The following is a 144179-nucleotide window of genomic DNA, read 5'->3' as shown; positions in this document are numbered from 1 at the left end:
GCAATGACAAAACCCATTAGCAACATAATGGGAAAGGAACCGGGTATCTTACCTTCCATGATGTGACTCCTGCCATGTATTTGAGCCCAGGGAGGTCAGCTGAGGCGTCGGCCAGCTCTAAGGCACCTGATCAAGTGGACAAGCACAACGGCAAAGGCTATTCTAAGAACATATGCTAAGAACAAGCTAAGGCTGGCTGCTTGGAGTCCGCATCAACGGGACCTAAGCATTTGTTACCCTAGGCATTTGTCAGCAAAGCCTTTATATATCCATAGTAGTATAATAGTATTTCTGTTACTGATTGGATCATAAACGGCCACAGCAACAAATGGGAATGACTGACTCTTCTCTAATAACTGTGTTACATGTTATTTTTTATATTTCTGATATGTTGCTGATTGGATCATAAACAGCCACAGCAATGAAGAAAAGTGAAAGTGATTGATAATGACTGACTGACTATTATTGTGTTACATGCTTCAAATGTAAAGCACTTTGAGCTGCATTCTGTGTATGAAAGGAGCTATACAAATAAAGCTTATTATTATTCAACTGGTCACTAAATGGAATTCCAAATGTACATTACCACCATGGTCAGAACTGGTAATGGAAGTTTTAATATGATTTCTGATGGGTACTGCACCACTGTGGTTGCACAATTTTTGTAGTGCAAAAACACTTATAGGAACGTCACATATTACCAACTGTCACGTATGTCCAACCTCTTATGTGTATGTGTCACTTAATGAACCAAACTAGATTTTGTTCAAATATACACACCTATGGCTACTGAAAAATTTAAGGTTCATTTAGCAAATGTTATTTTGAAGTATTAAAAAACATTGTTGTTTTAGAATTTTCAAACGAAATGGTTGGTAATTAGCATGTTTACGATAGCAACCCAAAACACTATGTTTTTACTGATTTCAATGACATTACGATCAGAATGTGTGTGTGTGTGTGTGTGTGTGTGTGTGTGTGTGTGTGTGTGTGGCGGCGCACCTTCACTCCTCTCCAGCAGGGTGGCGATGACTGCCTCGTCCTCAATGGGGTTGAGGGAACAGGTGGAGTAGACCATTCTCCCACCAACAGCTAGCTGCTCTAGCCCACGCACAGCTATCCGTACCTGCAGCCTGAAGGATCACACATACACACGTTTACATTGAAGGCTGACTGACTGTTCACTCAGTCAAATTGAGCAGTACCTGTCTATTGTAGAGACAATAGACTAATGACTATATAGCTAGCTAGACTATATTGCTGAGAATAGACTACTGGTTACATTTATATTTAGTCATTAGCTGGTGCTATTATCCAAAACGACTTGCAAAAAAGGGAAACAAACAGGGTACAGTGTGACAAGGACATGTTAGTGCAGCAATAAGTACTACTTACATAGAATCAACTGACAGTTCTAGAAAGGGGATCGTCAAGTGCTAGATTACGCATGTCCAGTTGATTAAGCATGTCCAGTACTGACAACTAAATCAACACACCAGAACCAAAATGCATGGGCTCTATCGGCTCCCGCACACAGTTGCGTGTGTTGCAGTGCTGGAGACGCATCCCGTTCACTTTACATGGGCTTACGTCATCCGTTGCCGAACTGAATTGTGGGCCCGTTGCGTCGCGTTGCTCCCGCCACTCGCATTGAGAAGTTCAGCTGTTGCTGCACCGACGGACGGCACAAGCCAATCAAATTACGAACAAGCGAACAACAGATGGCACCAGCCAATCACATTACGGTTCTACCTTAAGTCATTTACATAGCTACCATCGGGAACACTGGCATGCGTTGACGGAACGCAACTGTGTGCAGGAGCCGTATGTAATCTTGTATTGTGCATCCAGACAAACTGGTCAGTAGCTCTATTGAACAGTCATACCCATGTAGGTGCAGGCTGTTGCTAGTGGTCCATTTTTTCCACACGTCAATGTTCTTCCGCATCGTCCCATCGCCACTGCAAAGATGGAACAAAACAAAGGAAAAACACACTGTAAAAACCTCCACATGCAGTATAACACTACCACTTACTCTCAGGTTCAAAATACATCATAGTGAATCACATGTGTTTCAAAATGTTCTTTGGTAGTACAAAGACCAGCTGCTACCCCACCCCCAATTGAACAGTTTAAAGCACGAACACAGTGATCCATAATGTATAACATATTGCAAAAATATACATTGTTGCAGACAGAACAAAAACAACAGGCCCAAAACCGCTCTGTCGAGTCTTTAGTTCCAGCCTCAGCTCGTCTGAGGCAGCAAAGCATGCACTTCCTGTGACCCCGATGAGAGGTCACATGGATGTTGTCCTTCTCCTGCAGTTGGTTGTGACATCAACCGGACTGCCAATTTGGCCTCGTTTTCCTCCTCACTATTTCGGGCAGCGTGTCTGTGTGTTGGGGCAACATGATCCGTTTGGGCTTGAAAGGGCCCTGCCGGCAGGCCCTAATTATGCCGCTCAGCGCAAAGTCAAGCTGCGCCCGCGCCGCGGAGGCAAAAAAACGCAGACGCAGCACAAAAATGCTCTGACCGCATATGTGTTTTTAAGGCATGTGCCCATCTTTCATATCCTAGCCTGGTACTGAGCACAGAGGCCTGTTGTGCTTGGCAGGGAACGACGGGCTTAATGTTCCATCTGTGCTGTGCCGAGAAAGAGACACACACACACACACACACACACACACACACACACACACACACACACACACACACACACACACACACACACACACACACACACACACACACACACACACACACACACACACACACACACACACACACACACACATCCTTTTCCTGCACATAACTTCTGTGTTTCTGTGTGTGTGTGTGTGTGTGCGCATGAATGCATGCACATGAAAACAAACCTGTGGTCATTTTAATGCTTCGGACGACAGACTACCTGGTAGGTCCGGTGGGCCTGACTCTCTGTGTGTGACTGTGTGAGAGAGTGGGTGTGTGCCACATCTACTTATGATAGATATAGCTTTCTATGACACAACTCTCTCTCCAATGCAAATTTACGGTCCATTCTTGCAAATCAATCACCCCATTGAGAAAACATTACAGAAGTGCACAGCGAAGTCAAAATGACAAAGAAATGAATTGGACAACAAATTAATATCAAAACAGAACATGAAAAGAGACAGGGAAGGGGCGGGAAACCTCAGCTGGGTATTCTCAGTGAAAAGTACACAATCAAACGGCGCAGCCACAAATCCTTCCCAGAAGTCATTTTAGCTCTTTTTTTCCTCCTCGACTGGAAGCTCTGCCTTCTTGCCTTCATTTAAGGCAGAAATGAAATGATATGATGACAGCGTACGAAAACAGAAAACAACTACCTTTGATGGGTTTTGCCATGCAACCCAGACTGCAGCCAGAGTTGAAATTGTTGTATAAGGACAGAGGCGTCCACAACAATCAGTTCCACTCAGGCACATTGCCAAGTTTCCTTTTTGCTCCTTTTGTGGTGTTCAGAACCTTAATGTCCAAAAATGTTTGTTTTCGTGTATGACGTGTGTGTGTGTGTGTGTGTGTGTGTTGAATCATACCTTTCAGTCTCACATGAAAATTCCAACACAATAAAGCTTAAGAAAAGGTTGTTTAAGCCTTCAAATTAGAAAGGTCTCTAAACATTCATTATTTTCAGGGTAGAATATTTAAAGCCTGCAGCATGACAAATGACCTATAATTGAAAAAGTAAAACTCTGTGCTGACAAGATAAGATCCAAATAGCCATTCGGTTTGCCCCTAAAGGTCACTGCCATGCACACAACCATGTCTCTGTGTCTATAAGTAGCACTGGTGGCACTGACTGACTGAGCAGGGCACTCCTTAGGACAAACCTTAATTACTAAGGCTTGGAAGATACACACTAAGATTAACAACAACAACCGCACTAACAGAAATATAGGACTACACAGGACATGAGCAAAACAATTAAGCAATTGCAATGCAATTGAGGGCACTCTATGGCAAAGAAATGTATTACTGTTGTATTATAGTAAATGTGCATCATCATCATCGATAAGCATGCATGACTGATTTCATTATGGTGAACCACTCTGACAATGCTGACAGTTTGAATTTGTACATATTAAGGGCTATGGGCTGCACGTTACTAAAGAGTGAAAACAATATTGCAATATTTTTTCAGCAATATTGTCATATGAAAAAAATACTAATAAAAAATTATATATTTTTCAAAGTCTGAACGCCTTTCTTGATCACAAACCATGGTTTCTTGAACAGAGGGGGTTTTCCTCTTGTATCAAGCAGCACAGAAGTTGTAGCATGACCTACATTTACATTTAGTGATCTAGCTGACGCTTTTATCCAAAGCGACAACAATCAAGGTAGAATACAAGTAGAGTGCCACTAGGATATTGTTAGTGCAGCAATAAGTACTACTCACGTAGCATAGAATGACAGTTCAAGCAAAGTCAAGGGAGGGACAGGAGGGATAGTCAGGATAGGGAAGAAGGTATTGGTAAGTGCTAGAGTAAGCATGTCCAGCCGTGCTAAGAGAGGAGGTACTCTTGGAAGAGTTGGATCTTCAGGAGGTTTTTGAAAATAGAGATGGATGCCCCTGCTCTGGTACAGTGAACTGGTAGTGCATTCCACCGATGGGGAACAATAGATGAGAAAAGTTTGGATTGTGAGATTGTGAGCATATGGGTGGCAGAGCCAGGCGGCGTTCATTAGAGGAGCTCACCTGCAGGGCACGTCACAGAGGATGCGGTCGTAGAATAGGGTCTCCTTGCCGCCATCCTTGTCCACTTGAAAACGGGGCATGCAGGAGGCGTCGTGGTTGACCACCATGATGCACGGGCTGTTCAGTCGCTTGGCCTGGTGCACCAGCAGGTAGCAGCGCTTGTTGTCTGAGTCGTTAGCGATCACAAAGCCCTCTGAGAGAGAATAAGATATTTGTTATCATTAATTATTATTTATTTTCAAACAGATTTTCAAATAGGTTTGCTTTGAATGCTATGCTTTAAAATATGCATACCAATAAAGTTCATTTGAATTGAGTGACAGACAGACAATTTGAATTGAGAGACAGAGAGATGAAAAAGAAGTGTTGATGTGTTACACTGATGAACTACGGATATCCATAGGCACCCTGAAGGGTCATTGCACATGGTCGAATGACCGTAAAGAAAGGTTGGGAATCAATAATAATGGGCTACCACAATGATTCCAGTATCATCGGGTTTACTGCACCATCTTGCACCATCTTAAACCATCATGTGTCTCATGTAGCACTCAAACAAAATAAAAAACTGTCACTGTCAGCCAGCAACCGCTAACATTATAATGAGCCAATGTTTATATGAAATGATAATATCAATCCACAGTCCCTATAAGCCAGCAATACTGGCCATTACAACAGCCAAGAAAAATGCATGCTGTGCATTGGCTGGAGTATCTTCACCTCAGAAAAATGTTTATTTCTCTCTTTTGGTTTACAGACAACTCACTATTACTGCATGGCTCGCTGACATTATACAACACAATTGCAATTCAACAGCTTTACCTGTTGATTTACAACGTGAGCTCCTGAGACAGACACGTGATCAAAGACAAAACTGACAAATCGACCAAACCATTTTGAGCACAACCACGAACCCTAAACCAAACCCTAACTTGTCATGACAAAAACGGAATTTAATAAACAGAAGCATTACGTCAAACGTTTATGACTTGTTTATAATGTTTATGACACGTTCATGACACTTCACTCTTATGTAGATACTGTCAAGTAAAGCGTAACCGACAAAACTGACAAATCGACCAAACCATTTTGAGCACAACCATGAATATGCCCATGCCATAACTAGAGCACTGACCTGAAAAAAAAAAAAAAAAAAGACCACAACTTGCCTTTTGGATTATACATATATATGAGAGTCTACATGTAGATGTACAATAAGCAAACTAAATAAAGATGCATGAAGAACCTTCTTTTGTGAAAATCAATAAATCCAAAATAAGCCACCTACCAGGGAACGCGACATCCATGTCGGAGTGGAGCATCTCAATCAGTTGAGATGTCTTGGATCCTGGCGCAGCACACATGTCCAGGATCTACGGATAAAAACAATACAACACAATAAATAAACAAACAATACAACACAATAAACACTTTACAACTACAATGTTGAGGAGTCACAGATGTCACATCACTGACCAAAAGCAACACAACCCAAAAAATCCATAACAAAATGAAATGGACTTCAATGACAAAAAACATCAGTTTGACCCAAACCAACTGACAAAAAACTGCCCCACTGGCAAAATAATAAGTATAAGTATAGTATATATACTCTTTTGATGCCGTGAGGGAACCTTGGTCTCTGCATTTATCCCAATCCGTGAATTAGTGAAACACACTCAGCACACAGTGAACACACAGTGAGGTGAAGCACACACTAACCCAGAGCAGTGAGCTGCCTGCCACAGCGGCGCTCGGGGAGCAGTGAGGGGTTAGGTGCCTTGGGATGTAAGCATGGGAGAGCAGTGCAGTTGGGATGTGGGCATGGGAGAGCAGTGCAGTTGGGATGTGGGCATGGGAGAGCAGTGCAGTTGGGATGTGGGCATGGGAGAGCAGTGCTCAACCACTTCTCCCGCCCACATTTTTCCTACGGGTCGGGGATCGAACCGGCAACCCTTCGGTTACAAGCCCTAACCAGTAGGCCACGGCTGTCCCCAATGTCTTGAAAGGAAGCCAATGTAAACTGTGTCTTTTTTTTAGTATCAGTGAAGTATTACCTTGTGGTGTGGCTCAATTTTAAGAAGCAGAGGAGGGAGCATACTGACAGCTTCTTGTCTGCTTATGTTTCCCTGGCAGAAAGGAAAAAAACAATCAAGAGGTGATTCATCTAAAACTGCTAATCCCACAAAAATACAGATTAGCCTTGTCATTCATTGGATTACTCATTAACACGGACAGCCTCTGGTTACACAGTGGCGCTAAACTTGCACCGTCTTGCAAGGCTCTCAACCTACTGATTCTGTTTCGCTGACCAGAAACTGGTGGAACTTCTCTAGCAGGGGAGACTTGCGCAAAATCTTCCTGCTCAGGTTGGTGTGCCACGCCAGCTCATCAGGGTACCTGAGGCAGGAATCAGGAAACGGGTTGAGAAAACATTCAGATAAATTTGTGCTTGATTCCTCATCAAGCATTTCATTCAAAAGCAAGAGAGACCATCAGGCATGGCTGAAGCTGCTATTCACAAATCTGTATCACATTATACGATGCATGTTGCACCTTGAGGCTTAGGTTTAGGTTATAGTGAAGCAAAGGAGTACAGAGTTGGACCATGAAGGTCTGTCATCTGGAGATCACATGCTCAGTTAAAATAGTAAACACTTGTACACTTTTGGCCACCTACCAACTAAGAGGCTGTGGGGCCTCTATCTTCTGACCATCCACTTCAAGATCCTGAATATCCTTGAAATACTTTTCCTTCAGAGTGTGAAGGATCTCTTTGGCATGGCTGATGAAGGAAACATATGTTTGTATGTAAAAAGGCAGACGACACATTCAGACTCACTGGCTGATTATCTGACAGTAGGCCTACAGCTATGTTGCTTGCTCCACCAGCTAATTAGTAATGCACTAGTAAGAGAAAGAGAAGAGCAGAATTGCCCATGTTCTAACCTTTTATATCCAGTGATGCGTATGGTAGCAGGCAGAGGTTCCCGCATAGCATCCATAAATTCCTCAAACTCTCCATCTGGCACGATCTTAAGCTCCTTATAGTACTGCTCGAACAGCTTGTTTTCCTTGATGATTTCAGAGTAACCTGCACCCCAACCCTAGCATGGGAGAACAGAGCAAATCATGTCTAGAGTTACATATCTTTCTTTTAAGGTTATGACAACAAATAAAGCAGGCTAAACAAAGAAACATATAGTACCCTTTAACAGCAATATTCAACCAATGTTTAGGTAACATTCCCCGCCCGTCCCATTTGCAAACAATCACAATAAGTCATTGCATTCTTAGACGTTTTCAGCACCATTTGCAAAATGTGTAGCTCTAGGCTAGCTAGCTCCGTGCTTGGTGCACTGTATCGCACAAAGCTAATGCAATCAGGTTAGATTTAAAAAAAAAACTTCTCAACAACTGACAGGTTGGAAAGACAAAAAATCATATTTGCACAATTAAACCGATTCGGCTGGCAGAGACCTAAGCATTGCCTCTAGAAGTGAGATGGCATGGGCAAACGTTACTTACGGCATTATTTCTGTCTCTGTCATCAGCAGGTTTGCCATCCCTCTGCTGTTGTTTTCGTTGTTTGTCTCTGTTTCTTTTACCCATGTTGCGGTAGGTAACAACTCGGGAAATAAATCTGCGCAGCGTTTTGAATGAGTGAAATTCAGCTTGCTCAACTCTATCCAGTTGTTAAGCACAGCAAGAAACACTCGTGTTCAACTGGTAATGACGTCAACTCTACGCTCGCTACATGGAGAAAGGACCCTTTTTAGGAGACCACAAGCGCCTGCGATTTATTTTTTCTCATCAAATCATACTAGTATACTTAGACCTAGTATTGTACAGATAATGGTTCAGATATTTGCAGAATTAAATACCTATCCAGAAAATAACTGTTAAAATTGGTCAGCAGATCCAGACTCCCGAGGTGATGACTATGCACAGTGGGGTGGTTAATGCAAGCACTGTCAAATATTTTACTTTCTCTTTAAAATGAGAATCTGTTCAAAAGTACGTGCTCTAATCAGTGTGCTTCTAGGGAAATTCAGAGTTGACAAAAAAGTCCTATCATCATTTTGATTGTGTGAAAGCAGTTTGCATGATAGGTCCATGGTAGGCTACCAAAAACAATGCTCTCTTCCCAAAAAACAAAAAAAAAATATCTGCGCTACTTAATTTTTTGACAGAAACTATAGTTCTTAGGTAACGTGATGTTGAATATACATAATAGGGGTGGCAATGTTTTCAAAAAGTACATTTTCATTGGCTTCTTCATATTGATGACACGCCTAGCTTCACTCGGATTGGTGCGTCACGTATAACAGCTTAGCTGATCATGCGTTTCTGCCACTGTGAGTGAAGCTGAACAATTTCCATTCGTTAAAACTGAAGGTGCTGTAGTGTGAATTATATCTGTTATTTACATGCAAGTTAATTACGTTTAGTATTTAGTGTAATATTCATTCAAATTACTGGTTGATCTCGACTGACTGAAGGTGTAGGCTACTATGGACTACATCCTGAAAAGCCTGTTCTCTTCAGAGGCAGAGGAGCTATACATCTTGGACTGCAGCGCTTACTTATTGATACTTATGGCACTTCTAACTTTTGTAACGTTACTTTTTGAGAACGTACCTTATGGCAGGTACGCCTCCAGCAGATACGGATTTCCTGTCAACGTCAAATTCGCTTGGTTTGTACAAGAGCTTCCGGCAATCCTGGTACCTTTCTGCTTGGTCTTCTTTACCTCAGCGTCGAGAACATCTCACCTGCCAAATCAATTACTATTGTGCATGTATTTTTGCCATTATGTACAAAGGTATGCAATAGTAAATCTTCTAGACGTCTTGTCTGAAATGTCTGTATCAAGCTGCACCATCAATTTAATTAAATTTGCTTAGTTGTAATATATGTAATAATAACAATAATATGTTGTTTTTATAGGTCTCTTATATACCCGTTTTTAATTCGAGGGGGGAAACCCACACCTTTTGTGTCTTTTGCACTCGCCATTGTCTTCTGCATATTCAATGGCTATCTGCAAACAAGATATTTGAGCCATTATGCAGAGTACCCTGCAGACTGGGTTACACATCCCTGTTTCATCTCAGGTGAGTCTATGCCCTGCAGGTTGGTCTTGTTTACCACCATCTCTTTGATGTATACTGTGTGTTAAAGCCATGATCACAATGCGAGGTGAGTTGGTTGTTAAAAATATATCAGTTCAACAGTGCACATTTTCTGTACTAAAAAGATTGGAGTTTGAATCACGTTGAGTGATGTGGCAGACTTGAATAAAATATAATAGAATAGACTAAATATCAGTCAAGAAGTATGAGCTGATGGGGGTGTTATGCATTACAGTCATCTATTGTCTTGTATTCTTTGATACAAACATCTGGGCATTTGTGGGCGACAACAGGTAGGCTACGCCATGCTGTTGGAGGTGCAAACAAAAGGTGCATCACCATTGATATATATTACTATACTCGTAGATAGGAGCTGACCAAAGGATACAAGGATACAAGGATATTGTCACTTGCATATAGTTACTGGAAGTAAGAAATGCAGTGAAATTATGTCTGGTGTCAGCCTATTTGTGCATTAATGGGGGGGGGGGGGGGGGTAAAAAGTGCAGTAGAAGAGGGGTTTAGTAGATTAAGTGGCAAGGGCTGCATAAGAAAGGTGGGGGAGGATTGGGATTGGGGGGGGGCACCAACAAGGAGCACCCAAGAGCAACAGGGGCAAGGAAAAACTCCCTTACCAAGGAAGAAACCTTGGGCAGATCCACGGCTCAAGGGGCTAACCCAACTGCCAGGGGTCTTGGTGTGTGTGTTGGGGGGATGACGGGGGAGATGGGATAGTGTGCTGTGTATGTGGGGAGAGGGCAGTGTGCAATATGTGTGTTGGAGAAGCTTCCTCATGAGACAATGTGCTGTGTATTGGGGGGGGGGTGAAGGGTGAAGTATGGTGAAGGGACTTACTATTGCAAGCAGAGTACTGTATGTATGATGTATGTGAGTGATGACAGTGAAGATGTGTGTGTGGGCGGGAGGGGAGTGGAGCAGTGACTGTGTGTGTAGTGTGTGTGTGTGGGTAGGTGGGGGCAGTGTGCTGTAAGTTTGTAGAGGATGTGTGTTGGAGAAGATCCTGAAGACAATGTGCTGTGTATGTAGGGAGGGGGGGGGCAGTGTGCAGCAAGTATGTAGAGGAGGCTTACTGTAGCAAGCAGTGTGCTGTATGTATGTGTGTCAAGTATGTATGTATTGGACACATTTCAACCTAACAATCCCTTCACAATTCAACATCAGCAACATCTTGATATCATGTCCTCTAATTTTGACATGATTCTGATGAACCATGTAGGAGAGGTGCATCAAAATGTATCATGTGTCGCATGATTACCAATCAGTTAAAGTTTCAAGTTTCAGGTTCAAGTGCGGAAAGTTAAATTTGCTATTTTGCACGTTTATTTTTTTAACATTGCGCCCAGGGGTGTGGCAATTAACAACCTAGGGAGGGGCCTGGCGCGTTGTCTAAAAATCGCTATCATACACCGCCTAAACCTGGTCAGAAGTCAATGGCGAGTTGTTCTTATGCTATTTTAAGAGCGCATGTCAACAGTCATATTGGCAGGTGCACGCACCATCCTTCTATCATTCATGAACGCACACCAGCACACGTCCATGCAAAGCATTACAAATTGCACGATTACAATGGGAAACATAATTAGAATAAAGATATTACGAAATACTGTACATCTCATGATGAGTAGTTATTCACAATCATTTGCAAATTGGTAATGACGGTTAAAAGTGATTAGGGGAGAGGCGAGAGACACGTATGGAGAACAGCTGAAGACGCACTGTCACGAGATATAAGCAACTTCTCTGCAGGATAAATGTTGTTTTATTCAGTCATTTGAGCAATATTAAGGTAAGTGTTGCTTTTTCCAGCCTATGTTTTTGGTGGTAACCCATTGTCAGTCAATAGTGAAAGTAACTGCATATAACTGTCTTGTCGTTGACTGACTCCTTGGTGAAGTTAGTTTCACTTTGCCAATGAGTTTAAATAATAGACGAGTGGAAATGCGTGAAGGCTATGCTAGGTTTTAGTAAAGCATGGTTAAAGAATGACTATTCCATACGGTCTCGCAAGCAGCCTCCTTCAAATGCGCCATTGAATGCCAAAATACCGATGCATTTATTTGACATATCGCGCTTTGCGCCGTTAAAGGGAATGACAGATGTCATTCTCATTGGTTTAAAATGATGTTACGCCCCAAACACATCCATATGACTGATTAAAAAACCTAGGAACACCTTGTTGCGCCATGCGCTCTACGTTTGATAACGAAACCCCTCCCAATGTGAACTGGACATCCTACTAAATTTGAATAGACTTTTGACGAGTAACGATGCACTTTAGAATGTCATGATGGGGCCCTATGTGCCGTAGATCAAAAGTTACAGCATTTTGAAGATAATGGCAAGTGGAGTGCCCATGAAATAAATTAATTTGTATGTGTACATTTAATGACTGTAAAGTACACCCATTGGTTTGTAGATGGTGGTGTTGAGTGAGGGGTTGCCGGTACACAATACTCTCACACACACACACACACACAGGTAACCCCCCCCACACACACACACACACACACACATACCATTACATCATACCCCCCGACAACTACAACCCCCCGACACACACACATTTCACAAAAATCAAAGTTTAGATTGGCACTCTTTCCTTTGCATTAAGACATCGTGAATTTTCTTGACATCTTAGTCATTGCCCTCCTTACAGCACAGGCTTTTTACAGTCCACAATATTGGTGCACTTCATCATCCAATGTGTTTTTTTGCAGGTGCCATCCTTTGGTTTGCTGGGTGGCTTATCAATGTGCACTCAGACCACATCCTTAGGAACCTCCGGAAGCCTGGAGAGACTGGCTACAAAATCCCTAGAGGTAACCGCATGTGTCAGACAAATTCACACAGTATGCAGGTCCCTGTGTTCAGATTTCAGTGTGTATTATGGTGCGGTTTACATAGCAGTTGAAAGAGAACTACACTGAAAGAGGACATGCTGAGTTTCTACACTTAAAGAGGACATGTTGTATAGCCTAGACTGGTCTGGCTTGTCAGGCTAGACATGTTGAGTTAACACACTAAAAAGGACATGTTGACTTACTACACTGAAAGAGGACATCTTTCCTTCTCCCCTTCAAACACCTTAAGAAATGAGATGCATCCCAGGTCAGTCACTAAATGCGGATAGACTGCTTTCAGCCAAGAAGTTGTACAGGAATGATCCCATGCAGGCAAGGTGACATTATTCCCTAATTGGCACAGTTTATGCTGCGCCACTGGGTCTTCAACTACCTCTGGCCAACAACACAGCTTATGCACCACAAACAGCTTGCCTATCATGAGGGCAGTTTCTTTTTAATAATTATTTTTAATAACATGTTGCATCATATGTTGTAAGAATGATGTTAATCCTTGTAATATTTACATTTAACCGAATCAGAATTCAACTTCTCGCCAGTATCTGCATTTGGGATGCTAGGCCACTTTACAAAAAAATGAGATCAACATTTTTTTTTTACCACCTTCGTCACATGTTTTGCACCCTTATAAATGAATGTGTCTTCTTCACTTGAACATCTGTCTCATGTAGTGATAGCAAATATTGTTTGGTGTTGTGCATATACGTCATGCAAATTGATGCAATGTGGAAATAATACAATTATAATGTTAACTTTTACCTTTGGGAGTGGAGTTTTAAATGAAGACTGGTGGACAGTGGCATGCACCCCCGTAGACTACTCTACCTGAATATGTTGAAAATACAGCTGTTGATCATTTCTTTATATTATATAAATCTTATAATGCAATGTATTATATAATGATATCTAATAATCTAGTGACAAGATACTGCAAGGCCAAACAATCATGTTTTTAATAATCAGAAAGCAAATGAGATCCAAATGAGTCCTGTGACAAAAAAAAAAAAAAATCTCCAGAATCTAATTTCAGTGAAAATGATTCTGGGCCCTTTTTTTCACCCTGGCGCATGGCATAAAACTCGTTTTCCACCCGGCGCAAAGTTTATTTTCTTATTTTGCACGTTTATTTTTTAAACAATGCGCCCAGGGGTGTGGCAATTAACCTAGGGAGTGGCCTAGCACATTGTCTAAAAATCGCTATTGTACACCACCTGAAACGCATTACGCCACTGACCAAGAGAAACCTGGTCAGAAGTCTATGGTGAGTTGTTTATATGTTATTTTAAGGGCGCATTGTCAACAGTCATATTGGTGGGTGCATGCAAAACATCCATGCAAAACATTAGAAATTACACGATTAGGCTACAATGGGAAACATAATTAGAATAAAGATATTATTAAATACATCTTACAATTGGTAATGACGGTTAAAAATGATTAGGCGAGAGCACAGCTGAAGACACACTATTACGAGATATACCGTATTTTCCGGACTATAAGTCGCTCCGGAGTATAAGTTGCATTAGTCAAAAAATGCAGAGTGCAAATTACCCCACCATAATTGGGGGGTACTGCTCCTTCACTTCTTCTATGACCATCATGGTCCACTACCATATCAATCCCCATTGTGATCGCCAAGTGCAACATGGGTTGTGCAACACACATACAAGGTGTAAACATGCGACAAACTGATAATCAGTTGGCTACAGAATATCTCATTGTTATTATATCCAAAAGAGAACTGTTTTGATCAACTCTCAAAAGTTAGAAGTTAAGTGCACTGAAATACCATTCTAATTACTAGTAAAAGTAATACATTTACAAGAAGCCTATTGCCTATTTCATATCATATTGATTTGGTTTATTTTTAGATTTTATAAGACCTGGATCCAACCCTCTATTATAGCCTACTGTATAAACAGAAACCAATTTTCCATTATAGTCTATGGTAGTCAGTGTCAAATCAACACAATTGCCTAGAGACAGGGCTTTGAACCAGATTTTTTTGTCAATTGGTTCGTTCTGAACAGAAACAGTATTTTAACGTTTCTGGTTTTGGTTCCCACCCTAAAATTGACGTTCCCGAACCGGTTAGAACAAAAAAATATTGTTCCAGAACCGGTTAATAACATTCCATGTCAGCTGTCGGAAAAAAATATACGTATGCTTTCAAAACGGCTATTAATAGTCACAATATTGTCTTTTAGACTCTATCCTACAGCAAACAAACACTAGGCCTCTGCTTTATACAAGCTGCACCAGTGTCTTCATATAGCCTTTAGCCTAAATAGTTTCCTGGTCAAACAAAAAAAGTATATTTTTGGTGGGTACTGTAATATTGGATTCTTGGATGCCTTCCCATTGTCTAAATGCTAAAATGAGGACTATTATGTTTATCCAAATAAATTAAAGCTGTAGCCTTAATGTTAATGCTAGGTTTTTCCAACAATGTTCGTCACGGCCTAGTAAAAAAAGAAAACAAGTGAAATGAAATCATTGAGATTTGGAGACTTAATAGGCCTTTTGATTGCCTGCTAGTGGCAAGCTCTGTCTGTCTGCACTCTCCATGCATTCATTGAATGACACGTGGTGACCCTCACCATTTCACTGAAGACACAAAACTTTCCCAGGAACAAAAAAAGAACTGGTATTGACCGGTTACCACTATTTAAAAAAATCGTTTCTGTTCCGGAACATAAAATAATCATAAAGTTTCTGGTTTCGTTTCTGTTCCTAGCAAAATGGCAAAAGTTTCTGGTTTTCGTTTTCGTTCCATGAACCAGTTCAAAGCCTTGCCTAGAGATATGTGAAACCAGAGCAATCTTTAATGTGATTAAGGAGCATACTATGAAAAAACATACTACCACATAAGAACTACAGAGCGGTAACCTACAAGAATCCGATAACCAGAATGTAAAAACAATACTAACATTAAAAACAAATTCAAATACTAGCATGTAGCCTACTATTTAGCCTAGGCTACCTGGCTCTTTTTATGTTTTTCACAGGTTTCACTGATGTTATGTAGGCTTAGCTACATCAGACCCTCTTGTGCATAATATAAAAACAACACAGGATCTGTGCCAAACTAATTTCAAAAGGGCACAACAATTTATTCAAGAAAAAATGAGAATGGACACCTAGGCTATGGACTGGAGTTCATCTCCTTGGAAATGACAATCGATTTTACCTCACCACAATGTAAAATAATAATAATAAATGATTTAAATAGAGAATTATCTTGCTAACTAACCAAGGTCCACTTTACTAGCCTCAGTGGGTAAGTAGCAGGTAAGTAGCCGGTAATTAAATGTATGAAGACATGACTATGACTCAGTCATGAGCTATGAAAGAACAAAACACGTTAATACATGAAGGTTGTAAAATAGCACATTTTCAACAAGCTAGACGTCTGCTAGCAACTTACATTTACCCATGCACGTCAGCAGCAAACCGAATTTAGGCTACTGGAGGAATCTACCTAGTGTTTTGTCATTCAACGTTGACACTTGAGAAGTTGAAGTCGTTCTCTATCTCCGTTGCTTCTAGCGCCACGGTGGTTAGAAATGGTACGGTCCATAATAGGGGTGTCTGACATCGCTTTACATTAAATTTTTCCTAGTGAAAATAGGAGTTGACTTGTATTGTAGCCAACTGTAAAGATATTTTTTCACAATATCAGAAAAATTATCTGACCCCCCCAAAACAGATATTTCTGTCTCTTTGGGGGGTACTGGGTCTTCATTGGGGGTTATAGTACCCCCCAGTACCCCCTGTAATTCGAACTATGAAAAAATGCTTCATGAACAGGAAAAAAGACATATATAAGTCGCACTGGACTATAAGTCGCATTTATTTAGAAATGTATTTCACAAAATCAAAAACCAAAAACAGAGACTATGTAACTGGACTATTGAGGCCAAAAAGATTAATGTTAATGAAGACGAAGGAGTGAAGGCAGCCAAGAGGAGGGCCGGAAGGTCTAATTGTAAAACAAAAGATTCACTGAAATAAAATGCCATGTGGTACACCAAAATGTAGCTAAAATGTGGAGAATACAATGCAATCAAGCATTTTGGGCAATGTGGAGTCACAAGCTGGCAGCAGATTAAATGCTCACGAGAGATAAATAGACGGTTTTAAAAGGACGTGACCAAAGCGCAAACCAGGCGATCGGCCTATAGGCCCGACAGTAATTGTAAAGCAATTGACAAAAGATTCACTGAACAAAAATGTTGATGTGGTACATGAATAATTTAGCTACAAATGTAGACAATGCAATGCAATCAAGCATTTTGGGCGATGTGGAGTGAGAAGCTGGCAGCAGATTAAATGCCCACGAGAGAGAAAAAGATGCGGTTTTAAAAAGAAGTGCACAGACCAATAGGACGTGCAGACCAAAGCTGCAGCAAGCAGGTGATATTTAGAAATTTATTTCACAAAATCCAAGACCAAGAACAGACAGATGTAACTGGATACATAGAGGCCAAAAATATTGAGAATGTTAATGAAGACAAAGGAGTGAATAGCGGCAAGAGGCAAGCCGAAGGCTGCTGACGAGTGCCCGCGCTAATTGTAAAGCAATTTACAAAAGATTCACTGAACAAAAATGCTGATGTGGTACATGAAAATTTAGCTAAAAATGTGGAGAATGCAATGCAAGAATATATTGGCACAAGCTGGCAGCAGAAGAAATACTCGGCTGGCCACCTCCGAGAGAGCGAGAGAAAAAAATATGCGCATTTAAAACCAGGGCCTAAATTTCAGCACGGGATTGCGGGTGTTGCACATAAGTTAATAAGTATTGAGCATAATAATAAAAGTCCCACAACTCCATCATAATGAGAGAAATTCCCACACATGTTACAGCGCTGTCTGATAACTTTAATCTAATAATGGAGCGGCCTGAAAGCGTGACTATTGACTGGATGGACCAACTCTGACTTCAATTGAACCCCATGCACACACACGCGCGTGCAGGACCACTTTGCGGGTGCCTCTCTCTCTCTCCCTCTCTCACCGCTGAAGTCAAATTATAGCCTAGGTGCTTCTATCAACCGTGATCGACAGGAAAGGAAAACAAACGTTTAGCGATCAGGAACCGTCAGGAATATTGCGAACACAGAAGCATGACAGCCTATAACGCGAGAGAACATGGATGTGCTCTCCATTTGAGGAACGTTATAATCGATTGCGGACGTAAACAGACAGATACAGACACGGAGCGCATAGTAGGCCTACTTTCACTTTCTAGTGTGTATATTCATTATGTGAAAGATAATTAGTAGCAAAACAGTGATCAAGTATTAGCCTACATGGCAGTGAGTTTTGTTTTAAAATGTTTTCATGTATGTCTAGATAACGGGTGAGGAATGTTTAGGAGACAGACTATCGTAAATTCTCAAATTATGGATCTTTTATTTAGGCTGCGCAAAGCACAGCACCTTTATTTGGTGCATGGCTTGTACTGTTTGATATTGCTAAATATCGGGACTGATGACCACTGAAATCTGGGGGGTATTTGATGGTTCATGAAAGGGTTTCCATCCGCTTATTGCGATATAAGGCATCCGCTTTCATTTATCGAAGTGTGTTGTGCTGAAATGGAAACCTTAAACCTTATTATTATTTTTTTAATTCTGCATGGTTTACTTTTTTATACAATTCGTAGGCTGATGCCTGGCAGCAACAATTGTGTTTAAATGTAGGTTACTGCTTCAGCCTCTGGCAAGCTCAGAAGGGGGCGGCATGCAACTGGCAGCTTGAGAGCAACGTGTTGGAGACTCGTGGTGTAAGACAATGACTTTTCATTGGCAACAATATTAAACCAACCAACAATATAAAATATTAAGAAGAGCTCTTTTATGAGTTAAATTGAAACAAAATTATTACTGGCCTTTATTTGTCCGAATCTGAGGCCCGGCTATAAATAGAATCGCGGCCATAATTTGAGGCTTTAGGTATGCACGTGTGCTTCAGGCATAGCCTACCTAATCTCTGACTGAAAGTGCACAGAACTTGCGCATTTGAGAGCGCTCTCTCGCGGCTAGACAGTTATGTTTCATGTAGGGTTCATGTCAGTTAATATGAATTAACATTTAAAAACATGTTCAATTATATATTTTTTCATATATAAGTCGCACCTGACTATAAGTCGCAGGGCCAGCCAAACTATGAAAAAAAGTGCGACTTATAGTCCGGAAAATACGGTAAGCAACTCCTCTGCAGGATAAACACCATGGTGAAGTTAGTTTCACTTTGCCAATGAGTTCAAATAATAGACGAGTGCAAATGCTTAATGGCTATGCTAGGTTTTAGTAAAGTAAAAAAAGGTTTAGTGGAATGACTGTTCCATACGGTTTTGCAAGCAGACTTCTTCAGCCGTTGACTGTCAAAATACCGATGCATTCTTTGACGTCGCGCTTTGTGCCGTTAAAGGGAATGACAGATGTTATTCTCATTGGTTTAAATGATGTTACGCCTCAAACACACCCATGACTGATTAAGAAACCTAGGAACACCTTATTGCGCCATGCGCTCGACGTTTGATAACAAAAACACTCCTAATGTGGACTGAACATCCTACTAAATTACCTTGAATTTCCTCTGGGGGTCAATAAAGTATCTATCTATCTAAATTTGAATAAGCTTTTGACTAGTGACGATGCGCTTTAGACTGTCATGATAGGGCCCTCTGACATTTTGAGGTACAGTGTTACACCAAAGTCCTTTTAGGCAAGTCCCTCCACTCGGCGGCCATATGGCAACGCTTTTTGGGCACTCATCGGGCATCCATCTCGGCAGAAATGAGCATGCGCATCGCGACACCAATCTACTGCAATCTTGCTCCAGCGGCGAGATCACAACACATGATTGGCACGATGTCTTCACAACACACAACATTATTGGCTCAATGTATTCACAACACAGCACATGATTGGCTCAATGTATTCACATGTCAATGTTTTGCCGCGGAAGGGGTGTGATATGCGTAGACAACTGCCATATTGGCGTTACAAACTAAACCCATGCATTTCTATGGAGGATTTTTTGAGTGCTGTGTCTCCTCATTAGAAAGTCTCTGGTTACACTTACAGTCTGACTTAGGTTCTAATCTCACAGATGTGCTTTTGATTTGAAGACCAAAACAACAGACCACAGTTCTGTGATGAACAGACCTTGTATGTGTCATTAGAATTATAAATAGATGGCCTTTACTCTGTGAGTCATTGGCCAAGCAACCCACCAGGACATGAATTCCCTGCAGACAGTCATGATGTCTGACAGGACAAAGTATCATTTTGTCATGTTTATGTGCTCTTGGAGCTCTCTAAGCATTCTGTGGAACCAAAATGAACAGAGCACCAGTCCTTGGATGATTTTTGATGTCAGTGAAAGCTTTTGCCATCCATTGTTTGCTCTGGCTTGTGTTTTTGTTGATAGTGAAACAATCCAATTTGTGGGATGTGTGTTGGTAGTGACAGCTTGCTCGCTGTGTGACTTGAAAACCCGCTGTTGATGTTTATCTAGAATAGCAAATAAATAATAAATCATACATAATAAATCATTACTTATCCAACCAGAGTGAACTCTTTATCTCTATCTCTCTCTCGTTCTCTCTATACTGCATCTTAGTCATTGAGCAAATTAATTTGGTGTGTTTGTCAAAGAAAAAGTGTCTTTGTATCCTACTCCTGTCTTGTCTGTTTGCATCCCGCTCCCTGGCTATAAGTAAATGAGGATACCGCAGCACAACATGGAACAATACACACCTAATTAGCGAGTCCCAGCTTGGCATCCAAAATGAGTTGTTACTAACTGGCTCTTGTGCGGCATTAGTGCTGCCTATACTTATATCTGTCAAGGCATTAGTGCTGCCTATACTTCCCCGATCATCAGTCTGTCTTATATCTCTGATATTGTCGAAGAATAAGGCGTTGACTTGCCTTCAACTCCATCCATCAAACACCTAGTATAATATAATTAACCTTTATTTAACCAGGGTAAGTTGACAGAGCAGCTGCTACTCTCTGCACATTTAATATTTCCCATGTGAGCCCAATCAAATTAGTTATTTAATTTCAGGCTGTGTTTTGCATATGTGTGCCATTTAAATTCAAAGCACTATCAGACATTTTACTGCAGGGTTTTCCAATCTCTTTCTCTCTCTCTCTATGCCTTCTCCTCTCTGCAGGTGGTTTGTTTGAGTTTGTCTCCGGAGCAAACTTCTTCGGGGAGATTACGGAATGGGCTGGATTTGCCTTGGCTGGTCATTCTATCCACAGCTTGGCGTTCGCCTTCTTCACCCTGGTCGTTCTGGCCAGCAGGGCAATGGCACACCACAAGTAAGCATGCACAACCTCACCACAGTATTCTGCAAACCAATATGAACTAAGGGGAAGTCAATATAATTTCTCAGAACAATTGAGTCATGCCGTCTCTGATTTAGTTTTGTGTAGTCAATATATCCTCTAAAGATGTTTACATTGACATCTTGCTGGGATTTACTCTTTTGCTGTCAAGAGTCAATAATAATTGCTGTACTGCATGAAGTGTTTTTATATTGAGAGTTTTTATTAATTCATATACTGAATATGTCAATACTGTCATTTTTTGTCTGATGTTGCAGGTGGTACCTCACAAAATTTGAAGACTACCCAAAATCAAGAAAAGCTCTGTTACCTTTTGTTTTTTGAAATCATGTCATTTTCTAGACTTTTGCAAACGATATTAGCCTATGGATCCTATACCGTGCACCAATAACAGACACTGTTTTACTTTATTTCTGTAAACCTTGCTTCGAAGGGCACATCAGATTATGTTTTATGCTGTAAAATTACTTCATTCATTCAACAACACCATACGAAGCTGTGAGTAAGAAATTGGGTTTTGCTTGAACAAATCTGGACCACGGCAGCGTGAATATTTTTTTTATTAACTTCTTACTGTTTTTCACTTCTTGAAAACACACTAAATCTGAGGTTGATGTAACACTTCTCTTTGAAGTTGACTCATGAGCCGAACCAGTATCAGGAGGGGTATAGCCATATATCCTCATCCGTCCTTATAAGCTCAAAGACATCATGTGGTGCATTGTACATGCTGCAATTTTTCCTGGTGTTTTCACTTGTTTCCACTTTATTTGGTGGAATTCCACTCTTCAACAAATTCCACGGAAAGAAAGATATTCCAGGATATCTTCTAGCAACTTCATGAGAAGAGAATTAACTTGGTTAACATGTTCCAGTCCACAGGTCTTCTTTAGGACGAAAACCCAAACTTGTGTTGGAGCGATCCATTAAAATGCATAAATAAATAATACGTAAATATTTTTTTTACATTAACCACAATCTGTTATACATATATTGTACAGAATGACACAGATATTAGCACATTTTTCATTTTCATATTCAATTCATATTAAGATCAAAAAATCTATTTGGTATTGCTTTTAGTATGAAAAGACTTACCTAGCGCTCTCTCGAAAGATCATTTTGACTTAATTTAAGAAGACTTTGACTTATTTTAAGGAGTCTTATCAAGACAAATTTGCTTGTTTTTAGGACAAATTTGCTTAACGCACTGGCAGACAAATTTGCTTGTTGTCTTAATTTAAGAAACGTTTGACTTATTTTAAGTCAAATGATTTCATGAGAAAGTGCTAGGTAAGTGTCTTTATACTAAAAACAATACCAACTATTTTTTTTATCTTGATATAAGATGAATAACACTTGGTTAGATTTTGTTAGATAAGCAGTTTTTGCAGTGAATAATATAAGTCCTATGAGTGAAGCTGGCCACTGGTAACATCTCGGCCACTGTAAACAGCTGTAGAGGTCAGCCTGGCTGGGGCTGGAGAAGGGGGCTGTCTGCTGCTCACCTGCAGTCATCTCCAGGGGGCCTCATTCACCAACTTCAGCTCTCTGCCCAGTCTATCCAGTCATAACAGAACAGGCACGTGTACTGTGCTGCCTGGCTGTTTTTATAAACAGGATGTTATCTTTGCAATTATTTTAGACTTGCTTTGATTTGGCATGGTAGGCATAGCGGATTGCTAGATCAAACAATTGAATTTATGTGAAGGTCGTGGAAGTCACTTCTTGGACATTTAAAGAAAATGAGGGACGGTTTCTTACTACACAATTTCTTATATTAAAACTTAATGTAACAATAATATGCTATATTGGATGTATTTGGTTTCTTAACAGGATACTCTGATAGTTGAAGTAGACTCACAATGCTGTATTATCAACAGGCAGTGCATTTCTTAAGATCTTGAGCACAAAACAGTGCATGTCGGCAGTTTACCATCAAGAAGACAAATTAGGTCTGCTGTGGATATGATCAAATAGGGAACAGAAAGTTTCTTTGCACTAATAATTGACTTCAAAGGTTTTTCGTGAGCATGCAAACATGCTGAATGTATTGAGTACTTTGAGCTCTCTCATCAGATCAAGAATACTTCTCCATTCAATCATTCTCGATATTTATAAAAATTTTAATAAAGAGAGTTATTAATTGCTTATTTTATTTCTGACGGTCAACCACTACATTTTACAACGCTGTTTATATCTGTTTCCACAACAATGTCCTAATAAAGTATTACTGAACACAGCTGGTTGCTTGTTGTATGTTTTCATTATGAACTTATATTGCTTTAGAACAGATGCAGTATTAGCATGCCTCTTGCTCTCGTTTGTATAATTTTATGAAAAACTTTGCATTGGTATTTGCTCTGTCACGCTTTGATTCAAAATAGACAGATGACCTTTCCATATTTATATTGTATTGCGATATCTGGGCCTTATCTGTGAAGTTTCACAGCATGCATGCCACAGACATGCTCCAACAGAAACCTTCCCATTGACATGTAGGCCACCCTACCAGCTCCCACCCCTACTGCTGTATGTTATGTGGCATTGCACAGACGTGCTATGCAACCCAAGCCTGGAGCTATGTGCAGTTTGAAGAGGCAAGTTAGCTGTCATCATTGTCCTATATTTCCTGTGAGGTAAACCTGAGTGCTACTCAAATACCTATCATGTTGATTGTTTCTCTTTCTCTCTGTCTCTCTCTCTCTGTCAATGTCTGTCTCACGCATATACATACAGATAGATGTACGCCCCTCCCCCCACTCACAGAATGCTGGAATGTGTTTACATGGGTTAACAAGATAGCAGCAGGGCATGTTGCAACCATGTCAGCCAGTTTTTCACACACTCTTCTCTCATGTAGCCTTGGGGGGCACTTGGGGTAGCATGTTCACCTCTTCTTTATAGATGTTTGTGACATATGTGACTGGCATACACGCTTGTTGCACCACTGATGCTTGTTGTGTGGTAGTCACAAGCATGGCAAGGCACTGTGTGTGTGTGTGTCTTGTGTTGGATGCAGGCTAAGACGAGCTGACGGCAGTGGTCTCGCTGAGAGGGGTTTCCCTCTCACACTGTCACATGCCACACGTGAGCAGGGAGTGAAGAGGCTGTTACGTAACAGTGGCGGGGGGAGGATGTGCTGAGACTCCTACTGCTACTCTCCTGCCTCTGTACGGACCAGTGCTTCCCATCGTGATTTATTAGCCTGGAGGATGGCCTTTTTTTCCAAAGGGGTGATCTTAAAAGCGTGCGTAGAATTTAACACTTCTAGCTGGCCAGCCTTGTTTGGAACAAGTGAGAAGAACAGCAGCTCCTCTCTTTTGCTCACTCTCTCAGCTTAGTCTGGCCTTGAGATTTGTGATATTGCTTAAAATGGGCAAACTGGCACATGGAAGGCAATGTTTAAGCATTATACTTGGAACGCTAACCATATATGTGCTGAACAGAACATTACAATCTAATAAAGGTATTTTTTTATGGCTGTGCAGTTGTTTTATCCTCTCCAGTTACTTTGTGACAGGACCACAGTTTTTTGTTGCTTCATATACTTTGTTTCAGTGATGTTGTGATGTTGTTGAATGGTTTGCTAGGATTATATCCATTTTTAAATTAATATCCCTTTTTCCTAGTCCTAGTGGTAGCCATTATTAGAGAGCAAAGGCCTGGTGTGCGTCTGGATCAAATTCAGAGTAACAGTGCTCACTGAGATTTTCTTGTGGGTCTGTCTGTTTACTCTTTTCTATCTGTAGGGTCAAAGTTGAGTTCACTTGCTCTCTCCTTCCCCAAAGCCTAACCAAAGCAGAATGTGATAGTAGACTGAGGTCCTTTGGTCAGCCAGCTCCTTTTTTTTTTGGATGCAATAAGTATGTGAATTTAATTACTAGGCTAAACTGAATCTAAAAACGGCTGAAGAATATTTCAGAATTCACAAACACTGTTTCAGAATCCATCACATAAAAAATATAATTAAAAAAAACAACAACAAAAAAACGTGTAGCCTAATGAATAGCCTACCACTTTAAACACCGAAATTATTCAAATTAGAACGCTAGAACGTTCTGTTCCACTAATGTTCACACTTTTAATGATTCGTTTTGGGGTGAGGGCGGGGATATAGTTACATTTGCGGCTTTCTCAGACCTATCTACTCAAACTACACAAACCTACGTAAACTACACACACACAATGAAAAGGCTCTTTTAAATAGATCAATTACTCGATGGATTTGGGTAACATTACTGCAGGGTGGGAGGAAGGGTGGAGTAGCTGCGCCTGCTCGTTTCTCAAACGGGGGTGTGTACAGGCGATAGTTTAAAATCCTACAGACATGCGTATTGGATTTTGGGGTTCAAGGGAAAACGCCATATTGGATCACCGTAGCTAACAGTTTACAGCTAGCGGTTTGAAAAAGGACCACTTATTGATCCCCAGTTGCTTGGGCGTTTTAGCACTTTTGCTTCTCTCTCCATTTTCTACAACCCCTTTTTTTCTCTGGGAGGCTATCGAAATTTAGGAACGCGTGTTTACTGAACGGGGAACACGTTGATTTGCGAGAAAGGGGTGTTTAAAAAAATAAGTTGAATGGATCCGAGGGTTGCTTGGATTCAGCCGGAACAGAAAGGACCTGCGAACGCCTTATGGATGCATGTCTGGGAAACGTCTCAGGTAGTCCGGGCTAACTCCGGTCAGCATCACAACCACCACAATATTTGTGTCAATTCTCCGGCGTTGGACGGTTTTAAAAATGTTGCGGCCGCGGCAACATCAAGCAAAGGCGTCTGCAGCAGCAACCCAGCCACCACCGTAAGCAGTCACCAGAGCAATGCAAATAACAGCACTAACGTTAACTCACGAAATGGCACTGCAATAGCTGGATTTGCAACGTTACCGAACGGCAGCGCTCAAAACGGTATGATTGCTTCATCGTTAAACGCCAATGGAGTAAAGGTAGGTGTTGAGGAGGCCAAAACGTCTGTACAGACGGGCTCAGTTTCTTCGTCGTCCTCAGTGGAATCTGGAGCGGACAGTCCATCTTCCAATTGCTCTAGTATGGGAAGGACTACTAACTTTAGCAATGTGAACGTTAGCGGCAGTGTTCTCACAGGGAATATGAACAGGAATACTGGGGGTCCCAATCTGTTTTTTAGTTTCAGTGAGAATATGTTTAACAATGTCAACCACCACCATCACCACCACCACCACCACCATCAACGCCATTCGCATCAGGAGCAACAGCAGTATAATATTCAACAAAATTGCATCAAGCGCCACCCGTTTAACCCGTCTGCAATCCATAACCACAATCATCACCATCCAGGCCGAAGGAAAAGTGACAACAAAGCGAGCACGTATGGAATAAACTACCAGCTGTCTAATTTGAGTAATGGCAATTATGTCAGTTCTGGGACGCCGTGGAAGACGAGAAGATACAGCCTTGGGGTGGACGGGTGAGATTTTTATTTCACGTTGAACAAGGCCATTTCACATTGGATCACAATTAATGTTCCGTGTCCTGTTCACTGATGCTCATCTCAGCATTTCTCTTTCGTTTTTCTAGAAGCTGTAGTCACGCCGTTAAGCATAGCAACTAACCTAACTCTTAAGTTACTCATGACGGTTGGGTTTGTCCTAAAGCCCGACCTAGCTAACGTTAGCTTGCTGTTTCAAGCCTTTCTGTACTTGACGATTGGTTGAGTTGCTAAGCTAATTTTAGCCAATCGAATACCCTCCGCAAGCTAGCTTCTGTGGCTAGTGAAGTGTTAGTTGCTAGCAGCTAGCCAATATGATTTGTTAGTTAACGGTATGGTTGAATGGTTAGCTAACTCAAGTCCACTTGCCCCAGTGACTACCCACTCTTATCAATTTGTCGTCAATGATTAGTTTGGTATGATGTATTTAAATTTGGCGTTGGTTAATTTAGCCTTGGTTAATTGCTTGCATACTAACGTTAGCATTTCCAAAATTAGCAAACTAGATGGATTTGAAAATGAGACATTTTGCCCGATGATGTTCACCCCAACACTTCAACATTACTTTCTAGTGTAACTATAAATCAAGCTCATGGTTGTTGAAAGATGTTTTAACTTTAGATCTCCAAATCTCGGTGCATAGCATCTATTGTCGTTCTGAACTTGACGCCTAACATTAATGTCACTGAACATTATTAGTTCACGTTATAGTGGCAAGTGAAATTTGCCGATTGGAGGAAAGTACAATTTGGCCAAGCCCCCTGGTGTTCTCCAGAGAAGAAAGGACTACAGTGTCCTGTGCCGTTTTCCTCATCATAATCTGTTTGATTCAAAAATCTTTAGATTTAAAGATTCAATTTACACGCTTATGAAAATTATGCAATTTGATGTAAATTGTCACATGCTTACAAAACTGAATGGCATGTCGGTGATCCTGCGCGTCCTTTCGTAACCCTCCATACAGTCAGGGGAAGGGTTCCATCTGTTGCATGAAGTTGCGATATTTGCAATGGGACTGTTGCACCTATATGAACATTTTCTCTGAAGGAATTTAAACTCGTAGTCAAAACAGAATTATGGCTTTGCTGATCTTATTTATCTTGATTTTTGGTTTGGCTTGGTCACTTGCTGTACTTCTCAAAAGGCTGCTGCTCAGGCTTTAAGTTGATCAAGAATTGTACTTTTTATCAGCTTTTAAGAGTGAAAGTTCAGTTGGGTCATCACTGGTGAAACAGGATATTTGCACACAATTAACAAATCCAATTAGGCCAGCCTATTAAGTTTTACTAGTACTTCATAGGGGCAGCCGTGGCCTACTGGTTAGCGCTTCAGACTTGTAACCATAGGGTTGCCGGTTCGAACCCCGACCGGTAGGCACGGCTGAAGTGCCCTTGAGCAACCCTCACTGCTCCCCGAGTGCCGCTGTTGTTGCAGGCAGTTGCGCACTGCGCCGGAATTAGTGTGTGCTTCACCTCACTGTGTGTTAACTGTGTGCTGAGTGTGTTTCACTAATTCACGGATTGGGATAAATGCGGACAAAATTTCCCTCACGGGATCAAAAGAGTATATATACTATACTTATACTGCTACAAAATATCAAGGCTTTCTTTGTTTTTACCCTGGAAAGTCTAATCAAGTTGCATTCAAATATTATATAAGTTCCAATGAGCTCCTGGAACTTATATAATATTTGAATGCAATGCATCCTGAGGCAAATGTTTCTGAATAAAAGTTCTGGTATGCGCTAATAACTGAACTTACTGGCCTAACTAATTGCTAACTTTTCCAAGGCTTCATGAGGAGATTGTGGACTTCTACAACTTCATGTCCCCTCGACCAGAAGAGGCGGCCATGAGGAAGGAGGTGGTGGACCGGATAGAAACGGTTATCAAGGACCTTTGGCCCACTGCAGATGTAAGTGCGACAGTGGAGGATGGGCCTTTGACATTCTGTGCACTTTAAAATATGGTTTAGACAAGGCATTTTTTTACGCACTACCCATGGACTTAACATCTTCAACCTTCAGGCTATAGAATGTTAGCATTGGGCAAGCCAAGATGACTTGAAAATGCTGAGATGGTTTCCACTTCTTTTAAACTCGGAATTACTACAGCTGACACTGCTCACAACCTACTGCTCACAACCTACTGACCTATGTCCCTTGCTTTATGTGCCCCTATCTAAGTGTAGCAGTTCACAGCACTGGGGACAATTAGGTTTCAGGGGGGCGGGAGGTGATGGACACACTTAAGTTATTAAAATTAGTACATTTTTCTCAGTTTACTTAATTAGTCAACTGACCTTAAGAAAGCCACTGACTGGGAGAGTGGCAGCTATCATAATTGGTGTTCTGGGAAGGTTATGGGAAGTCAATCACTTCCAGCTAATGATCTGTTTGCTAACATCCATGCTAACATCCATGCTACTGTTCTCTAAAGAACTTGACATAATTATGTATACTTAACAGTGCTTGCAGCTCTGTAATGGAGTTCAGTCTGTGGAATTCATACCTTCAGGAACTCTCATGCTAAGCTAATAGCTACCTGCGGTTCTCAAATGCCAAAATGTCTCTGGATGTTGTGTGTGTGTGTGTGTCTTCTATCAATCTGCAGAGCTGCAGTGTTAAATCTTTCAACCCTTTCAAGCTATGAAATAGTATTTTTAAATGTGTGACAGACTTGCCCCCCCCCCCCCTTTTAAGAATTTGCAGTTGAGTATCAAATGTGGTGAATTTCTTTTTACAATATTTTGTCTTATTCAGTGTTATGTTTCTTTCTCTCACAGGTGCAAATATTTGGTAGCTTTAGCACTGGCCTCTATCTCCCTACCAGGTAATTTAACTGAAAATGACTTGTCTTTGTTTTCAAGACAAGTTGTTGGTAGCTTTTTCTCCTTACTTCATGTGCGGGTTAAATGTAATTAATTTAACCCTCCTGTTTTCTGTGTAGTGACATCGACTTGGTGGTCTTTGGCAAATGGGAGAGGCCCCCGCTTCAACAGTTGGAGCAGGCACTCCGGAAACACAACGTGGCAGAACCGTACTCCATCAAAGTACTAGACAAAGCTACGGTGAGTGTCCAGCATCGGACTCGGACTGTCATGTGTCCTGCCTTGTCTGGCTGTGTGCTTACCATCGCAGTGCATCTAATGCCCATTTTGTTTAGAACTGGGTTGAAGTACATACATTTTGCACCTAACTAGGAAGTATAATTGTAGAAGTCTACTTCAGGAGTAATACTGTAGGTGGTTCTGGAGTTGGTTCAAGTCTAATCTCCATATCCGTCAGTCACATTGACCTACTAAGACTTCTAGGAATGTTGCCATTTTTGTCTGCGTTGTCCATGAATGATGTAATGATGCGTTTTGAGGTTTTACTTCTTCAAAAGTCTGAATATAATGTTAGTAATGATTTTAAAATGCATAATAAGCATATCCATAGTCTGTTTACTGTCAGTTTGAAAGCAGAGATTGACAATCAATTCATACAAATCCAATAAAAGGTTATAATGCCAAGTTGCTACGACTTATCTCTCGATTTATGATGAAACCTGTCTTTTTAAATGGTGTGTCGAGTGTCCTGAATAATCTTTGAAACGACTCTTCTGCTGGATCTCAGGTACCCATCATCAAACTGACTGACCAGGAGACGGAGGTGAAAGTCGACATCAGCTTTAACGTGGAAACTGGCGTCAAAGCCGCACGCTTTATCAAGGATTATGTGAAGGTACTTTGTATGACTGACCTTCAGGCAAAATGGGTGTGTCATCATTCCCTAATGGGGGTAGGCGAGATCAGACTTGGCGAAGTTGCCAATCAGGGTACTTTTTTTTTTTTTTTTTTTTTTTTTTTTTTTAAGGGACCTTAACTCATTGAATGCCAAGCTGTTTTCGGAAGCTTTGTCCTAGAGTGCCAGCAATCTAGGCCATTGTTGATGATTTTTGTACAGCCACAGCATATTCTGTGTTATAGCTATGAACACATACAATGGCTCGTTTATAAGGTGAGACTTTAAGCTCTCAGTGGGTGCAAACCGTGTATTTCTACACGCCTCTGTTCCTGAGAAATCCCAAGCTAAACAGTGGCTAGTTTTCATCAAAATCGCTGTTTTTTTTCTAGAAATGGAGATATAACGTCTTTCATGAAATATTAAGTGTTGCCTGTAAACTTTCCGGGAAGTGATCAGCGAGACCTGGCGAGACTGCCACCTAGTGATAGACCCACGAAAATGTCCTGGTTTTGAGATGACGTGCATGCGTCACTGATTTGATCCAAAGCGGCAACCGAGTTATGATAAAATGTCCAGATTGTGCGTTTTCATGAGTTTTCGATCGTCATATATTTCATTTCCATTCATTAGAGTTCCCAAAATCAAATATAAGGTGTGTTAGAGTGTCTAGTTTCGTAATTTAAAAAAAAAAAGCTAAACACGTAATATTAAGTTTTTGGCACTCAACGCATGGGAAGGAAAAACCTAATATTACGTTTTTGGCACTCAATGAGTTAATGATGGGCATATTTTTTCAACACAGGATTTTCTCAGCCAAAGAGCCTCAAATTGGAGCCATCTCTGTTTGAGCACTCCTACTTTCTTTGTCTTTCTCCCACTCTGTGCTTGTGTGTTTAAATGCGAGCTGGTGAAAGATACGTCCTGACTGCAAGGGTAGATTAAGGAAATGTGTAAAAAGTTGAAGAGCCTGAGCATGTGTGTTGACGGGTGGTGTGTGTGTGTGTGTGTGTGTGGTGGGGGGACAGGGTTAGACATGAATCTCTTGTGCTTGCACGCTGCAATAGCCTGCAGTCAAATGTAAACAGTGAGTCACGCTCCAACTTCGGGGCTATATGCAGCCATTGGAGAATGAGGACGGGCTCAATTCCTCTTCACCTGATGTGAGTGTCAAGATGGGTGGGTGTAGCAGGGTTCACAAGGTAAATTTACCATTCGCTCAGGTGAGTTTAGGTCTGCTCTGAAACCTCTCCCTGTGTTTTTCACACACCAGTCACACTCAACTGATGATGAACTGTGTGAACTGTTTTCTGGGGGGGTTCTTTGCTCATTAGTTCCAGTTTTATGGAGTGAGAGTTTGTTTTTTGCCAGATGCAGATATTTAACTGAAGGATGGTAGCACTGAAGTCACGCTCACACAAACCGATATAGGTTAAGTGCTAGTTTAATGTGCCCATGTCTTTTTATAGTTGTAAAGGAAAGGTAAAAACATTTTAAATGATTGGGAGGGTGTCCTAGTTGGCCCATCCATCTGTATCTTGGCTCACTGTGTCCCTCAGCGACCAGAGGGTATGAAGTTAGAGTTTTCAATATTGAAAGTGGTAAAACTACAGGAAGCAATAAATGGTAGTACCTCAAAGAATTGCAGTGTTAAGAATGTGTTAATATTATACAGCAAATAACATTACTTATTGCCAGTGCAGTTTCAGTTTCCAAGTGTTGGTAGCGAAGTAATAATGATAGTAATCTCTGATTGATGCGATTGGTTAGGCACGACCAATGATTTCAAAAGTTAACGCAAAGGCTATGCCCATTATGATGCTACAATTGGAAACATGTACAAATGTGCTTTCAGTCCTGTCAGATGAGAATATTTAGTGTAGCCCTTCGTGTTGTTCTTCTCCTCCTTCCTCAACTCTCTCCACCCCCCCCCCCCTTGTTTTTGTGTGTTTATCAGAGGTACACCGTGCTGCCTTACTTGATCTTCGTGCTGAAGCAATTTCTCCTGCAGAGAGATTTGAACGAGGTCTTCACTGGAGGCATAAGCTCCTACAGCCTCATCCTCATGGTCATCAGCTTCCTGCAGGTGAGGGCTCGTTCACCCAAGACATTTGAACAACAGCCATGAGAGTGGATACTTTATAGCCCTTTCATAGTCTTAAGAAAGATACAGGTACTCAGCGCATGGAGTTAAACAAGTAGGGTTTGGTACATTTTTGCACACAAGTGCCATATTGTGCATTTGTCCGATGGTGGAGCATCGTCTGTGTAGCCTCTTAGAGGGTTCTTCAAAACGTGCCCTAGCCTTGTGTTTACCACTGTGTCCATGTTGCTTGTGTAGACTATGAAACAGCCCTTAGTCGCATCTCTCCTGAAACCAGAACAGTCAAAAATGTCAGACCAGGCAGATGTAGTAGTATGAAAGACTTAAATGTACAACTTTTCCCCATAAAATTATACTTTTAGTAAGCCAGAGCCTCCAGGTTTATGTTCATTTCTATATTTATTTAAGTGTACATTTTTAATACACTGAATCCTCTCAAGATCTGCCAGTTTTATATTCATAAAATATATATTTGAACAAAGTTAACTATTAGTCTCTCTTTGATCAGAACTGTTGCAGATTTAAGACTAATCAGTCATGCATAATCTTTTAAAATGCTTGCAGTAGACAGTGCAAAGATGCAGAGATTCTTTGTTGGCAGTTACATTTAAGATTGTTTGTGAAGTCTAGATTAATTAAAGGTTTACTTGCCTGTTAGCCGGACATATGGGGGGGGGGGGGGGGGGGTGTAATATCAGTATGCAGAGGGAATGTTTCGATGCTCTTAATCACACCTACTTATTTTCCACATTGGCATGTCTGGCAATTTAATAAATCTCTGCCAGCATCCCTGATTATCATCAGAAAGCCTAATGAGCTCATTGAGATCGGTTGACTCTGTAAAGTTGTCATGCTGGTAATTTATTGAAGTGAGTGTATGCAAAACTGAATGTGCAATTTTCTAACTTAATGCAAATAATTATAAAGATTACCATTTTATGTTACTTTACATTAGCAACCATACTTTGATATAGCAGGAATAACTGAATAGCCTACAAGAGTAGGCTACTTGGCCTTAAACGCTTTCTGTCATAGCTGGAATTCATCCTTTTACACTCTTCATACTTGGAATGCTTGTTGTGGTCAAGTGTAAATGGATTGGGCCAGAGCCCGTTTAGAGGCTGCCATTAGACACAGGTCTTTTCCTATTCACCGGGTAAACATCTTTCCAGTCCATGCACCAGTGAAATTCTTTCTCTAACATTTGCCAATTTTTTCTTTGATAGACTTTGACAAGGTGAACTGGCAAAAAAATAGCTTGTGAACACACTGGCATTACTTACTTTAGACATCTGTAGCTATACATGTACTCATGAAAGCAAAATGGTAGGCGGAGGAGAGTGTAATAATGTGTAGTGTTTAGATGTAATTCAAGATGATTAGGTGCAACCGCAAAACCACAGGGCAGGTAGTTAGAATGGATTTTTCTTTAAATGCATTTGAGCACATCTCCATTGCCCTAACTTGTCCTCTGTTTTTTCTTTTTTTTTCCCTCCATTTTTTTCCTTCACTGCCGCCAGCTGCATCCACGCATCGACACCAGGAATCCCAGCGTGAACTTCGGCATGCTGCTGATCGAGTTCTTCGAGCTGTACGGCCGGCACTTCAACTACATGAAGACGGGCATCCGGATAAAGAACGGTGGCGCCTACATGGCCAAAGAGGACATCATGAAGGCCATGACCAACGGCTACCGGCCCTCCATGCTCTGCATCGAGGATCCCCTGCTGCCAGGTAGGCTGATCTCCCAGATCAGTGTCTGGCATCCATGTGTTTGCAAACATGAAGGGATATTTTGTGTGGTTTCAGAGAGACTTAACTTGACTCAGATTTTAGTATTGGTTATTATGGTTGCTGCCCTTTTGGTGTTTGAAGATGATAAAGGCCCCTTCTTAGATAAATGGTTGAGGAAACCATTTTTGATTTGAAGTGTTTCCGGTAATGTGCACTTTACAAGTGCTGATTTCTCGTCAAAAAATCACCTTAAATAATGAATCGGTGTGCACAGAAGACGGGAACAATTGTCATCTAGTATCCTTCAAATGTTGTCATTATAGGTCTAGATGCTTTTCAATTTTTAACAAAAACAAAAAAAACTACATCCCAGGGGAAGGCAGTTAATGGGTAGATTCTTCTTTTCACAAGCAAGCAGGAAGCGCCCATACTGTCTTGCAGGTTAGAGCAAAGTTAGGAACCTGACTGTGTGCCTCTGCGTGTGTGTGTATCCAAAGGGAATGATGTTGGGAGAAGCTCGTATGGGGCAATGCAGGTGAAACAGGTGTTTGACTATGCCTACATCGTCCTGGGCCATGCGGTATCGCCACTGGCGCGTTCCTACCCGAACAAGGACATTGACAGGTGAGTTTCCACTTCCCACTCATTATTATTTTACTCGTATGTGCACTCGGACATTCCTAAAGCAAGTGGTATGCTACTCCCTGCACATTTAAGGCACACGACACCCCCACATGCGTTGATGCAATAGTCACGCGCAGCGTGCGTGGGACATAGATGCTGGACTATGTTTGGGCCCTAAGTGGGAAGCAAGTTGTTGAAAATTTGTTCTGTAACAATTAATGTGCAGTGGGTGATGCTGATGGGCATTCTAAAGTGTGTAGCCTAATTGGCCACTGTTACCCATCCAAAACAACTTACATTTTTTGCTAAACCTGTTTTTTTTTTTGTTGCAAAACACTTTCATTTGATCACTCTCCCTTTTCCACATCAGTTAATAAAAACTGATATGATGTGCCATCTCTAATAGCTAAATATGAATGGTAATGGGTGGATTGAAAAACCCACCAGGCACTGATAGTCGCTGTTTCCATACCAAAAAAATTCTGACAAAATGGCTCCCACATGTCGTTTCCCATACCTTCCCCTTAAAGCTGCAGTTGGCAAGTCCGACAGATTGAGGGGACTTAGCCCAAATGTTGAATGTTTACAACTCTCATGCCCCTCCCCAACTACCACCGAGCACCCTCTCATTGAGTTTGTGCTTGTCAGTGCGCACCAGAATGTGATTTATTGGTCAGATCTCACACAGCCCTGCTCTGATTGGACCAGAAGAACCGGGAGCTGTGGATTTTTGCAAACCAAAGAACAGGCTCTAGGTGGAGGTAAAAGTGCAGGTTTTTTTCTAAAACCGGCTGATTTATGTTCTGTCGGAGCATAGTGTCGGTTTCAGTGAATATGATCAAAAAAATCTTGCCAACTGCAGCTTTAACTAAACTTACTCTTAGTTAGGCCTGTCGCGATATTCAATAAATCAATTAATCGCATGATAATTAAAATTAGCTCGATAATTTTTCTGGCGCGATAAATGCCATTTGCATGCTTGTTTGTTTTCCTCGTCTCTCTCTCTCTCTCCCTCTCTCTCTCTCGGGTCTTTTAGAGTAACGATGAGTGAACCCTCATGTCAGTCACGTGTCAGTCGCATGGTGTGTGGGGAGGCGGGACTACTGGCGTAGCCTACCACAGAGTGCAGCTAAAGGGCCGCGTGAGAAGTATACCGGTAGGCACTAGGCAGAGAGAAAGCTAGTTGCGAGTTCGAGTAGGCTACGCCTAATAAAGAAAAAAAAGATGGAATTGGTTTCTAAGCCAAACGCGACAGCTGCAGTGTGGGAGCATTTCGGATTTAAACCGAATGCCCGTGGTGAACCACTGAACGTGTGCGAGTCGGTGTGTCGCATTTGTTGGAAAACAGTCGCAATTAAAAGCAGCAACACAATAAACATGCATATGCATCTAAAACACAATCATCCGCTGCAGTTTTCCCAGTTGGGGAAAAAAACAACAACAAGTGGGCCGTCTTCCTCTTCCTGACAGAGCACAGTCACTAGGGCGTTTAGTCGACAAACGAAGTACAAACAGGACAGTGCGAAATGGATTACACTCACAGACAGTATAGTTCGCTTCATTGCTAAAGAGATGCTTAAAGAAAATTATCTCAGAACGACAATATTATCGTCCAGCAAAATTTGTTATCGTGACAGGCCTACTCTTAGTTTAACTTTCCCTTTTTACACTTCATACCCAAGTGAAGCTGATTTCACAGATAGACGCTCCGCACTCTGAACAATATTCAGAGATATGGGTATGAATATTGAGTTGCCCCTTCACACGTGTAGCACAAGAGACTGTCCATGGCAGACTCATTGTCACATATGTCTGCCGAACAAACCCTTGTCGCTTATGGACGTTCCTAGTTACCAGTCTATGGAACTAAACAAGTAGGCTGAAGATGGGTGTTTTCTAGATAGCCTACAGTGGCTTGACAAAATGTTGCTAACTAGCAAGTTTGCAATTGTGAAAATGTTTTGCTAGCCTAAAATGACAGACATAAACAGCTACATTTCTTTTTTGTCTTTTCTTTTGCATTTGAAATTGTGACTGTTGCTGTTCAGTTTTAGTTAGTCATCACTAATGCATAGCACCACTGCCTACCTCCATAAAAAAAAAAAAACTTCTTGCATGTAACACTTGTTTCAGCAACATGTGACTTAAGTCAGTCTAAACGACGAGGGGAGTCAACACACATGTTCCCTGTGAATTCTCCAGACAGTTACCAGCTGTATTTGCAAATGGTGCCCGATCTGATATTACATGAACTTTGTACAGGGGAGCTGGCAAGTTAGCCAACTAATTTTGACACGTGCACCTCCACCCCCACCGGGTAATGTCTAGGTAACTTGAGGATGTCGGTACATGTTTGAAAATGGGAATATCTCTCCCCTCCCCCCACACTCACACACACACACACACACACACACACTCACACTCACACACACACTCACACACACACACTTTCTCTCTCTTCTCACACTCCCCTGTGTCCCATACCCTCTCCCCACAGCACTTTGGGACGCATTATCAAGGTGACCCAGGAGGTCATCGACTACCGGGAGTGGATCTTCCAGAAGTGGGGCGGCCGTGCAGAACGGAACACAGGTCAGTATTGACCAACTGACCAACTTCAAACCCACGCATCAATTTTTGGTGTAGCCTCTGTGAGACTGAAACTTCAGTAGGCTTAGCCTTTTACTCAGACCAGACACCTAGCAAAGGGATACCAGTGGGGAAAGTTAAGTGTGATAAGCGAGGCTGATATCAGTATTTTTATTCAATTTTTTTTTATTTAATTAGTCCAAAGCGAAAAGGCTATGCCAGCCAAAAAGACTTCCTTCCCAGCAGCAGTGCCATTCAAACCCTGCGGCCTCTATTTTACAGCCTCTCCCCTGTGTGATGGATAGTGTTATTAGCGCCTAGCATTAGCGGCTAGCATTAGTGCCTAGCATTAGCGCCGTAATGAAAAGGGTGACCTTTGTGTGCTAAAGCAAAGTCCTTTTAGGCAAGTCCCTCCACTCAGCGGCCATATACCAACGTTTTATGGGCACTCATCGGGCACAGTCTTTGGGTCGAACTGCGCGTGCGCAAGGCTTCACGACACCAATCTTGCTCCAGCAGCGAGATCACAACACATGATTGGCACGATGTCTTCACAACACACCATATGATTGGCTCAATGTATTCACATGTCGACGTTTTGCCGAGGAAGGGGTGGGATATGTGTAGACAACGGCCATATTGGCGTGACAAACTAGCCCCATGCATTTCTATGGAGTATTTTTGAGTGCCGTGTCTCATTAGAAAGTCTCTGGCTAAAGCCCCTGCCAGGGGATCTGTAAACACATTGGTTGTTTGCCCAAAGCAAAGAAGCGTAGGTGACCTCGTCTGATGTGAACAGACACACTGGGTGGCTCCTCTGAGTTTGAGCCCATATGGATATCGCTGATGGCCTCAGTGGTTTATAGTGTGAACTGACCGCAGAGGTTTTGAGGTGAGAATGCTCCTTCAGTGTCAACCTCTTAATGGCCTCGTACTGTCAACCACCTTGCATGGGGATGTTTAGACACCACTTGGAAGTTTAGACACACCAGTAATATTTACCACACTTCCTAAGTTATCAAAAATATCAGTCTCATCTACGTGTAAGCAAAATGTGCAGCTTTGAACAGCTCTCTAGGTTTACATTAGGAGACATCTGCCCCATGGGCTTAGCTCTCCTGGCAATCTTGGCATACTTGCCGCAGTATGAGGAATGTCATTACGCTTCCCATTTAATGTGTCTGATGTTGTGTAACCTGGACAGGGGCAACTGTGCACTGCTGCACATATTTAACATGGCTTTAGGGCTGTGGATGACGTACGTCTGCTTTTAGTCAACTAGTATGGAACTTGTGCTCTTGTCTGTAGCGTCTCTGGTTGGTTCTTCCCTCTTTGGCTCTTGAGCGTATCAATTCAAAATATCTGTGAAAAACGGAATTTGCCATCTAGTGGGACATGCTCTGCAGGTGTTTAGGATGATAACTTCAGGATCAAAACTAAGAAACTTGATGGGAATTAAATCTCTGCTGGCACATACCGGTAGTTTGTAAAAGTGTTTACTGAATATTGTTACTTTCCATAGAAATAGGTGCTAGGGACTATAAAATGTAAAGGGAATTTGGCTACTGTGTTCGTTTGCAGTAATGGTCAGACATACTTGTGTTGGGGTGCTGTGGCCTGGGATGGAGATAATTACATTTGTGGAATTGGCACTTGGTAAGGGGGGGAAATAAGAGATCTTATCCTGCGCAAGCATCAGGCATCAATCAGGCAAACTGTTTCACAAATGCAATTCCGAATGACTCCGTTCAGCCTTGCTGCTAGGCTTTGCAATAGTCTGTGGGGTGTTTGTCAACACTGGACAAGCAGACCAATAGAAATAGATCGCCGATAACGGCACTTGTGGCCAAAACAAAGGTAAATTAATAAAAATCCTATATGCCATGTTGCATAAGGTTTGCTACAGATAAGCAAGAGACATTGAAACGGTAAATGCTAGTTTGCTTTTCTATTTCAACACCAAAAAAAGATTGTTACTGTATGTAGGAAGACTCATGTTTACCTTATCAAATAAAATGGTGGTCATCTGAACTATCAGTCATGTATAAATATCCTCGTTCACTTCTCAAGTGACTATGGTTAGAACAGCATCAGGTGCTGACATTGTTAAACCCAAATTATTCACACACCTTCCACTGAATTATGTGTGCATTCACTCGTCACAGCTGCAATACTTTTTATGATGTGTACAAATAAATGTATTTCCAAATTGGACAACACAGTGTGTGTGTGTGTGTGTGTGATGCTGTAACCCTAACTCTGTATTTCGGCTCAGGTGTGGTGCATAAGGACACGACTGAGGTGGTGGACTCCGGCCCTCTGCTGGGCGTGTCTGTGGAGGACCAGCAGCAGAGGGACTCTGTCTCGCCCCACAGCGCAGACTCCCCCATGTCCCTGTCCAGCCCCCAGCAGCACTCATCGGCCTCCTCCACCTCCTCACTGTCCGGCGGCAGTGACATAGTAAGACAAATGGGCTTTCACCTCTACGTATACTGGAACAACAGATATATGGCCACTTAAAGTGGATTTTCTTACAGTAATTTCCTGTGTATTAGCCACATTCTGTATAAGCTGCAGGACAGTGTTTTATGCAAGTTAAAAAAAAACAAACAACTATATTAATACCATATTAACTGGTCCTGTGTATTAACCTCATAGCTGAAGAAATTTTTGCGAAATCAATGTATAAACCGTGGCTAATAGTTAGGGAATTAAGGTTTGCAATTGCAACCGCAAAATCTGTCAGAAAAACCCCAGTTAGACATGTTCCTCAAGTCCTTCAGACCTAGCTACTAGGCCCCTCTCCTGTGTTCAGATTTCTTGTTCTCAGAGCTGATATACATTAGTTGGATGATGACTGCTTCAGGTTGCTTTTAAACGCTTTCCATACCACCTCTTTCTGCCCTCCAGGACTCTGACCCGACCCCCTGCGTGCCACCACCGTTGCCCCAGTACCCGCTGCCCCTGGCACTGGGTGCCCTTCCCCCTGCGCTCCAGATTAGCACGGCCAAACCCAACCTCAGCACGGCACTGGGCATGCCCCCCGTCTCCCAGGTAACGCAGCACAACTCCTCTCACATCGCAGGAAAGCATAGACCAAGCCAGGTCTCTTGAACCGCTGGTGTTTGTAGTTTCGATGTATCATGTCATGTTTAATACATCTAGGAGAATAGCGGAGTGGTTCTCAAAGTCTTTTAACCCATTTACTCCTAAAATGCCTGCTAAAAACGCCTATAGAATCCTATGGCATTCTACACCAAATAACCTTATTTCCTGAGGGTTTTCTGAAAACGTACTAAAAATTGTCAACGTCTACCAAAATTTAATATCTAAGCCTCTGTAGCACCTAGAAACATGAAATAAAAAGCATACTGCGCTACGCAGCATCCAGCGGGAGGGTCAATGTTGCGCTACGCAGGATCCAGCGGGAGGGTCAATGTTGCGTCATGCAGCATCCAGCGCGAATGGGCTAGAAGTGTTGGAAGGCTGATCTGACCCACTTATAAAATCCATTAGAGAACCACAGCTCAAAATCTGAGTTCTGTAGTTCTTTGCCATCATTTTGGTTGCAGTGTGTAACACTCTTGTTCTCCCACCCACTCTTCTCTCCATCTGCAATCCCTGTTTCACATCTTTCTCCTCTCCTCCATGTCTTCTCCTTCATTCTTTCATTTTTTTTTTTCCTTTTGTCCTCTTTCTTCATTACTATTGTCGTCTTTCTTCATTACTTTTGTCCTGTTTCTTCATTACTTTTGTCCTCTTTCTTCATTACTTTTGTCCTCTTTCTTCATTACTTTTGTCTTCTTTCTTCATTACTTTCTTGCTCTCTTCCCTTCACTTGTCCTGTCCCTCTCTCTGTGGATGGCCCAGGGCCGAGTGTCCATGCAGGGTGGGCTCCCGCTCCACGCCTTGCCTGGCAGACAGGTGTGTATGGCAGACGGACCCCCACCCCCATACCTCCACATGCCCCCCCCAGCCCCCCCCAGCCCACTGCCTAGTCCCCACCTCCACCATAAGGTATGCGCTGGCACGTACACACACACTACACTCTAGACACACACACACACGGGTACATTAACAGCATGCACCCTTCCATTTTTTGCCCTTAATCTCCAAACCTCTGTGTTTGTACTGCCGTGTGTGTTTGTGCATGATGAATATTGCATTTGTTGTACTCCGAATGTTTCATATTAATTTTCCTGTAATTGAACGGTTTCCCTTTATAACCACATAATTTTCTGTGACTTGTTTGACTGTTCAAAACACATCTCATTAATTTCTGGCCCATTTCAGTTTTGTCTGCGTAAAATATAATTGTTTTCTTCCTGAGTTGTAATTTCAATTCCTTCGCTTGTGCAATCTGTGCAACATGACTCTTTGTCCTATTCTGTTTATTTTTCCAATCACTTTCCAAGCACTTACCAAATGATTTTCTGTTGAATCATGTTTAGTTTATTTAAATGAAATTCTCTCCCTCTCTCACAGCAGAATGGGCCTAAGTTCCCTAAGGGCTTCCACAACTCGGCTGTGGCCCACAGCCCTGTGCTGGCCAACCGCAATGGGCACGTGCAGTACAACCGCAACACCTGGCGCCGCCGCAAGAGGGAGAGTCTGCCCGCCAGCGTCAGTAGATAGGAGCACCTTCTTGCCCCCCCCCCTCCCCCTCCCCTGATTGACCCTTAAGTCCTGACCACCCTAGTCTTCCCCCTCAGTCCCATCACTCTCCTCTCCCAATACGCTGGTCTGTCCCGATATGGCTAACTGCAGCGGTGCAGGGGGGAAAACCAGAACTGACAAACGGACTTGTCGTCGCCCCCTGTTGCCGCTACTGGAGAAGGACGGCGGGGACAGAGCCGGCAGAGGGAGACGGATAGCCTGGGCGGCCCCGGACACGGAGCAAAACGAGCGAACAAGCCTCTCGCAAACCAGCCTCGTTGTGCGTCTTCCACTGTCCACGTGTGTGCGCTCAGGCATGTGCACGGACACGCACCTCTACGTCTCCCTCCCCACCCCCCTACTCGTCTGGTCAGCGGAGGTGTGTGTGGTGGTGGTGATGGTGGTGCTATCTTTCAGTCTGCCACTGAATCGGTTTGTTTTTCTTTTGTTTTTTTATTTTCTTTTGCTTTTTTCTTTTTCCCTCCCATGCTCTGGCGAAAAGGTGTGTCTCAAAAAAAAAATGAACCCCAAAAAAAACAAAATAGAAGGAAAAAAAAACACAAAAAAAGGAAAAAAATACACCCTCCTCCTTGCTGTGGATTGGTACTTTTCCAAGCCATCAGTCTGACACCTTGTTCACTGTAAAAAGATTCATTTTACTCTCCTTTCTTTCACGTTTATTTTTAAATGTTTTTGTTAAGGGGCTGATGCCTTTCTCTCTTTGTGCGCTTTTCTTTTTCACTCGTGTTGTTTGGCCTAAAGGGGACACCATCCATAAGTGGGAGGAGCTAGTATTCAGTGGATTGTAAGTGATTGTCACATTGATGGCTTGTTTAGGCTGAAGCATTTGGAAGGGAAAGAAGGGATGTCATTTTCCCTAAACCACAGCCACTTTGTGTGTGTATGTGTGTTTGAGTGTGAGCGAGCTTGCGTGACACTGTTTAAGAACTCTGCAGCCAAGCTGCCTTTTTAGGTATGTCAGTTTTGACTGTACAACGTACACGAAGAACAAGTGGTTTATTTGTGCAATAATTTTTTTTTTTTTTTTTTTTTTTTTTTTTTTTGAAAAGATGTTTTATTTAATTTTGTCTCGTTTTTGTTTCCTTTTTAAAAGATTTCTTTTTATTATTTCGTAGTGTTTTTAATTTTGTTCCGAAGTTTACAGATCCTGTCGATAAGGGTCGATTCCTTGCTTGAAGTCTGTTTTTATTTTAATTTCTCAGAGCTGGGCTGTGTTTTTAGGTGTGAGCGCGTGTCTGAGGGTTTGCATGTGAGGTGGCAGGGTGTGTGTGTGTAAGACTCTGTGTCTGATTACCTCGCCCCTCCACCTCTGTCCCTCTCCCCTGGATGTTGCCTCTAGGAGGGTGGTGTGAAGGGAGAACTGCACTAGTGAGGGAGCTGAGCGGGAGGAACTTTTGCTCGTTTGCTCTTGCCACAGACTTTAAGGTAGACTCCCTCACAAGGTGCAGCCCTTTTCATACCTCCTCCAGATGTCAAGATCCTTAAGATGTCTGTTTTTAATGTGTATGTGTGTGCGTGTGCGTGTGTTGTGATTTACAGGTGTACGTTCATTGGACATGAAGGTTCTGATGGGATTAATTCCCCCCCACCCCCACCCACCCCGGTTCAGTTTGTACCTCGTAAGTAACTTGCCCCTCTTGCCCAATAGCAGAGGATTTGTCACCCAGTCAGTTGACCCGAAATTGAATTCCGCTCGTACATCAGTATTTGTCAACATGAGTGAGTTTTTCGTGTCTTGTTTGTCTTGTCTTTCCTTTTTTTATTATTGACATGGGAGAAGATGTGGGAGCGGGACAGGTAGACTGAAGAGAGGACCTTTAGATCAGTGCAGCTTTTTAACGCTAAGTGCCACCTCCACAAGTTGGTGCCTGCTGATGGCATGGTGCCCCAGATGAAACAGACCTTGAGGAGAAAGGGAAATAATTTTGATTCCTTTCTGGAATCTTTCGTTTGTGCATTTAATTGCCAGGTACTTCTATTTTGATGTATACATCACATCTGTGCATTCTTTTATTTTTATGTGACTGTTATTTTTGTTTGTTTGTTTCTGTTGTCGTCGTCCCCTGTACTGTATTGTATTGTTTCCGTGGGTACATGGCACGCGTTGTATTGCCGTTGCTTGGAAACACTACAGGCATGCAGGTTACTATGCAAGTGGATTATTTTTGTATTTTGTGTTTCTCATTTGGAGTATCTCCTCTTTGAAATCTGTAAGATTAGTGTGTGTGTGTGTGTGCGCGTGTGTGTGCGTGTGTGTGAGTATGTGCTGGAAAGCAAAGGAGGAACCGTTACACTAGGGCGAGAAGGGGATTGAGTCCAGCACCTGCCTGTGGTGGCACTTTTTTTTTTTTTTTTTTTTTTTTTTTTTTAAGGACTGACGCTTGGAAGGCAGGTGCAAAAGAACTCTGTATGCAAGTTACTGTTTTTTTTTTTTCCCCCTCCCCTTCCCTGAATTTAACCTTGTGACGTCAATCCAGTGGAAGTCTGGAGAGAATAGTCCCTGCTGTTTCAACGCTGAGGCTGTATCTATGGCACCCCCTTAAAAAAAAGGAAGAAAAAACTTGCAAAAACAAAAAAAAGATAAAAAGGACTTGGACTGGCACCTGTTCTGTGTACTGAATGACTTCAGTGTCATGCCAAACTCGATGTGAAGTGCTCCATTTTCGTCACCACTTGACATCAAAGACAGTATTAAGACTTGTGTGAGCTACAGGAATGTTTGTGTAAGTTGATTTCTTTTTTTCCACTTGCCTGCCCGTCAATGCAATATGACAAAAATGTAACACTTCAGAAATGGCAGTTAGCTGCTTTTAGATAGAACCAGCATCTTTTTTGGAGAAGGCCAAAAGTCACAAACAGAGACAGTCGGCAGTGCATATCGGTGTCCGAGGGCAATGCCCCAACACGGCACTGTAGCCTTCCTTTTCCTGAATGAAACTCAAAAAAAAAGAAGAAAAAAAAGTGGTGTTTTTTGCATCACTTGGGTTTTAAAAAAAAGGGTGGCCATAATACTGCTAGATACAATGTGACAATCCCCATTGTGTATCCAGTGAGGGGAATTTTAATGTAAAATGTTTTTTTGTTCTCATCCAAACGTCATGGTGGCCAAAAGCACTCCATCCCAAAGTAACCCCTATTCCCACCCTATCCACCCCCTAGATCAAACATGGCCACCCCCGCAACCAAGAGGTCAGAGGAACTGTTGTTGTTTTTTTTTTCCTTGATATTTTTATGTACATTTTTTTTCTATTTTATTTTTTAATAAACGTCTTAAAACAACCAAACTTGTGTCATCTCTCTTTTTTTTTTTTGCCTTTGTCTTGCCTCTTTTTGTTAGATTTTCTGTGTGAGTGCACATCTTGCATGACTGATTTTTTAGTAATTAACCATTTTCTGTGCAGTTTAGTGTTTGGCTTGACATGCTTAAGGGATACGTTGACCTACAGATGTAAAACGGCATTTTACTGAATCTATTGTTCATCATGATGGTTAACAGGAACATTTTGTTTAAAACGTACATTTACATACTAATTTACTACATGCATATATTTTTTGTAATGTCAAAGTACCTTTATTATCCACAAGGGGGCAATAACAACCTGTCTGTACCAGAGCTGTATCTGGTCTCTACATATTGCGCACAGTCCACCAGTGCCTGCTTCAAGATTGCTGTGACTGTCCTTCACACAGTGAAACGGAAAAGCCAGACCCCCTTCTTAATCTGCAGACAGTGTCTGGATTTCTGAGATAGTGTATCCTGCCCAACCCTGTAAGAAAAGGTTGCAGGTCTTTTGATTTCTTTGCTTAGATCACAGCTAAGTTTTCATTTGAAAGTTAATCTGCTGCTTTTCTAACACATGAGAAATCAATTGGATAATCTGCAGTTGTGCAGACAATCTTAATTTTCATGGAACAGTTGACTCTTAAAGCCTTTTGTTTTTATTCTCACTGGATAAACAGTACAAACTGCAGCAATGAGGCACCCATCTTCCTGTGTGGTTTCATGATGGCATGTCCTTGGCAACACTAATGGCCCGTCACCACTTTTGTCCTATTACCCACGTGCTGTACTTTCCACGACAGCATTGCCTTACAATCTAAATTTGAGGATTGCAAATGTTTACACAGATGCATCATTATGAGAGCGGGCAGGCTCAGGAAGGACTGGAAACGGGATGGATAGGTAGAGGTAAGAAAAGACTGATAACGGGCTTGGGATTGAAGAGTGGGGGGGGGGGGGCAGCAAGGTGAGGAATAGGATTGTGGGAGGAATGTTTCAAGCAGCAACACGTGATAAACTGTTACAGCCAGGCGGGGCTGAGGTAGGGATGCTAAGGTGACAGTTGACAAGCTGGATGCATGACTGGAGCTGCTATTGGAAGATGGAGAAAGATCAGGTGGGTGAGGGAACACCCCATGATGAAAAAGTGAAGAGAAAGAAGGTGGCATATTAAAGGAGAGAAGAAACACATTGAGGGGGCACAAGATAAAAGTGTAGAGACCTAAGATTCAAGCTTAGATGCAGTGAGTGGGAAGTGTGGGTGGTGGGGCGATAAAGAGAATGAGAGAGGAGTTTCTCCAGCCTGGCAGTGTGGGGCTGATGTGGGCGTGCAGAGGATGAGACTGGCAGAAAGAATGTGGCTAAGAGGGTGTGAGAATGATGATCGACAAGACGCCACACACACACACCGACACACACATGTGGATGACAACAGGGTGGTGTGAATATGTGTGTGAGTGTGTGCCCTGTCAGACGCCACTATCAGGGAGGTGGTGTGTGTGTGTATGGAGGGGGTTTCAGAGAGAGGCCTGACATAAAAAAAAAAGCACCCTGGACCAAAAAAGCATCAGTCATATGCTCCCAAGGAGCAGCTGCAGGTAATGATCTCTCTGGAGGATCTGTGTGAAGTGGATCACCTTCACAACCTCCTGTCTCATTTCCTAAGGGCACCAGGCCCCCACCATAAGTAGGAACCTGGCTGACTTTCCTCTCATTCACTCTCTCTCTCTCCATCTTTAGCTGTCATGATAATGGTTTTGTTTTGCTCTCTCGTAAATAACCTGGTCTAAATCATGTTTTCTCTGGCTCATTCTGTATTATTAATTTGACACCTTCTCAATGGATTTTACGAACAACAGTCAAGACTTATCTCAATGTAATTACGACACACTTACGACAACATTAATATCAGATATTTCAGTGTGTTGGAGGGGTGCGTGCATACATTTGTTAACAAAATTCCTTCCTCCAGAGTAAAATAAACTCGCCAACTTGGAGATGGTCCTTGCCCAGTCTCTCTTCCATAGAGATGTCGAGGCCACTAATGATGGATTTGGTGTCACCTAGGCCGGATTCACAACCGACTAATCCGCGCGCAAGCCACATGATACGAGGAGAGCAATACACCGGCCGTATTTATTTACAGAGGCTCTATGAAATCGCAACACCCACACAACACCCCAACACAACACCCACATCTCCTTTGTTTTAATCATGCGTGTGTGAGTGAGAGGATAATTAACCACATGATTCCCAATACAAATTTCAAGTTTTTGCCTGAAATTGCACTGCCTACTTACAATGGCATTGTTCCCACCTCTTTTGGGGCCTACCATCAAATGTTTGACCTCTATAGAAAGCTGAGAACCTGTCGTTTTCATAGGAAACAGTCAGAAGAACTGTGTGATGTACTGACACAGAGTTACAGAGGCTAGAATATAGTTTTTTTCTTTCTGCCGGATTACAAGCATCTCTGAACTGACCACATTTCAGCCCTCTAGGTCACTTGATATCACTTAGAAACACAACTGAGCCCTAGCACCAGGTATTGTGAAGCTGTGTGCAAAAGTAGATCAATATAGAATGAAAATATGAGTGCTTTAGACCATTATTTGCCAAGGTATGCTAATGCGTTTTGTAAAATGCTTAACTCCCCATAGGACTTTTGGTTATCCAAAATGCATACTGGCAATCAAATGCTTACTGCACATGGACCCCTTTGTGTAGAAGCATAATCCTGGTCTCAAATGAAAGGTAACACTTTGAGGCTTGTGGACTATTTAGATTGTATGTCAGGTGTTGTAATATAGACTGACTACACAAAATATGGAATAATTACACAAAAGTCTCTATTTTGGCATTTACTTTGTTGGTTCAATGAGTGTGTATAAGATACATCTGTACAACTAATATTGGATATAAGGATACAAGGATACAATGAAGTTTATTGTCACATGCATATAGTTACTGGATGTAAGAAATGCAGTGAAATTATGTCTGGTGTCAGACTATTTGTGCATTTATGGGGGGGGGGGGGGGGGGGGGTAAAAAGTGCAGTAGAAGAGGGGTTTAGTAGATTAAGTGGCAAGGGCTGCATAAGAAAGGTGGGGGAGGATTAGGATTGGGGGGGCACCAACAAGGAGCACCCAAGAGCAACAGGGGCAAGGAAAAACTCCCTTACTAAGGAAGAAACCTTGGGTAGATCCACGGCTCAAGGGGCTAACCCAACTGCCAGGTCTTGGTGTGTGTGTTGGGGGGATGACAAGGGAGATGGGATAGTGTGCTGTGTATGTAGGGAGAGGGCAGTGTGCAATATGTGTGTTGGAGAAGCTTCCTAATGAGACAATGTGCTGTGTATTGGGGGGGGGGGCAGTGTACTGCAAGTATGGTGAAGGGACTTACTATTGCAAGCAGAGTACTGTATGTATGATGTATGTGAGTGATGACAGTGAAGATGTGTGTGTGTGGGCGGGAGGGGAGTGGAGCAGTGATTGTGTGTGTGTGTGTAGTGTGTGTGTGGGTAGGTGGGGGCAGTGTGCTGTAAGTATGTAGAGGATGTGTGTTGGAGAAGATCCTGAAGACAATGTGCTGTGTATGTAGGGGGGGGGGGGGGGGGGCAGTGTCCAGCAAGTATGTAGAGGAGGCTTACTTTAGCAAGCAGTGTGCTGTATGTATGTGAGGTGATGACGGTGATGATGTAAGTGTGTGTGTTTTTGTGTGTGTGTTGGGGATGGGGGTGGGCAGAAAGGCTAGGCAATCAAGGACATCGGTAGATAGATGGAGGAGAAATCAAAAATAATAAATAAAAAGTTCTATGGAGATGTGCAAAAGTTGGAGAAAGTCAGATATGTGTGTGTTTTGACGTGTGATGAAATAAGAAAATAAATAAAAGGTCTGTAGCATAGGGAGAGGGATGTAAAAGTGCTAAAAGTCATGTAGGGGTGGTGTGTGTGTGTGTGTGGGGGGGGGGGGGGGGGGGGAGTCATGAGTGCTGAGGAGTGAATGAGTGCAAAGTCAGTATAGTGTGAGTTCAGAGTTGGGAAATGTTTGAGAGTGCTGAGGAGTGAATGTGTGCAAAGTCAGTATAGTGTGAGTTCAGAGTTCGGATAAAAACCTGGGGATAAACACTTCCTGGACTTCGTTGTCTGGACTTCTTCAGAACATATTGAGTGTTAACAGTCCATGTTAAGTCTTCAGTAATGTGGACACCAAGGTTAACTTAATAGTAGCCTACAACATGAAGATTCAATTTCTATGGATTCCTGTGAATATTTCAAGACCCAATAGTCTGCATCTACTTATTGCTAAGCTCTTGCTTCGAAAATATTTAATAAGGCGGAATCAGAGAAGCATTTAGCATCATCTGCCATCATTCTTCTGCAGGTGGCCTATTCTTATGGGAAGGGACACCTGTGGTGTCGCCCTTCACGAGTGTCCCCGCTGGTCTTTGCTTTGCAAACGCATAGGCTAGTTTTTAATTTGTTCAAAATTAACGCACGCTCACGCCCTCACGCAGATGTCTCTCGTCATATTCCAAGGAGTGCATCCCTCTCCGATGTTTTAACGTCGAACAGCCTCAAGTGCCTGTTCTTGCTCTAGTCTGTTCCCAGATTAGGCTATTGTAGGCTACAGCACCTGGTAGTAGTTGACACTCCCAGAAGCCAAAGCCAGCATGTTGTAATCCTGTCTGGTAAAGCAGGCGCTGCTGCCGAGAGTGCAGACAACATATTGAGCATAGCTGGAAATGTTCCCTCAGAGAATAGCAATTAAATGCTTGATTATGTCTGCCGCCGAACAACGCGTAATTACCTTGCGCATCACTCGTTACGCTCACACGTTCAATTAAAGTGATGATTATATTACGAGAGGGTGCTGCATTATGGGTACATTTTGTCGCAACCCATGTGTACCCCTTCTACCCTGCTTCTAACCCCTGCATCCATTTGTAAGGCTTTAAAGTGAGTGCTGGCCATTAGTCTATGCTCTAATCTTAAAGGCTTATTTGATTTGTTTTATACATCACTGGTTTTCCCATATGAGAGGGCTTTGCAGCTGGGTAATTAATCCAGTAGGCTAGCATTTGTAAAAGGTGGGCGAGAACTTCAAGCAACCAAGTGACAATTTGTTTGCATCCACAAATAGGCCTAGGCAATGTGGCTAACTGATCTTAGCAATGTCGGTGATTCCAAGAAGTGTCCTCTGATTTGTAAGTCAAAGCCCTTCAGGTCTTGGCATGTAGAAGCTTATGGTATGTGAGCTTTGCCTTTGAGCAAAATAAGCCTAACGGAATACCTAGCTAATTAAAACTTAAAAAAAAAAAAAAAAAAAACATCTCGAACAATGTGCGCGTCAGAACCGGGGAGTGAAAGGAAATCCAATTAATTCCCCCTCTCCCTTTTTTTCTCTCCACTGAAAATATGACAATGTTGAACGCAAAATGTGTGCATCAATGGAGCTCTCCCCCTTTTCCCCAGTCCCCTTCAGACTTAGCTTGTTACCATGGAGCTAGTGCACCTACTGCTATAGGCCTCTCTCAAAAGACGTCTTGTTAACATTTAAAATGGCTGTTATTTTAACACCGAGTGCATGCTGTAGGCCTACGCTCGTTATGTCCATCTTAGAAAGCCCTGATAATGACGAATGTGATGTTTCCGCCCTATTGTCTCTTCAACTTTCACCTCGACTATTTCTCAACGTTTGAATGCCAGATTGGAGATTTCATGTGGGACGAGGTAATCCACGTTACTGTTAGCATGTGTTCCTCCTTGCAAAACGACCCATTTCGTAATGGTTTCACTTTTGGCAAGGACGATTTTAGTGTGAAATGCTGTAGGCGGTTTTGACCGGGTCCAAGCCGACCTACGTTCCCCCTGGACGCTTTCCATCCACCACAGAGGTTTCTTGGCTTAGGCTATTGTGTAGGTCATGGTCATGATGCTAATTTCCTGTGTTCAAAAATAGATCTCAATGATGTATGGGCTTCTCAAATGGGAATGGTGACATTAACAAAGGTGCTGGGATGTGTGAGGGACTCCCTGTATTTTTTTATTATTTTTTTAAAACATGCTCCCATTCTGTCAAAACAGACCCCCTACACCAGCACCTCCAGCTACCTCCCACCCACCTGGCCTCTGGTGAAGCAGGTGTTCTGTCCATATCTTCAGGTGCTGCAAAGAGCGAATTCTCAGTGGAGACTGGACTCCCACAGACAGCAGGTGTCCTGAAGGGGGAAAACAAATCAGGTGTGTACATTCATCAAAGATTTGATGTGGGCAAAATTCTCATCCTTCCCTATTCAAAGGACTACCTATGCTTCCCATTAGGCACCTCCCTCCTCCTCTTCCTCCTCTCCTCAGCACCAACCAGCGCCCCCTCCCCTGCTCTTATCTTCCTCCTCTCTTCCTCATCCTTCCACTCACTCTCTCTCTCTCCCTCTATCCCTCCCTCATCCCTCTACACCAACTAGTCATTACAGATATTCTAAAGGAGAGCTTTCCTGCAGGCCCTCTCTATTCTCCCGCCTCCCGTCTCCCCCAACCTCTCTCTGTCTTCTCCGTCTCCCCTAATGACCGTGTGGAGCTGGGCTCCAGGCTCACCGGGCTGTGACTGCTGTGGAGCTGCGGTGGAGAAGCCCCCTGTCAGGAGAGGCAGAGGCTGTGCCACGGTCTCACTTCACTGGCTGTTCCACCAGCTTCTCAAATTAAGAGGATAGGAATGGATAGGATGGCCTGTTTTTTTAGCCTTCCTTTTGTTCCCCCCCCCCATTTTTTTTTTTTTTTTTTGCAGGGTGGGTGGAAAGGGGATTATTGTACATTGTGCTTCCACTGCAGTAGAAGAGGTTTAGAGCTGCAGATCTCTCTAGAGCTGAAGTTAAAAAGCAGTAATTTGGCTCCTGCCTGCAAGACAGTTGAGAGGTAGCTGAGCAGCAGCCTCCCACTGTAGGGGATTTCCTGAGAACGCTCTCAGTGAAGGCAATTTTAATATCCTTCTTTTGACAGTGGTAATATATATTAAGTTTTCTTAATGAATTCCAAGCTAAGAGTTATCATCACTAAAGTGCGCCTCCTGGGGTTGAACGTATTGAATCAATGAATGATTCACTAAATGGTGCAGAAGGTGACTTCAGGAGTCTGATTGTGAGAAACAGTTGGATGAAAATGAACACCTTCTTCTGCTTGGAAAAAGTTGATGAATGACTCCAGTGTTTTCTCATTTCCCGGTATTGTATGAGAAACTGAGATGTTGGTGAAACAGTTAGTTTCTGCTATTAATGACAAGAAAACACCCCGAGATTGATGTAGCCTTTTGAACGATATCCTTCTTGATTGCTGCCATGTGTGCGGCAAGACATGTTGCCAAAATAAAACCGCTGCAATTATTGATTCCATTCAATTCTTTTCAAGTTCATAATGTCACATTTTGTGATGGATGAACCAGCAGGTAGAAAATAATGATTCTAACGTAATACAACATGGAGATGAGTGTTTGTGTTAACTTGGGGGACATCATACTAGCACTGATTACCAATAACACTCTAAGCTCTTGAATGGAATTAGGTCTGAACTACAGAGGAAGGTCAAGCTCTTGAGTTGGAGAACCACAAGCATTAAAGGCACAGTGAGTCATTTTTTTAATGTAGTTTTTATAAATTGTTTATAAATTACAAACATTATGCATTTTTATGATGAAGCGGTTTGTTTTCCTAACATTATTCTTATTGTTGTTTATAAGACCTTTATATGAGATATTTTCTGTGTGAAATTTAAACAATTTCATTAAAAAAATCAAGGTACCACACTGTGTTGAATACAGAGTTTGCAAAAGCACCCAAAACAAAATCGAGATGCACAAATATGGCAAATGTGTAGGAATACTGAAATACACCTTTTATCTTTTATTCGACTCCAACATTAGGTCTGGAATAAATGTATATCTTCTGACAACATGAACTACTTAGAGAGCACCTTCTATTTCTCGGCGAGTTGCATCAGGATGCTCTCCAAGTGCATGAGGCTAATGAAATCACAAGGCCATTTCACGGCGCAGACTTCTCCGAGTTGAGCCAAGGGCCAAGAGAGGGCTTATTTTCGGAAGGAGGAATATCTGCGATGGAAGTAAATAAATGCAATAATGAGGTCATCTTTTAGCCTGGACTTTTTTTTTTACTTTCAATTTTTGAAGTTACGTTTTTGCTTAGCTTCAACATTAGCAAAACAGCTATGTGCTGGCGGTTCTCGAGCCGCTTTGATTGATGTCTGTTTATGGTGGTTAAAAGGGACTACATGGGGAATTAATGAGATGCAGCCATGAAGCTGTAGCTGAACTTTCTAGACTGTTCTTCATGGCAGACTGCAGTGACAGGTGATGTGATTCAACTCTGTTAATAGGGCAAATTACCTTCCAACGCGAGGGAAGAAAAATAAAACCCCTTAGAAGGCTAAAAGCTGAATAACTCCTGGGAAGAAAGGGAGACTCATGAATCACACATTCGCACACACTTGTTTGTCGAAAGTGCTTGTGGTCTTTATCTGACAGGAGTGAAGCTGGTTGGATGCTTACACTGCACAAATGTTGCAACAACAAACTCACAGAAAAGGCAGAAATCTAATAGTAATACTAATAGGAATATAATGGTTTAAAAACTGTGTCAAGTAATGAAGTTTCAGCAATCTCTCTAATCCCTGGCCCCTCTGTGTATCATTACAGCATCCTGCAGCTTCCCTCTGCTTCTTGGTATAACGGCAAGGTGTGTGTGTGTGTGTGTGTGTGTGTGTGTGTGTGTGTGTGTGTGTGTGTGTGTGTGTGTGTTTGGTGTGGTTGGTGGGAAGCGCTCGAGAAGTTTCCCAGTAGAAGTCTATTTTTGGTTCCCATCACCACCCCCATAGCAGGCAGGCAGGCAGGGCAGTGTACAGTATGTAAATGCATGTGGAGCAGCCTGTGAGGTGTTGCTGTGCTGAGGTGCTGCCTGCCTACAACCCTGCGAAAGTCATCACAGGCGGGAAAGAAAGAACGAGTGGCATTGAGCTCGGTGCTCAGGGAGGAGGGAGGGAGGGAGGGAGGAGGGAGCGAGAGAGAGGGGAGTGTTTCAAGCCACCAAAATTACATCTTTTAGGTTGTCAGAAGCCTTGTAATCTTCTCAGTCTCACGTGGGCTGTGGTGAATTGATCAAACAGATTGATTGTGTGAGAAGAGCGGTCTGGTTCGATTGAATAAGACAGCTTACAGAGAAGGCACAAAAAAAAATACAGGTACGAAATAAGACAGGCTAGACTCTGAGGATTTTTGCGGAAAGGCTTTTATTTTCCAAGTCCAAATGAGTGTCTGGCATGAACAGGCTTGTGGTCATTTGACAGTGACGGTGAGTGTGTGTGTTTAAAATGACACCAGGAGAAACACCCATTGATCTCTTTGTGGTCTGTGTGTTTGACTGCAAGCTACTCGTTATCTATATTTGAGGTGACATGCTGACATTTCCTGCAGTCTGCCACCAAAAGGCTCTTGTATCTGAACATTTCTCTCTCCCTCAGGTACGGCAAGCAGTAGTGTCTGAACACAAACACAGGAGATTGACACACCTTCGCAAATCAGTTGCTTTCATTGAAAACATCAAGCCATTCAGGAATGTGTAAAACCACATGATTGTTTTTTGATATAAAATGTTAATAAATAGATATCACAATAGCTACATTTACCCAGTGTGTGGGTTACAAAACACTCTCAGGAACCAAAAATGGGGCAACCCTCGACACAGGGGAATTTCTACACCGCCCACTGCATATCACACATGGAGTGCTATTGTAACACAGAGCTAGGCACATCACTACCTGGCAACTGTTGTTTAGCAATGGGGCTTTAAAGACATTTTAATTTGATACCGTGTTGTTTTTTGAGTTGATGAACATGTTTATGGCTTTAAGACAGATCAAATAATATGCTCGATATGACTCGGTGTGATTTTCAGTCAGATTTTCATTTTGATTCCTCCTCTAAAGTAATTTTCCCTAAAGTCAGATTTTACAGAACACGCGTCGACATATTATCTTAAGAAATGGAAATTGTAATATAAGTCTTAGTGAGGGCTCGTAAGTTGAAATATTACATTGTTGATTTGTTGGTCTGTCGCTGCATTACATTGCTTTGTCTAATTGCTGTTATAGTACTTTTACAGACTGCAAATGATCTCTTAGTCTAATTTCTCTTCTTTATTTAACTTTATCCACCCTTGTTCTCCACTCTTTCTCATTAACTCACTGACACATTCAGTTTAGCCTGCAATGCACTTCAGCTGCTCATTCACTACCTCCCCTTTTCCTTTCTCTCACTCTCTCCCTCCCTCCCTTTTTCCTTGGTTCCTCCCTCTCCCTCGGTCTTTAGTGCTTTTTAAATGGCTCTCACTCTCCTCCTCTGATTCTCCGCTTTCTTTTTTACACACAAACACACACACACACACACACACACACACACACACATCTCTCCAAACACCCCCCCCCATCCACTCCCTCACTGTGACGCTCTCACTCACCCTCCCTCGGAAACACGCGCTCCCTCTCCCTCTCTCTCTCTCTCTCTCTCTCTCTCCCTCCCTCGCTCACCCTCTCCCTCTCTCTCTCTCTCTCTCTCTCTCTCTCTCTCTCCCTCTCTGTGTATCTTTGCCGGCTCAGTCCCACTCCTGCGCTCAGTTCATCATGTTGGCTGCTGGACGATGCTGCGCTCCGCCGTGCTGTCGCTGCTGCCCTCGTACGGGACGCGCCTGTCCCTGCCGCTGCATCTGAGCACGCTGCGCGAGGAGGAAGAGGAGCGGGAGGAGGGGGAGGAGGGAAACTCCGCCGGCGTCACCACTGTCCCTGTCGCCACCACCCCCGCCGACAGCGTCGCTCCTGCTGCCTTTGCCTTTGCCTCTGCCGCCAGCCAGGCTGCTCCCAGCCTCACCCCTGCCCCAGACCCTGCCCCTGCCCCTGCCCCAGCCAGCCCTGGGTCCTGCTCTGCCCCCAGCTCCTACTCCGCACCGGTGGACCCCATCACTGCCGTGGGGGCGCGGGCGCGGGCGAGCCCCATGCGCGGCTCCCGGAGGGGCTACTTGCTGGAGGGAGTCAGGGGTGGCGGCGGCGGCGGTGGTGGTTGTGTGGAGGAGTTAGGGGGACCGCCGGCCGGCAGCGGGCGTAACTCTCCCGACTGGTTGTACGAGTCGTACTACCGCATGAGCCAGCAGCACCCGCTCATCGTGTTCCTTCTCCTCATCGTCATGGGAGCATGCGTGGCGTTCATTGCCGTCTTCTTCGCCTCCGGACTGGTGAGAGACCTCTCTCCATTTCTTTTACTTTTGTTTTCTATAGCCAGCTTTTAAACCTCTCTCCACATTTATTTCATTCTCTTGCCCTCTCCTTCCCTGCCTCCATCTCTCTATTTCAGCTGCTGTTCTTGTTCTCTCACATCAGTTGTTCAGATTTCTCTCTCTCTCTCTCTCTCTCTCTCTCTCTGCTTTATGCTTTCCTCTCTTGTTGCCGTTGGAGAACTTGACTATTTGTGGCTGGCTGTGCAGTGTTGTGTTGTGTGGGGCATGACAGACTTAGACTGCCACCTCCACTGTTATTGATAGCACACACAATGGAGCACAGAGCCATAGGATACTGTGCTGCGTGCTTCCAAGGCTGGGCGGATTGTTATTGTTTTCAGAGGATGTGGTCGAAAGTGTGCAACTCGCTTATCAGGGAAACAGCAGTGCTCTCACAATAGAACGAGCTAATATACCAGAAAATGTCAAGCGACGTTAACTTTTTTTTATCTCAGTTTCGTCATCTGAGTCTGCTATTTTGTGTGTGTGTGTGTGTGTGTGTATGTGTGTGAGTGTGTGTGCGAGTATGTGTTTCAGTTTATTTTTTAACTTTTAACCTCTTTCCTATAAAAAAAAGACAGGAAATTTCCTGTTTTCTTTTTGAAGGAAAAAAATAGCTTATCGTGTTTCTTCAGGGAAACCTGATTGTAATGATCAGTCTGTGCCTGTGCCGCTGTCTTTGGCCACTGCACGATATCGATTCCCTGAGCTGCATGCAGTTGAATAAGGCGATAACAAGGCAGAAAATATGCTGGGGGGTAATTGGATGGCAGATGAGGGAGACGGGAACTATTGCTCTTTGGCTCTTGGGGGAGTTTACTGAAAATCCATGCGAGAAGTGTGGTTCACATTATGACCAAAAAGTGCCTCATCAATCATTCTGCCCCCATGTCATATTGCTCTGTATCACTGCTTTTTCACTGAAGTCAATGGGTTATTTTAGAAGCCGCATTTCGATCTGATTCTGTGCAGCCTAACGGCATGAGCAAACCTAATTATCTGTTTAAATGTCAAACACCAACAAGTCAACAAAATGAGTAGGGTAATGATTTTTAATCAAATCAGCTTAATCCAAGTCCTGTCACTGTCAATTTTTGAGTATAGATTGTTTAAATAGAAAATGTATTCCTGATTCATAAAGATGGCCTCTGAAGGTAATGATGCAGTCAAAATGTATGGATTTAATGTTTCATCTAATTAGACCTCTGAATGGCGTTATAATGAGAACAAACCTCCATCACCCTTCTTAGAAATAGCTCACCACGCTTCCGCACAAGAAACTGGCCAAAGACCAGCTATTTTTCTCTGAAACAGTGCCTGTAGTAGACACAACACACACATGCATGCACACTTACGTAACAACCCTCAACCTTCCCATGTCCATGAGCACACACACACACACACACACACACACACACACAAACACACAAACTAACAAACACATAAAAGCACAACCATAACCTAGTATTCAAAATATTGACAAATTAACACAGTTTCTCGGCCTCTTCGTCTCTTTTTCTCTCTCTCTCTCACACGCACACACACACCACACCACACACACAAACACAGACTGTGTTGTGAAATGCTATCCATTTGGCTCTCACACTCGCGCCCGCCAGAGGAGCGCTCTCTTTTGTTAAGAGTTCAGGACCTCTGTCAGACTCCCAAGGTGGCGCGAAAGATGGTGACAGTGCATGAGAGAAGGCGACAGTGAAGCAGACTGGGAGACAGACAGGTGTTTGTGTGTGTGTGTGTGTGTGTGTGTGTGCGTGTGTGTGTGTGTGTGTGTGTGTGTGTGTGTGTGTGTGTGTGTGTGTTCATGTGTGAGAGAGAAAGATAGAGTATACATGTATGTTTACATGGGAGTCTATAGAGGGCTCATGTTGTTGATTGTCTAAGACTGTGCATATGTGAGTGTGTGTGTGTGTGTGTGTGTGTGTGTGTGTGTTCATGTGTGAGAGAGAAAGATAGAGTATACATGTATGTTTACATGGGAGTCTATAGAGGGCTCATGTTGTTGATTGTCTAAGACTGTGCATATGTGAGTGTGTGTGTGTGTGTGTGTGTGTGTGTTCATGTGTGAGAGAGAAAGATAGAGTATACATGTATGTTTACATGAGAGTCTATAGAGGGCTCATGTTGTTGATTGTCTAAGACTGTGCATATGTGAGTGTGTGTGTGTGTGTGTGTGTGTGTGTGTGTGTGTGTGTGTGTGTGTGTGTGTGTGTGTGTGTGTGTGTGTGTGTGTTCATGTGTGAGAGAGAAAGATAGAGTATACATGTATGTTTACATGGGAGTCTATAGAGGGCTCATGTTGTTGATTGTCTAAGACTGCATATGTGAGTGTGTGTGTCTGTGTCTGTGTCTGTGTCTGTGTTTGTGTGTCTGTGTTTGTGTGTGTGTAAAGGGAGACTGAATGGAGAGCGTGCTCTGCAGAAATGTGATAATGGCTCTGGGACGAGCTGGAGTGGAGACGAGTGGAGTGGGTGCAGTCTGATCAATGAGTCTGCCCGCCCGCCTGCTGATGGAGCCTTACTTATGCTCACAGCTGGGACTACAACGCACCACAGAGCTTGACATACTCTTATAACAATTACAATACCTCAGGAAGCACACCCCCCCCTCCCCACCTCTTAAATATTTCTTCAACGTTTGCACAGAAAGAGAGAGCTATGACTCAATATCTCACCTGCGTTTAAACTGCCTCAGAGCTCTGGAGCGTTTGTGTAAGTTAAGACAGGCACCGAGCCCTGCTGACGAGATGAAAAAAAACATGCTGCTGAAATCATTAAGCGCTGCGTCTTCTAGGGCTTCTCTGGCTCGGATCTCCACCACGTAATGAGGCGTGAAGCCACTCAGCGTCTCCAAGAGCAGCACTGACTCTGACTGGGACCGCACAGAGGCCGGTATTTCTTACGGAGTCTGCCAAAGTAGCAGACCTCTATACTGATTCTGGAACAGGCCCAGCACCAATCTGGCGCCGGAGGAGGAACAGTAGCCCGGCCCAATACTGATCCGGACTCAGCTGCTCCCCGAAGCTGCTTGGATCATCAGGCGGGCCAGAGCCCTGTTCCGAGTGACTCATTAGTGCAACAGCTGCGGTGGTTTGATGGGGCCATGGTGGTCCGCTCCCTCCCTTCCTTCAATGCAAAATCCTCTGGATCGAACCCCAAACCTGAAACCAATACAAAAAAAACCTTTTGGCATTTACAGCAGAGAGGCACAGGTGTGTGCTACTTCCTTAGCAACAGCAGGGGGGGCATTTGTGGTTCTGATATGCTGCCAAAACAAACAAATAAATAAATCAAATAAATTGACGGATAGACTTCTGTTTCATATGGATGAGTGGTTTCCTGATAAACTGAAATTCTCCATATGAGATTTCTCCTGATTTTTGCTGCGGGGTTAATTGAGGGCGAGCATCATTGCCAGGGGAGACTGCCATGTTTATTCCAGCGTTACAGTTATTTGTCCACAAATATTTAACAGTTTGTACAAACTTGAATGCTGCACGCGTGGGGAAAATATGTAGTGTATTACTGGTCATATATAATCCAACATATGTTGAACACAGCGCTTTTGCCACATTTGTCTCAGTGGAAATTAAAGCAATTAGCTGCACATTAGAAATGTTGTCAACTTCAACCAGCTTAAAAAGATGATGTTTTGTTTCTATGGTTAATTGATGATGAGGATGATGGTGGGATTTAGCCTGGCGGGCCATCCTATATCATTGAAATGTATAGTCTGGAATCGACCCATTCACCTCGCTTAATCCAAGGGGCGGGCAGAGAATTGTCTTTCAAACTGCCTAGGCATGCAATAGGCCAGCGCAACGACCATATCCGTTTCCGGTCGGCAAAATGGCAAATACATACTTCTTCGAAAGGAATGACTTAAGTGCATTGTGTTGCTCAACTTTCAAAGAAAAGCACAAGTCCAACTCCTCCAAAGTTGACGCCAACGCCACCTTCCTTGTTGTTCACCGTCGGAGGACTGTCGTCATCCTGTTAAGCCTGCCTTAAGACTCTCTAACAAAATAGAGCGCTGTGATTGGATGACGTCCACGGCGTCAGCCAATAGAAATCCCTATAGTTTGCTACTAGACGTACAGGCTGAGCAAATTAATTTGCCGCTAGGGTGCGTCTAAATTTCTAGGCTAGGAGGGATTGTAACCTTGAGCAGAACATGGAAACAGGCAGTACTTATAGTATGTTTATTGTTCATTTGACAGGCATCACACAGCTAAAACGTAGTCGATTAGATTTGAATTTGCATTTAATTTGACCAGTTCTGAGTGAATGCAGTCAATAAATGCTTTTCAAGAGGCAATTACCAGAAAATAAAATGTTTTCCTTTGTGAAGTGTGGATAATGGATAGAAGGTTGTGTACAGGTGTACAGACAATATATCAGGGTTGTTTTACCATTGACTTGGAGTATTTTCAATAGGCTGACTAATGCGGCTTGTTATCTTTGTGGTCTATATAATAGCATCCAGGGTAGACTTAACCATTCTTTTTAGTTTGTAGTCGAGGTTGGTATGTCTGAGGAAAAATGTAGTCTAATATGCAACTGGTTAGATAATGTAGGCCTGGTGCACTTACAAACCTACCATGAAGATGGCCAACTCCAACAGATGTTCCTATTGAAGGCATTCACTACGTGTCACTGGTGTCACTACAATAGTCCCCCACACCCACCCGTCTCCCCTGAACCCAAAAAAAGATGATGCCGCAAACATTCTTTAAATTCCTTTCTCCAGGACCAGCAGCTGTGGCACAGAGTAAATTAGTAACAATGAGCTGCACAGCCATCGCTGGGATCCACTCATCAAGGAGCACAAAGGCGCATGGATAAAGCAGAGGCGGCCTAGCGGCCTGCTCGGATAACAAGCGGCTCAGCCACGGCGAGCGCTGACAGGATGCATCGTGCTTTGTATCGACCAGAAAATGCTTTTCAAATGGATTTAGAGTGGACTCAAAGGCTCAGCCGGTCACCCCGCACGTCTCTTTGCCGTCGCTGATAGCAGCGGAGTGAATGGAGCCCTGTGATAAGGGCCAAGCTCATCACGATTCACACACCACGGTCGCCTAGCCCCCCGGAGAGAAGGGGCCATGGGTTCGGATGTTAGTGCAGAGAGCAAGAGAAAGAGCTCCGTTGTTGATTGCTGAACGCTGATTAGACAATAAGTGACTTATACCAGTCGGCCTCACTCATCGATTAACACCTTAATATATTAATGACTGCAAATGGAAAAGGCCTAATATTGCAGCCAGACAATCATAACCACTTTCATGGAAGTACGTTTAACTTAATTTCTGTGTGCTTTCTCCATTAACATGTGTGTTAGCGTGTGTATGTGTGTGTTTACACACTGGTATGTGCTTCTGTGTGTGTGTGTGTGTGTGTGTGTGTGTGTGTGTCTGGGTGAGAGGTGTTTTTGAAACTTAATTTAAATTCTATCAGAGTACCTCTGTGCATGCAGCTATAGTGCTCTTTGGCTGGCTCTCTGGCAGGTGGTGACTCACAATAGTGATGGGGTTACTTTATTTCCAATATGGCACACACTTACCTACGGCCTAATTCATTAATAAACCATCACAAGAGAGTTTTGGTGCTAGTCTATCCATCTATTAATATCCACCCCCATTTCCTGTTTTGTTTGAAAAATGGTTCAAAGTATTATTGCCTGAGTCCTGGTCCCAAGATGCAGTTATCAGAGCAATCAGTAGTAGTACTATTCGTATAATTATTGAGACAAAAGTGTATTTTTCTTTTATTTAGTTTAATGGAAAATAAGTTTGCTGCACTGCAAACTGCTAATGTATTTTTCCAGAAATCTTTTTTTTTTATCTGATGTTGGTTAAAGGGTCCTTTCGTGGACTGAACTTGAATTCCAACATTGTTGCTCTCTCTCTCTCTCTCTCTCTCCCTCTTTTTCTCTTCTATCTCTCTCCCCCTCTCTCTCTCTCTCTCCCTCTCACCTTCTCCTCTGTAGGACATGCAGGACCACGTCGCCTTTATCATCACAGTGCCCACCACGCTGGCCATCTTCTTGACCATCTTCGTCCTCGTCTGTATCGAGTCGGTCTTCAAAAAACTCCTGCGCCTCTTCTCTTTGCTTATCTGGGGCTGCCTCGTCGCCATGGGTTACCTCTTCATGTTCTTTGGCGGGATCATCTGTCCTTGGGACCAGGTGAGTGGTGGGCGGGGAGGGAGGAAACAGCCACCTGGGGCTCTGTGCTCTGGTTCCGACGAGGCCAAATTTGTTGATGAATGGGCTCCTTTTGGCTTGCGTAGATTTTTTGTTTGTTCTCCACCTTTGGAAAAAAAAACTTTTTTGCTAAGTGGTGTGTGCTTTTCCTTGATTTCTTTGTACTTGTTTCCCCCATGTGTCTGTTCTACTCCTCCTACAGTTTCCTGCCCTTCCCTCTCTCTTCTCTCTCTCTCTCTCTCTCTTCTCTCTTCTCTCTCTCTCTTTTCTTTTTTTGCTCTTAGTTTTTACTTGTGCTGAACTTGCCTTTCTATTGTTTCCTTTCTCCTCCCCAGCTTCCCATCCTTTCTTGTCCATGTCTCTCTCAGTTCGCTTCCTTTTGTTTTCGACTCCTGCAGCGTTTCAATCTCCTCGTAGGGTTTGCTAGTGGCCGCGAGCAACTGGATGTCTCCCGCTGAGCCAGTGAGGGCTCCATTACCCCCAGTTTTAGGCCACAGGGAGCCAAGACACATGCTGGGGCTCCTCTCTGTGTCTCACGCATTCATCCACTACAATCTCTGGTTCGCCGACTGCACAAAAGCAGGAGCTTATTCACTGGTGATGTATGAGCATAGACCCTATGAGGATCTCATGCCTAGCCAGGCTAGAGGCACTTTAGTTGAGGCTCAAACATGATGTCCTGTGATGATGCTCATATCTATGGACCAATTCTCTCTGTTGGAGTCTCTATCACACACAGTTTACTGCATTTTTGTCACCATGTGTGCTGTTTTTTTTTTTGCTTTTGTATCTTGTATGTGTTCTTTTTCTTTCTTTCTTTTGTTCTGTCTGTTTTCATAGCATTCTTTCTATGTGTCTGTCTATTTATGCCCCCTGACTATCTCTCTGTAGCAAAGATGGTTGCCATGAAAGGGCAGAAGATTTGGTGTACAATATTATTGTGATATTCCATTCATGATGCAGCAAGTATTGCAATTCGATTCTGTGATACATTGTGATTTCTCCCATATATTATACCGTGTATTATTATAGACTGGGAGTCTGCAACCATCTTGGCGCGACAAAATTAGTTTTTGAGTCTGACTTCCTTTCCAATTTCCACTGATGCAAGGGAAGAACATGGTCCTGTGCTATCTTGTGGACATCTTAAAACACTGTGCTATTACAGTAGATGACTAAATAAGATGCTGCTGTATTACAATAATATTGTGCTGAAAAATATCACAACACTACAGTATCGGTTTTCTTCCACCTCTAAAGGCTGGTTTCCTGTGTATGGATTAAGACTAGTCTTAAAGGAACACACCACCGTTAGGGATTTATTTCTGTTGTTGGCTCACTTTTATTCACGACGTGCTATCCGGCGGCGAGAGATTTCATTCACTATACTAAGCTAAGCTAGCGGTGGCGCAGCCGGACTAAGGCTACGTTTATACGGTGATGATGAAAAGAGAAGACGCAGAAGTGGCGTCTCGTCTTCATTTTTTTATTCGCGTTTAGACGAGCATTCTCAGGGGGAAATCTTTGTTTATATGAAGACGCAAGAGTATGTGATATTCGATTGGATATGCATTCCAGACCGCTGGGTGGTGGTGTGATAGAACCCCGGTACGTCACGCGCAGACATTCTAATTTGACAGTTTAGCCAGAGAGGTAATAAAGGATCTTTGGTTTAGCTGTTTAGACGGAGACGCAACCCGGGTCGTCTTCAAAACTCTACACTCTGGAAGGAGTCTTCAGATTTTTGCGTCTTCAAGCCCTGATGGCGGGGTCGCCGTGTAAACGAAAGGTACTTATGATAAAATATTTTGTCGTCTTCCTTCGCAATTGTCCTCGTATAAACGGCCCCTAAGACAATGCATGCACGGAGACAAAAATGCTTTTGGTCACCTATCTAACTCTAGGGAGGACGGTGAATAATCCAATTTCATAAAACGGTGGCGTGTTCCTTTAAACTAAAAGCACTCTTCAATGTAAATCTCTATTGAAAAAAGCTTTTAGACTAAGACTAGGCTTAATTGATGTATGGGAAAGTGGCTGTATGTGTCAATATCTCTGAGTGACTATGGAAGCAGCCTCCCTCACCTTGGGCTTCACACCAGAAGATGCTGCCAGTTGAGCTCCCCTGCCAGTCTGCCGTCCCCAGCATCCTTACACCTCTCCACTCCGCCAAGCCTCCACTGTGGCCTCCTCTTGCCTTCCGTCCACAGCGTCCAGACTGAGGTCCAGAATGAGCTCTGGAGACCTGCCTTTGTGCAGGGTTGAAAAGAGGGGGGAAAAAATCAAACCCACAGACAGGCCCACACAACAAATACAAAAGAGCAAGAAAATTGCTGTACAATTAAAAACGCATTCAAACAAAATCGAGGTCGGTGCCCTTCGGATACCGCGGTGCACTGCTTCTGGGCATAATGGCAAGCTGGCCACAGAAAACAACAAAATACCGGAGAAGGAAAAGAAAGAAAAAAAAGAAGGAAAAAGAAAGAAAAGGAGAGAAAAATTCTTTACTCACAGGCTACTCTAGAATAGGGTGACCAGACGTCCTCTTTTGCCCGGACATGTCCTCTTTTTGAAACCTAAAAATGTGTCTAGTTCTAGCCTCAAACATGTTTACAGCGAATTTGCATTGCTCTCTCTTTCATTCATGGATATATCTATGTCTTTCATTCACATACTAGTCACGGCCTCCCCCTACAGTTCACTTTGCATTGAGTGGAAAGTGTAGGGTGTAGAGCCTGACCAGCTACCGTCATTGGTCGATAGTAATCTCAAACATTTAATTGGTCAGTCAGTCACCTCAATAGCGCAAACTTCCTTGTTTAGTGTAAGTTCACTGACGAATTAAAACGTAAATTTCCATGTTTTTGTCTCGGTCGATATCAACATGAAGCTGAGTGCCGGACCTGCAAAGCAGGCACTTACGCGTCGGTCGCAAATAAAGGTGCCAACGACCTACAGGTAGGCTACACAATGTTCAGCAAAGCATTGAACGGCAGCGAGGGGTGAGAGCTCATCAGCTAAAGTGACAGAGTTTTCCGACCTATTATGTCTCCAAAATCATTTTGATGGCACATAACCTCATAACCATAGACTGTAGAAAATATAACATGACGAACGGCACTTCTGCCATTGTCTGAGCTATTTATTTAGCTGAACCTTTAAACTGCCTTTAAGGGATAGCCTGCACACTGACAACAGCAGATGTCAATAATCCTCTATCTACTGCAGCCTATATTCAGGTGAATTAAATATGTTGGCATAACATGAGGGATAGATGTAGGCCTATTTCTTTACAAAAGAAATATATAATAAAATGGATTGAAAAGAGGTAGGCCTAATAATAGACCAGACATGATTGAATAGATATAAGAAAATGGACAACATATCCACATCAGTCCCCATCAACACAACTGTTTTCAGCTACTGTAAAAGATTCATGTATTTTCAGAAACACCTTGGATCAAATTTAGAGATAGGCTATGCAACATTAAAGATGGGTCGCCATCCAAATGTATCTTGTGAGTATAGAGCTCAACAGCCCTGCTGTTATTGTAATTATTGTGTATTAAAACTTTCATGTTTTCAAAATAGTCTTTTGAGGCCAGGCCCAACCCACCACCCCCCCACCCCCCCCGCTGAAGTGTCCTCTTTTTCACAAACCCAAATCTGGTCACCCCCCATGGTCTATCTGGCCTTGGCGGGCATGGGCGCAGATTCAGCCGGAAAGATTTCGTCGGATTAGAGGAGTGGAGCGCCGCTGTCTGTGAATCATCAAAGTGGCCCTTGCGCGCAAGGCCAGTCGAGCGGAGAATGCGAGTGGTGCTGGAGCAAGATAGGAATGAGACCGGCCAGAACGAGGGGGGGACAGATGCACCGCTAGTGCGGACGCTGGCCCTGACTCAAGGGCTGTGCTGCATTGTGTGCATTATTGATCAGCTAATGCTTTTCATGAATACAATTATGAACAGCCAGCTGTTGCTGGCCAATCATAAATATTGGAATGTGAACTGAACTCAACTGAAGTAACAGAGGACTTGCGCAGTGTTAAGACACAAAGGCACATTTACAACATGTACAGTTGTGCTCATAAGTTTACACACGCATGCTAAAGTTGACTAAAAAGAGGAATCTTTTGAAAATTGATCTTAATGCCTTAATTAAAATTCCAATACCCTTCACCATACCTAAAGATTGGCATGGGGTGCTTTCCACAAGATCATCACTCAATGCAAATCAAACGAGCTATTAGGCTAACTGAAATAAAACCATGCCAATCTCTAGGTATGTAATAATGTGGGGCTATTTTAATTCCAAAGACCAAGGGAACTTTATCAGGATGCATAGTATCCTGGATCCATGAAATAACTGGATTTTAAAAATAAAAATCTGCCTGCCTCAATGAGAATTTAACATAGGGCTGTGTATACTTATGCCCCCTGTATTTTAAGGAAGAATATTTATTTATGTATGATACATTATTCATTCACAAAGAAAATTGGTGTCCATAAAGGTTGGATTTTCTGCATTTTTTTAAATAAGGCATTCAGATCAATTTCCAAAAGATTTTATTCCTCTTTTAGGTAAACTTTAGCATGGGTGTGTAAACTTATGAGCACAACTGTATATGTTTAAAAAAATGCGTCAGCTCTGAGGTAATTTATTCACTTACTAGAACATTTTATACATGAGAGCTTTAATTTGAATATAGTCCCTGCTCAATTTGTCTCTGCAAGGATGTCCAGGGAGTGATTTAGGGTTATAGAAATTTGAAATGTCACTGCATTTTGTCTGTATAATGCATTTTACGCTCGTGTAGCTTTCATTTCTGGCTGTGAAATAACCTTGCATGCAGTGAAAATGCAAAAATTCATCTCAGGATCTGGCAATTACAGTTCGTTTAAACCTAATGTGGACTTGCCTTCTTTCTCGGTAGGACTGTTTTGTATTCATTTTTTTCACTGGTAATGGAATAGGTCAAAAATGCACACGAAGAGGCTTGGTACTATTTTTATTGTTTCTGACACCCACTCATCGCATCTAATTTTACCCTCTATTTCTCTCATCAGTGTATTGTCCACAATTCTGTAGGGCTTGGCTAATCTTCGTCATCCTTTTCTATTTTCTCTTTTTGTCTATTCTGTGTGCCTGAGCGAAAATCAACACCAGTAATTCTCAGCGGAAAGCACAGGGCTCTTGATATGAGTTTTGGCTAGTGCACTCATATTGCCCTGTACCACAGAGTGAACAAGTGTCTGGAACTCTGTGGCAGTTTGAGCCTTTACAACTGCATTCTGTTCTCAGAAGCCTTGCCAATGAACTCAGCACTTGTGGATATTCTCTCTAGTGTTACAATGTGCACTGTTGTAATAATCTAAGGGGCTGTTTACCTGTTGTTCATTACAAGTGGTATTTGTGCTAATATCAGCCCTAGTGTCTGTCACAAGCCTCTGGATGTTCAGATATAAACCTAGCCTAGTCACGAGTCTCACAGATGGAGACTGTCTGACCTCAGCTGTCATGTCTTCAACTGCAATATTTCATAAGGCTTTTGAAAGGTAAAGAAATTGAGACCTCCAAAGGCTATTTGTCATTGAGACAGAGAGCATGTTGATGGGTATATATTCCACAGACGAAAGTTGAGGGCCCTCGAGTACAGTTTTCTGTCTGGTCTGGTCTCAGTGTCTAATGCATGCTCGGGGCTATTCTCTGGTCTCAGTTCCCAATCCATGCTTGGGGCTATTCTCTGGTCTCAGTTCCCAATGCAGGCTAGGGGCTATTCTCTGGTCTCAGTTCCCAATGCAGGCTAGGGGCTATTCTCTGGTCTCAGTTCCCAATGCATGCTAGAGGCTATTCTCTGGTCTCTGTTCCCAATGCAGGCTAGGGGCTATTCTCTGGTCTCAGTTCCCAATGCAGGCTAGGGGCTATTCTCTTGTTTGATGTGTCTGTCGTTAAAGAAACCGAAGATCGTATGCATGTATTCAGCGCAATTATTTTCATTCTTCTCTAATGATTTGGTGGTCGCACAGTCAGTCATACATATGCATACAACACACACACACACACACACACAAACACACACACACACACACACACACACACACACACACAGATACACAAAGGTCAAAGGGTCAGGCAGGCAGCAGGTCACTCCCCTCTGTGTGCTTCACCTGGCCCCTGATTGGACAGAGTTGATCATAGCAGGCGTTTAACCTCTCGACTCTCCGCAATGTGCGGTTTGGGCTGCAGTTTGGTGTGTGTGTGTGTGAGTGTGTGTGTGTGTGTTTCCGTCTTAGTCATTGGTGCGGCTGGGGGTGGTGTGCAGTGCAGGTGGAGGAGGATGAGGAGTGTGGAAATGCTGGGCAGTCTGTCAATGATTTCATTTTACATAAGGGGTTTGCATAAACACTCCAAAACATATCCACTCAATTTAAACTCCTCGGGATCTATGTTTGCAACCAGCAACACTTGAACAATTTGTACCTCTGACTTGTTGTTCTGAATAGAACTGTTGCTGTCGATAGAGAAATGCTACCTCACAGGGACCAATTAGAGTTTAGTACATTGTTGTGAGTATTTAGGAGATGTATGATGTGGTGATTAAACTACTTTCTATGAACAAAAGTATCAGGACACTTACAACCACTTAATCACTGAATTCATGTGTTTCATTCAGACACATTGGCAAAGATGTATAAAATCAAGCACCTGGAGTCATGCGGTCTGCATTAACATTTGTGAAAGAATGTGGTTCTGTCAGTGCACTAAGCAAGGTCCATAAAGACATGGTTGGGTGAGTTTGGTGGGGAAGAACTCGACTGACCCACACAAAGCTCTGGCCACAACCCCATTGGACACCTTAGAAATGAGCTAACAGAGATTACGAGCCCGGCCTTCTTGTCCAATATCAGTGCTTGACCTCACAAGCACTGATACTGGACACACTTCAAAATCTTGTGGAAAGTCTTCCCAGAAGAGTGGAGGCTGATCTAGCCATCCTATTTGGTTGTTAAGTGATGATGCAATAATAGGCTAATAAATGTTTTTCCGGGTTTAACGGCTTTCAAAGCCCCTCGGTTTTCTCCATAGACAGCTATTCAGTGTAGCCTTTAAGAAAATTCTCATGCTACTACTCACTTGTTGCCTCAACCTAATAAAATCCTATTTTTCGCAGAAGCCTGCACATAACCCTTGTTTGTATCATCTGGCTGCACAGCTATAGTAATTGCTCTGTTAAAGTTAAACGGTTTTGTTTTACTCTCAATAAAACAGAGGTGATGGTGACAAGGTTTATACAGTAAGTTGCAGAAACTGGCTGGCTGCGCTAGTAAATGTTTTTTGACCAAAAAGCTGTTGGGCCCGTGACGTCGGACTTAACAACCGAATAGATTTAGAATGGAATGTCAAAAAAGTTAATGTAGGTGTAATGGCCAGGTGTCCCAATACTTTTGTCCATTTAGTGTATATGAAGAAGTTGATAAGCCATCCCAGAGGCAGATATTTCCAGAAAGTTCTGTTTCCGACACGTTGAGTGAATATGAATACAGTTCAATGTTGTTTCTTGTTTGTATAGAGAACAAGCATTTTGCTGTCATTATCTTAATATGCCTTTTTGTGAAGTGATTTATCAACACTTTTAGCAAAATGTACCTAATTTCATCAGCCAGACTGTTCATAATTAAGAGTGCCTGTCTCAGAGTGCCGAATATCCATTTTACCAAATTACATAACTCGCGCTGAAGGACTTTTAAAAATGGAAACATCACCAAAAAAAAAAAAAAACTGTCTAATTGTGTTTGTTGTGATCTGTGAACGTTACTGACACAAAGCCCTTAAGGCAAGATGTCATACCTGAGGAGGAACAGCCGCGGTAGTTGGAGGGGGTGGCACGACAGCGGGGTGGTTAGGTGGACGAGCAGGGTCGAGGTCACCATGGTTACAGTCGTCCCTGTCGAGTGTCGGCAGTAGTATTGCTGGTGATGCAGGGGGGTGGGGGGTGGGGTGTTGTGGGTGTAACTGGGTTGCTGTCAACGCCACATTGTTTGTGTCGAGCCAAGGTCACTGCGAGGAAGCATGGTTCCCACAACAAAAGCAGGGGACACAGCCGACTCTCACAACTGGACTCTGATGTCAGCGTATTGTGTTTTGCGGCCTATAAATAGAAACTTGACAAAACCTGAATAGTGTAGCCAAGGTAACTCACGGCTGATGGTAAGCTTTTGAGAGAGAGAGAGAGAGAGAGAGAGAGAGAGAGAGAGAGAGAGAGTGGAACTTCAAGCGAAGGCAGAGAACATGGAGTGGTGTGTGTCCAGTTAAATTTAGGAATGCCAAGGATGATAATATGTATGGAAATGAAGATGGATGCCCTATTTGTGATTTGTTTGTGTGTGTCTGTGTGTTTGTGTCTGCATGTGTGTGTGTGTGTGTGTGTGTGTGAGGGTGATGGAGCCTGACTGATTCTTTCGGATGAATTTGTGGTGGCCACTGAGGAGATGGAGCACCAGCGGAGCATATGCGCTTAAACTCCGAGCCGTCCCTGGAAATCGCAAGACCGCTCCGCCTCCCATTCTATTTCATGCTCTGCTTGGTGTCGAGAGATAGGGCCTGCATCTGTGTGTGTTTGTGTGTGTGTGTGTATCTGTCTACATTCACTTAAGAGGTGTGCTGTATATCTGTGTATGTGGAACTCATTTATATGGTGTAAGTGATTGATTGAATGATCAGAGTGATTGATTGAGTGAGTGAGTGTGTGTGTGTATGGTGTGTGAGTGAGTGAGTGTGTGTGTGTGTATCTCTGTGTCACTGTGCTCTGCTCATGCGTTGATGTGCGTATGTTTGCGTGCATTGTTGTCCTCATGTTTTGACATCTTGGTACGCCTCTGCTAATTGATACCAGCATGTCAAGCGAGCGGACTCTCAGTGTTCCTTTTGTTTGCGCTTTGTGTCAGTCAGGTACCATTGTCACAGCTCCCACGATGAGCTCTTCACGGACTACGCAGTGCACTCTGCATTCTACTCGGAACATAATGCTCTTCAGGAACATACACACACACACACACACACACATATACACTGTATAAAGTTGTTAAATAATGTTGTTGGCTGAGAAACAAAAACTGTCATTTTCTAAAAGCATCCTTACTTTACAGTATTGGTTCAATCATGTCTAAATCATTTGCACAGTCCTATGTACGTATGCTTAAAAGAAATGGACAGGGTGGGAGCGTGGTAGAGGATTCTGAAAGATATAATAAATGCTCTACGCTTTTTATTGGTGTGGTGACGAGCTTAGATTTATAAATGGCTCTTTGGGAGTTATATTAAGAACCAGGTGCTCAGATGATCATTTTGTAGAACAGGCACGGTGAAACATCTCTCAGCCTTTCATTGCACATGTTAGACAGCTTCATTAACACCAGAGCTAAGATTATCAGCAGACTTAATAATTCTGTCACAAGGTTAAATTTGTTTAATGACGTCAGCTACAGCCTTGGAAAAGTGAGAGAGCAATTTGTGCCATAGACCGGTACTGGTGTTCTAGTAACATTAGGAGCTGAGAATGTTGTCTAACCCACCCCCGCTCCCGCACACACACACAGAGTGTTTTTTCTCAAAAAAGTTTTTTTTTCTGCTACTTTTGTTATTCTATTTCCATCTCTTTTTTTGGATTCTCAGAAGTGCAGCTTTAGCTTAGGAGTGTAGAGTCCTCTCATCTACAGTGCATACTCCATATTCCTTCATCAATACTCTTAGAACGTAGTAATCAACTGCAATGATGTGCCCTGTTGTGGTCGTGTGTGTGTGTATTTGTGTGTGTGTTTGTGTGTGTGTGTGAGTGTGTGTGTGTGGGGGGGGGGGGTGGTTGAGAAAGTTCCAGAATCATGGGAATATCAATACCTCACAGCGACTCATATTGGCAGGGGTGTGTGTGAGGTGCAATGATGTGTAGAAGGTGCAGGCTCACAGCATTACCAATCAATAGCCACAAACTGCCTTCGGGGGAAACAAAAAAGCCAAGCTCTTCTCAACCTGAGGCGAAGAGTAGTGGTGTTTTTTTCCCCCTGACATGGCACATACTGGCACTGACACTTTTCCACCAATCTGCCGCCCCTCCATTCCCCTCCTTCATGCTCAGTGTCATCCTAAAGAGCACTGTCATCTCTGTAAAAATGTCGTACAAAGTGACAAACCCACTCCTGCTCTTCCTCTCTCCCTTTATTCTTCCTGTTGACTCTAATCTCTGATCCATTGCTTCATGTCTCTTTGTCACACTTTTGCTGTCTTTATTAATTTGCCCATCCATCCATCCATCCATCCATCCATCCACCCATAAATCTGTCTCTAATTTCCTTCCCTTTCTATCTCCCTTTCTCTTTCACTCTTCTCTTCCTCTGTCTCACAACCACATCCATCCATCCATCCATCCACATATTTCACTTCCATTTGCCCATTCATCCATCCATCCTCACACCCACCCATTTCACTTCAGCATTATGTTACATTATTTCACATCTCAGATTCTGTCTCTCTCCTTCAGCAGTCTAAGCCATCTGAGGTGACACCAAACACCCTTGACTCCCCCTGACAGCGGGGAGCGGTGGGGGTGACAGTGGGCAGTGTGTGTGTGTTTGTGTGGGCGGGGGGTGGTGGGTTTGTGGGTGGAGGGGTTTTATAGCACAGGAGCTCAGAGGTGCAGGAGCCCAGGCGGGTGTTTAAAATGCAACAGTGGAAGATGGGAGCCCACCGGCGTGGCCTGGAAATGGAGCGGGCAGCCAAATTGGAATGCCAGTCTCAATTCCCCTCACTCCGCCAATGAGCCCAAACCGCCTGCCGTCAGGCCTCCACTCCTCACGACCCGCACAAAATAAATAAATAAATAGACAAAAAATTAGGAGGGGGCTGGGAACAGTGTCTGCAGTTTATGGTTTGGATTTAGATCCCACCTGCCCTCCACCTCCCACTCTCCCCGTTTTATGAAGGACATCAAACGCAGCGCTGTCGTGCCTGCGGATCAAATACGAGGAAGAAAGTTTGTTTTAATGCTCCTGTACCCCCCGCATTTCGTGTGAGGCTTTTGGTCAGGAGTAATGACATGTTTTTTCTTACCTTTTTTTTTTGCTTGTCTTGTTTTTCACTCCAAGTGGAAAAGGTGAAGCATCAAAAAGGAGGAAAACAGACTATCTAAGTAGATTAGAGATCCAGTCCTTTGAGGTTGTTGGTGTTTTTGTGAGACAGAGATAGAGAGAGACAGAGAGGAAAGATGAGAGGAAGATAGAGGGGGAGAAAAACTAGAAACATATTTATGGCTATATGTAACCCATAAAAGTTTGCTTTTGTAGGCTTGGAAAACAATGTCTGACATAGCTCTGTGCTTTCTTAAGAATGAATGAAAACCCAAAGAAAAGATCATTCTAGATAGATAGGTAGATAGATAGATAGATAGATAGATAGATAGCCTTTAATATCATTGTACAGTTGACTGTGCAATAAAATTTATGTTGCTACATCTGATAAAGTGCATTCAGGGTAAAAACAATACAATAAAACACAGCCAAATGAACAAGAACTAAAACATTTTAGACAAGGACAGTAAAAAGGTGTCATAATAAATAAATAATTTAAGAATACAGTATGGCACTTGGACAGGAGAGACAGTCTATTGCACATGAGAGGGTATTACACTTGGTTATAGATGTTATTTCTAGGAAAGTATTGCACATACTGTCAGAGACATGTGCTCTAGTTTTTTATAGGTTCTTACTGTAAGTTCTTATAGTTTGTGTCATTTTTTCCCCCATACTTGTTGACATGTACTGTATGCTGATGAATGGAGTTGTGACCTTGGCCATAGTTTTCAGATTATTGCAGAATGCAATATCACACTCCATTTCCTGGTTCCTGGAAATACATTAAATAGTCTTCATGGATCTATGCACTTTCATCTGTACTCCTGAATACTCTCATGTCTCAACGGACCCATTTAATGTCACCACACACTAGTCTTAAAAGAGTCCATCCACCCTTTGAACTGATGTCCACAAACATGTGTATGTTCTTCTTTCACATTGTAGTACTGCAAACTAGATAAATAAGATAATAGTTTTACGGTCACAGTCAACACTGAAACAAAACTATAATAGTATATAATAATTTGACTGCAATGGTGTGTCGAAGGTGTGGGCTTACAGCATTACCTATGCAGGAGATAAATACTCTCAGTCTATAGTAATTGCTTGTCTGGCAATCGCTTGTGTGCAATTTATAATTTAGAGTGTAATTTGATTTGTAATTTGAGCTTGTTGAGCTCAAATATTCACAAAACTGAAACTGAATCGTGGACCACATCTTTAATAGCCTCTCAAAACTTGCTGGCCTTAGATTTGGCTAAGCAAGACACATGCTCTGCATGTGGAATTCAATTACCTGTGACCACCTGTTAGCGCTGTCATTCTTGCCCTCTTTGAAGCCTCATCACGACAATGTCCCGGAGAGATATTGTACCACACACACACTCACACTCTCACACACACACACACACACACACAGACACACACACACACACACACACACACACACACACACACACACACACACACACACACACACACACACACACACACACACACACCACACACACTCATGCTTATTTTTCACCTTGCCCACTCTGCACACTTCCGCAGGAACACAGCTTGCCCTGCAAACCTTACAAGGTTTATTAACAATGTTTACAACCAGAGATATCAGTTTCCTGCTTCCTCTTGCCTTCGGGTGCATGTCCTCCTGTTTATCTTTGGTCAAGGTTTGTCTCTCTCTCTCTCCCTCTCTCTCTCTGTCAGACATTTCCTTGTGTCATAGGTCAGTATGTGTATATATAACACCAAGTCAGAAAAAGTTGGGACATTGTATAAAATGCAAATAAAAACAGAATGTGATATTCTACAAATCTTGTAAACCCATATTTAGCTGCAAAAAGGTCATAGACAACATTTTAACACATGTTGAAAATGACAAATTTGACTATTTCATGGGAAAAAAATATATATTGAATTTAATGCCAGCAACATGTCTCAAAAAATCGGAAAACAGCCCTGTAGTAGGCCTAAGACCGATCAAAATGTGTCATTCTTTTTTGCTGGGTGTGTGGGTGTGCGTGTGCATCTGTGTGTGCGTTTGTGTGTGCGTTTGTGTGTGCACGTATGTGTTCGGAAAAGACTTTCTCTTCCCCCTACCGGCTGCTCTTCCAGTCTCATGAATCACACCTGATTCTGTTAATCAAGGCGCTGATGAGCCCGTGAGAGGTGGAATCAGGTTTGTAAAATTAGGCCAGGAACATCACACCGCTCTCCCCCCCCAGGGATGCCTGCCCAGCGTCTTGCTCCGCGCGCTCACACCAGCCGCCCCGAGCCCACACCTGCTGCTTCTGCTCATCTAATCAGGGCCTTTGCATCAGAAGGAATCAGCTAGGCTACATTTTCTGAAGAATGTCCTTTACTCACGCCCCACCCCATCTCCTCCTAGCCCCTTCACACCCCCCCTGGGGAGAACTCATCTAGAACCGGAACTATAGTCCATCGGGGTCGAAGAAGCCCCACCTGGTTAGAGATCAAGCAGTTAAGTTCTGCTTACTGCATGGGTGCTGTCTACTGTAGAGAAATAAAATGGTGATATTTTCAAATGAGGACACTGTTGGTGGCCTCCTTCTTCACCTGAAATTAGCTTTGCAGCGCTAGCAGATTGTCCAGTGACCTCACTGGAACAGAAAGATGCTAACCACATAACACACACACGCACAATGCCATGGGTTCAACACCCTGGCAGGGAACTTACGGATGAAAAAGTATAATCTTCACTGTGCTGTTAGTTGTGCTAGATAAAAGTGTCTGTTGAATGAATAATTTTAAATATAATGGATGAATTTCAAAGTGTCTACCAAATGAATTAATTTACATTTAATGTAAATGTATCCACTCCAAAATGTATTCCCAAGCAGTGCTTAAATGGGTACAGGAAAGTGAATACTGGTATTTCTCAATCACGTGTTCTCTGACATTGTGGCATCTCTCTTTCTCTCTCTCTCTCTCTCTCTCTCTCTCTCTCTCTCTCTCTCTCTCTCTCCATAGGTGTCTTTCTTCCTGTTCATTGTGTTTGTGGCATACACCATGCTGCCCTTCTCCATGCGGGAAGCGGTCATCGCCAGCGTGCTGACCTCCACCTCCCACACGCTGGTGCTCAGCGTCTGCCTCTCCTCGGCCACAGACAACCTGGAGCCGCTCGTCTGGCAGGTGGGTCAAGAGGGAGACAGAGGGACGGATGCGGGGAAGAGAGAGAGATGGAGAGAGAGTTAGAGAGATGGAGGGAGGGGTAGATGGAGAGAGAGAGGTAAAGAGGGATGGGGGGGAGAAAGATGGAGAGAGAGGTAAAGAGATGGAGGGAGGGAGAGATGAAGAGAGAGGTAAAGAGGGATGGAGGGAGGGAGAGATGGAGAAAGAGGTAAAGAGGGATGGAGGGAGAGATGGAGAAAGATTACAAGGGAAGGCTGGAAGGAGGGAGATAAAGGGGAAAGAAAGATGGAAAGAGAGGATGATAGAGTAAGAGTGGGAGATGGGAGGAGAGGGTGAGAATGAGAGAGAGAGAGACATGCAGAAAAATACAAAGAGAAAGGGAGACAAAGAAAGGGGGAGGAAGAAACAGAGGGAGAGGGAGAAAGAGGCAGAGAGAAAAAAGGAGGATGGATATAGAGAAACACACAAGAGAAAGAGCTGAAGATCGAGAGAAAGAGACAACGAGATGTATAGAGAGAAGAATTGAGACAAAGAGAAATAGAAGAGAATGAAATTGAATAGATGGAAAGAATAGAGAACAAGAGACAAAGATGTGGTGTGAAAAAAGAAGAGAAGATGATAGAAAAGATTGAATCAAGGACAGCGAGATTGAGAGGGGTGAGAAAAAGAGAGTCTAAATAAGGTGGAGATGGGAGGAGAGAGTCGGTTCACAAGTGTCTCCTCCGATATGCATCTGTGCACTGGTGTCAGTAGCAGGCAGAAAATTGAAAGTAAAGGTTGATGGGGCTCCACAACACACACACACACACACACCTAATACGGGATTGAAAAATCAGTGGAAAGATAGATTAGAGTGGATGAAAAATGACACTGGTTTAAACAGGGAACGATTTGTGTGTGTGTGTGTGTGTGTGTGTGTGTGTGTGTGTGTGTGTGTGTGTGTGTGTGTGTGTGTGTGTGTGTGTGTGTGTGTGAGAGAGATTGATTGGAGTTGTGGGGGAGGACACATAGACTGATAGGCCTGACGGAGTGGCCAGGTTGGGCCTCTTGCCCAGTGCTCCCCCATCTGCCAGGCCCCATGGCGCAGTGGTGGGGCTTTCCCTCTTTAACGACAGGTGCCCTGTGATGCAGAATACACAAGCAGCCCAAAACCATCCAATCCCCCCTCCACTCCTCATACATACACACACACACACACACACACACCCTTGAGACTCTAGGAGACTGGCAGAGTTGGCAGCGAAGTTCAGCTGACAGCCGGGTCTTCTGCTGCGGTCTCTCCTGCCAGGAGTCTGCGTCAATCCCAACTCATAGTCACTAACACCGCTAGCTAGACTCTCCCCCAACCCACCTCACCAGCAACTCCTGGGCAACAGCAACCACTGCTGCCTTTCCACACACCAGCCTTTCTGTGTCAGTCAGGTTCAAAGACACCTCTAATCAATCATCTGAACTAATTGCTTAATCAATTCATTGTGGTTCAGTGGATTTTAGATTCGAATTTACGTAGGTCTGCTTTGGTTTTGAAGACCCCGAGGCAGTAAATACTCTTCTAAATCTAAAGACTTGGCAAAATGGCATATTTACTCCACATTGCTGTTCTCTATATGCCAGGTTTGTATTTCGCACCAATCTATATTACAAGGTTCGGTGTTAAGGCACATTATATGATATGATCCATTGATTTCTCTGTTCACATTGTTGTTGACATGCCATATCCCATTTTGAAGTCGAGGAGGGAAGTTTATAAAAAGTTCCATGTACTCCACTACGGATTTGCACGCAAAGCACGAGTATAGCTTTGAAAAGGTTATTGATGCTTAAAGGTCAACCTTACTCTTAGGGCCACTGGCAGTAAATTGAGGTACGCTTTTGCTCTGTGGAGCCGTGATGCGAAACCAAATATGAGGCAACAATCCCTGTGAATGGATTCCTCAATGCATCATTTACATTGTCTTAGTACTTCCCCATTCTTTTTTATCCCCCCCCCTCTCTCTCTCTCTCACACACTTTTATTCTCTTGTGGAAAGCTTTAAGGTTTTAACCAACAGTTAATAGTTGAGTTGCTTTGTCATGTAGAAATAAAATATAATTCATGTTGTGTATCACCACCAAGGAATAGTCTTTTTAGTCTTAATTTGTCTGCTTCTAATTTTAGCATTTAATTTCAAACAAAATCATCAGCATTATGTTAACTTTGCTCTGAGCTATAGCTAGTGTGCACCACCAGCCGGATGATAAAAGACTCTGGAGAGCAGCATAAAATATGAATGACACATTTGCCTGTGAATATGCTTCATTGTATTGCAAATCAGAATGTGGGAGCTGCAGTATTAACTCTCCTTTATTAAATCATTCACCTGTGTGCTTGCACCGGATGTGCATATACATTCTATATTATTATTTCCCCCCTGGGAAGGGAAGCATAGGGAAGAAGTGTGTGTGTGTGTGTGTGTGTGTGTGTGTGTGTGTGTGTGTGTGTGTGTGTGTGTGTGTGTGTGTGTGTGTGTGTGTGTGTCTGTGTCTGTGTCTGTGTCTGTGTCTGTGTCTCTGTGTGTGTGTGTGTGTGTGTGTGTGTCTGTGTCTGTGTCTGTATGTGTGTTTCTGTGTTTGTGTTTCTGAGTGTGTGTCTCTGTGTGTGTCTGTGTCTGTATGTGTGTTAGGGCTGTCAATCTTCTTCCATAACCCAATTCGAATTTCATTCATTATTATTTTTAATAATCGAATTATATTCAAATATTTAATGCTCAAATTTTGCCTATTATTAATATTTACAATGCATCTCTATACACTGTATAAACGGGCTTATGCATTGCCAATGCCACTATAAACGCTTTGAACAAAAGTTCAGTCTACCAATGATATCTGTGCAACTTGAGTGGTTTCAATTTCCAGACGCGCACACACACTGAATGAACGCCCAATACCACTACCACGTTATTGAATGCCTCTATGTTTGATGATGCCAAATTAGCAAGTATTTCCTGATTGGGGAAAAGTTTGCTTTCTTTTTGTCTATGGGCCGCGATTCCATGAACCAGAGAAGTGACAAAAGCACCAGACATAGCCTAGAGGAGGGAGGCAAAAACCTAATTCTTGCCTGCTTTAGCTGTGTGGTTCCTCGACCTTGGACTGTTTACCTACCTAGCTTGTCAGGGTGTAGCGTTATCAGATGTGCACTCTGCAGATTACGACAGAGGCTAGCTGTTATTTTTCCGAAAACGTTCCACACATCGCTGAAATGGTCAGGAGTGGTGATCTCCGTGGGTGCATCGCTTCTGCCATATTTAGATTGTGCATTAGACATGACAAAAGCATTTCGTTTTCACATATTCGCTAAAGGTAGCCAACACATGAAAAAAAAACACCCCAAAACACCACATTCGAATAGTAATTTCCAAATTCGAATATTATTGATTTTTTAAATGTTCAATTTATATTCGACTTTAGAAATTCGTTCCAACAGCCCTAATGTGTGTGTGTGTGTGTGTTTGAGACAGAGAGAAAGAGAGAGGGAGAGACAGAGGAAGAGACAGAGGCAATTTCCTTAACATTCTCTCTCAAGGTCCTCGGAGCCTGAACTGTGCACACCTGAATGAGATCGCAGGGATACGCATTTACCTTCATCTTGCATTGCTCGAGCACCACTTTATCACTCTGGGGCCCCTCGCAGGGCTTTGTGTGACCTTAATTACGGCGTGCTCTTAAGACCTGCCCGCGCTGCTTTACAGTGTTGGTGCTCTGTTATGTCCTTTCATTGGCACTCCATAAAGAGGCTATTCATCGGCAGGGGCTGACTACATTGCCTTGAGCTTGATGACACCTCATCAACTGGTGCCCACACACACAAGCACACACACACACACACACACACACACACACACACACACACAACCACACACGCCCACAAATGAACAAAAGGGACCCTAAAGTACACTGTAGCTTGGAGCAAAATATAGCTCCCTAATGGTCTCTTTGAGGCTTTAAAAGAATTAAGTTGTTTTTCCCTTCCTTTGGACGTCATCTGGACATACTGTAGGCCCCCCAAGAGTATCCTTGTCGAAACTTGTCGAGTAAGAGAATGAGCAATCTGGTCTACGTCTGTCCTGCCCTTGCCCTCCTCCTGAACCAAAACCATGCTCCATTGCTCATGACTGAGCCGCTCATCTCTCTCTGAGATCATCTCCCCCCGTCCCCCGTCCCCCGCCACTTGTAATTAAAGCCCGCCTACTATAGCTGTGGGAAACCTGGCAGGACGCCGCACGTCATGCCGCCTCTTTCGGCAGGTGCGGAACGAGTAACAAACAGGTCGGCCGTGGAGGTGAGCTTCGGGGGCCTGTGGTCGAGCGCAAAGACAAGATAAATAGCACCAATGCAAGGTTTGAATCAGAAAAGCAAACACTGCGTCTCTGTTAATAAACCTTCCCTTACGTAAAAATATGGGCTACATAAGAACATTTGCCATCTCTGTAAACCAAACACTGTTTGCAGATTGGGGTGGGTGGAGTGGGGGGGGGGCTGATTTAAGTAAATGAATGGGCTGTTGACTTTGCGCCTTTAATGGTTGGAAAATAGCGCGTAATTGGCTCTTCTGGACGAGCGCCGTCTGGTAATAATGTCTGGGTGAATGATAGCGGAGGGGACTGAAGAGTAATTAAAACGACAGGTCTTTTTTCTCCTCCTCTTTCTTTCACTTCTGTTTTTCTTCTCAGGCTGAAGCAACAGTCAGAGCAAATCATAATGACCTTATTTTTTTTCTTTTTTTCCTTTCTTCCTCCCACGTTTCTTCCTTTTTTTTGGGCTCACCATGGTTCTTGTTGCCGTGCCAATTAGGCATAAGAGGAGGACTTGGCTGTGATGTTCTCGTCGTACGGCGGGCCGGCGAATTCACGAGCGGCTGACGTTGTGCTCCGGGCAAAGCAATGCATGTGTCATGTTCCTGTTTTGGGTTCCCCTGACATCTCATTTTATAGCCAAGGAAAGAAAGCGACCTTAATGAGGTTCAAAGCTCAGGAAGGATTACAAAGAGCCCAGGGATTCTCGCCTCCCCAACCTTTGTACATTTCCTTTTGAAACTAACACAGTGTCCTTCTGTGACATAAAACACATTCCATTCTCTAGATTCTAATTCTCATTTAGGGATCGATATGCCACGTGTTCTATTGAAGCATTTGTAACAGGTTTTGAGTGACTGTAGGTGAGTAGTTCCATCATGACGCTGAATGAAACACTAAGACAAGGCCATGGATTTTATTTTTAAACACACTAAATTAGACAGGCTGACAAGCGCGGATGTAATGCCTGAGTGAATCTTACTGATGAACTGATCAAATTTCCCCTCATTTCATTGCGTAACCGCTGCGCTCGATATCCTCCCGACTCGCCTTCTCAAGCAAAAGACATGCTGATTATGAATGATGAATTTGCAATAACAATCAAGAACCTCCACCCCCCCCCCCCCCCACCACCACCCAAAAAACTCTTTCATTTCTCATTTTCTTTCCTTTCCTGAGTGGCAAGTTTATTATGGAGCGCTTGACGCTGGGAGGCCAGTAGGCATCCATCCAGCTATCTCTGTGGTCTATCTCTCCTGCTTATGATCACAACAATGCTGAGTGCCCGAGGGGCAGATAAGTGCCCACCCTCATTCCTCTCCCGTGCTCCAGGGCTGCTGACCCTGAGATCTAGATGACCGCTTACTTTCTGCATACATGTACGCTCCGATTTGCATGCTCTTGGAGTCATGCATTTCTAGAGACTGAATTTTGTTCTGAACTGGTCCTGAACTAGCTCTGATCTGGCTCTGATCTGGCCTCGATCTGGATCTGCATCTGGGCCTTTAGTGGTATGGTCTAGACTGGCTCCCTGGTTTGTTCCCCATCCCCCATATCCCTTTCTGCGTGGACATGACTAGTGTTACACAGAATACACTGAACCCGATGGGCTATTCCGTCTGTGTTCTGACAGATCCTGGCCAACATCATCATCTTCATCTGCGGGAACCTGGCGGGAGCCTACCACAAACACCTGATGGACCTGGCCCTGCGGCAGACCTACCAGGACACCTGCAACTGCATCAAGTCCCCCATCAAGCTGGAGTTCGAGAAGCATCAGCAGGTACAGAACTCACAGGGCCTTTCCTCCAGGCTGGGCCCATCTGGCCATGTTCTGCAGTGATGGAAAATCTTCACCACCTTCTGTGGGATATCAGCAACAGCATGTAGTCCCTATAGAGAAATGCAGGTGTACTTGCATTCATTGGTATGTGTTGAGATGAGCTAGCAGGCAATAATATTGTGGATGCGTAGCATTTTTAGTGTTTGTTTGGGATTTAGTTTTATTGATTAAGGTAGAGGGCCACTGTATTTCAGTCTAATACATGCAGCCAGAAACAGAGTAGCAGAAGGTCCCTTGGGAGCTCTACTGTATGTTACAAAAAACTGTCTCATTTTGTGTATTTGTGTGTGTGTGTGTGTGTGTGTGTGTGTGAGTGAGGGGGGGCTGATTAAGTAAAGGGCTACACTGCACTAGTGGGATTACAACTGTAAGCACTGTTGCTGGACACCTAGGGGACTATGGGGTTTGGGTAGGGGTGAATGGGAAGGGGGGGGCGCTCTGTAGTTTGGTGTGAGAGGGGGGTATGACTCATTCCTGCAGCTAAAAGGGAGACAGTGCTGTGCTGCTGGTGGTGGCGGGGTGTCTTTATATATCACCAGCAACACTCCTGGCTCCATAAAACCAAGGGCGGAGTGATGCTGATTATCCAAAAATAGACTCCCCCCACCACCACCACCACCACCACCACCAACACACACACACACACACACACACTCTCATTCTGTGGATGTGTGTGTGGTGGAGGTTGGGTGGGGATGGAGTGGAGGTGTGGGTTGGGGGTGTGATGTAATGGGTGGTGGTGGTGGGGGGGGGGAGTTAATTTAGAAAAATCACCCTCCTCGCTGCAAATGTGGCTGTCTGTGTTTTATGTGAAATATCTCCATCAAGCAGTGGGTGTGAGGGTGAAATATTACAGCACAGATGAAAGAGACGCCTGACTCGCTGAGGCATTGTGTCGCCAGGGTGTGTGTGTGTGTGTGTCTGGGATTTGTGTTTGTGTGTGTGTGTGTGTGTGTGTGTGTGTGTGTGTGTGTGTGTGTGTGTGTGTGTGTCTTAAAGAGTGGGGTTATCACTCATCCCTTGTGAAATATCATGCCGAAGAAATGTGCAGCCAAATTCCCCATTATTCTGCAAATGTCATTGCAAATATTGTGTGTTTTGCTCATAGCCAAACATAGTTAGAAAGAAATCATAACACAGAAACATATACCATAAGCCCCAGGTGTAGACACGCGCGCACGCACACACACACACACACACACACACACACACACACACACACACACACACACACAGACACACACACACACACAGACGCACGCACGCACACACAACATTCTCTCTCATTCTCTGAATATATATTTCTCTTCCCCTCTCTCTCGCAGGTAATTCTCACTGTAAATGCACCCTACTAATCAGCGTCATTAAGTCTAACTGCGTTAGAGCTCCGACTCCATTGTGTCTACCCGCCTTCATTCAGCCGCCCTGCCCTCCACATCGCTTCACAATGGCTTTTCTGTCTGATTCGTCTGTGGCCCAGCCTCTTTACCTCCACTTCCATTCTTCCCTCCCCTCCACCCATTCTCCACTCGTCTGTGTGTGTGTGTGTGTGTGTGTGTGTGTGTGTGTGTGTGTGTGTGTGTGTGTGTGTGTGTGTGTGTGATACCTTATGTGTATGCATAAACGACATTTCCATGTTGAGTGGGAAGGAGAAGCCGGCATCACTTAGTACAATATTTACCACTAATTCCCCTATTCGCTCTAAATGGAGCCATGCAGTATAATCATTAAGTCTGCCATTATATTATCTCAAAACAGGCCATCATTTCTCCTTATTGATCTGTTTACTATGACTACGTCTATTCACAATAGTTCTTATTAGTCATAGCTCTGCAGTTCTATTGTTATATATATACAATTGTACAGTTTTTAACTGAATAATAATATGTGTCGCTGTCAGTCACTGACAGGTGCTATCCTCTCAGGTTCTGCATACCTGAAGTTAAAGGTGAAGTTACTCAACCTTTTTTGATCATTTTCTGTGTAAGGTCCAGTGGTGTAGTCTACTGTATGTGATACGCAGGACTACGCAGTATACCCACTTAAAAAGCATCTCCATCTCAGTACACCCACTTAACATAGGCAAGGATAGGTATTAACATTTGCTAACTAGACTACATCTCAGTATACCCACTACAGCTAACTAGACTACACCAAGGTCCAAGCTCTCCATCTGCTTGGACATCCTGGCTCTGTAATGTCCACCCAATCTGCCCTCCTACAAGCACTATTCACTTGCTTGCCCACTTTCTCTGCAGGGGAAGAAGGATACGTGAAATCATGAATCAATGCTTGAAAATGGGAGCCGCTGCCCAACCCCCCCCCCACCCCCCCCCCCCCCCCCCCACTCTATCTCTCTCCACGATAGCAATATCTCAGAAGAGTGTTATTTAAAAGCATTTCCTGTGCACGAGTGCGTTACTTTTTAAATGGCAGGTAAAAAGTGCTTGAGTCAGATTGGGCAATTAACCTGTTTTTATCCCCCACTGCTCCCAGCCAGGAAGGAGAATGCACTGCGCTCCAACTCAGCTCATTTAGCTTTCATTTGCGGCTCACGGAGTAAAGGCCTAGGAATCGCAAAAATATAGACGTTGCGGGATATCACACTTGACACAGCCCGAGACAGCCATTAGCAACCTGTGGACCTTGATAAGTCTTCTTCAATAGGTGTATGATGTAGACTGTGTATGTTCGCCTTTTAAGAGAAGCCATTGTGAACACGTTTCTCAAAAATGGCATTTGAATATGGGGTGTTAATAGTATATAATGTAGACTGCGTATGTTCGCCTTTTGACATAAGCCATTGTGAACATGTGTTTCTCAAATATGGCATTTGGATGTGGGATGTTATTATTACACTAATGGGTCGTATGTTGTATAAGGATCCCATTGAGCAAAAAAATTGCACAATAATTCTGCCAGTGAAGACACTGCATACAGTGATCTTGAAGGTATCTTGTGTTTGCTTTGTCCAATAGGAGCGTCTGTTGCTGTCCTTGCTCCCTGCCCACATTGCCAGGGTGATGAAGGCGGAGATTATCCAGAGGCTTAAAGGTCCCAACTTTGGCCAGGCGGAGAACACCAACAATTTCCACAATCTCTACGTGCAGAGACACACCAATGTCAGGTGAGCGACTCCTGTAAAACACGATCAGATCTCACTCTCTTGCACCCAAGGAAATCATTAGCAGACAGTGGCTAATGTGCAGCATTTTTAATGAGAAGTGGGAAAATATATTGAGTATCAAAGCATCGCAATATTCTTGGCACAATATATCGTGGCACCAAGTATCGCAATATTTATTCTTTTAATATTATTATTAACTAGCCTGACGTAGTCATACTCAATTCTAGTCAGAATATGAGTCTGATACTGCTCCATTGGGAAGTAATTATGGGGCGTGTTTCAACCGATACAGGGGGGGAATGCCTCTGCACTCAATTAGATAGACCTAACCAATCAGAGCAACGAAATAGCTTACCGTGAGGTGTAGGAAGAAAACACACGAACCATCCTTCTTCTCCACAAATTCTTTAACATTGTTTTCTGGTCTTTTGTAAAAACAACTTCGTCAATAACTCCTAGCCTACAACACTCATTAGCGAAATCTAAGAGATACGTAGTAGGGTAGGCTATTAGGAGAAAACTGATAGTCTATATCCCCTCCGTTTTTAAAAATAATTCTGTTGAACACTGATATGCTACCAACATGTTAAACAGCTGGGAAAGGCTGTCGCAAATCCCTCAAACAGGTGGTCAATCAGAGATTTCAAACGAACGAGGGAACATGTCACAATGCAACAGCGCTGTTTTCCCTTGATTAAACCACACATTTTTCCACATCTCAACTTTGGCCAAAGTTTTCAGAAATAATCTTTTTCAGTGATAAAACCTCATTAAATAAAATGCATTTTCCATTTGGGGGTCTTAAAAGCCATGTATCCTTCTAGCCACAGCGTTTTTGTTTCATACATAAGCCTAATCTAAGCGTGCTCAGATGACGTGATAGACCAGGCGCTATTGCTCACCTGTGCATCATCATAAAGCCCGAAAAAAACTCAAATGTTGTGGGCGGGACTAAGTTCGGAATGGCACCCAGGCTAATTATTAACATTTTGTTTAGGTACATTAATCTATTCTGACAATATTGCTTCTGAAGTCTATGTTGTGTAACCTATTTTTCTGTATCACAGTGTAAATTTGACAGTAAGTCAATTATAGCATTTGACATTGTGAGTCAAGTTTAGCATGCTAAGATGGCTGCACTCTAAATGATGAAGAAATACATTGCAATGTATCATAGAAATGAATCACAATACTGACTGTATTGTAAAACATAAGAAATCTCAATAATTTTGTATCATGGCCCAGATATCTGGGCATCACCTTGCTGTATTTGCAATGCTACTGTAATAGCTGTTTAACAGCATTGCACAGTTTAGAGTAGTCCTGTAGAACAATGTGTTCCTCTATACCAGTAAGTCATCAACAACTACACTAAAACATAATCTAAAAGTATCACATAGAAAACAAATGTACCTCCGCGCTACTGCGGGTCACATCTAGCGCATCAACGGGAGAGGACCGAATCCAGTAGAAGAGAGAGAGTTCACCGGAGCGACAAAGATGTGGAATTTAAGTATTTTTTATTTAAGGTCTCAACATAAGGACTAACGTTTCGACGTGTGCCACGTCTTCATCAGAGTCAAGTAATCTAAAAGTAGTGACCCTAGTGTGAACAGAAAACTAATACAGCGGGGAAAATAAGTATTGAACACGTCAACATTTTTTTCAGTAAGTATACTTCCAATGAGGCTATTTGCATGAAATTTTCATCAGACATTAGTATTAACTCAGATAATCCACCCATATAAAAAAATCCAAACATTAAAGTCCATAGGTAGAGTTATGTGTAATAAAGTGGAATGATACAGGAAAAAAGTATTGAACACGCCTGCTAAAATGTCTTAAATACTTTGTGGAAAAGCCTTAATTCGTAATGACAGCTTCAAGGCATTTCCTATATGACGAAACTAATTAGTCACAGTATTCTGGTGTGTGTTTGGCTCATTATTTTAAACAGATAGTCCTTTAACCCATTTACTCCTAAAATGCCTGCTAAAAACGCCTATAGAATCCTATGGCATTCTAGACTAAATAACCTTATTTCCTGAGGGTTTTCTGAAAACATACTAAAAATTGTCAACGTCTACCAAAATGTAATATCTAAGCCTCTGTAGCACCTAGAAACATGAAATAAAAAGCATGCTGCGCTACGCAGCATCCAGCGGGAGGGTCAATGTTGCGCTACGCAGCATTCAGCGGGAGGGTCAATGTTGCGTCATGCAGCATCCAGCACGAATGGGTTAATATTGAAGATTCCAGGGGTCCCTCTTGTGAATCCTGAACTTCCAAAACTGTTCAATTGGATTGAAGTCAGGGCCTCGATTTCCTTTCTCTGAAACCAATTGAGAGTTTCCTTTGCTGAATGGTTTGGATAATTGTCCTGCTGGAAGGTATAGCCATGTCTCATCCTCATCATCCTGGTGGATGTAAAGATTCTCCCGGAACAAAATGACTCCATGCATCAATCCTTCAACTGTATGAAGTCTGTTAGTACCATGAGATGAAAAACAGCCCACACCATGATGCCACCACCTCCAAACCTCACTGTTGATAGGGTATTTTTAGGGTGATGCACAGTGCCATTTCTCCTCCAAATATGGTGTGTAGTATGACATCCAAAAAGATCAATTTTACTCTTGCCTGACCAGAATACATTCTCTCAGTATTTCATAGGGTTGTCCAAATGTTGTGTAGCAAACTTTCAACAAGCTTTGACATGTTTTTCTTCAGCAATAGAGTCATGCGGGATGAGCGTGCATAGAGGCCATGGCGGTGGAGCGCATTTACCTATGATTTTCGCTGTAACAATTGTACCTGCTGTCTCCAAATCTTTCTGGAGCTTTCTCCAAGTGGTCCTTGGCTCTTGGGCTACTATCCTTCTGACTTCCTGGTCAGAAATCTTGTGAGGAGATCCTGTGCATGGCCGATTGATGATACAATGATGTTCCTTCCACTTGCAGATAATGGCTCCAATACTGCTTGCTGGATGATTCTGAAGTTTTGAAGGGCATCTGTAACCAGTTCCATTGATATGTTTTGCAACAATAAGGTTGCAAAGGTCTTGAAAGAGCTCTTTGCTTTTACCCATCATGAAATGTTTCTTGTGTGACACCTTGGTAACAAAAAAACTTTTTATAGCCCACCAGTATGTACTAACCCAGCTTATATCAATAGGGATACTTTCTCTAATTACTTATACATTCCAGTTTGTTCCTTGCCATTCCTTGCCTTTGTGTACTGCTTTTTCTTAGTGTGTTCAATACTTTTTCCCTGTGCCATTCCACTTTTTTACTCATAACTCTACTTTTAGACATTAATGTTTGAATTTTTTATACATGTGTGGATTACCTAAGTTAATACTACTGTCCAGTGAAAATTTCATGTGAATAGCCTCACTGGAAGTATACTTACTGAAAAAAATGTTGACGTACAGTATTCAATACTTTTTTCCCCCGCTGTATATATACTTTAAATTTCTTCACCATTGTGTCAAACAGATTAATTTAACACAGGAGAAAGTGGACTAATTAAATATAGTTTATTACAACACAGATCTTTCGGTATCGACATAAGATTGACATGACACAGTCATAATTGTGTCATAAACAAGTCATAAACGTTTATGAAATAACGCTTCTGTTATTAAGTGACATTCGGTTTTTGTCATAAGTTAGGTTTAGGGTTAGAGTTAGGGTTAGGGTTCGGGTTAGAGGTTAGGATTAGGGTTAGGGTTAGGGTTCATGTGTCATGACAGTCTCATGTGTTCATGACAGTGTCATATCACTATTATGTTGATACTGTCAAGTAAAGTGTTACCGATCTTTCTTACCCTGGAAATCCAGAGTTCTCGCGGAAGCATTTGCTCAGCGAGAGACTCTAGCAATGAGTAATGATGCACGTATCTTTTGCCCCTTGCATCGCGGGGAACCAATCACATCTGTGTATCTGATATAGGCGGGCCAGAGGCGAGCTAAACAGATGACAGTCGTAGTGTTATCCAATTGCGTCAAAGTCCGGAATCTTTCAGTTAACATTGGTCGTATAGTGATATCCAATTGCGTGCAGTGAGATGTTTAAATGCATGCTTGGTGCCACCCCTTGAGTTGGGCCAGACCCTTAATCTTTTAGATTTGGGTCTGGAATCTCCAGGCCATATCTTTCTGTTAATTTGTCTTAAATCATAAATCATCAGAATCATCATCATGAATACAGCTCACTTTACACACTCCAGTGAACTTTTAGAGTAGTAGAGTAGTAGTAGTAGTTGTAGAGTAGATTTGAGATTTGAGAACTGGCTGCATTAGCTTAAAGACCATGCACATTGTTGTAATCATATATGGAGCCAAAGATCACCCAATATTCAAAATCCCTCTGTTTGTTAACATGAAAATCCACCACATTTATCCCAATTTACAATATTCCACCAAAAACACAATGACTAATTAAGTTTCCCAGGAAATTAAAGACGATCTCAGGATATTTTCCCATCAAACATGGGACCACTGTGCCATACATGGACTCCTCCTCAGATCCCATGTGAAACTCCAGAGACAAAGAAACATTTAGCATAAACAAATTCACCACAGTCCGTTTCCATTACTGATCAGAGTTCTTCCAAAAAGCTAGTTTGAACAACCCTCCTGTCTCACAAAATTGTTATTTCAGACGCCTATCAAGATTTTTTCAGCTTCTCTCTTGGGGTCCAATATTTTTCTTGAACAAAGGACAGATTTCACGGAGGATACAGAGCTGAATAAATAAGAGGCTCTCATCAGACTGAAGGACAGTGAGTCCTTCTTGATTTTGAAGTAATACCTATCTGCTTCAAAGCTCTTCACTTGGGCGGTAATATCTTTTTCATCATGCTCAAAGTGTGGCAGGGAGGGTGGAAAGGGAATAGGGGCGGAGTGACAACACGCTGCTCATTATAAAGGCCTGTTTTGGTGTGTGTGTGAGCGTGTGTGTGTGTGTGTGTGTGTGTGTGTGTGTGTGTGAGCGTGTGTGTGTGTGTGTGTGTGTGTGTGTGTGTGTGTGTGTGTGTGTTTTGGTCTTTCAGGCTCAGATTGTTGTCTTCTGTGACCTCCATGGTAATGATGGCTCTCTTGAGTATCCTTCTATCCCTGAAGAAGAGCTTCAGCTCTGTAATTTACATAGGATGTGATAAGTCTTGAAGCCAAGCGTAGGACAGTACAGGGTCCTTACATAGACATGATAAAAGTCTTGGTAACACTTGGTAACACAATAAGATGCCATACTAAATAGCAAACTAGTCATTACCTAAACCTTTGTTAATATTTGTAAATTGTTACTAAAATATCTATTATCTATGTTAATACATACAGTAGTTACACCATAGTTACTGGTGTGAGAACCAGTGGCGATTCTAGACATTTTTAACAAGGGTGGCACTAGTGAGGCACTGATTAATTCAAGGGTGGCACTAGTGAGGCACTGATTAATTCAAGGGTGGCACTAGTGAGGCACTGATTAATTCAAGGGTGGCACTAGTGAGGCACTGATTAATATAAGGGTGGCACTAGTGAGGCACTGATTAATTCAAGGGTGGCACTAGTGAGGCACTGATTAATTCAAGGGTGGCATGAGGCAAAACATCCAGATAAACAGAAACAGGCTCAAGATGTGAAATTATTACAAATACATTATAGGGAAACCAGACGCCTATAACACCATTCTCAAGGACAAAAAAAACACAAATACCTTACTCTCACATAAAATGTCTTTGTATTTGAATAAAATGTAATACAAACATATTAAAGTGAATTATCTAAGTTGTCTGTCACTGGGCTATGCTGTTCTAAAACAAATTCCATCATGGGGACATTAAAATATAATCAATTTTATTATATTCTATTACTGTAAATGAAGATATACAAATATACTCATCCAAGACATTTCCCCCACAATAACTTATAGCCTATCTATGGCCATCTATTTTTGTAGCTGTTAAAATAATTTGAACTGCTTTTTTGTCTATTTGTTTGTTTTCTCAAGAAACTTGAGGTTGGTATGAAGGAGTGTATTGTGTATGTGAGCAATTTCATCTTCCTGAATCTCAATATTATGATCACAACAAGTCTGAGCAAATTATTAATTAAATTTTCACGTGGGGTAACTTGTTGTAGGGCAACCATAATCGGTTCCATGTCTTCTGATTGGATGATTAATGATCAGTTTCTTGAGAAGGTTGGTATGAAGGAGTGTATTATGGATGTGAGCAAACATTGTTCACGTTGCACATGGTGCAACTTCTTGCAGGGCAACCACATCCATGTGTTCGAATTGGATGACTAAAGTTCTCAAGAAACTTGAGGTTGGTATGAGGGAGTGTATTGTGTGTGTGAGCAACCTACATGTTACTTATCTGCCTGAATCTCAATATTCTGATTACAACAACTCTGGGCAAATTACAAGTCAGCACCAGTGCTGCATTCATTGTTTTGCACTTTCATAATCACATCATCAAAGGTAAGTTATTGGTTTTTATTTGGCAGTATTTTTAAACTACAAACCTATAAAGTATTTTGATACAAAATATGATGCCATTTTTCCCCACCTAAATAAAATAAAAATGACAACATACTATTTTGTATTTTAAGTACATGTATCAGACATACTGCCTATCCCTGGCTGTTGGCTGCAGCAACACAAGCTAGTACTGATTGTTTTGTGTTTGTTTTGTGTTTATGTTTTTATCCAATTTGACAGCTTTGTTGCCCACCCAAAGTTTCTACCAGCCCACCCAAATATAGTAGCCTAGCCTAGGTTAGAACCAGCCCTGCCCTGCATGAAGACATATTTTATGATAATAATGGAGAAAATGTTAGCAAAACTTTAGGTTTTTGTTAACGGAATCTCCCGACCCTCATTCATCTATTTGCGCAACAGCCTACATTCTGCCTTCAATCCAGCGAGACAAGTGAAATAAATGTTTTTTCTATGTTTGGGAGGGATTATTGAGGGATTGGGGACGTGGGTTGTGGCTTAGGCTGTGTAGAGATTGTGTGTGAGTGTTGGGGTGGCGGGTGTTTGGATTGTGGGGGCAATAAAGACAGAAAACTATTAACTTGTGGCAAATAGATATTTACAATTTACAATTTACAAATATTAACAAAGGGATAGGTAATGACTAGTTTGCTATTTATTATGCCACCTTATTATAAAGTGTTACCAAAGTCTTTGTGTGTGCGCGTGTGTGTTTTTGTGAGTTGTGCTTGACAATGCCTTGCAGTCAGGTGGTTTCAAGGGTTTTTGAACATTCTAACAAAAGATTCTGAAATTCCAGGTTGAATTCAGTGAACACAAATATACACCGGTGTGACCATAGATATGGGTGTGATGGTACATGCTAGTTAATGAGAGAGAGAGAGAGAGAGAGAGAGAGAGAGACTGACTCTTCTGAAAGCTTGAGCTATCTCTGAGCTTGAGACATTTTTCACACATTGGAAATAATTAGCTTTATACATTTGGAAACGACAAAGTATCTTTGGAGAGTTTCTGCAATATTCCAGCTTTTTTCCAATATTGTCTCTTTTATCTCCTGTGTGTCTGTGGGTTTGTCTGGCCACAGCATTTTGTATGCGGATATAGTTGGCTTCACACGTCTCGCCAGCGACTGTTCCCCTGGAGAACTCGTTCACATGCTCAACGAGCTCTTCGGCAAGTTTGACCAGATTGCAAAGGTACCACTGCACACTCTCTCCACTCTCCCTTATTCTTTATCAATGTCTCTCGAGATTTTTTTTTTTTAATTAAAGTCGAATTTGATTTTGTATCTTTAAATTGTGTTTTCGGTTGTTTAAATGTCAGTGTCTACCAGAGTATTGTCTGCGAAGAGTAAACCATAAAAAATGGGTGTCCTTTGCTTGGTTTCCTCTCCTCTCCTTTAATTGAATTTCTGCACTTTTCCCTTTCCTCAAGTCTTTCATTGTCCTCATATTTCCAGATGTAAAACAACAACTAGCATGCTCGGTCAGTGAATCAGAGGATGGTGAAATGAAATTATCGTCCTGACAATGTCCAGCCAGACAAATTATTGGCACGGGGTGATTTCAGTCCCTTTTTGTCCATTATCACCTGGCAACGTCAATAGATGCTGTGAGGCGATGATTACTTTCATTGTCATATATTTGTATGAGTATTGACGGGTGATCGATTTCTTTTGATTTCATGTATTTCATGAGAAAACTGGACGTAGATCTAGATCGATAAGAGCATGATGATTTCTTGTCTAGTTTCATTCTACCCAGGTCTATCCAAATATGAAGGGGCCTCAATTGAAATTATTTACTGCATTGCATTCAGGAGCCCAGCCATACATATTGTGTCTGTTTTACACTACAGATAATAATAATAAATACTGCAATTCTCTTCATGAATGTAGCTGTTCAGGTTCCTGTTGTCAAAACTGTACCAAAACCATGCCCTCTCCTTTTCCGTTGCGGGCTTCAGGAGAATGACTGCATGCGGATTAAGATCCTGGGGGACTGTTACTACTGTGTGTCGGGCCTGCCAGAGTCTCTTCCCCACCACGCCAACAACTGTGTGAAGATGGGCCTGGAGATGTGTGAGGCCATCAAGTAAATCCCACACTTTCATTCTTCTTGTTTTCTCTTTCTTCTTTGCCTCCGACACCATCACACCATCTGCCTGTTTCATCAATAACTCCACCTGTCTCGCCATCAACAACACTCCCTGTTCAGTCTCTCGTTGTTGTAACCCTTTGCCAAACTGACTGTACCCATTTTTCTGTATTTTTCCATTTTTCTGCTGCTTTTTCTTGCCTATTCTCACTTTCATCCCCCCTAATCTCTCTCTCTGCCTCTGCCTTCGCTTTGAACAGAGAATATGCCCTGTCTCTTTTTCCCCACCCCTATCGCTCTTTCGCTCCCTCTCCCTCTATCTCTTTCTCTCTCTATCTCTTTCTTGTCTCTGTTTGCCCTTTGAACACATATTACACGCCCTATTTCATCTTTTCCCCGCGCTCTGTCTTTCCGCCTCCTTCACCTCCACCTTCATCCCCTCCTCTGTCTTCCTCCGTCTTATTTCACACAGGCACACAAAGTCCATTTAAGGGTGTGACTGAGGTGCCGGTGTTCTCGCCGCCTATTTTGTGACATGGCGAGCAAAATTCTTGATGGAGCCGCTGGTGTTCAGCTTCCCGAAATAATGTGATTGTCACTCACACATACACACGCACACAAAACCATGCACATTGCACACGGACGCGCACACAAACACACACACACACACACATGCATACACACACACACACACAAACAAGGATGGCGAGCTCACAGCAATACACTCGGGGACTTTCAAACAGACACACAAACCCACACCCTCTCGCTCACTCTTTTACACACACAGACACACACACACACACACACACACACACACACACACACACACACACACAGACTGTGTGTATGATTGATGGGCTCAGCCATGTGGAGGCTTCAGTGTGAACACAATATGAAATCAAGATGATAAGGTGATCCGCACACAGCTGGGAGCGTATGGTTGGCTGGGGGCCCCCGGTGCAGAGCAAACACTAACTGCTGCCAGGCGCATCACGGCCAGCGCTGATATTTACACTGTTGCCTCATTAGCGTACGGCAGCCTTATTTTTAGTAGAGAGGAGATATGAGAGAATGTCACAGTGGCTGCCAAGTCATGACAGATTATATGAGAAAATGGTGTCATTTCACAGAGATACTCCTCTCCCTCTCTTTCTCTCTCTCTCACTTTCTCTCTCTCTCAATCTTTCTCTCGCATTCCTTAGGAAGGTGAGGGACGCCACCGGAGTGGACATCAACATGCGTGTCGGGGTGCATTCTGGGAATGTCCTGTGCGGCGTCATCGGCCTCCAGAAGTGGCAGTACGACGTGTGGTCACATGACGTGACGCTGGCCAATCACATGGAGGCTGGAGGTGTGCCAGGGTACGTGCCACACACAAAACAATGCCATGTGCAGTCGACGTTACCGGTCAGGTGAAAGTGTCCCCAGTGGTCAGTACTGGTGATCAGGTGATCTCATAAAAGATTTAGTCTTGCTGCACTGTGTTTGTTAGCTGGTGAAGGCTGTTATACCAGTCCCTACAAGAGCAGGGGCTTCCCTCTCTATCTTCAAAAGCCTCCTGAAGACCCAATTAGACATGCTTAATCTAACACTTACCACTAGACTATCCCTCTTCTCCTTCCCTTGACTCAACTGGGGCAGCCGTGGCCTACTTGAAGCCTACGGGCTTGAAACCATGGTTCGAATTACGGGGGTTATTGGGGGGGGTCCGACCCCCCTAGATGAGACTTGGACCCCCACAAAAGGGATGAAAATAATAGTTTGGGGGGTACTGAAAAAATGTAATAAAATGTAATGTTATCCAATATTGCATGTAATTAAACGCAGTATTACCATCACATACCAACAATTCAGGATATAATCTAATGAAATACGATTTTCAACCCTCACTCCCATTGGGCTGTACCATTTCTCTGGTACGTTCAGACTGTATTGTTATGATATAATACTGAATTAAAACAAATGCACAGTGTAGGCTGCAAAAGCCTGATAGGAATGGGTTAACAAGCGGTGGCCAACTGGCCATACATTTGTCTAATATTTCACTGCCTTTGTAACATAGTGATAGCCAACCTTAGAAAAACATTGAGTAGCAAGACCGCTATGGTTTAACCGTAGGTCTCCCTTCCACTCAGCGGCCATGACCATCGCTGCTGCTTAGCTTAAAAATCAGGCCTACAATCACACGCCATAGGAGGAGTTTCATAGATATACTGACACGGGGAGAGGTTTAATGAGGCGATTTATCATTTTGTGCAATTTCATTCTTAATGTCTTAACAAGAGGGAGTTTGCACTGATATTCAGGGAATTTCGCATGTAGATTAGTGGTTCTCAACCTTTTTTACGCAAATGCCCATACATGCATAATTGCAACGTTACCTGCAGTTTGTTTGAAATGCTACGTGAACGTATAATAATCAATTGGACGTGAAATGTCTTTCCTCGTTGCCATTATTGGAGATCAGCCTTTCTTAAAAGCGTATTGCTGCACAAATGTTTTGTGATATAACACCATGCGCACAATGCACTAGACTAGGCTACATGATATAAAATGCCTAGGCTAAAAAATTTGTTTTCCAGCCGTGAACAAGTCATTTTTTTATTTGCTTGATGTTTTGCAGGCTTAGGCTATCCAAGAACAACGAACCAAAGGCTGGCCTTGTATTAGGCTAGGTGAACTTGGCTATTAAACGGGAGACTTTCTGTGGCCCATCTGTAAACCATTCTGGGTCTTAAATTTAAGTTGTATGTTTGCCATTTCCGTGCTATTGCTCTGTATGCATTTCCATGTTTGCATTGCACTGCTATACCAAAAATATTTGACTGTGGCGCGCAATTTTACGCACGGGACGCACCTTGAAACAGTGTTTACCCAATTTCAACCCTTCCCATAACATGTAAGGTAAATTGTGCTCGCTAGTATGATTAGTTTCTTTTAACTTGTCGGCCAGCCAGCCAGCCACGGTCATATGACCTATATTTCGAAGGAAAATTGACTGTGAACCACAAGTGTGAAATCATGTGTGTAAGCCTATATAAAATGGAGAGTGACGTCACCAGTCGAAATAGCGGTAGGCTACCCCCCGAAGCTCACGGTATAATTCGAACACTGCTTGAAACCGAAGGGGTTGCCGGTTCGATCCCCGACCAGTAGGAAAAATGTGGGCTGGGGAAGTGATTGAGCACTGCTCTTCCATGCCCACATCCACGGCTGAAGTGCCCTTGAGCAAGGCACCTAACCCCTCACTGCTCTGGGTTAGTGTGTGCTTCACCTTTTTGGGGCAGCCATGGCCTACTGGTTAGCGCTTCGGACTTGTAACCGGAGGGTTGCCGGTACGAACCCCAACCAGTAGGAACGGCTGGAAGTGCCCTTTAGCAAGGCACCTAACCCCTCATTGCTTCCCGAGCGCCGCTGTTTTAGCAGGCAGCTCATTGCGTCGGGATTAGTGTGTGCTTCACCTCACTGTGTGTTCACTGTGTGCTGCTGAGTGTGTTTCACTAATTCACGGATTGGGATAAATGCAGAGACCAAATTTCCCTCACAGGATCAAAAGAGTATGTGGCCGTTGGGAGTTACAACCCAGTTGTATTATACCACAATATGGTCTGACTACGCCACTCCCATTTATTGGACTGGGATGAGAGACCCAACTAGTACAGTAGACTAAAGATGTACCCCACGCTAGTACTATTCAAGTGAATGAAACAATTGGAGGCTGATGTAGCAAAAGCAATGTAGACATAATTTATTTATGGTCTGCAGAGTTATTAAAGTAGGTGCTTCGTACAGGAACAACATTAATGGTAGTAATACATCATGGACACATACATGAGTTCTCGTAGACAACCCTTCATAGGAGAGATTTACACTAAATATTGGGCCGGACCACAGTACTCAATGTTGACAGGAAATCCACATTTAGTTCATCATGAGCACAAGGCTCCAAAAGGATTCAACACACCAAAGACAGCAACCAAGGCTACACTGCATTAACCATAAAGTGCTTTGTTAGTACACACAAACTCTAATCACACCACACAGTGGTCACCTTAATACATTGAGCATTGAGCTCTGCCCACTAGCTACGAGAACCCAAGCAATGGCCACTTAAATTTGAGAACGAGTAAAGTGCGTGAGTGCTACTATGATGATCAGCTAAAGCTATCCAAATTGCACATGCCCACTGGCACTTTCCCTTGTCCCCCCGTAATATTGCACACTGCCCAAACACAACAATTTATCTCAATGGTAAAAGATTAATGACCGGAAGAGCTTGACATTAACCATATAAGTTCATAGGCATGATATCAATGAATGATAAAAACATACATAAGTTTCATACATGAGAAAACAGTGGCTGGATGTCCAAACAAAGTAAACAAGACCTAAAAAGACAAAACATACACTTATTAATTTATCCACATAACACACACACTCATTCACCTTTCTGATGATACACATTGAAAGAACTTGTAAACTTTCAAGCACTCACGAGAGACGGGGTTCATTCACAAAAGGCCTCTAATAACCTCATGTGAACAGACACACACAGACGCCGGAGCGCACAGAAGCCAGTGCATACGTATGACGGAGCGCACGGGACCTGGTATAACAACGGGCTACACATAGAATAAGGATGAGTCTTTGCAAGGCCAAAGTCAGTTAATTAGATAATCAGGCTAACAAATACCTACTTTGGCTAGGCCATCCGCCCCAGCACACGGCAGCAATTATACACACACCCTGTAATTCTGCATTCTCAATGCTTTGTTGGTTATACGCACCTGGCCGCGAGAGTGAGAGAGAGTTCCCAGCGGATATCGAGATTCGTTCTATTTACACGCCCATTCTACAACATAGATCATAATAAAAATCACAACACTGCATACCTCAAGGCTCACATCAAAACCACGCTCTTTAAGGGAAGCATACCTACCGGCGTTAAACCCAGAGACGCTTCCGTGATTCAATTACTGGTGACTGCACACAAACCCTTCAACACACGGAACGCCAGCACACTGGCCACAAACACTCATCTTAGTGCAGCAGATTAGTAAAAAAATCGTTCATTTTGGTATAGAAGCTTAAAATTTGGCACAGATACTCTCTAAGGGCCACTATTTTGGAAAAAGGCGCTGGCCACTCAAAAATGTAATATGGCGGCCATTTTTCAAGATGGCCGCCATTGTTATTCAATGCTTATTATATAAATTATTCAAACAGTGATCTAAGCATATCATTTGATACAAATACTCTCTAAAGGAAATGTTAATGGGAAAAAAATGCTTGTCCCTCAAAAATTCAAGATAGCCGCCATTTTTAAAGATGGCCACCATTCCTGTCGAATATTAATCATTTCAATTGTTCAAATGGTGATGCAAGCATAAAATTAGGCAAAAATACTCTTCAAGGAACACTCTTTTGGGAAAAGGTATGTGTGATGGAAACCATTTTTCAAGATGGCTGCCATTCCTGTCCTATCTTCATTGCCACTGTTTCCAAAAAGTGTTACAGAAAATATGGCACAAATATTCTGTTAAGGCCACTTTTTGGAAAAACTGGATGGCCAATAAAAAATTCAAGATGGAGACCTTTTCCAAGATGGCCGTCATTTCGGTAGTATGTACACTGATGCACACATGCATGTTAGCAAAAATATTCTAACGGCCACACTTTTAGAAAAAGGCAATTGCAAAAATTCAAGGCATTTTTCAAAGTGAGTGTTGCTTTAATAGTGTACTCTGTTGGACTGAGTTAAAAGGAAGGATTGAAAAAATAACATAAATTCACATTTTTACCAGCTCAAAGGCCTTGTGGTTAGAGTGTCCAGCCTGAGCTTGAGAGGTTGTGCCCTGTCGAGTCATAATAAAGACTAGAGTTAAAAATGGTAGCCAATGCCTCCCTGCTTGGCAGTCAGCAAGTGTTGTATTGGGGGCAACATATCCAGGAAGTTGTCCATATACATCATGGTCCAGAATCAGGAAATCGGCTCTCACCCACTGCAAACTTACTTTTTTATTCACATTTGCAATTGCACAGTTCTGTGCAAGTGAAACCCAATCTAAAACATTTGCATCCTCCACGGCACTCTGATTTGCAGCCACACTTGGCTAGCTGTTCACAACTTTGTGCAACTGGTGCATTTGCTGTCCAGAAGACCCCCCATTGTTCACCAAGCGTTTTTCATCTCCAGTCAGCAGGACTCTGCTTCTGACTGACACTGGGTTGCTTGACCCCATATGCAGCCTGCCTGATATGCAGCACGTTTAGTGTGTTAAAGCAGAGCTGCCCTTGTTGGAGGAATGGCTTCATATGGCCTCTGCTTTCGGGCAAACATGTAAAGTCTAGCCTCATCTACACTGACAGCTGTGCTTGATCGATCATACAGCAGGACCACAAACTTCTCAAGGATCTCCAGGTCACTATTGTGAAAGAGTGGAATGTTGGTGGCAATCATTTTATAGCCATCATGTTGAGAAACATGATGGGTAGGTGGTGATAGGAGGGGTTCCTTTGTGTCTGTCTGACAAAGACAACATTTCATTTAATCAGTTGATCTCTTGGCTGACATGGGATTTTCATTTGCCATTTTGGGGGATTGTTGTCTGATTAAGGCCGAGGGGTTATCCTTTTACCACCTCAATCATAGACATAGTACACATTCAAGTATGGGATACAACTAGGTTCGGGTCACCTACACCTAGCCAGATCATTCATCCAGTGCCATTTAAGTCCTGTGTGATCTGTACACCTTCCAGGTAAGCATACATGAACAAGTCATGTATTGCCCCGCTTACCCTTGGCTCGGCTCTCCCGTGCTGGCACAACCTGTCAATTCAGGTGCGGCTATCTAACTACATCTAGCATCACCATTTTAAAAATTGATGTAAGGATTCAAGAGAAATGGTGGCCATCTTGAAAAATGGTTGCCATCTTGAATTTTTGAGGGACAAGCACATTTTCCAAAAAAAAAAACATTCTTAAGAGATGTTATGCCTACATCACTGTTTGAACGATTGACATAATGTCATTTGACAGAAATAGCGGCCATCTTGAAAAAATGGCCGCCATGTTGAATTTTTGGGTGGCCAGCACCTTTTTCCCAAAAAGTGACCCTTAGAGAGTATCTGTGCCAAATTTCATGCTTCTATACCAATTTGAACGATTCTCCTGAAATATGCCATTAATCTGCTGCACTATCTGTAATCTACAAGAACGAACAGACTTATAAGTGCCATAACCCATGACGAGGCAGCTAATGCTGGCCTAGTACAACAGCGTGCCAAACAATTCGAACTTACCGCGGTTCCACTCCGCTCCGTTTCCCTGGCCAAGCAGCTGACTAAAAACACAAGAACCCGCCCCTATGGACACCTCAGCCTTTAAGCCCTTGCTACTCGCTCCTGGGTCCTAAATATATACTTATACTTACTTATACTTCGTTTGAACTGTCAGTCGATTCTATACAAATAATGCTTATTGCTGCACTAACATGTCTTTGTTGAACACTGGATTGTTCCCTTTTTGGAAGTTGCTTTGAACAAAAGCTAAATGACTGAATGTGAATGTAATGTTTTATGTCAGAGCCGCCACCTCTTTACTGATTACTGCAGTTTATATTGAATGATTAGAGGGAGACTTGAGAGGGAATAATTGCTGTGTGAGCTGGTTGTTTACTGCCCCTGTTAATAGCTTCCACTGAAGCTTAACTGGAGAATCACACTGCAACAAATGTTATGATCAATTTCCAGGTAAGATGTGAGTCAATAAACACAGGGGTGGCTGTACTGTTATTGTATTGAGGTGCTGTGCGTGCTACAGGAACTATACCTCACGTTTCATCTGCTGGGTCTGTTGCTCCTCAGTCGGGTTCACATCTCCTCGGTTACCCTGGAGCACCTGAATGGAGCCTACAAAGTGGAGGAGGGCAACGGGCAGCACCGAGACCCATACCTGAAAGAACATGGAGTCATTACATTCCTGGTTATCAACCCTAAGGTAACGCGTGAAATTATTCACAGTGGATTCACCATTCAGCTGAAAACTGTGTTAAATCCTGATTCATATCCCAACGACAACCGGTCAACCAATTGTGATCAGTGCAAAACCTCTCCAACAAGAGAGTTGAGTTTATAAACAGAGAAAGGTTCAGAAAGATTGCATTTCCAACATTTTTATAGGATTGTGTAACCAGAGGCTGTACATTACAATTCCTTCACCAGCACCAGTAAGATTATTTATTATTATTTCTTATTATTTATTCATGTATACAAACCAGTCGGATCCGTCACATATTAATGCAGTGCTGCCTTGGGGCACAATAGCAGCTGTCTCCGGCCTCAGCAGGGACTCTCGCTCATTCACACCCGCAGCTCCCCGCTCTCCACGGCTCCCGTTTTACGCCTCCGCTCTGCACCGATCAGATCCGCTCCGCGCTCGCCTTGGAGCGTTGGGTCTTCGAGTGGGAGGTCCAGTGGCGCCCAAGATAGCCGAGCGCTCTCCCACTGCCCACCGGAAAAGGAGCCGCGCGGCGGAGCTTTAGCTCAATTTAGCCCCAACGCCGCCGCTGTATGTAATTAGTGGAATTATTTATAATCTTCTGTGTGGTCGCTGATTAGTTAATCGGCGGCTACAGGAGGCTGTCTGTCTCGAGCGTGTCAAGTGCTGGTGTTCTGCGCATTGCACTTGGGGGTGTTAATATGAGTGTTTTATGTGGTTATACCCTTACACATTCACACACGTGCACGCACGCACACACACACACACACACACACACACACACACACACACACACACAAATGTGTACAAACAAAACACACACACACACAAATATGTACAAACATACCCACACACATACACACACAGAGCTGGACAGTAACGGAGTACATTTACTTGAGTACAGTACTTGAGTACAATTTTGAGGGATCTGTACTTTACTTGAGTATCATTTTTGGGGAGTACTCAAGTACATTTGAGAGGCAAATATTGTACTCTTTACTCCACTACATTTCTATCCATAACCGTGAGTACCCGTTACTACTTCTAAAAAAAAAAGGAAAAAAGAAAAATCTCGGAAACCCTCAATTTGTTGTTTCCCTCTCAAACGTGATTGGATTGTGCAGGCGCCACTGATTGGGACAGCCTATCAGCAATCACCTTCAGCTTTCCGCCAAAGTCAACTCCATGGTCAGATTTAGATAAGAGACGAAACCATGGATGAAACAATGGATGAAGACGCAGCAGGTCCATCCCGGGAATGTGCCAACCTGTGGCCCCACCTCGCCAGACTATTTCAATTTTCTGAACAAGTTAATGATAGTTTTCGCTTCAAGTGTTTCAATTACAAAATAGCATTTTGTATTTGAAAAATGTATTTTAAATACATGTATTAGAAATACTGCCCATCCCTGGCAACATGGTAAAAAGATGAAAATGACTTTACTTTTGACTTGATTTTCCTTTTTCATTCTCCAAGGTATTAACATTAACTGAGTAAAAAAATTGTACTTGAGTAAAATTTAGCAAAGGGTATCTGTACTTTTACTCAAGTAATGAAGCTGTGTACTCTGTCCGCCTCTGCACACACACACACACACACACACACACACACACACAAATGTGTACAAACACACACACACACTCACAAATATGTCCAAATATATTCACACACACACACCCACACACACACACACACACGCACACATACACACACACACACACACACAACACCACATACGCGTGCCGGCGGCACGGGGGACGTGGGGGATATGTCCCCCGCAGTGCTGAAGAGACGGCCGTCGTCCCCCTCACTTTTGATAAGGAAAAAAAGCCTTATAGGTACGCTAAATAAATAATAACGGTTTACGCTAGCTATGTAAAATTCCCCATTAACAGCATCGCATCACTAACCACAGCCATCTAAGACTGCACAATCTCGTATTCACTCGGTTGGATATCTGAAGCCAGTTTGTCTACTAACAACCATCATAATATAATCCAGGCTACTTGATTGGCGTAAATTCTCAAATTATGGTTGGGGTCTTAGGCTGCGCAAAGTACAGCACCTTTATTTGGGGCAGGCTGGTGTTCGAGGCAGGCTTTTTTTATTTATAACCTGCATTTAAACATGCGTTTTGTTTGGAGCGGCATACCGGTAGGCTATCAAAAGCATAACATTTTCGGTTTGGTTTGGGATTTAATTTACTTTTGGACTGTTTGATTATGTTGCTAAATGTTGTGACTGATGGGCACTGAAATCTGGGGGGTATTTGATGATTCAATATTACGTTTCATGCAGTTGAAAACGTGTCGGGATTTCCACAGCTGCTTATTGCAAGACATGTTCAGTGTAGGATCCTAAACAAGCTGAGAATTTAGCGGTGTTAAGTCTGCCTGTCAGTAGGCCTATAGGTTATAAATATTTGATCATGTATGTTTGGATCATAGGCATGATGAACTTTTGTTAATTCATGGGTTCATAAAATATCAACATCCCATGCTGCTTTTTGAGTATTCTACCATTGGTCCAAGTAGCCTAATGTGAAATAAATCTAAAAAAAAATAAATAAAAGTAGAATTGCACATAGCAAGAAGCTGGTCTGAGGGCAGATCTGGCGTTGTGCTCATCTCAAAGTTTTGACCATTTTTATCAAAAAATATTTTGAAAATAATCAATGGTATTATCTTAATATTTTGGCAAGTTTAAAATATGATGGTTGAAAGTGGGCCAGAAGTGGCGATCCGATATTTGGAAATCTGATCTCACTATGGGTTAATGTTCACAATTTGGTCCCCCTCACTTTCAAAATATCTCCTGCGCCCCTGCACACACCACACTCACACACACACACACACACACACACACACACACACACACACACTCACAAATATGTCCAAACATATTCCCACACTAGGTGGAGAGGAGGAGTCCCCAGCTGCACTGCCGGCCTCGGCACACGGACGGGGCGAAGATGAGGGCGTCGGTGCGCATGACACGCTACCTGGAGTCCTGGGGGGCGGCCAAGCCCTTCGCCAACCTGCACCACCGCGACAGCATGACCAACGAGAACGGCAAGATCAACACCCATGTGAGTCAACACAAGCCTGGCAGCCTGCAGACAGAGCATGAACCCAATGGGACTGAACCCAATCAGTTAAATTCCCTATTCAATCATGCATTCATACACTTGGGCCAATTCACTAGGGAATATTACCCTCACATAAAGACATACAATACTGAGAAAAAGCTTTTGACATGTTTGGATTGATTCTGTAGCATTATTTTATATATAATATATTATTTTATATTAATCAACAATATACAAAGTGCATACAGAATAGGGGTTGGAAATCTAAACATATAGACACACTAATGCAGAAAAAAAAAACATGGCTGTGTTAAGACAAACAAATGCATTTTAAAGGTTTTCTAACTGTTATATAAACCTTGTTGAATTGCTCTTGTGAGTCCATTAGGTTTTGTTTACCACTACTTTTTCATTAAGCTCTGAGTCTGGTGTAACGACTTTCCCTCTCCTTAAGGACGTGCCTGTGGGCCAGTATCAGTTCCAGAGGAGATCGGAGAGGTATGTCCTGCGTGTCTGCCTCATCAGACTTAGAAAGGCAGTTTGGTCAAGAGGGCTCTTGTCTGAACAAGCTCTCATCCAACCCTCCAGCAGATGCTAAAGTCTCTCTCTCTCTCTCTCCAAAGGACTAAATCGCAGAAGAAGTGGTTCGAAGAGGAGCTGAATGAGAGGATGATCCGCACCATTGACGGAATCAACTCTCAGAAGTAAGTGGAGGAGAGAGAGCGAGAGAGAGAAAGAGAAAGATGGCCCTGTCCTCCAGTGCAGGTTTTCTAAAGGATGTGCAAATCGTTTTCTTACAAACTGCACCCTATCATGAGGTATTCCTGTATGAAGATATTCTCCTCTCCTGGCTGGCAGTGATGTATTATTTCTTGGAGGAGGCTCCATAGTGTGACTTCCTGTGTGTGTGTGTGTGTGTGTGTGTGTGTGTGTGTGTGTTTGCACGTGTTTGTGTGTTTCTGTGTGTGTTTGTGTGTGCATATATCAGAGTTAACAGCTTTGCCTCTGGTAGAGTCGGTGCATTGACTTTCAGGGAGATTTAGTGAACACGCTTCTGTCCCTCGCCCCCATTGATTCTCCGTCGTGGGTTGAGAGGGAAGCCTGAATTTGACACTGGAGCGCAGTGCAGCTGTCTGATCAATGTCAATAAGTCATGCTAAACTGTGGGAGGCTTCATGCTTTCTGGCAGTCCCTCTTAGGAGCTTGCGAGCGAGCGAGCGAGCGAGCGCTAGCGGAATGCTAAAAGCCCACTTGTTTCTTTTATTTTTCTTTTCTCTCTTTTTCTCTTTCTCTTTCTCTCTCTCCCTTCGCCCTCAGACAGTGGCTCAAGTCAGAAGATATCCAAAGAATCTCATTGTTCTTTCACAACAAGGCACTGGAAAACGAGGTACGAGCAAGGCTGCTAAAGGCAACAAACCAATTTCGAACAATGTGGTTGTGTAATAATAATTTTATGCCTGAAAAAGATTGTTCTCAAGCGATGTCAACCTTATCTCAAGCTAATTAAGAGTTGAGACTTAAGAAAATAAATTTCCAACAGCCAACATAATATGTGATGTTTTGTCAAATTTTCTTCTTACAACGTTGTCTTTTTTTACAGTACAGGGCAACAACTCTGCCTGCCTTCAAGTATTACGTGACCTGTGCCTGTCTTATCTTCTTCTGCATCTTCATTGTTCAGATACTAGTCTTACCAAAGTGAGTATTGCATTAGAATGGACTGGATACTCTTAGCTGTGTCATAAGTGCGGTCTTTCCATACATAAAGAGATGGAAAAAACAACATACAAATACAAATATACAATGAAATGACTTAAATAACACAAAATAAAAACATGCTTTAAATGGTTGGGTGATAGAAAGTGGTTGGTAGGATGCACCTTCTTGCAGACACATGGGAACTTTCTGCACTTACTTAATCCAAAAAAAGACTTTTCACTTGCTCAAATTTATCTGTGGCCCCAATATAAAAAGGTTAACCAGATATATATATTTTTTAAGCTGTTGCAGCTGAGATTCCACAAACTTTTCCACAAACCTTTAGTGAGTTACCCAAGTATTGAGGTCTCAGAATCAAATTAGCATAAATTAAAGGATGATCGATTGATCAGGCACTCAACACAGTCATGCAGATGATTGCACTGAATCACTATATAGACATGCACTAAACAGACATGAATACATGCAAGTGACCGATAATCACAAAGAACGGCAATAACCCGCGAACAACCACTGAGTGACAGTGGCAACGTTGATGCTCACACGCACATCCCACGTGAAACGATGTCTCACTTGCTCCTTGAGATCGGCATCAGACAGAAAAAAGATAATGATGAAGACGACGAAGAAAAAATCCATGCATGGCGTCATCCTGATTTAGCGGCGGTGTCGACTGAGAGTGTGTTCTCAGAGCTGAAAGCCTGTATCGATCCATCCCTAACCTGACCTCATCCATAAATAATGCACATGACACCATTAAAAGGAGCGTTGATGGCCCCAGCCGTGGCGCAACTGGCTGGGGCACCTGCACCGTACGCCGGCGACCCGGGTTCGATTCCCGCCCCGTGGTCCTTTCCGGATACCACCCCGACTCTCTCTTCCACTTACTTCCTGTCACTCTCCACTATCCTGTCGCATTAACGGCATAAAAGCCCAAAAAAATATACTTTAAAAAAATTAAAAAAAGGAGCGTTGATGCTCCATTAAGGCCCATACAAAACTTTGTTGGGATCCGCATGGCTTTTTGATTGCACTGATGAGCTGTGGGTTTATGTGATGTGTGTGTGTGTGTAGCGGTCATATAAGGGGGTACTTTCTGCTGAGAGACAGAAAAACACGCACATTCACGGACATACCCCCACATACCCGCGCCCCCCCCCCCCCACACACACACACAAATTCATTAGTGTGATTTATTTTTGCAGAGAAAATGTGCACAGGATTGAGTGGCCCGAAAAGTTGAAAACTGCAGATTTCACTGAATAACTAGAGATTGCGCCTAAACTAGAGATTGCACCATTGCACCCAAGATTTGCACACAAGATCACAACATTTTTGTGATTTGTTGATCTCAAGGAGCCTCATCAACCTTGTCCATAACCACTCATTTGATGTTGCACCCCCAGTAAAACAATGTAAATGCAAAAACATGCTACTTTAAAGGTTGTCAGCGATAGCGGGGATACGTCACTTCTGTTGATGTTCAAACAAAACAGAGAGCTAGCTCGCTACTCCCTCCCCCTCCCTCCCATGCAATTGAAACTCTCCTAAACGCACATCTCGTCGGTTTTTGGTTGAAACACTTTATTTTGCCTTTTAGTGGTTGCCAACCCTTGTTGGTACCAATTGTTTTTGTGTACAGATCTCGGAGCCTAGGCTGAGACAGAGACGCGTTTTTTTGACGGCCTGCTTATGGGGCAGGCAGCTAGTGCACCGTTAAGAAAGATTAGATGAATGTGATCATTTATGTTTGGGCCTTTTTTGGACCTGAAATCGCTGATACAACCTTTAATCCCCACTTTGGTTGAGATCTTCTGAACTGCACCAACTTGTGATTACCACAATGCTCATGGGGGGTCTGTACAAAAACCCCAAAAAACATAAAACAAACGTAATATACAGTATACAGTACAGGCCAAAAGTTTTCTTTATTTTCATGACTATTTACATTGTAGATTCTCACTGAAGGCATCAAAACTATGAATGAATGCAAAGTTATTTGGCCCACAGATTAATATTTGTCCAGTTATGGCTTGCTGAATATGGTATTTAATAAAAAAAATAGCAACTTTGAAGAAACTAGAATATAAGACATGTTTTCAGTTATTTCACACTTTTTTGTTAAGTACATAATTCATTTGTGTTCATTAATAGTTTTGATGAATCTACAATGTAAATAGTCAGGAAAGTAAAGGAAACTCATTGAATGAGAAGGTGTGTCCAAACTTTTGGCCTGTACTGTGTATATATATAAACATCCCCTTAAATTTTGCTTTTTCACCCACTGGCCTGTAACGTTGCAACATTGAGCCACTGACAAGCTGTCACACACACACTTATAAACTGTGAGACACATTCACACAGTTATAACTTATAACTTATAACACACATGCAGGCACACATACACATACACACACACACTGGTTGAGAGGAGGCACACACACATGCAGGGAAGGGGATGGAGTAGGAGATGGAGACAAAATGACACACGTTATTTATTTTTGTGGAGAGAATGTGCAGGACTGAGAGGTGGGGTCCTATTTTGTACCACTTTGTGGTATATCTAGTATTGTAAATACTGTATGTCTGTGTGTGTGTCTATGTCTGTCTGTGTGTATGTGTGTGTATGCGTGCATGGTATGTGTGTGCGTGTGTGTGTGTTGGTATGTATTCTGACTAAAAGCTATACACAAACCCACTCTTCTGTAGAACTGCTGTGCTGGGTATCTCGTTTGGACTGTCCTTCCTGCTCCTGGCTTTGATCCTGATAATCTGCTTCGCTGGCCACATTCTGGTGAGTCTTGACCCTCTTCTTCCTTCAACATCCTGTTGTTCTCACGACAAGGGCACATTTAACACCTCTTACCCAGGGGCGATTCTAGACCTAGAGCTTTGCTAGGGCACAGGCCCCCAACTCCCATTAAAAAAATAATAATAATTAAATATGCGCGCAATATGAAATAAATCATTTATAGGGTCCTATAGTCATCCTGGCAATACTGCAGTTCTTTGTAGCTTAAATAGCCTACTAAAGCCTTCATACTGACTTTTGGTGATAATTTGCAAATGCAGCAAACTTATTTAAGTTTGCCATTAAACCATTGATCAAATCACAGCACTGGCAATTACCAGCATAAATGTTAATGTTACTGTTAATGTGATTATCATACCTCCCTCATCCTCCTCATCTCTCCTCACTGTTCCTCTCCCTCTGCCTCTGTTCAGGAAGAATTTTCTGATGTCCATCTCTGAATAGTTTATCAGAAGGCTATGTTTAGTTTTACAGTAGGACAGCTTCACAAACAGTATAGGCTACTTTTACAGGACTCTCTCTACAGTATATACGTATAAATCATTATTAATTGTCCGCATGTGTGCATGCAGCCTACGCATGGTGTGTGTGTGTGAGGGAGAGAGCATAAGCTGGTAAACTGTTGCTAAATGTAGGCTACAATGACACTAAGCATTGAAAAACAGATGCTAATTATGTGGGCAACATTCTCTAACAGCGATCAACTTGTCATTTTTTCTGTCAAATAAGTTGTGAATTTGTTGTAACATTAAAACAGGGGACGACTTACTCTGTGCTCAAAGTGATGTGACGAGCTCCAGCGGTTTCCACTGTGTATGTGTGTGTGTGTATGTGTACAACGAAACATTCGGAAGAATTAACGATTTTCATTGGTTGTTGCGTTCAATCTTACCCAGCTACAGAGGTGCTATTTCCTGATTGGCTATTATGGCCCCTTTCTTTTTTTCCTCGTTTTTTTTATTGGCTGGTAAGTGACAGGCTCGAGTCATGACTAAAGCAGGCACGGAGATGCGCTCATGAATGCAGTTTCCAGCGAGAGAAGCGCTAGAATTTTACTGGGGCACTGGAGACTTTTACTAAGGCACGTGCCCCAGTGAATAAGGTCTAGTGACGCCCCTGCTCTTACCCTCTGGATGGGAGGCAGAATGTCTGTATTTGGTGTCTGGAAATACTTAATATATAACTTCTAGGTGGTGTGAAACCTTACAGCATTGTAGCAGTGTATGCTTAATTTGTTTGTTTTTGTGTCTGTGTATTGTTACAATTGCTACAACAAACAAACGGGTTGGGGCGAGGATTATTTAGTGTTTTAAATGATACTGTTGTTCATTGTATTGCTCTAACAAAGGTCTGATGGGAGCTGATTGGTTATTGTTTGTGTGTGGAGGTGGTGAATGAATTGACTATAATAGTGTACTGCAGCACAATATGATAAAGACAAAGGTTTCAATAAAGTGCCCAAATAATAGGAAAATAAACACATCAAATCATAAAAAGAACAAAACCGGCTCCACAGATGCTTGGCAAAACAGCTTTAAAGCAACACCAAAGAGTTTTTTGTACCATAATATATTGTTTCCAAAATCGTTTCAGTGGTTCAGTGGCTTGTAACAGGGTGAAGCGCACTTCTGCATTCTCTTCGTGACCCTCTATCGGTTATAACCACACTATGCAAGTTTGCCAGATCAGGTAGCGGATCTGTAGTTCGATGGAATGAGACATAAGAAACTACAAATTTGACTTGCTTCTGATGTTGCAATACATCATACTTTCATAAAATCATGCAACATACTCTACCTTGTCTGTAGACATCGTTATTTCCAAAGCCAGTGCTGCATAAACAAATAGTGTGCGTGCGACAGGAAAAGTGCTTTGGTGTTGCTTTAAAGGTGCAGTTCTTATCTACAGTAATACACTTTGTGAAATAGAGTGAATTGTTCCTCCTGGTCCTGGCTGTTTTTTGAAAGTGTGAATGAAAAATGACATAGAATGGTTGAACAGAGTATCTTACCTTTTTCTCTGATGTTAACCTAGAAGGTATGCAACTTTTGGTTTGTCAAAACGTGCTCAGATGTTATTTTACAAGCCCGTGTACAACCCTACAATTAGGCTGTGGAATAAAATGGTCCATGCTTATTTGACACCAACATGAATAATTAAGTGAGCTTTATGCTGATTGGCTGGTAAAGACCGTTCACAATAGACTCCAACTTTTACATGAATCTCCAACGCCAAGTGGTAACATAATAATGTGTGTGTGTGTGTGTGTTGGTATGTTGGCACACACACGGGGGGCCGGATTTCTATGTCATTTTTAAAAGCTATGTTGTTTTTTGATAGATGGATCTATCCATTCATCCATCCAATCAGCTATCCATCCCTGCAGTTTAACCTGTCTACCTGTTTCTGCATGTGTCTATTCATAGTCTTCTTGTGCCTGTGCACAGCTGCAGCAGGAGTGTTGGCTCGAGAGAGAGAGAGAGAGAGAGAGAGAGAGAGAGAGAGAGAGAGAAAGAGGATGTTTGTCAGTGCAAGCGCTTCCCTTGTCACAGTTTGAAAGTGACTGTAATTACCTGTGATTCCCTCACCTCATGAACTCAGGGGCCACCCACTGATCGAGCCCCCCGTGCCCACCCCCCATGCTCGCCCTCAATCTGTTCATCACAACATAATGAAGTATGCCCCCCGCCACACACACACACACACACACACACACACACATACATACTTACTTACATACACACACAGACACACACACACACAGACACTGCACGCTGCACTGCTTAAAATGGGCTTGTTTTGAATAAACAGGATCCGTCAAGAACGACCTTGTGCTTCGCTGGTAACCTAAAAACCTCAGCACGCGTACGTGTGTCTGTGTGTGACTGTGCTACTGTGTGTGTGTGTTCTCCGCTCTCGGAGAATGAAAAGAAAAAGAAAAAAGAAAAAAAAAAACATTGCCACCACTTACTTAAGTGCTGACATATTTTTCTAGGTCGCATGTGATCTATTATTCTCTTTCTCTGAGAGACAGTTGACTCCATAGGATCAGTTGCGCTTTAATCATGTGGAGCTGATATTTTTGTTCTTTGTCACCGCGGCTCATTTGGGATGCGGTTAATAACAATCGACTGTAGCAGCGCTCTTTCACTGATGCCTTAGTGCTGCAGGGGGCATAAAGCACTACTGCTCTGCCCACAGGCATTTTGTACAGTAGTTGTTAGCAAATTATTATATATTATTATAACACTCACTCAAAGACACACACACCTTCTGGTGTTCAGTGCCATATGAGACCATGTTGTCCTTAAAGTAAAGCTTTGTCTTCCTCCCATTGAACACAAATGCCATTGACCCAGGTCAGACGTGCACAGGGACACAAACATGACTAACCTGTTGTGTTTGTAATCAGTTTTGACCTGGTAAATGCTCAGGTTACGTACTACTTCCTGTTGTTCTGGGAGGCTCTTGTGTGGATGACGTTGAGCGACGCAAACTCTCAGCTTGTTGAGAGCCACCACTTCAGAGGCAAACACAATATAGGCTCCCATATTCACAGGCAAATTCAACAACTACTCATACACAATTATCACAATGCCAAGCTTCCATTAGCAAGCCCTATTTTAGACTGGTTATTATTTCAAGGGTTACGAAAAACAGAGTTTCGAGGCTGTTCTCAGCAGTACCATGCTTACTTCAAAAAAACTATTTAAAATGGGAAGACCGCTTTGGAATGCATTTCTGCCATCTACAGTGCTCTGTTTCAAAGATATTTCACGATAGGCAGTAAGAAGATGAATCTTTTGACTTTAGAAATCCAGTGTTGTTTCCTCTGCCGGAGTGACTGCTGTGGAGAAATATGTTTATTCATGTGTTTTTTCCTTCTATTTAAATAAAAAAAATGAAATATGACAACCTCTGGCAATCCAGAGTTGGAAAAGCTGTGATGCAGAAAATATCAGTGGAAGTGTTGGAGAGCTTGTTTTCACCCCTCTCTCTCTCTCTCTCTTTCTCCCTCTCTCCATCCCTCTCTCTGTCTGCTGTTGCCGTAGCAATGGGGAAAAGCAGCCTCGTGCTCTCTACCCTGGCTTCCGAGCTCCTCCAGGATCATTGCCAACAATCCTTGGATACGACTTGTCCTCACCATGACAACCACCGCCCTCATCCTGGTTATGGCTGTGTTCAACATGGTAAGCGCCGTGGTGACCGTCATTCACACCGCTGCGTCCGTGCGAGGCTGCGACCGCAATCAAGGCAACCGCGCCACCTACTTGTGCACCTCTCTAATGCCCGCGCACCTGCCATCGTCATCATCACCATGTCAACCGCTGCATGCACGCTCTCGCTCACATGTGATGAACTGTTGGAACAGTGACAGCCCACCTAACTCCACACTGTTTTTTTTTCTTATTTTCATTTTTATTTTTAAATCTCGGTGAGGGGACATAGCTCTCTAAAGTGACAGTCCCACTTTCGATAATGTCGGTAAACACTATGATGAAATGGGGCCCCTCTCTTACTGGTAATGGCCGTGCTCAATAATACAGTAGTAATCAACATGATGACCTCTCTGCCAAGCCGGTGGTAATTACTACTGGCGGTAACACGGTGAGAGCACCGTCCCCTCCACCACGCCACCATCATCTCCTACTCCAGTGTCATATGAACCCACGACAACAACAGGGCTACCCGAGCATGCTTTGTATGATACTTACGATACAAAACGTGCCATCACACCACAGACCTTGCGAGTTTTGGATCAGTTTTGCAGGAACACAACTTTACCCAAAGCCAGCAGCTCTCTGCTTAAACACTGTGTTTGCCCAATTAGATTAATTGGTGAGCTGAGAGAAAAGCACAATTATAAGACTTATAATTGTGCTTTTCTCTCAGCTCACCAATTAATCTTATTTAGTTGTCACTGGGACCTTTAGAATCGAGACATGCACTAACCAACCCTGCTGTGTGTGTGTGTGTGTGTGTGTGTGTGTGTGTGTGTTTGTGTGTGTGTGTGGCAATACTGTGGGCCACCTAATGCAATGAACAAGAGTGCTCAAAACACTCACACACACACAACACACACACACACAGAGCGAGAGAGAGAGAGAGAGATAGAGAGAGAGGATCACACTGGATCATGAGGCGAAGTGCTGCCCTTAGTGTCTTCACCTTGGAATTGAGTGTGATGGGGGTGTCAGTGCCGCTGCAATCTCCGTATTGATTTTTAATGTGCCAAATGGTGGGTGGCTCTGGTCAGAGGCGGCCGTGGCGGTCACTCCCCATCACCATGGATTAGCTTGAAGAACCCACAGGCAATGATGCTTCTGAAGATGCGCTGCAGATTGGATTTGAGGCCGCTTACAGGTCACTGTGGCTTTATGGCTTAGAGCAGGGGAAAGGAATGGAGGGGAGTGTGTGTGTGTGTGTGTGTGTGTGTGTGTGTGTGTGTGTGTGTGTGTGTGTGTGTGTGTGTGTGTGTGTGTGTGTATGTGTGTTTGTTTGTATGTATGTGTTTGTGATTCAGTAATTAGGCCTGGCTCCCTCCGTCACCTCTCGAGCTGCTGGCTTCTTGCTTTTGACACTCCCAGGGAGGAGCTACAGGTGCTGAGATGTAGATCATTCCATGTTAGTGTCTATTAAAAGACAGCTAAAGGACAGTCTAAGAACAACCTAGGGTCTTTTTCGGATGATAAGGACTGTCAACTTTTGTTGGGGACCAAAACGGAGTAGTGTTGAGTAATATGTGTATGTGGTAATCGACTTGTATGGTAATCGATGGTAATCGACTTGTGTTGACTTCCCCTAGCAAGATGTGGCAGTGAAAGTAGAATTTAGGTAATGCACTTACTGAACAAACAGTCCTTTTTATACCCTTTAATTTCACACCTTATACATTCTTGTTTGTCTTCTGCCACTCTTGAACAGAAGGAGCACTGGGTCATAATCAGATCTGGTCTGAAGTAAGTGTGTGTGTGTGTGTGTGTGTGTGTGTGTGTGTGTGTGTGTGTGTGTGTGTGTGTGTGTGTGTGTGCGCTGTAGTAGTGTGTTTGTCTCTAGTCTGTTTTAAAGAAAAAGTGAAAGATCCGCACACTGAAGCGCTCTTTTTTTAATGGTTACGTTTCAAGCCCTTACGGCCCTTCCTCAGACTCTAGTCTGTTTTAGACTGCCTAAATGCCCAGTGTGCTAAATACATAACTAAATCCGCTTATATAAACGAATGTCTGGTTTTGTCTGCTCTCTGTATTGCTACGATGCTAATGACTCTGCGTTCTGACCCCATCTGTTCTTACTTATTTACATAGTGTCCTTTTTGTAGCCAACAGATATTATATAAAACCAACATTCTCTGTCTCTCTCTGTGTGTGTGTGTATGTGTGTGTGTGTGTGTTTAGTTTTTTCTAGAGGAGGTGAGGACAGTGGTTGTCCCTGGTTTGAACATGTCCAACGAGACCATGGTCAGCTCCTCGGGCTATGTTGTACAGTTTGTTGAAGAGGACAAGTTCTATCTGCCCGTAAGTGGACACTCTGTATTCTCACTTTCCTCACAAACAATAGCAGCGGTTTATAGACCACTGAAGCTTTGTCCTTGATGGTGCTCAACGGCGCTTTAAAAGATTTTAGAGCTTTTCCTGTCTAATCCACTGTGGGAGGTGTTATTCAGCACACTGTGTGCTTTGTTTTTCCTATTTTTTGAAATAAAGCGGAGCTGACTCAGTCCTTTGGTTATCAGTTTGTGAACTCCCGATGAGGTGAGTGAAAGGCAAGGGAGAGCGAGCAGAACCTTTTTATAGACACCGTAGTATTACCGGGCCCCAGCCAGCAGCTCTCGGTCCAGCTAATAAGCTAGTTTCGAAAACCATTAAGACCTCTCCACGTATGCCCACAGAATATGTGCACCCTGGGTAGAGCAGGCGGGAACATTCATCCCACACACTGTGCCTCTCTGCTGCCTTGCCTAAGCTATTCTCCCTCTGTGCATCCACACACACTGGCTGCATATCCCCAGTAGAAAGCCCTGGAGAGCCCCAGACATGAGTATGGGGGAAGCTTGGAAGATTGTTGCAGAAGAGAAGAGGAGCTAGCAGAGAGAGAGAAAAATAGACAGACAGAGAGAGAGAGAGACAGACAGAGAGAGAGAGAGAAAAAAAGGACAGATAGAGGAACACTTTTCAGTAGAATTCTGGATTCTATTAGGCTCAAAATGAATATACAATGCATGACAGACAAGCAGCTGCCCTTCAAACCAGTCAAAGCAACAAAACAGACTCATGTCTAGACAGACAGATGTTAGCACAGGCTGCATAACCTACAAATAAAAATAATCACACAAGCAAAATTTGCCCCAGTAAAGTTTTAAATGTCCTTAGGACCCATATTTGCATGTGTGTTAGAGACATAGGCAGTAGTCATCACACACTTTTTAAGTGTATTTTGGGCCTTTATGCCTTTAATCAGGACAGGACAGTGAAGAGAGTGACATGAAGCGAGTAGGCAAGAGAGATGGGGTGACATCAGGAAATGACCTGGGGCAGACTCGACCCCGGGTCCTCGTGGGCACTTGGACCTAAATGTGCCACGGATGCTGTAGCCAGACTTGTGCTAGAGCGCCCCAGGCACTACTAGTTTTTGATGTAAAACATAGATACCATTTCACTGCTCTGACATAAAGTTGACATGACCTTGTCATAAACAAGGTGTGATATATGTACCAGATACTGCCGTTAGTAGTAATGACTGTTGGAGTTCCAGTGATGAGCTCCTTGTTTTTTTTCCATTATCAGTATATGTCCTCATGACAGTTCTCAGAATTGTGTGTTGCATGTAATTGTATGAGCTGCTGCTAGGTACTGGTAAAATGTCATAGCATCTGTAAATTGAAAGCTCTCATGGACAGGATGTTACATGTGCCATGATCTGTTCATGACAAGGTTAATGGTCAAGTGAACATCCTCTTTCTATTTAAATTCATCTCAGAGGCAGCCTACCTTACAAATAAGGTACAACGAGTCCACCTCGTTGTACCTGAATATAAAAAAACTGCCTTCAGGACTCTGTGAGAGAAACAATGGCCAGTGGTGGCTCCATAAAGAAGCTATCATTCACACCGCACTCCTTGCTAATGGCCATAACCCATTTCTCCCTCCCTTGTAATGAAATATATCTCCCCCTGCCAGGGACAGCTCAGTAAAAGTGACTGTGTGTGGCGCTCAGCTTATTTATCTGGGCTCTCTGCAGGCGGCACAGATCGCTTTTGGCACAATTTCCCTGCTGAGAAGCATAAGTCAGGCCCTCTGCCTTGAGTTTTGTTTGGGAAAGGCAGGGGTGGGGGAGAGGGGTTGGCCTAGAGGACTGCATCCGTAGCACAGAAGCTGATGCTGCCAGTGAAGTTTTCCACAGTATTTAACAGTCCTGTGTATTGTTTTGATTCCTCTCAAGTCATCTGAGCATGCCCCGCAATATATCTCAATTATGAATGCTATGGTTCTGGTTTACAACCCGTGCTGTGCTTCTTTATATGTTTACATAGTTCACTGAACTACAAAGTAAAATATTATTGAATTGCGTACTGTTTTTGTTCCCGCTTCATAGCATCTTCGACAGCTATAGTAGAGAGAAATGGCACTGTAGAGAAAAAATGCTCTGCCTTCTTTTGTGTTACAACAGCAAGCTCAGGGGTATTAAAAACAGAACTCTGTAAACATCCAGGCAGTATTTTCCTCCAATCTTTGGATCCAAATCCATTTGCTCCCTCTCTCTCATCATTAAGTCGGCTTCGATTGGCCTGTCTGTCTCCCACGGATGCGGGTTTTTGATTGGCATTTTGTTTTTCGTGTCCATGGGGCCAGTATTTCATCTACAGCTGCATCTTGGGCCTGGTGTCCTGCTCGGTGTTCCTGCGCATCAACTACGAGCTGAAGATGCTTATCATGCTGGCGGCGGTGGTGGGCTACAACGTCGTCATCCTCCAGACCTACGCAGCCGTGTTGGACGACTACAGCACCGCACTGTACCGCACACAGCCTCTGGAGAGGTGAGCCCACACACAGACGCAGAGGCACGCACACATGCACACATGCACAACATGACCTGGAGAAAGGAATGGAAATGTACACACATACACAGTATTTAATGCATAAATTAATGAATAATGTATAACTTAAGTCTAGATTAATGCTAGAACAACTACAGATGCACTCACATAAAAATATTTCGTTCTCACCTACACATACACCAACACGCAAGCATGCACACACACACACACACAGAAACCGGCTCTGTGCTGTTTTCCACGTGTGATTGGCAAATTGAGGTCAGGCACAAACAATAGAAGAGAGACTTCTATTGCAGCATTTCATTTGAATTTAATCAAACCTGGTCTGTTCTTTTAGAGGTATGTATTCATGGTAACTGGGGCTTATTGCCTGCCTGCTTTGTATCCAATTATTGAACAGTTAGAGAATGGTCCTAAAAGCCTTGATTGTCAAGTCATTTCACCATGTTATTCCAGAGGCCTTGACCAATCGGGCCTTTTGAACTTGAAACATAAATGACATGCACTGGAATCAAGAGCTGAACGCTGGGAACCACAGCTTTAGAGGGCTGTAGATAAATGTATAGGAAATATGATTGGCCGGCAATTTAAGCCTGTCACGTCGATGACTTTGACAAATCAGGTCTTTTGAACTTGATTAAATATAAATTACATGGCCGCGGAAATGACTTATGAACCCCGGGAACCGAACGGCAGAATTGGGTGCAGTGGATGAGAGATGGCTGTGTGGCTTCTTCCTCTCTGGCCAACGGTGGGTTGAAAAGTTTCCTCCTCCCATAGTTGTACAGGAGGGTGATTGACAGCTTATGAGATGGAGGGTTTTTTAATGTGTGTGTGTGTGTGCAGGGATTGATTTTTTCGCGACGGGGAACTGACAGCTGGAAGTTTGGAGGTCATTGGAGTTCCATCTCTCGCTCTGTCTCTCTGTCTCATTTTCTCTCTTTCCTCTGCATTCAAGATGATGTGGCGCTTGTCATCATCACACATCTTGTTGGCTCCCTTTATGGAATGTAAAAAGTAAATTACCTTTCTGTTTTCCCTCTTCCTCACTGTGTCTGATTTTAGGCCAGGGGTGCTGAAGGACCTGAAGACCATGGGCTCGGTGTCTTTGTTTATCTTCTTCATCACCCTCCTTGTTCTGGCCCGACAGGTGGGTTGCCTGAGCACTAATAGACTGTCACAAAACCGCTACCTTTTCTGTGCACGCACGCACGCACACACACTCCCTCTCCCCCTCCACACAGCTTTCGTAATTAACGCTGACTATTCCACATAGTGCCAGGCCATTCCACTTACCTCGGCTGTCTCTCCTCACATTTCTCAAGCGGCTCTGTCCTGTGTTTTCCTCTGCTGTCTTCTCTCTCTCTCTCCCCCACTCTCTCTCTCTCGCGCTCTCTCTTAACACACACACACACACACAAATACACATACACACACACAGATACACACACACACACACACACACACATCCTCTACCCTCCCTCTCTGTTTTCTCTATTTGTGTTTGTTCCATTGGGTGATGGGTTTATATAACTCTTTGGACTCAGAGAAGCGAGTTGAGGATATCTAGGATTGCGGGAACATCATCCATCATTCTCCCCATTTAGAAATACTGCAACAGTACTGTACTGTACACCCAGGAGGACAAGAGACAGAGGGTTTGGGGGGCCCCCGAAAGCCAATCGCTCTCGCTGTATTAACCTGAGTGTATGGAAATGAGTGTGTGTGTGTGTGTGAGTTTGTGTGTGTGTGCTTGTGTGTTTGTTTGTGTACTTATGTTCTGAGGAAAACTAAAACTGGGTTTCTGGGCTGACCCATCTAACAAGACTATTTTAATCTGGATGGTGTCATAACTCACTTAGAAAGCAGGCCTGCACAACATCTGAATATAGCACCATCACTTAGTCAAGGCACATGGGATATCAGTCTTTTTTTTTTTTAAATATTGTGCTAATAGTTTCAGAATGTATCATTTGTATTGTCTTGTGATACCATACTCCCTTTCAGATATACCTAGAACCACAGGTCAAATGAATACAATGCTTTGAGATGCAGAATAGAGCATCCAAGTAAGGAGCATCCAGGTATTATACACTCAACACATTTATTCCAGTTCTGCCTTTAAGTAGGAAATTCTCTCCATTACTTTACATACACCGTCTTGACATTGGAGCTCAGAATGATGAAGCAAATATCATTAATTAATTCTTCTTCAATATGTGTATTTAGTATTTAGTGTGTAGCAAGTGTAAAAACTTTTAAAGTTGGACAGACAGATATTGTTTTTTTAGAACATGTTTACTGATGAAAAGCCCCTTGAGTCTGCTAAATGTGTGTTCATTGATGAGAATGCAGAATGCTGCCCTCTGGGCTCTCTTGCTTTGAGGCAAGAATGAATTATGGAGCCTGGGGGGGGGGGGGTTGTCACTGAAATGGAGGTAATGGGTGTTCAACAGTCTTCTAGATTTGTTCTAGATTTACTCCCCCCACCCATCCCATGTCCACAAACACACACACACAGAAGGCACAACAACAAACCCTGCTTGTCTCGTAATGTTGTTTATCTCAATAGGGCAGTCTGCTGTGTTAGTATGCATTGCCCTCCAGATTTATCCTTCCATCTCCTCCGATTAAACAAGCTTTGGACGCATTGCGCACAACCACGCAGTTTGGCTCTTCTTGTGTGGCCCAGCAAGTCACGCATAAAGACAGAGGCGACCATGCCGCCGGGTTGGCCGATAAACCAATCAGAGCGTCATCTCACATTCCCTTTAACAACAGGCACGCTTGTTCCATAGCTGATTGCTATTATGGTGGCGTATTTGCCAGGCGCAGCCAGGAGCGTTCACAGCGCTATAATCACTGTTCAGTTGGGAACAGTTAGCTATTGATTTTTCATCTTGACAAAATGTAATACAGAATTGTCACAAAGACATACTTTCCGATGTTTTGGGATCATTCTCACTGAATCACGAGGTTATGAATGCATGGTGATATATTTGCAATGTACAATGTAATCTAACATTACCTCTCTATAGACAATGCATATCTTCCGTCAGTTAATCTCTTCTCTCCCGTGCTGCCGCTGGGGCATTTGGGTTAAATGGCATCGGCATGCAGTTCAACATCACGTCTCCTTAACATTTCCTAATTTATGTCATCAACACATCAGTGATTCGTGAAAATGTGTACGCTAGATTTATGCCTATTTTTTCACATGGACACCACACTGATTTCCCTCGAGTGGTAATATTTTTCTTTGAAATTATGTATGGTTTACAGAAATGGGAACTACATTGTATAGATGAGAGGAGCTAAGTGTGCGTTGCGCTGCACAGGCGGCCAAGCAAGGGCTTCGTTTAAGTTGACCTAACTTTCAACTCTGCACAGTATCCCATTAACTGCGTGACAGTAGACTATTTACAATATTTTCTGTAAAGCAGAGTTTGTAAACACATTATCATCAACTTAATTCACGCACAACATTTATTTGAGCAGGAGAGAGAATAACAATGAATGGATGCAGCAACTACAGAAATTGTACAGAAATTGTAACCATACTTGCTGCTTTCTTGTACTATCTGTTGCTGGTTAACAGCACATGAAAAGCTGATTTAAGCTAATTCACTAACTCAAGACTTCAAGGCCATCATGGATATAAAACGTTTTTTGAAAATAACGAAAGGATGGAGGGAACATAGCAAAGCTTGGAGTTATTTCAGATGGACTACAACAAGGTAGGCAAAATTATGGTGCTTAAAACCTTACACAGTAAATTGGAACAAAACTAAAAGTAACTTTAGCCTTTATAGGGCTGTAAAGTTGTCCAGATTAATAGGTCGTAATTAGGCGTTGTTGTAAAGATATTGCATGTAGATGTTGAAGTTTATAGGCTACTAAATATTTAGGTCACCAATGCACGAACAAAACCGGGAAATGGACAAATATTATCAAGGCTTTGAATGTTTCCGTCTGTGCACGGGGGTGTCTGTAGATTGGTGTGCAACGCATTCATTCATGCAGGCCTGTGGTCATGCATGCGCCCTTAAAATAGCATCTGCATTTTCGCCACAGACTTTAGACCAGGGAGTTCCTGGTCTGTGGCGGAATTGTTTTCTGAAACTGCAAAATATCAACAGTGAACGTTTGCGCCGGAACACGCCCTGTCTTTTCGCTGAACCGCCCCCGTGGGCGCAATCGAATTCCCTAATTTACAGGCATGTACCTGTGGAGGGAAAATTCCAATATGCGCTGACTGCAAAATAGGAAAGACAAACGCGCGAGTATACAAAGTCAATTGCGCCGGGACGGAAGATAGAGCCCAATGTGTCTAATGACAAACATTTCTGTTTGAAATTCATTTTCAAGCTTTTTACTTTCATGCCACAATAACTGCCGACTCAAATACTCTTTACATGAAGAAAAAGCATAACGCCAATATGATAGATCTGCTTAAGGAATACTGTATAGTCATGAAGGTTACGGGGATTTGTGATGTCTCTCCTTAATAGAACAGCTGTTGAACCACTTGTGTTCTGAAAAGATGTGTGTGTGTGTGTGTGACAGAGGGTGTTGAACCATAGACATAATAGAGAGAACAAGCTGGTCTAAAGGATTAGAGTTTTTCACACTTGCCAGAATTTTCACTTGTTCAAGCCTACAAACAAAAAATGTAAGCAACCTTACCAGGTCGAGGTAGAGCTGCCCATCCCCCTAAACTGGCGATCTGATGCAGTGAGAGCAGTGTGCTGTGATGTTTTATGTACCCTGTTCTCGGACACGGTGATCAGATGTCTGTCATCTCTTTGCCTCTGTGTCCCCTTGTAACAGAATGAATATTACTGTAGGTTAGACTTCGTCTGGAAAAACAAGTTCAAGAAGGAGTGCGAGGAGATCGAGACCATGGAGAACCTCAACCGTGTCCTCCTGGAGAACGTTCTACCTGCCCACGTTGCTGAGCACTTCTTGGCGAGAAACTGGAAAAATGAGGTACCTATTTTTCTTGTTGGTGTGTTTGTGTTTCTTTGTTGCTGATTTGTGTACAGAACAAGAATAGATTTGCCTGATGGATCTGCAGGCGATGGCAAATAACCTTTTGTGGTGTGAAAGGTTTGTTTCATTCTTACTGTTTTGTACTCACTTCTGCTTTGAATCTTTGCAGGACCTGTACCACCAGTCCTATGACCTGGTGTGTGTGATGTTCGCTTCAATCCCAGACTTCAAGGAGTTCTACACGGAGTCGGACGTCAACAAGGAAGGACTGGAGTGTCTCAGACTCCTCAATGAGATCATTGCCGACTTTGATGAGGTGCTTACGACGGCCTCGGCAAGACCTATTTATTTTTGTTACACCTCTCTGCACTGTGTAGCACGTCTGTGTGCAGTGGTTTTGAAATTACGATGCCCTCAGTACTTTAGAAGCCTGAGTAAGTGAAAAAATATACGCTGTAATGAGCCAGTAATTATCAGATAGCATCTCCTAATAAAGGCAAGACTAATCTTTGGCCTTCTTGGCAGGCATAACAGCCATGGTTGTCAGGTGCCTTTGCAGCATTACCTTCAGGCAGCTTAATTAGGAATGCACGCTTTACTTAACTGTGCTCTAAAAACGTACATAAATGCAAACCTAACCTTAGACTAAACGTATTGTGTCTAATGGAACACAGAAAAATAAGCCATTGAGTTAGGACGGAGTGGCATTGTATTTCTTCAAATCAATGTGCGGTAATACAGTTAATCAGGTTAGGACAGATACTGACTCCGTTCTGGCCATCTTCTCCCAGCTTCTGTCTAAACCCAAGTTCAGTGGTGTGGAGAAGATCAAGACCATTGGTAGCACATACATGGCTGCCACAGGACTAAATATCGCACCAGGACCAGACTGTACACAGGTGACGCATATTCATTACTCCTAAAACTTATGCAGACTTATAGACTTCTTGAAGGATATACAGTATCCTAATAGTATCACACATGCCATATTGTTTCCACTTATATTTACACAAATGTAATCTTGCAACTCCCATAAGACTGTATAGCTGTAACTCGCTAGAATGTAACAGATCGTTGTGCCATCTAATAGGCCCTATTACAGCGGCGCCACGACAATTATGACTAAAGATAATAGTTACATGTCACCATTTTACATTTTGCATCATCACTGATTACATTGTCTGAATTAATTGTAGGATATGGCATGTGCCATGACTTGTTCTGTCTTCTGACAGTTGTGGGTTTAAGTGCTCTGCTGTGTGATTGTGAGAGTCATTAGTGCCAACAGTTTCTTAATATTCAGACCTTCTGGTTAGAAGGCAATTGCTCCATCAGGGAAGATAGGATTTATGACAGCATCACTGATGTTGGAGACATTTGCTCTCTCCACTGTCCCAGGATGACAGACAGTACATGCACATCGGCACCATGGTGGAGTTTGCCTTTGCGTTGGTTGGGAAACTCGACGTCATCAATAGGCATTCCTTCAATGACTTTAAATTAAGAGTGGGTAAGTTCTCTCTTTTAATTGTCAAAATTCTTAAAAATGGATGTCATTTGTTATTTGAAAGCCTACTACTATTAGCTTAGCTCTGTACTATAATAGATCTAGGTGACTTTATTTCTGTTTCATCAATCATGATCTTTATCTTCATTAGCCACAGAAAGAAATGAATTGTTATGCTGTCTCCCCAGGGATAAACCATGGCCCTGTGATAGCGGGGGTGATCGGAGCACAAAAGCCCCAGTATGACATCTGGGGCAACAGTGTGAACGTGGCCAGTAGAATGGAGACCACAGGAGTGCTGGGGAAAATACAGGTTCATCTCTTCCTTCGTAGTCTTCACCCTCTCTGTTTGAGAGTGCCTCTGTGTGCGTGTGTTTGTATGTGGGTGTGAATGTGTGTGGGCATATTTGTGTCTAGGGGAGAATGAGCAACTGTTTCAAAGACTTTCCTCTGCTTGCTTGCTTACTCATTTCATGTTTGTTTTTTTTTTTGCCAAAGGATTTGGTGAGAGGATTTCATAATTCCTTTTTTTCTTTACCCCCCGGTGTAGGTTACGGAGGAGACGAGTCGAGTCCTACAGACCCTGGGCTACGTTTGTTCTTGCCGAGGCATCATCAATGTCAAAGGGAAGGGGGAGCTGGAGACTTATTTTGTTCACACTGAGTTGACCAGGTCCCTGTCCCAAGGGACTGTGATGCCTTGAACTTTCACACAAACCAGACAAATATGTGCGGACACAGACTCCCACCCACCTACACACACACACACACCATATAGCATAGATACACTGTGCTGCGAAGTGCTTAGACATACATATAAATACCCATACACACACAAATATATAAATATATACATATACCTGTGAATACGTTTGCATGGTCTCAGTCATTCAGAGAAGCGGATAGATGTCATGAGTGTTTGCGCTGTCCAGTCTCTTTGTGTTTTAGCCAGGCCACTGTGTGTGCAGCCAAGACAAGTTTTAAAATAAGAAGTTTTTGTAAGAACATGAGAATACAAAAAAATACCAGAGTGTTGCCATGTTGGACACCACCATTTTCTTATTCATTAAAGACTTTGTATATACTCACGTCTGTTGTTTATGTCTGAGTGTCCTAAACAGACTTTAGAAAATGTATTTAATTACGTAACGTAAAAGACTATGAATCGAAGAACTCTCTTACTGTATGTATGTATATTTGACATAACATTACAGTATAAAGAATGCGCCTCAAACAGGGACGACTGGTCCGTATCCCTCCTCCACCGATCTTGTGATTCCATTTTTCCGGAAGAACTCAGCTTGGATAATGTTCACTTGAGCGAATTGGCGTCCTGATTGGTTGGAGGGAGGTGGTAAACGTCGTCCATACTCAGAGGAGGATAAAACTGGAAGAGGCCGCGTTGACTCCTGGAATACAAATATACTTACTGAATGATAACAATTGCCTCAGCTAAGTGGCAGACAGCACAACCAGTAGACCACAAGCTGTCTAGTAAATTTCACAGCTGACGTGATATTTGTGCCTTGGCTGTCTCTGTTTTTGTGGATGTGCTCGATTCTCTTGTTTGTAAGTAGGCCAACTGGCAAAGGCAGAGTTGGCATACCTGTCTCAATATCAGCAGGTATAGAGGTTTAGATGATTCACACTCATTGAGCTGGGCAGCTGAGTTTTAATTATTCATGTATTAATTGCATCCACTAATCCAAGTCCTGCATAGGCACCTGTAGGCACCACAGCCTGAGAGACACACCGATTACAACATTGTCCTTTATTTTGTTTACAAAAAAATATTTCCACTTGACCTTTGCACACTGGTCTCCCTAATATTTACAGACGTATGTCTGACCACAACAAGATCAGCAAGGAATTAAGTCAGAAAATATCAATGTTAAACCTGCCAGTCCCCCCTAAGTCTAAATATGGCATCATCTTCAGCTACCTAGCACTCTAGGTGGTAGACAGCAATGACAAGCCAGACCAGAGCCATAACATTGACTAATAATAACTATTTAAAAAACAAACAAACAAACAAAGTACTCCTGGTTAAACTGTGTGAGTTGCAGGCTATTTATGGTTTTGCTTGTTTGCTTTTGTCTTTCTCATGAATGTCGACAGCCAGATGGTGTTAGCAAATAGGCATTTGAGAGTGTGCCACTGGCATGATTTCATTATGAGAGGGAGCGGCAGCCATTCAACACAGCCTTGCATGGATAAGGCATGACTGGCAAATTGTACTTTGATGCAGTTCTGAAGAGACAAACACTTATGTGGATACATACTTTTTTTGAAAGGATCAAATTGATGGCATATGAACTGTTGGGTGGAAATAATTCTACAGTTGACACTGAAAGGACACTGTCATATTGAAATTGTTTGTGAATGTGTGTGTGTGTGCTTGCGCACATGCACTGCTCACATCCTCTCCCACTCAATCGGATAGACTGAACCGCTACTTGACACGGTTGTGAATGGAATGAAACCAATATGGTGGATTAAAAAATATATCCATTTAGGGATGGGAAATGACATGGCAATGTGGGATGAAACTGTTTTGAAACCAAGACTACTTCTTATGTCTGGTATTGAGTACTTAACCCCACCGATATTATCTGAGAGATGAGGTCTTTTCCTGATCAATATTCTGTCAGTCAATTCTTCAGACCACAAATTCACCACTGCCAGTCAAATTCCTAGTAACTCCTTAGCCTAACTGTGATAACATTAGAGATTTTTTTTGCTTGTCATTTTTTTCTAACCCAACCCTGATTGGTAAATATGTTGGGCCTCAGTAATACTTCAATAAGTTACTCCTTTCCTTTGCCTGTGGTTCTTACCATGCCCCAAGTTTTATGAACAAATGTGAAATGAAATTACCTACTCCATGCCTTGCCTTTGGAATCGTTTAGTCACCATTTCAAACACTTGGTTAGATGCAAACTCAAAGTAGAAACAGTGAAGTCCAGTGGGCTAAACATTTGTATGGCTTTGGTAAGCAGGAATTTAACCATGCCCACTTTCCATTGCTTGTTAGTCTCTATTTTCAGAGAATTTCTGTTTTGTTTGATCACACCTCTTGCTAACGTTATATTATTTTCAGGGTCATTCCACCGAATCGGTGCCTTTTGCGTCCCACAACATATAATCAGTTCTAAAGTTGCTTTAACAACAAATACATGTGTAATTTAAAAAACTTAATGTTACTATAGATCATATGCATAAATATAAGACCAAGTAAACCCAATAAAATACAAGTTAAAATGATTAAAATCACATAAATATATGCTATGGGTAAGGATTTTGGTTGATTTTGGCTTGTCCCACGCTATGTTTTTTCTTTTTCAACAGCACTTCTCAGTTGTAAAATGTTGGTAAAATGATACAATTTTCACAGTAATCTCATTGTTAAGCAATGGTTTTGACATAAATAGATGTTTTCTTAGAAAATATAAGTCATTTATCATTGTCCCTTAATTTCATCTCAGTCCTGTTACTTTCACTAAAAACCCCTTATAAATATTGGTACAAACTAGAAGTGACATAATTTCAAGGAAGTGACATCAATTAGAAGAAGCGGATTCCACAGTGTAAGAAAGGGTAACTTTCTCTCTTCTTAAATGTCCTATTTTTCATGTTTTATCAGGGTTGTGAGAGAGGGGCGAGCATACAACATCAGTCCTGTTACCATTTTTTAAAGTGTATATATAAACAATTATTTATCAATACTGATATTACCAATATCTAGAAGTAATAACCTTTCAGATTACATACCATGTGCCTCCCTAACCTTGACCTGTTAGCTAGAAAAGAGAAATTTAGCATGAAATCATCAGTCCTGTTACCATCAGTCCTTAGCCTGGCGGGCCATCATATATCATTGAAATGTATAGTCTGGAATCGAACCATTTACCTCGCTTAATCCAAGGGGCGGGCAGAGAATTGTCTTTCAAACTGCCTAGGCATGCAATAGGCCAGCGCTTCGACCGTATCCGTATCCAGTCGGCAAAACGGCAAATACATCCTTCTTCGAAAGGAATTACTTAAGTGCATTGTGTTTTCAAAGAAAAGCACAAATCCAACTCCTCCAAAGTTGACGCCAACGCCGATTCAAACAACCGCGCTTCGTTAGCCATAGACCTCTCCAGAATAAGTCCCGCCTCCGTAACTTCCGTATCCATCCAATTTCCGGGCGTGGATTGTCTATGGGGAATAACATGGCGTTTCGAAATATCATACCGGTAAAACATCTGTAGGTAGCGAAGTTGAAAAAGCTGGTGGGCAGATTGGCCTACACACTTCTGCCATATAGTTTCCACTGGATTTTTTGATTGTCGGTGCCGTTTAAGTAGTATACTATAGACTATACTACTCAAACGGCACCGAAAATCAAAAAATCCAGTGGAAACTAGATGGCAGAAGTGTGTAGGCCAATCTGCCCAGCAGCTTTTTCTACTTTGTCACCTACAGAGTTTGACAGGTACGATCTTTCAAAACGCCATGTTATTTCCCATAGACAATCCACGCCCGGAAGTTGGATGGATACGGAAGTTAGGAGGCGGGATATATTCTGGAGAGGTCTATAGCCACCTTCCTTGTTGTTCACCGTCACAGGACTGTCATTATCCTGTTAAGCCCGCCTTAAGACTCTCTAACAAAATAGAGCGCTGTGATTGGGTGAAGTCCACGGCGTCAGCCAATAGAAATCCCTATGGTTTGATACTAGAGGTACAGGCTGAGCAAATTAATTTGCCGCCGCTAGGGTGCGTCTAGATTTCTAGGCTAATGGCCCAACACAATTTCTTGTCATGTTAAGATGTGTTAATTAAATGGGCATTGAAAAAAAAATCAGTTTGAAACAATTATATTTTTCACATTTTTAAAGTTGAAAAGGCACCGATTTCGTGGAATGACCCTTCACACGCACCAAACAGACAAAAACAAATCCACATCTTTTGAACAAGATATTATCTGACAGCCCACATTCACTTTGTTAATAGGAATCTGCTGAGCTAAGATACTATCTGTCCGAAACTGTTACCCATTTTAAAAATGTGTGTTGTAAGGTGGAATTAAAAACTAGCCCACGCTACAGGTTGGTCAGTTTGTTAGCTTTTTGGCATTTTAACATTAGGACGTTAGCAGCTAACGTTACCTCAATGTAGAAGTCGAGACCTCTGCCTTTTGCATGTTGTCTATCATCACGGTGTAATTTGTTGTCATAACCTTCCGTTCGTCTGTATAAGTCATACTGGTGTACCTCTCGAGCCTAAAGATGACACTGACATCAATAATAACATCTGTAACAACCTATTCCAATTTATATTGTATCTTTAGTGAAGTCAGTTAATGTTAGGCTAGCTGAATTATTTGCAAGTTATGCTAAGTTAACGTTAACTCTAGTGAAGCTAACAACAAACACACTGCCTAACGTCAACGTTACCCTGGGATTTGTGAAGTTGAAATAGGTCATCTCTTTCGGTTCAGATCTTCTAGATGGGATAAAACTAAACACTGACAAAGTAGAGAGTGGTTTCGTTTCTGCTTGGGACAGCAAGTCCATAATTTAAGTGAGGATAACCTATTGATAACTCGAAGGCTTTTTTTCGCTACCAGGCAGGACTGTGTCCACACACAGCGTCCACACACAGTTGCTTGGTTACAGTCGCAGCCGCGGGTCATGCAGCTGAATGGCTGGACAACATGCCACTCAGCAAGTCCTGCAACTGGGCCAGGTGCAGGTGATGTTTCAGTTAAGGCTCTGGGTTGACCCAGTTGTCACGCAAGTTGTTCCTTAAATTCACTTGATTGGTGTCTTTTAGAAAAATGCTATTACAAGAAAGGTAAGTTGACATAGCCTAGTAAATTTTGGGAGGTTGTCCCATATCCCATCCCATTGAGATCTGTGGTAGAAAACAGGTGATTTTTAGAATGCATGGGGACCCACACCTAATTCAAAAATGCACCATTAGTCTCATGGGGGGTAGTCTGTAAGAATACAGCAAGTGTGCCGGTTATCATACCAATATGCAATATTAATTTAGCTCCCATTGCCTGTGCCATATGTGACTATTAGAGCTGCAATGTTGTGTAGCCTAGATTTGTGCAGTGATACACCCGACCCCTTCTTGCACAACATCACAATAACCTTGATTTGAAAGTGTATCACATTTGGTCCTTCAACTCATAGGGAGCGAGGGGTGAATGGAGCTGGCATGGCCATTTGGCTAAATAGCCCATGCCCTTGCTAGGGAACCATTTTGGTAAATGGGGCCTTATCCAGCCCGTGGCTTCAGCCAAATTAATGCATTGGTGACTGTCGGAAGCCCTGGTTGAAATCATTGCAATGAATCTGCATGCAAATTGAGGAGCCATTCAACTCTGTGGTACACTGTGGCTTGCAATGGACATAAAATGCCAAGGCCACTGGGAACAGCAGTGCAGGTTAAAAGCTCTTTGGCGTTATGATATAATGATTCACTTTTATAGTGAATTTTCTGTGTGGTTTGTGCTCTATTAGGGCTAAATTATTTACAAGAAAAGAGACTTTACAGGTTTTCAATGCAAGCAGTCTTGTGTAGTCAAACAGTTGATTTTTTCCACTTGGTGGATTTATGCATAATTATGCAAATTGCCCAATATAGTGCTGGATATAGTTATTTTGCATATTGTATATAGTTCTTGTGGGTTTGTGTGTATGTGCATGCTATATAGTTATTACCTCCGCCAAGGAGGTTATGTTTTCATCTGGGTTTGTTTGTCTGTTTGTTTGTTTGTCTGTGTGTCTGTTCATCTGTTTGTTCGCAAGATAACTCAAAAAGTTTGGGAGTGATCCGAATCACCGTCTGGATCCAGGAGGCGGTTATGTTTTCGCTTGGCGGAGGTTTGCACTTTCGGAGTGCTTTTCTAGTTTCGCATGGCACACTTAATTTCTTAATATGTCTGTCCATAGGTCAACACTGCCTCCTTACCAAGTTTCTTAAAGGTTTTCACCAACTCACCGCCCCAAGTATACGTGTTTACCTTGGAAAAAACATTTTGAGCCTGGCTTTATCACACTATCTGCTTTTGTGTGTATGCAAATTAGAGCATTTTTAATTTTAATTCATCTTAACATAAGTAATCAACTCAAAAAGTTTCATGGTGATATCTATTATTTAAATATTATACCCTATTCACCTGTAGTGCCTCGCCTTAATTGCCTATTTATGCTAATTATGCAAATTGCCCAAAGTGCAACTTTAGGCAACCAAGTTGACTTCCACCCACTAGGCCTATAGATGACATTTCTGCAATAAAACTTTAGGGTACTCAACATTTCTGGGTTTACTATTGGGCCTATGGGGATCACGACTAGACTATAATGTCAAAATGAAATTAAAATGGAGAACTTCTGTCATCATGCTTTTGACATTGATGTCACCTAATTAGGATATGTACTCACACAAAAGTGGAAAACATGTTTAATTAAGTACCTGGGCCATTGTAAAGTTATGATCATGAGGGGCTCATATATCTTTAGACCTCTACAGTACATTTACTTTGTGAGAATGACCAAAGAGGGAAAGAGTCACAGTACTAAAATATTTTGGAGTGACAGTGCTTCCTTGAATACTTTCACCCATGGGCTGCCTGCCTGTGATCAAAGTCCATTATGCTAAGTGCCTCCTCAAATTGCTATTCCATGAAGGGATCATTCTGCAATCTGGTCAAATGTATTCCATGCTATTCCAGCCTTTATGAGTTAAAATGGTATGAAAAACAGAAGTAGTGGTCTGTCTTATAGCATTCATTACCCTCCAGCCCTGAATCGAATGAAACTATGATGTAAGAGATCAGTTATAGTACAACCCCATTACCCAAAAAGTGACACTGTGTAAAAATGGAAACAGAATGTGACAAGCTGCAAATCTAATAAACCCATATGTAGTTGTGAAAAGGGCATAGACAACTGTAGCTGTACTTCAAATGCAGCTCTATCCAAAGAATTAATGACTACATAGAGCTGTGCACTCGCTCAACTTTTGGTTGAGCTGTTCATTTTGCATTGTAAAAATTATTTGTGCTGACTTGTAATCCAGTCATATCATCCTGTTCCTTTGACTTATCTGAGTTGACTTATCTTGAGTTATCTATACTAGTGCCACATTTATTACAAGTTTATTACACATAAACAAGTGCAAACAAAACGCATAACTGACTTAAGTTGAGTATACAAAACGCATTTGTTTTGACACACAGACCAGTGCACTGTGTTGATTAATAAATACAGCTTTATGCATGCATGAACTGGCACAGATGTACTCTAATCAGACAGGAGAACCGTGAGAACATAAGGGGCCCTATCATGACATTCTAAAGTGCATCGTCACTCGTCAAAAGTCTATTCAAATTTAGTAGGATGTCCAGTTCACATTGGGAGGGGTTTCGTTCTCAAAAGTGGAGCGCATGGCGTAACAAGGTGTTTCTAGGTCTTTTAATCAGTCATATGGGTGTGTTTGGGGCATAACATCATTTTAAACCAATGAGAATGGCATCTGTCATTCCCTTTAATGGCGCAATGCGCGATATGTCAAATAAATGCATCGGTATTTTGGCATTCAACGGCGCATTTGAAGGAGGCTGCTTGCGAGACCGTATGGAATAGTCATTCTTAAACCATGCTTTACTAAAACCTAGCATAGCCTTCACGCATTTGCACTCGTCTATTATTTGAACTCATTGGCAAAGTGAAACTAACTTCACCAAGGAGTCAGTCAACGACAAGACAGTTATATGCAGTTACTTTCACTATTGACTGACAATGGGTTACCATCGAAAACATAGGCTGGAAAAAGCAACACTTACCCTAATGTTGCTCAAATGACTGAATAAAACAACATTTATCCTGCAGAGGAGTTGCTTATATCTCGTGACAGTGCGTCTTCAGCTGTGCTCCATACGTGTCTCTCGCCTCTCCCCTAATCACTTTTAACCGTCATTACCAATTTGCAAATCATGGTGAATAACTACTCATCATGAGATGTACAGTATTTTGTAATATCTTTATTCTAATTATGTTTCCCATTGTAATCGTGCAATTTGTAATGCTTTGCATGGACGTGCGCTGGTGTGCGTTCATGAATGATAGAAGGATGGTGCACCTGCCAATATGACTGTTGACATGCGCTCTTAAAATAGCATATGAACAACTCGCCATTGACGTCTGACCAGGTTTAGGTGGTGTATGATAGCGATTTTTAGATAATGCGCCAGGTCCCTCCCTAGGTTGTTAATTGCCACACCCCTGGGCGCAATGCTTAAAAAATAAACGTGCAAAATAACGAATTCAACTTTGCGCCGGTGAATAACGAACTTTACGCCATGCGCTGGTGACCCAAAATATAGCCCAAGGTCGGGAAGTGACAAGAGGGGTGTCTGTGAGGCGGGGCCAGGGGGTGGTATTACGTTTTGATTGGTTGAACACTGTTATCCTGAAGGAGAGGCAGGCTGCAATTTGACGGTGCATACGAAAAATTAACGTACTATTTTTTCAACAATACCATTGCAATATATAGTTGGTATGAATTAATCTATTTATTTATTAATTTGTCTGGATTGTTCCGGCCCACTTTAACCCCTAGAGAGTAGCCTACTCTGGCTTTTGACCTCCTCAGGTGCCACTGTGCTCCACCACAGCCCAGCTAACCTTTTCTGCTTAAACGCTGTTGTGGTGGATAGGTTTGTTTTTATAGCAGACACCACTTACAAGAATGGGTTGGCAGTGAAAAGGAACAGTTTCCTTGAAACAGATTAGATTCTTTTATGAGACATATACAGTGCTGGCCACTTGTAGAATACTAATAGTTGTGTCAGTTGCTACAGTGCTCTGTGTCCTACAAATCCTCATTTGGGGATTTTCCAGGGTCATATAGCAATCTCAAAACAGATGCCGGTCTCTGGGATGCTTGCATGGCTGGGTAATCTATGGTCACTCTATCTCCAACCCATCTGTTTTTTTTATAATATTACAGTTAATACACTGCATATATCTATATTATCTTTACTCTTGCTACTACACTGCACTATCTGTACATGTTGTCCATACTGTTCTTACTGCATATACATATTCTGCTCTTATAATGCTACTGCTACGTTGCACATATTTATATTTAATTTATATTGCTGTAAACCTTCTACTGTCTACACTGCACTATATGTCTTATACTGTTTACTGCACCACCTGTCATACTGTGTATATCACATTGCACTTTTCTGCTTTTGGCACTTCTGGTTAGACGTAAACTGCATTTAGTTGTCTCTGTAATATCCACAATGACAATAAAGTTAAATCTAATCTAATCATCCTGATCCTGTGACTGCACTCCAAAATGGCCTGGGAATCTGTGCTGGCTGCTGAGTACCACATATACGTACTCATGCCAGTCGAAATCATGTAGTCCAGCAGGACAGAAAAGAGAAGAAACTGGGAAATTGTGTGCACTGCTAAGTGGGCAGCTGTCTCAATGAGTAATACCAATGATAATAACACTTGAGAGATATTCTTGAGACTCTAAGCACGGATGTGAACAGCCAGCTGGGTATAATGGTGAATGTTGTCACACAAAATGGTGTCCTTCCACAGACAAACCAGCTAATCCTGCATGGCTTACCAGTATCCTCCTGAAGTTCTGAATGACCCTGACATGATGCTGGAAGGGCATTTTATCACAGAACAGACATGGAACAGGAATAGATTACACTCTTAAAACAAATGTGTTGAAAACAACTTGCGTTGTTTTTAACACATCTCCGTGTTCAAATAGGGACAGCTGCCGCTTTTATCCAACGCAACTTTACTTTTACATTTACTCATTTAGCAGAGGCTTTTACCAAAGTGACAAAATGTGGAATATTATCAAACTATAATGCAGGTAGGTGACAATAAATACTATAATGACTTGATGTACCGCAAAGCGGTTCAAAATATGACCGCCGCTGAGTCCTACATATTCTCTCCGCAAAAATAAATCTCAATTTGTCTCCATCTCCATCCCCTACTTCTTGCAACTTTTCTGTATGTAAATGTGTGTGTGCATGTGTGCATAGCTTTTGTGTATGTGTGCTTCTCTGTGTGTGTGTTTTCGTGTGTGCTTATGTGTGCTTCTCTGTGTGTGTGTTTTTTGTGTATATGTGTGCTTTTTCTGTGTGTGTGTGTGTGTGGGGGGGGGGGCTAATGGGATGTGTGTGTTTATGTGTGTGCGTGTGCCTGCTTGCCTGCATGTGTGTTTTTGTGTGTGTGTGCATGTTTGTGTGTTTATGTGTGTGTGGGTGTGTTTGTGCATGCGTCCGTGTACTGTGTTTATGTGTGTGTGTACTTGTGTGCGTGCCTGTGTGTGCGTGCATATGCCTACTGTGTGTGTATGTGTATGTGTGTGCCTTTGTGTTTGTGCGTTTATGCGTGTGTGCTTATGCGTGTGTGCTTGCATGTGTGTGAGTGTGTGTGCATACCTGTGTGTGTGTGTGTGTGTGTTTATGTGTGTGCCTGCATGTGCATGTATCTTTATGTGTGTGTTTGTGTGTTCATGAGTGCATGCATACTGTACAGTCACATACACGTACATTAATTTATTGTATGGTCCCCCATGAACGTAATTCCACGAAACTTGGCATGCATTCAGAGGTGTGATAATGACCCTACACTTTCTGTGCAGTTTTGAACCTGTCAGCCAAAGATACCTGCGATTAATGCCTGGTTTTTGTTTTTTCATTTTTTACTATAGGCACTACACATCAAATGAGTGGTTATGGGATGGGTTGACATGGCCCCTTGAGACCAACATGAGAGGCCAACATTAAACCAAAAATGTGGTCCTCCTAGGCCCTACAGTTCTCGAGATATTCACAAAAACTGTGTCCGCCCTACCCTCCTTTTGGGGGTCCAGTCCGGCGGCGGCGGGGGGGTGGGGGGGGGTGTAACGGATCAAAATGAAAAACAATGGTTCCGTGTCATCCTTGTGGGGCTACATGCCCAACAAGTTTCGTGCACCCCGGTCTTTCAGTGTCCCGGGAATCAATGACACAAAATCACAGAAGAAGAAAAGAATCTGAAAGAAAAAAAAAACTAAACCTAGTTTCGCTGCGCGGCGGTCATAATAAATGCTACTATGCAGAGAAGACCTTAGGTAACAAATATTACAATAAATATCAGAAGAGTGCAGATGTTTAATTCAAGTGTATTGAACAAGAAGGAGGGACGAAGGGAAGTGTTAGTGCATAGTGTTGGATTGTTAGACATGTTAGGAGAAGAGGTACTCTTGAAAGAGTTATTGGGTCTTCAAGAGCTTCTTGAAGATAGAGAGGGACGCCCCTCTCAACAACATGGGACTGAACAACAGAACACCTGAAATCTGAGATCTAGCTGATATGTGTATTTCCCAACTCCTTTGACTTTTATGTGGGGCATTATTTATTGTATTGTAATTTTACACAAACATATCAGTCTTGGGTTGGGTATAGTCTAATTGATTTGAACTTTGGGTTGCTTTTATGAGCTCATTAAACAATAAATGTCAAGAAAGACCAGATGATACATTGTGAACAGCTTAAGTGTAAGCCCCATTAAAACATACATTCAGGTTTTGCATCACAGCTAAACTTTCAATGGGCCAGTTTGTAAAAACTCTATTGACATAGACAGATTTGTTTCCAAATTGATTCAGAGCAAAAAGTTCAAAAAGTTTAATTAAATTAGATGAAACTTCAGCTGAATTGCAGGGATAACTAGCATTTTTATCTGACATGATGCACACCACTGATGGAGAACTTTTAAAATAACAGTGCTCAGAATGCCGGTTATTGTCTGTTACACAAGGGTTACAGGAATTTTTTTTTGACAAGGCTCCAGTCCCAAGAAAACATTCACACAGACATATACACACAAGACATGGGGTGTTGAGGTATGTTTGTTTGTTGTATGTTGATGTTTTTTACGGGCCAGTGGTACATTAAAACGCCTGCCCTTATATGCCCAGGTTATAATAATATTACCCTTCTTTGACATCCAACAGAACCAAATGCATGACACTCATTTCACACTTTGAGGCCATTATGACATATAGCATCATATAAACAAGATGTTGAGGCCATTATGACATATAGCATCATATAAACAAGATGTTGAGGCCATTATGACATATAGCATCATATAAACAAGATGTTGAGGCCATTGGGCCCTATCATGACATTCTAAAGTGCATCGTCACTCGTCAAAAGTCTATTCAAATTTAGTAGGATGTCCAGTTCACATTGGGAGGGTTTTCGTTCTCAAAAGTGGAGCGCATGGCGTAACAAGGTGTTCCTAGGTCTTTTAATCAGTCATATGGGTGTGTTTGGGGCGTAACATCATTTTAAACCAATGAGAATGACATCTGTCATTCCCTTTAACGGCGCAACGCGCGATATGTCAAATAAATGCATCGGTATTTTGGCATTCAACGGCGCATTTGAAGGAGGCTGCTTGCGAGACCGTATGGAATAGTCATTCTTAAACCATGCTTTACTAAAACCTAGCATAGCCTTCACGCATTTGCACTCGTCTATTATTTGAACTCATTGGCAAAGTGAAACTAACTTCACCAAGGAGTCAGCCTTTTTAAAATAAATACAAAATATTGTGTTGTGTATCATAATGTGGATCTTGACATCCCTGAATCTGAATCCACTTGCCACAAGGACTGGAGGAGATGCAGTATCTTATAGCCCCCCAAATAGATGATAAGGAGTATGGTCACAAATCTGTGAACCGAGAGTTGCCCATTATGATGACAATTACCCTCAGAAATTTCCCCCAAGAATTCACTCCTCAAAAGGTTAAGCTACTTCATGCACACATAAAATAAGGCCTGTGTCTCTCTTGGACTTTAAAAGACAGCTCTCAGTCTCAATTGAACATGAAACATATAAAGCTTATTCACTGAATTGATAAAAGCAATCAGTGTATATCCTCCCACCAGTGGGATGTTCTGTCTGTCGGTTTGTCTTTTTGACTGTTCGTCTATCTGTCTCATGTCAAGGGTTGCAGTCATCTGACTGCTCTTGTTCCTGTAAGAAAAGCAATCCAGCTAAAACTGATTTATCAGTATACATAACAGACACCAAAGCCAAACTCTCTCAAAAGAAACAGACTGACAAGAGGTGGTTTTATTCATCTGCAAAGCAGTCAGTTGGTGAATGGAAGCTTCTTTGAACAGTCTAAAACATGGGGCAAGATAAACAGGCCTATGTGAAAAGCAGTTCAAGCTCTCCCTCTGGTGGTACTGTGAATTAAGACTACAGTATGGTGATTCAATTGACTGATTGTTCCCAAAATAATTGATTATAGAGGTATTATAGAGGTTTTAATATTAATGTGATTATTAATGTGACTGATATATTTAATTCTTGCTTACTCTGATACTGATAAGGATGGGTCACTATTATGGCCTTTCACAAGTTGCTATTGCTGAATAGCAATGCTTCACAAATGTAACTTAATCTACAATCATGATACATTGTATTATCGATAGAATAGAATTTGTTTGCTCTAAGAAAACGTGAGCATGCTAAGTACACACTAAACAAGTTGGAAGTCATGAGACAATATATCAGACATATGTGCCAAATGGAAAAGTCAGAAAAGATTGCTTATGACCATTTTACAACAAATCAAGTCCATCAAATGGAATACAAGAGAATAATCTGACAAAGACCTGACAACAATAACCTGAGGAATAACACAATCTCACTGAATCTCACTAATTTCTCTACTATGAGAAAGCTGTTCTCTGAATGAACACTGGAGGCAGCATAGGACCAGAATCATATAATTGCATCTCATTAGAATCCAAACATGGGGCTCCTGTTTGGTCAAGCAAAAGAAGTTTAGTTTTGAGACCAATAGCTCTATACATTCATTCAAATTGTCAAAATAGTCAATAGTAATATAGCATTTACATGTATTACCAAACCCAGGAAGCAGTGGAAAACAAGGTCACCTTTTTTAACGGACCTTATTAAATTAGATCAACATGTCAACACATGCAACTTTGAATTAGTTGCACCTTTGTGTAATTTTAGAATAACCAGTGGCAGCATATCTGAAACTACTATATATTTTACATATTATCTTGATTGCGAAAATATGCTTAACATACTTTCCACATTAAGTTAAATATCAGTATAGGCCTACTCCAAACTGTATTCTGACTCTTCATAAAATGACAACATCATTAACAGATGAAAGGTCCAACCATAGAGCCAAGTCTTATCCTGACCAATCATGGATGGGGTGTCAATCTTTTGCCATTATATGAGTGCATTTGAAAAGGAGCTGAGCTCCTGAAACAATGTATTGACTGACTAAAATACTGGTACTGCTTGGCATAGTCAGAGCCACTTTTTTGTTTCCTATTTAAAGAGCCAGTTTTTAAGCACACACACTGGACAGACAATGGACTGTGAGAATTAAGAATTTAGCTGAATTTTAATAAAGCATAATCAGTGATTGCTGCCCCTTTCATTTTCAACCTCAGGAGGGCACTATTTCACATTTTCCATAGACAGATTAGGAATAAAATGAAACAAAAGTAGGCTATGTTTAGTGGCCTGTTTTAAATAATAGTACTTACCCAAATTTAGCAATATTCAACCAAAGTTAAAGTTCAAAAACCATTTATAGCCGATCCCAGATGTTAGGCAGTATTGTTAGGCAAGATGTGGGCTTAATTATCTTACAGATGGCTTTGGCCCATATGATTAATATGATTGAAAGATCTGTGAACTGTTAAGAGGGTCAAAAGGCTCAATTCGGTGTGCATGACCAATACCATATGACATGACCGTCAACATAAAGGGTAGGCCTACTTTCTGTAAATCTGGACAACATCTAGTAGGCCTAGGCCTATATTATTGGTCTATGTCCAGGTTAATCAAATGCCTAGGCTAATTCTTGAGTCTTCGTGTAACAAGAAGGAAACAATAGCCCAAGTATTATACTGTGTTTCATACTATATTCCATCATAAAGTAACCTTTTACTATTTTAGGGTCTGGAGTGTGGAGTGTAGCCTACCATTAGGGCCAACTTAGGCTACAAATTGGGGTCTGCAGGGTAGGCAGGTGGCAAGCAGATTTCTCCAAATGAGCTAGAACTATCCAGAAAATTAGAGGGGCATCTGTTCATTTAGGATGTCACAGACACACGGGTACACGAGCATGCTGAGCTGGAAGTTGGCCTTATTTTAGAAGAGGTCTTGACTCTTGAGTTAATGATTAAATGTTGCAAAACACGTAATGTCTTTGTGCCTTTGAAGTTCCAATAATCTGCTTCGAAGATAGTGTGGCTTAAATCAATGTTATAGCTTCATTAAGAATTTAGTAATTTGCTCATTGACTGTCCCCTCATTTCCGGAGGTTCTGGGCAACCCATCGGATCAACCCCACCTCCCTCTCCCATCTTCCACGATTTTCCTTTTCGGCTTGACTCGGAAGAGCCGCCGGCCGGCGCTGTTAATTTGTATTATTCAAGATGGAGGTTTGCTGATGGTGTCTAACATCGAGAAGTGATCTGTTCCGTCCCTGTGTGTCACAGCAGACGCAACTGTACGAGGGACGGATTCTTCCTCACGTACGCCCAAATACGCTGGAAGGAGAAAACTTCACATTTGGGATATTTGCTCGTGTCTTTCTGAACAGCAATGAGCTCGGGGGAAGGGGCCGAGGAGACGGCAAAGGACGCGGCCGACATAGCGGCGTTCTTCAAATCAGGTAAGCCCAAAAACGACTCAAGGCTGACTGGTTGAGGATAGCCCCAGAGTCGCCCGTGCAAATGCTGCAATACATTGTTCCTATTAGCTAGCAGTAGCAAGCTAACTAGCCAGCAGCTGCTTCACCCTTTCGACTAAATGGATGGTGGGTGGGGAGAAATTGTTTGTTAAACATTCAACATAACATAATAAACTACCGCATTCAGGGAAAGACAGTGAATTATATATAGATGTGTCTTCTGTGTTTGTGTTTACTACTCAGCAGACTAGGACACTATCTCTCTAAATTGTTTCTGGATTTGAGCTCTAGGTTCGAGGTACAGTCATTTATCCTAACGCTAGCTAGAATTTAGTAATTTGCTAGCCACAGCGACGTTCTGGTCAGAGGAACAAGCTATGCTAACCAGCCAAATGACTGCAGACTGGAAAAGAGGAAATCGGGGCACTGCAAACTGTACACACGCATGATATTTAGAAATCACTGCTAAATACTATGGTTGTTTAAGTAACAATTGTAGTGTTTAATATGACATTGAGAACATGAATGTTTTCCATATCGGATTGGGATGTGATATTACTATAGGATATGTTTCTAGGAAAATTAGCTTTTTTTTCGCTAACTGGTTTTGTGGGCCATAACTAGCCTGCTAGCGAGCCGTTGATAAGACTGTAATGCAAGCAAGAGGAGCTAGTTAGCAATGTAAACAATGCCGTGGCGTGGCACAGCTAACGTTAGCTATATTTCATCCAAATTGTGTGAAGATGTGCATAAATTAGGCTAGATTGACCATGCAGGCCAGAATATTTCGATTATAAGAAACCGGCGTGGCTATTATGCACCACGAACACGCTCCGCAACCCTAAAGCAATCTTGGTCAATGGCAGATCGTCTTGCCAAGCCCAGTGTATTCGAAATGTGCTGAACAGCTGGTCAGCTAGCAGACGGTTGCTATCTGAGTTACTGGGTCAGTGGCTTATTAGCTGACCAGCTTACTGCGCCAATGAGTATCGGTGCTGTGATTTCTTGAAGGAGTCATTTTTGATGTTCCACCTTGGTGTCAGTAGGATTCTTTGCATTATAGTAAAAAAAACGTTGTCTTTACATCGACAGGCCTGATTGTCACTAGCTGGCTGCCACAATAGCTGGCTAGCCAGTTAGCAAAGGTAGTTCTAGCGCCAGAG

At 42.6% G+C, this 144179-nt stretch overlaps 6 protein-coding genes across 12 annotated transcripts in view; 4 read left to right on the top strand and 2 right to left on the bottom strand.

Moving 5' to 3' along the window:
• The window catches only part of nsun2 (NOP2/Sun RNA methyltransferase 2), a 22558-nt gene extending 14072 nt beyond the window's left edge, over positions 1-8486 (bottom strand). The window contains exons 1-10 of the mRNA XM_076301830.1: positions 8253-8486; positions 7674-7831; positions 7405-7509; positions 7019-7124; positions 6782-6853; positions 6013-6097; positions 4725-4917; positions 1887-1961; positions 1003-1133; positions 53-126 (exon numbers count right to left, since the gene is read on the bottom strand). Of these exons, the coding sequence (XP_076157945.1) occupies positions 53-126; positions 1003-1133; positions 1887-1961; positions 4725-4917; positions 6013-6097; positions 6782-6853; positions 7019-7124; positions 7405-7509; positions 7674-7831; positions 8253-8336 (1083 nt within the window). The 5' untranslated portion in view covers positions 8337-8486. The remainder of the gene's footprint in view (positions 1-52; positions 127-1002; positions 1134-1886; positions 1962-4724; positions 4918-6012; positions 6098-6781; positions 6854-7018; positions 7125-7404; positions 7510-7673; positions 7832-8252) is intronic.
• Positions 8487-9061: 575 nt separating this feature from the next.
• srd5a1 (steroid-5-alpha-reductase, alpha polypeptide 1 (3-oxo-5 alpha-steroid delta 4-dehydrogenase alpha 1)) lies at positions 9062-23355 on the top strand. Its single transcript, XM_076301829.1, has 5 exons — positions 9062-9549; positions 9675-9841; positions 12598-12699; positions 20936-21086; positions 21371-23355. The coding sequence occupies exons 1-5, from the start codon at positions 9239-9241 to the stop codon at positions 21435-21437; spliced, it is 798 nt and encodes a 265-aa protein (XP_076157944.1). The 5' UTR covers positions 9062-9238; the 3' UTR covers positions 21438-23355.
• Positions 23356-25435: 2080 nt separating this feature from the next.
• tent4a (terminal nucleotidyltransferase 4A) lies at positions 25436-43070 on the top strand. Its single transcript, XM_076301828.1, has 13 exons — positions 25436-26563; positions 28375-28498; positions 29369-29415; positions 29533-29653; positions 30201-30308; positions 32266-32394; positions 33933-34146; positions 34644-34770; positions 37268-37362; positions 39635-39819; positions 40270-40413; positions 41230-41376; positions 41845-43070. Exons 1-13 carry the CDS (start codon positions 25698-25700, stop codon positions 41992-41994), a joined length of 2457 nt encoding a protein of 818 aa, XP_076157943.1. The 5' UTR covers positions 25436-25697; the 3' UTR covers positions 41995-43070.
• Positions 43071-56018: 12948 nt separating this feature from the next.
• adcy2b (adenylate cyclase 2b (brain)) lies at positions 56019-127286 on the top strand. 3 transcript variants are annotated; one of them, XM_076301824.1, is made up of 25 exons: positions 56019-56606; positions 62649-62846; positions 76982-77143; positions 83111-83260; positions 86299-86447; positions 94036-94147; positions 94917-95044; positions 96250-96408; positions 102916-103048; positions 105964-106137; positions 106592-106635; positions 106761-106841; positions 107455-107524; positions 107738-107835; positions 110566-110650; positions 114721-114858; positions 117061-117180; positions 119515-119699; positions 120786-120870; positions 124551-124709; positions 124882-125028; positions 125504-125611; positions 126111-126222; positions 126408-126532; positions 126770-127286. In XM_076301824.1, the coding sequence occupies exons 1-25, from the start codon at positions 56019-56021 to the stop codon at positions 126920-126922; spliced, it is 3663 nt and encodes a 1220-aa protein (XP_076157939.1). In that variant the 3' UTR covers positions 126923-127286. The 3 variants fall into 3 exon arrangements, with proteins under 3 accessions (XP_076157939.1, XP_076157940.1, XP_076157941.1); XM_076301825.1 differs by lacking the exon at positions 126770-127286 and having other exon boundaries at positions 126111-126218; positions 126408-126506; XM_076301826.1 differs by lacking the exons at positions 125504-125611; positions 126111-126222; positions 126408-126532; positions 126770-127286 and having other exon boundaries at positions 124568-124709; positions 124882-125017.
• A 161-nt stretch (positions 127287-127447) lies between these two features.
• On the bottom strand, positions 127448-131778 carry cfap90 (cilia and flagella associated protein 90). Its single transcript, XM_076301890.1, has 2 exons — positions 131659-131778; positions 127448-127627 (listed from the first exon to the last, which is right to left on the bottom strand). The coding sequence occupies exons 1-2, from the start codon at positions 131776-131778 to the stop codon at positions 127448-127450; spliced, it is 300 nt and encodes a 99-aa protein (XP_076158005.1).
• A 10982-nt stretch (positions 131779-142760) lies between these two features.
• trioa (trio Rho guanine nucleotide exchange factor a) overlaps positions 142761-144179 on the top strand; it is a 120123-nt gene continuing 118704 nt past the window's right edge. For all 5 annotated transcript variants that reach the window (XM_076301822.1, XM_076301820.1, XM_076301819.1 and 2 more), the window contains exon 1: positions 142761-142998. In XM_076301822.1, coding sequence (XP_076157937.1) covers positions 142929-142998 — 70 coding nt within the window. In that variant the 5' untranslated portion in view covers positions 142761-142928. The remainder of the gene's footprint in view (positions 142999-144179) is intronic.

Source organism: Alosa pseudoharengus, unplaced genomic scaffold (genome assembly GCF_046254945.1).
Source record: "Alosa pseudoharengus isolate Yale_2024_CS ecotype anadromous, Long Island Sound unplaced genomic scaffold, YU_APseudo_1.1 YU_APseudo_1.1_scf_23, whole genome shotgun sequence".
NCBI lineage: Eukaryota > Metazoa > Chordata > Actinopteri > Clupeiformes > Clupeidae > Alosa > Alosa pseudoharengus.
The sequence above is the reverse complement of the archived record's forward strand: the minus strand, read 5'-3'. Positions and strand labels throughout refer to the sequence as shown.

Bases quoted from the DNA above. Each gene is read 5' to 3' on its own strand.
- adcy2b (XM_076301824.1), top strand. From the start codon at position 56,019: ATGCTGCGCTCCGCCGTGCTGTCGCTGCTGCCCTCGTACGGGACGCGC. The intron at 94,148-94,916 runs GTACCACTGCAC...TGCGGGCTTCAG, and splicing joins AGTTTGACCAGATTGCAAAG to GAGAATGACTGCATGCGGAT. The intron at 119,700-120,785 runs GTGAGCCCACAC...GTCTGATTTTAG, and splicing joins CGCACACAGCCTCTGGAGAG to GCCAGGGGTGCTGAAGGACC.
- tent4a (XM_076301828.1), top strand. From the start codon at position 25,698: ATGGATCCGAGGGTTGCTTGGATTCAGCCGGAACAGAAAGGACCTGCG. The intron at 26,564-28,374 runs GTGAGATTTTTA...AACTTTTCCAAG, and splicing joins TACAGCCTTGGGGTGGACGG to GCTTCATGAGGAGATTGTGG. The intron at 34,147-34,643 runs GTAGGCTGATCT...GTGTATCCAAAG, and splicing joins CGAGGATCCCCTGCTGCCAG to GGAATGATGTTGGGAGAAGC.
- srd5a1 (XM_076301829.1), top strand. From the start codon at position 9,239: ATGGACTACATCCTGAAAAGCCTGTTCTCTTCAGAGGCAGAGGAGCTA. The intron at 9,550-9,674 runs GTATGCAATAGT...TTGTTTTTATAG, and splicing joins TTTTGCCATTATGTACAAAG to GTCTCTTATATACCCGTTTT. The intron at 12,700-20,935 runs GTAACCGCATGT...TCCTCTCTGCAG, and splicing joins TGGCTACAAAATCCCTAGAG to GTGGTTTGTTTGAGTTTGTC.
- cfap90 (XM_076301890.1), bottom strand. From the start codon at position 131,778: ATGGACTTGCTGTCCCAAGCAGAAACGAAACCACTCTCTACTTTGTCA. The intron at 127,628-131,658 runs GTAACGTTGACG...TTTGTATTCCAG, and splicing joins TCAACTTCACAAATCCCAGG to GAGTCAACGCGGCCTCTTCC.